This window comes from Elgaria multicarinata, chromosome 2 (genome assembly GCF_023053635.1).
Source record: "Elgaria multicarinata webbii isolate HBS135686 ecotype San Diego chromosome 2, rElgMul1.1.pri, whole genome shotgun sequence".
In the NCBI taxonomy this organism is placed as follows: domain Eukaryota; kingdom Metazoa; phylum Chordata; class Lepidosauria; order Squamata; family Anguidae; genus Elgaria; species Elgaria multicarinata.
In genome coordinates, this window is record NC_086172.1 from 157,659,464 (window position 1) to 157,795,644 (window position 136,181).

General features: G+C 43.4%; 2 protein-coding genes across 2 annotated transcripts; one reads left to right on the forward strand and one right to left on the reverse strand.

Annotated features, from left to right (window-relative positions):
- Nucleotides 1-15,785: 15,785 nt before the first annotated feature.
- Nucleotides 15,786-43,892, reverse strand: LGMN (legumain). Its single transcript, XM_063117978.1, has 14 exons — nucleotides 43,795-43,892; nucleotides 36,386-36,555; nucleotides 32,757-32,854; nucleotides 30,908-30,989; nucleotides 28,246-28,331; nucleotides 28,062-28,137; nucleotides 26,435-26,497; nucleotides 24,804-24,870; nucleotides 23,300-23,418; nucleotides 22,436-22,525; nucleotides 20,176-20,376; nucleotides 18,976-19,146; nucleotides 17,163-17,230; nucleotides 15,786-16,632 (listed from the first exon to the last, which is right to left on the reverse strand). The coding sequence occupies exons 2-14, from the start codon at nucleotides 36,524-36,526 to the stop codon at nucleotides 16,593-16,595; spliced, it is 1,302 nt and encodes a 433-aa protein (XP_062974048.1). The 5' UTR covers nucleotides 36,527-36,555; nucleotides 43,795-43,892; the 3' UTR covers nucleotides 15,786-16,592.
- Nucleotides 43,893-54,369: 10,477 nt separating this feature from the next.
- On the forward strand, nucleotides 54,370-85,372 carry GOLGA5 (golgin A5). Its single transcript, XM_063117979.1, has 13 exons — nucleotides 54,370-54,580; nucleotides 57,937-58,546; nucleotides 61,185-61,403; nucleotides 63,874-64,093; nucleotides 66,134-66,257; nucleotides 67,229-67,432; nucleotides 68,590-68,760; nucleotides 70,650-70,778; nucleotides 75,003-75,101; nucleotides 75,722-75,947; nucleotides 79,751-79,856; nucleotides 81,639-81,702; nucleotides 84,712-85,372. The coding sequence occupies exons 2-13, from the start codon at nucleotides 57,982-57,984 to the stop codon at nucleotides 84,790-84,792; spliced, it is 2,208 nt and encodes a 735-aa protein (XP_062974049.1). The 5' UTR covers nucleotides 54,370-54,580; nucleotides 57,937-57,981; the 3' UTR covers nucleotides 84,793-85,372.
- The last annotated feature ends 50,809 nt before the right edge of the window (nucleotides 85,373-136,181 follow it).

The window sequence follows — 136,181 nt, forward strand, 5'->3', positions numbered from 1 at the left end:
CTCCACTATGGAGACACATGTAGTGTTTCTATTTAAATTATAATTGTTATTTCTAAATGTACACCCATACTTTTAAGTGTACATATGCATGTCTTATGCAAATTCGTGTCCTCTTTTGGCCTCTTTTTGGGCGATGCAATTCCTCTCTTTTGGCAAAGTGTTAAGTGGCCATCCTACCCAGCCAGCAGGATTAATGGTCAGAGGTGATGGGAAGAGGAGTCCAGCAACACAGGGAGGTTCCCACTCCAGATTTAGGGCACATAGGAAGAGCTCTGCTGGATCAGGAAACTGGTCCGTCTAGTTCAGCATCCTGTTTTTGACACTGGCCAGCCAAATGTCTCTGAGCCGGAGGTGACATGGCTCAGTGATGGAACACCTGCCTTGCCCAGAAAGTCCCAGATTAAATCCCTATCATCTCCAGGTAGGGCTGGAAAAAACTTTGTTCCTGAAACCCTGGAGAGGCAGTGCTGCCAATACTAAGCTAGTCTGTCTGTTTCCTATGTTATTAAGAAGGGCATGAACATAGTTCTCTATGTTCTTAAGAAGAACACGAAGGCAATAGTCCTCTCTTGTTGTTGCTCCCCAGTGACTGGTATTCAGACCTCTGAAACCTGGAGATTGTATATAGACACAATGACTGGTAGCCACTGATAGACTTTGCCTCCAGAAATTGTTTGAAGACTCTTCCGCCCATCGCCACATCAAGCGGTAGCAACTTCCATAAATTAACTAGGCACTGTGTAAAAATGTCTATCCACCTAGTCCACTCCTCTTGCTGGTATTGCTTCAGCAGTGCCCACCATGCTTCATGGCTTCATGCCTCCACTGGTTGCTGGAGGTCACAGCACTGGAACACTGGCTAAGCACACCTTCTGTTGCCAGTACTGGGAAGGAGGCTCCCCTTTGGCTTCCTCACCAGTCTGCTGCATGCATGCATGCATCATTGCAGGGCAGTGGCTGAGGGAATCAGACACTGCCATTGGATTCAGGGGGAGATATTATGGCTAAACCAGAGCCGTTGTTCAAGTCAAAGAGCATGCCTCTTCAACCCACCACATGACACCTTTGGAGAGTTCTCTCCTGAGTTTGGCCCATGTGGCTCTGATATTTCCAAAATGGAAACTGAATTGAGGTTACAATCAGCAGTGCGGACTCCATATTTTTGAGGGCCCCTGGGCAGGACATCCTCAATGGGGCCCTTCCCTCAGTGAGTCTACCTTTTCACTGCCATTGTCACCATCTGCTGTTGCTCCTCCTCTTCTTTCTCATCACTGCTGCCACTTGCTTGCTTAACAGGCAGAGAGCCAGAAGGTGATGGCAACTCCTGCTTCTCTGGCCTTAGCTAGACCTAAGGTTTATCCCTGGATCGTCCCAGGGTCGTCCCTGCCTGCTCCCGGGATCCTCTGTGTGTCATTTACATGAACAGGGATAACCCCAGGATGATCCCGGGATAAACCTTAGGTCTAGTTAAGGCCTCTGTCTCACCACCACCATTGCCTGGGCCAGTTAGAGAGGCAGGTGAACAAGCAGACTGCAAAGGTGAGGAGGAGCAACTCCAAGGAATTCTTGTGAGCGGGCTTCTGGTGGCATGTGGGCCCCACTGTGCCTATCTTTGACGCTGACATTGAGTCAAGCAACTATGTTCAAGTGTTTCCTGCCAAGGGAACTGTTGTATGTTGAGTTCTGAAACCTTGTTCCAGGTGAAGAATACATTGGCTTCAAATGAGCTGTTCCCTGATGCTTCACTTTATCCCACGCAAACCCAACTGTCTCTCTTTATCAGGGACAATCCTGTTGTTGTTGTTGTCTTTGCTGTATGTCCTTGGTAAATACCTTCAAAAGTCTGGAAGAATTTTTTTTTTATTACTCTGTTTATCTGTTCAGCCCTCTTCAGTCATTTGATGCTTGTGTATAGAAGGATTCTCTGGAACACAATGGCTGTCTTCAGACAACAGGAAAGTCAACAGTGGGAATTGACTCACTCATCCCTGCTCTCTCTCCCCCTCAGTCCTCCTGCTAGTATCCCATCAGCCATTGCTGCCAAAAATTTATCCTGTTGGCTGCACTAGAGCAGCTGCCACATAACCAACTGTTGGTTAAAAAACTCCAGCCACCCAACACGATAACCCACAGTGGGTTAAATAACTAATTGTTGATTATTTAAACCACCATTGGTTATTGTGTTGTCCGAACAGTCAATGACTTACCCCATCCCTTAGATCAGCCTCCCCAATCTGACACCCTCTAGGTGTGTTGGACTACAACTCCTAGCACCCCCCAGCCAGCCATACTGGATAGATGATCATGGGAGTTGTAGTCCAACCCATATGGAAGGTGCCTGGCTGTGAAAGGCTGCCTCAGATGCTGCTCCATGTATTGGACATGCACCCTCCCCCCAAGGTGACAAACAATCAGCTTCAGTCTGAAGGGGGCCTATGAATGTACAGATGTATGTAGAACTCCCTACATGGCAACAGGAAGTCTGGTTGACCAGGGTTCCTGTTTCCATGGAGGGAGTCCTACGCACAACAAGCTGGATTTCTGTTCCTCTTTTCCCTGCAAGGAACTTGTGGTGAGTCAGAAAAAGACCTTCCATTTATATGGGAAGAGGCCTTCTGCTCACAAAAGGCCGTCTCTGGATCCAGCCCCTATGCATTCCAGATATAAGGTGTATTGTTAACAATTCTTTTTGCTTTCACTTATAGATCAGCACAGGCAGGATTTCATGGAGTAGCTAATACAATGTACCCTAGTCAGAGCAGAAGACCCTTCCACAATGTACAATAGGGAATGGGGAGGGGGGACTTGGGCCATGATCTTTGGTGTGATGATAATAAAGGTCTTAAGAAATATCTCTGAAATGCTGGAAACTCTGCTGCCTCCCTATCATTTTCCCAGACTATCACACCTCTCTGTTGTTCTTTAAAACTAAAGCAAGGGTTTCAGTTTTATGGGCGATGATCCATTGCAGTCATGTGAAGGGCTGGCTGGCCCATTTACTAAGTGACTCAGGAGACTCACATGATTCATCAGCAGACTGGGTAAAATTTGCTTCTGGGAACTTTGCTCTCTGAACTAGCCACTTCGCACAATCTGGACAAACATCTGTTTCCTTGCCAAATTCTTTGGTATTTTAGCACACAAATGATTGGGCTGTGTGTGTGTGGGGGGGAGTATGAATTGCTCAGTAGAAGGGTTCAGTGTGGGAGTGGTACGGACTCCTCTGTTCACTTAACTAGCTGATCTTTGGCTATTGGGCAGTATAGAAATGAAATAATAATAATAATAATAATAATAATAATAATAATAATAATATCTGATATAAGAAGAAAACCCATCTCAATCCTAAATATACATTAATCAGTCAAACTCTAAACATGAATAACTTTTTAAAAACAGAACTTGTTCATATGCTTTTAACACCAACCTGATGTGTAACAACTTAGCAACAGCTTATTGATACCAGGGAAGAATGTAGTAGGTCCTGGCTGGTTTATATCGAGATGGGGTGGGGATGTAATTCCTGAGTTATTCTCATCTCAAACTATTGTAACTAGAAGCAAACCGAAAACTAGCAGAGCTGATCAGTCTAAGATGGACTAAATGAAGCTTTTAAATAGCCTTTAAGGACAGACACATGTAAAACTCAATATACGACCCTAAAGTGGACATGACAAGTCCGTGCATGACTGAAGCCTGGCCTGATTTCTCCAGGAAAGGACGCAGTTGGCATACAACGCCAAGTTGGTAAAAAGCACTCCTGGCCGCTGCTGTTACATGAGGTACAGACCTAGTTCTAGAGAACTCCCAGACTGTGAACCCCACCCAGAATAGGCTGAATACCTAATCTGAAATCATCAGAACCCTCAACCAACAGCACCTTTTGTCTTGTCTGGATTTTGAGCTGCATTAAAGAAGTATAGCTTCCAAATCCCGCAAGGTACCGGTTCCCCTCTATTCAGCACTGGTTAGACCTCATCTTGAGTATTGCATCCAGTTCTGGGCACCACACTTCAAGAAGGGTGCAGACAAGCTGGAGTGTGTTCAGAGGAAGGCAACAAGGATGATCAGGGGTCTGGAAACAAAGCCCTATGAGGAGAGACTGAAAGAACTGGGCACGTTTAGCCTGGAGAAGAGAGGACTGAGGGGAGACATGATAGCACTCTTCAAATACTTGAAAGGTTGTCACACAGAGGGGGGCCAGGATCTCTTCTCAATCCTCCCAGAGTGCAGCACACGGAATAATGGGCTCAAGTTACAGGAAGCCAGATTCCGGCTGGACATCAGGAAAAACTTCCTGATTGTTAGAGCAGTACAACAATGGAACCAATTACCTAGGGAGGTCATGGGCTCTCCCACACTAGAGGCCTTCAAGAGGCAGCTGGACAACTATCTGTCAGGTATGCTTTCCTGCATTGAGCAGGGGCTTGGACTCTATGGCCTTATAGGCCCCTTCCAACTCTGTGATTCTACGATACTACGTTTCAGCTTGTTCACCATTCAGCTTGTTCACCATTCAGCTTGTCCATGACATGATGATCTTGTAGGGAGACCTTTTGTGTAAAAAAAAAAAAAAGGAAAAAAAATATTATGGATCAGAGTAAGGATGGTTACAGTATGGTTCCAAGTTCTGGAAAGAGGAACCATCTGCAGAAGGCACCTAGAGGAATATAGACAGAGGAATATAGCTAGATAGTTATGCAAAAGAAAGTAAAGAATATCAGACTTCCCATTTCCTGGTGTAATTTTGCTGACAAGCAAACAGAGGAGAGTTGACAGCACCCTGGTCATTAAGTCACGGATGAGTTTGAAACAAGGAAGTACTTAAAACAGATCAGCACAAATTTAAATGAGAAGAGGCTTGCTTAGGATTTGTATGTCTGAGGATACTGCTGGGCCTTCAGCATCTGAAATACGAATGCGGACAGATTAGGCAAAATGTCCTTTCCCCGCACCCCCTTTTATAATAATGTATAAAGCCTCCAGCAAAGGGACCTCATTTATTTCTAACTATGATGATGACATTAACATGAAAGGGAAACCTACTAGGGGCATCAGGAAGCGTGGTCTTGAAAACAACCATCCGGACCAAACAGGAAATGTATGCCAACCAAACCCAAGATGTTATAAATAAATCGAATTGGGATAAGTAACCGGGTGAAAATGAACAATACCCCCAAACCTGATAATCATATGGTACAAATCAAAGTATGTGATCATGGCAATCAATACCAAAAATAACCAAACAACCATAGGTCTTCTTCAGTGGTTTAGTATGTATATATATAGCACATACGTATACAGATATATTATATGTAGAAAATGCACCACTTCAGGTTCAAAACCTTGCAAAACAAAAATAAGATATATACACGCAGGAGCTTATGCATACATAGATGATATCAAACTGATAGCAGCCTTAGGGTCTACTGTAGATATGTAATTCTAAGAAAGCCAAGGAGCTCTAGATCCTGAAAACAAATTCATAAAGAGAAAATTATAATTTGGGAACAAACTAAACATGCACAAATTTCCTCTCTACAGAAACTTGTGTTCCCTTATATACCAAACGGTTAACCTAAATGCCAACGAGATCACTCAGGAGGCTTCTGTACCAGGAACCTACCAGCTGATAACAAAAAGTGAGAAGGCTTGGATCCTTCTTTGAATGCTAGACTAAAACCACAGGAGGGGTTAATGGAGGCTTTAGAACTGCAGTTAATTCCTATTACAAAAACTTCACTAGTTTTCCAAAATACTACATAACATATATTGGCCAAACATCTACAAGTTATTCAAACAATGTACATGGTAACTGTTGTTAATAGCCAATTCTAGGGCAAACCTACAGCCCACGGTCGTCTCTGAAATTTGCCGATAAAATATATCTAGAAAATGAAGGGGGAAAAGTTTTTTTAAGAGCTGAGTATAGAAAAGCTGTAGAAGCAGCAGATACATCATCTCTTTTGTCTAAAGTTGATCCAATTACATCAGTAGAATCATGCTTTGGAATATCTGTATATAGTGAGATCACGTCCATTGTTACCAGCCAGGTATTTTGTAAATGCTCAAATACGTTATCCAAGAAGTTCTGAAAATGAGCGGCATCATTTATAGATGGCTCAATATTGTAAACAAAGAGTTTAAGAAAGGACCCTACATATGTGATAAAAGTTCAAATATGGACTCACACCCAACTACATGGGTCTGCCAGGAATAGGAGATACATTGTTGTTATGAATTTTGGGAAGAAGATCTAGGTACCCTTCTTTCCCATTCCTATCATCATGTGTGGGCTTGTCTATATACCCTATAAAATCCCCCTTTTACCTGTAAGCAGGGCCGGTGCTACCATAGAGGCCACTCAGGCAGCCGCCTCGAGCGCCAAGCTAAGAAGGGTGCTGGGCGCAGCGCAGCACTCCCACACGTTGGCTGTGAGCTGGCCCGGCCCGAGGATTCAGCTGGGCCTGGGCGGGCAAGATGGCGCCCTGCACCCGCCCAGCCGAAGCGAAGCCAGGGACATTGGGGTGGGGTGGGGGTGGGGCGGATCCACGTTCGGACTTCTGGAACACGCCCGGGGGAGAGAGAGAGAGAGAGAGTAAGGGTGAATGGAGTGCATGGGGTCTTTGAGTGAATGCATGTGTTCATGCGTGTGTTTGTTTGGAATGAGTGATGCTGAGTGTGTGTGCGTGTGTGTGTGTGTGAGTTGGGGGGGGGATGATTTGGAAGTGGTATTCCTATTAAATAATGCATTTTAGACCCATAGATGTTCCTTACCAATTTGTTTGCTATAATTGGCATGACGTATTTCTTGCACTTTAAAATAAATTTAGCAGTTTCAAGTTTTGTGCTTCTTATTTTTTCCAGGAAACATGTGTTCTTAAAAATCAAAGTTGGCAATTTTTTTTGGTGTGTGTGTGTGTGTGTGTGTGAAAGTAGCTAACCTTGCCTAGAGCGCAAAATAGTCTGGCACCGGCCCTGCCTGCTAACACTGGGGGGCTGCCCTGACGGCACCGCATTGGCAGCATGCTCCCCTAAATCTCATGATTTTCCTCCTGTGGGGTTGCGTTTGCTAATCCCTAAGCCAAGGAGGGAGCGCAGGGTTTTTGGTGGTCATCCAAGTACTGGAGCCACCCACCCACCCAGCGCTCTTCCTGGCTTCCGGCAACCTATTGCTGATCGCCATTTGCCAGGACCACCCCCTGGATTGCCCACAGAGTGTTGGGCAGGAAAAGTCGGGGTAAGCCCCTGATTTTTCAGCTGCAGAACTTCAGCTCTTTGCATTATATTCTTTAAATTCAAGGACCCTGGAGTTATTACAAGGATGATTAAAGGTGGATTTTATTTATTTATTCATTGCATTTTTAAACCACCCAATAGCTGAAGTTCCCTGGGCGGTTCACAAAAATTGGTTTAGACCTGATGGATCTTTCCTGGAGGACGACACTGCCTCCTCGAAAGAAATCAGAAACGTGTATTTTCCTAATCAGTCATTGCATTTCTACCACGGGATTAAAAGAGTTATGGTTAGGGGTGAGTACAAATGCCAACCCTTTCTGTAATTCACTGGATCTTCTCCTAGATATATTGACTCCCAGTTGGTTTTCATAATCCTGAAAACTTGTTTCTCTTCCTGTATCCCTTCCTTGGGGTAAAAAGCTCCTCTAGTGGAGGTTGAAACATCCAGAAAAACCCACCTACTGTTTTCATTTGCAGTTTCATTACTTGCTTCCAACTTTTTGCTGAAGGACACTGACTTATGGTTTCTGGACATGTCCCTTTTCCAATTGTAAACTTTCTTTTCTTCCTAGACCCTTAAGTCTCTGTGATTTTTAAAAATCTTTCGATCTAGAGAAACTGTTGTCCAGCTCTTTGTTAAATTCGCCCAGTATGTATAAAGTTTTTTTTTTAACATATATCTGTATGTTTTATTTTCTATGTATTAATAAGCATGCCTTTGAAAAAATGCAGGTGGAAACTCTGAAGTATTCTACATTGTCTGAGAAGCTTGGATAGGTGTGTGTGTGTGTGTGTATGTGTGTGTGTGTGTGTTTTAATATACCTTTTTACATACTAGATCATTGAAGAAGACCAATGGCTGAAACGTATTTGATTACTTTTGGTACTGAATGACATGACTGTACACTTTGATCTTGTTTTCTTGTATTGCAGGATTGGCTAAACAAGCCACTCTGGGCAAACAGCCTCTGCTTTGTAGAAATCTTCACACAGCAGTTATGGGGACTTACTGTTTTTGCTTTTGTCTATTAAGTTCACGTGAACGTGATCCTGAGGTCTCATGTCTCGAGTTCCAGGTCATAATAAAACTACTGTTGCTGTTATCTTTCTAGTCAAAGTTTGAGAGTTGCGTTCTTAAAAATAGCATCAGACCTTCCACCTTTTTTCCTAGGCGAAGACGTGACATATCAGCAGCTGGTCTTTTTATCTCTTCTCAACACACACACACAAACACACACAGGTTAATCAGAGTGCATGCTTGCTATTGCCCACTCACATTTTTTCATGTGTCCTTTAGAGGACAACGTCCGCCTCTCATGCGCCATCCACTCCTTCTTGCCTTTTTTCCGACACAGAATGGACCCCTTTTAATCTGACATTTTTTATTTTATTTTTAGAAATGCAATGTGCTGCCATTTCCTGCTGTGTGCAGGAAGAGCAGCGCGATAAAAACACCCCCTGAATGGTCCAAGGTGGTCTTTGTTTACTTCCTCTTCCTTCTCTGGAAAGAAAGCGGAAGTAATGTGGGACAGGAGCGGGGGTGGAGAAGCAACGGTAGGGAACCACGAACCCCCCATCTGATGACGCTAAGAAGAAACAAATGGGGATAACCATGCCATTGTGACAACTGTGAAGCAAAGGACTGCGGGTTTGGAGCCCAGACAAACCTTTCCTTTTAGGGCTATGAGGAGAAGTCTGATGCTACAGAGCCAAAGTGTCATGGATGAGAGGATGGAGTAACAGAAGGACTTGGCCGAAAGACACCCAAAGTCTCCTGTGCACTTTCTCCCATCCATAGGAACCTAAACTCTATACCAGGATGCACAAATGTTTTGGGCTGAAGGCCACTTCATGTATGAACTGGGGGACCAACACACACTGAGAGAGAGGGGGGGGGAGAGGGGATGAGCAGCATTGGGAATAGTTGTTGGGGAAGGGAGGAAGATAATGCCTCCTTATTCCCTCAGCGCTCCGGATCAGGATTGCTGGTTTCCTGTTGCCGTTAGCAGCCCCGAAAAAGCAGCTGATCTGCTAGGTTGTTGGGGGGAAATAGATGAGGTACCTGCAGGTATGGTGGGCCTCACAGAAAGCAGTGGAGGGACACGTGTGACACAGAGGCCATACGTTGTGCCCCCCCCCCCCGTTCTATAGAATGGCTCCTCACCATTCAGGTTAGAGGTGAGCGCAGAACAATTATTTTATCAGGAAGCAGATGATGGGAAACACCTCAACCTGAGACCCTGGAGAGATGCTGCCCGCCAGTATTGGGTTTAGAACATAACAGGGTCTCAGGTTGAAGTGTTTTTGTAAACCGGCCAGAGAGCTTCGGCTATGGGGCGGTATATAAATACTTAAATAAATAAATAAATAAAAAATAAATAAGAAGAGCCATGTTGGCTCAGACCAAGGGTCCATCTAGTCCAGCATTCTGTTCACACAATGGCCTACCAGCTGCCCACAGGAAACCCACAAGCAGGCCATAAGTGCAACAGCATCCTCCCACCCATGTTCCCCTGCAACTAGTGTACATAGGCATACCAGCTCTGATCCTGGTATCATACAACCATCAGTAGCCGTTGATAGCCTTCTCCTCCAAGAATTTGTCTAACAGCCTATTAAAGTCGTCCAAATTGGTGGCCACTATGTCTTATGGTAGTGAATTCCATAGTTTAACTATGTGCTATGTGAAGAAATCCTTCCTTTTATCTGTCCTGAATCTCCTACCAATCAGCGTCATGGGATGGCCCCATGTCTCCCTATCCCCTTTCTCCACACCATCGTACCTCTCCGTCAAGCCTCCCCTCACTTGCCTTTTCTCCAAGCTAAACAATCCCAACTGTTATAAGCTTCCCCCATAGGGGAGTTGCTCCAGCCCCATTCATTTTAATTGCCCCCCTTTTATTAGGTGTGGTGACCAGAACTGTAGAAAGAATTGAGGGACAAATACTGTGATTTGGCATTTGTTCCTAAATGTGGATAAGCAGTCCCACAACATAGATGTTTGCATATTGTGGATTTTAATTCTGAAAATGACATAAGGCTTGTTTACATACAGGCTATTTGGTTCACATACCACCTGTCTGTACAGTCTACATGAGGGTTGGGGAACCTCTGGAGATCCAGGGGCCAATTTCCACCTCCACTCCCACCCACCAGGGGCTGCACCCCTCTCTGCTGCCAACAAAGTTGCCACCACCGCCGCTGAATGTGAGGCAATGGCAAAAACTTTCATGAAGGCAAGGTGCATAGGGATTGTATGGTGTTTATTTAGAAACAAATGTTGGAAAGTCTGGTGTGAGTTACAGCAGTGTTGCTTTATATAGAGAAAGTGTGGCACCACAGCATTTAGTATTGGAGGCAATGAGCACAGGCTAGAGCCAGTTTGAGACTTCAGATTAACTTACACATTGTCAACACTATTTAATCACAAGCTCTCCTAAAGTTGGGTGTGTATGTGAATAAGGCATGAGATATGGTTACTTGTTTCCTCTCTGAAGAGAATGCATAGCATGGTAGTGAAAATGCAGAAGATCATTGTATATTGAGGAGTCAGTGAAGCACCAGACTAAAGAGCTGTTGTGCCCGTTTGTTGAGGTGATGGAGCTAGATCCCCTAAAATCACTTGTTGATCCTCTGTTCCACAGAATGTACATAAACTTCTGGCAGAATCTCAAGGCTAGCAACTTGTTGCTTAGAATGGCTGAGAAGAGTGTTATCTTGTGGGCTAGCAGCCTGCCCATGATTAGGTCCAGTGTTCCCCCCGCCCCATGAGACGTTTTGAAGTCATAAGATCATGTCCAAAATGTGAGGGATCAAGGGGCAGTATATGAGTGGCTGGGACCCTCCCAATTCAGAGTCTCCACACAGGCTAATTACGAAAGTGGTGTGTATCAACCAAGGACTCCCGGTAGCTAGAGGGTGTAAGCATATTGTGTCTTGTAATTTCTTGCTTTATTAGCCTATTTTAGCTAAACACCTTTCCTTTATTCAGTGTTCATTGCTTCTAAATATCAAAAAAGAACCATTACCTATAACAAAACAAGTGGCAAAATACATCTTTGCTTCTTGCAGAGACAGAGGAAGAAGGAAGTGGAAGGGGAGGGAGCAGGAAATAGGATAGGCTCAAGCTACAAGATATTCCCTGTCGCCCCCTAGTGTTTGGAAGCATGCAGAATTGTTCCTATTATCCTATAACAAAATCTTGCTCTTGGGAGGCATATATGCCTAAGAGCCCTCCTCTGACTACTTCTTTGGGGGGATTGACACAGACACACAATGGCTGCCGGGGGCCAGGTGCTTGTCCTGACAATGCACAATGCACTATAGTGCACTGTTAAAATCCCTCATTGGGGAGGGCAGGTTGAGAAATAGTGGCTTAGGACAGCCTTCCCAAACCTGACTAGAATTCCCAGCATTCCTGGCCATGCTGGCTGGGGCTGATGGAAGTTGATACCCAACACATCTGGAAAGTGCCAGGATGGGGAAGGCAGGCCAAGGGGATTTCCGCGCCCCTACTTCCAATAATTCATTAGGCTTTTTGTGACTCGAACGCCTCAGCCATGCACATCACATCTTTACTACTTGGTGGTGTGCTGAAATTCCAGTTTTAAGAATAGCAAAAAAGAGCACTTGCATGGTGGTCATTGCTGTTTAATTGAATCTTTTTAGGAGCAATGTTATAATTTATAATGACTGGTAAGCTGCCCACAAAGTGGCGGTGACGTATACAGGAACAATAGTGCCTGGGGATAAGTATATTGAGGACAACTAGAACAAGCGATGTTGAAGTAGTATTTCACTGATTGTTTGTCTTAGGTGGTCAGTCCTTTCTGATCGTACAGCCCAACCTCTTTTCTGAGATTAAACAAACAGCAATGTCCTTCACCGAAAGCTACTGGCAGTACAGGGGCCCTGTGTCACCTGGAGTGATTTATCTCAAATACGAGGGAGGAGCAGGCCGGTTCACATTAATCTAGGAATGGGCCACCAGTTGTATAGAACCTTCTTTGAGACTCCAATCCATTGTGGAACACCATGTTAGCTTCCAGCAGAGTAAGGCAAAGCGCATTTAAAGAGCCTGCTGTTAAAATATATTCAAGAATGAATTGTTACCTCCCACCAATTCTCCCAGTATTTACAAAGCATGGGAGATTACTATTTACATTTTATAATAACTAGAGATAGAGGTAGTGGAGGATTAATAAATCAACCAACCACTTGTGGTTTGAAACAGATGGGGAAGAAACAGATGGGGAAGAAACATCCTTCATTGTACCCCTAATGGTCTCACAGCCATTTCTGGTAATAAAAGGTGACCTGGTTCATTTCCTGTGATTTCTAATGTGAGGGTATGCAGGACTGAGGATGCCTGCTAAGAGCAACAGCACTCTCTTTCTCCATACGAAATCATGACCACTACAGGTCATGGTTAGCTTTTAACTTGATACAAAGCTGGAGCTTCTGCATGATTCTAGATCAGCCTTTCCCAACATGGTGCCCTCCAGAACAGCTGCTACCTGTTCTGTATTATTCAAGACCGTAGAATATGAAACAACAGGTTTAAGTTACGGGAAGGTAGATTTCAGTTGAGTATCAGGAAAAACTTGCCAACAGTTAGAGCAGTCAAACAATGGAACCATGCACCTAGGGATGTGGTGGACTCTTATGTTGATGGAGGTATTCAGATAGAGACTGGACAGCCATCTTTCAGGGATGCTTTAACTGGATTCCTGCACTGAACAGGGGGTTGGACTTCATGGTCTAAATGCCCCCTTCCAATTCTGATTTTATAGGCTCCTCTAAATGAATGATGTGTTGTACTCTCATGATTGGCCACTCATGGAAGTTTTTGGGTCAATTTCATTACATCATCAACAACCAGGATGTCTCCTGCAAAATCTTCTAGAAATCTCAGGATGAAAAGAACCACTTTTAAACCACTAGGAAACATGCTCTTCTGCCACTAGATGGTGCTATCTCACTAGAACTCCATGGAAGTGAATGGAGAAGTATTTAATTCAGATCCCTTGTCTCCCCTCTCCTCTTATGTAACGCAGCCCATAACAATCGTGCCAAAGAACCAAAAAACAGATAAGCCCCAGGTAAACAATGTGATTTCCCTTAATGTAGAGATGCTCTATGTGTTAGACTACAACTCCCCCCACCCCAGTCTAGACATTTTCTCTCTTCCCTCAGCTGCAGTTGGAAGAACAGGGGGAAGGAGAAGCAGATGCAGCCAGGAAGGAAAAAATTAAAGAGAGCACTGAATAGGGTGATCTCTTGTTCTCTTCTTCAAGAAAGAACTAGCTCTGGGTAGCTAGTGGCTAGAGAGGGAACCAAACTGACATTATTTTTACTCTAGAGTCAGCATAGGGGCCCTCATTCAAATTGGACCCCTAGCATGGGAAGGCTAGTGAAGTCTTCTAAAATCAAAATTGGACCCCTTGTGCCTATTCTAGGGTAAAAATGAAAAGGCAACATAGCTGCTTTAAAAGTAGAACCGAGGGGCAAAGCAGAGCCTGAAAAGGTGGACCTCTAAACAAGATAATGTGTGCATTTTAGAGAGCCAAGGTTACAATAGCAACTAGCCGTTACCAAGTCATTCACTCTGCGTAACCTACTGATTTAGGGGAAGGTAAAAGAGAACGAAGAGAAAGTGTGAAGGAAAGACAGGGAAATAAAAACAGGGAGAGAGAACTGGAAGAAAAGCAGGGATGAGAGAAAGTGTAGGGCCACCATGGATCAATAACCTGGCTGAACAAAAGATTTAACCAGCTGGAATGAAGCCAGGAAGTAAACGCGTTATGGGTGATTTCAATAGTGTTGGCTTTTTTTTTCTTCCCCCCCCTAATTTGCATTTTAAGTCACATTCAAAACAGCTTGAATTCTTTTAATTTGAAGTATTGCAACACAAGTGGGCAGAAAGTAGATCTCCAGATGTTTTGGACTTCAACTCCTAGCATTCCTGATCATTGGACAAGCTGGCAGGGGGTTCTGGGAGTTGATGTCCAAAACATCGGGAGATCTACCTTCTGCTCATTCCTGCTGGAATGAGCAGGACATTATTTCCCAGAACATAAGTAATTAATATTGGGAGGAAAACTCTACCAGGACATTACATACATTTATTAATTTATAATATTTATATACCGCTCCCCATTGAAGATTTTGAAGCTGTATACAAGAGAAAATGAAAGTAAAAACAGAATAAAACACTTAAAACAGATCTTAAAAGAAGCAAATACAGTGACTCCTGGCTGGACATTAAAGAAAGGCTTCCTGGTTTAATGTTGTTTTCAGGAGTCACCGAAAGGAGTACAAAGTTGGTGCCTGCCTGACCTCCAGAGGCAGGGAATTCCACAGGAGGGGAGCCACCACACTGAAGGCTCTTCCTCTGGTGGACTCCAATCGGAGGATGGGTCTATGTGGAACCACCAGGAGCAGACCCTCGGATGACCTCAGTGACTGGGCAGGTTGGCAGGGGAGAAGGCGCTCTCTCAGGTATCCTGGTCCCAAGTTGTTTAGGGCTTTATTAATTATTATTATTATTATTATTATTATTATTATTATTTATATAGCACCATCAGTGTACATGGTGCTGTACAAAGTAATTCTAAGATTAGATGCAACTCTTATTTATGAAAAAAAGTTATCTGAATGGGAAGAAAAGCCATCCAGATAAAGGCTGCAATCCCATGCACACTAATTTGGGAGTTGAGTCTGACGCAATGGGATTTTAAGTAAAGGATTGGGTTGAATGTAATATAAATGGTTAGGACAGGTGCTTTTCAAAGTTCTAGAGCTCAGGGAAAACCTTTTGACACTATCTGGCTGTTGAGGAATCCATGTATTTCCAACATGGAACTCCTAGGTGCTGCAAAGGATTCTGTGGCACATTCTAGATCTACTTCATGCAGGGTTGCCAATCAAATTTGCCCTGCCCTACACTTCTCCTGCATCCGCACATCATATCAAGTCAATCTAAGCATTAGGCAGTGTGAAGCAGTTGCCTCAAGCAGTGGATGGTGGGGTGGCAGAAGTCAGGTAGAGTGGTGAGTGAACAGCTTCAAGGTGTTGGAGAAGAGAGAGAGAGAGAGAGAGAGAGAGAGAGAGAGAGAGAGAGAGAGAGAGAGAGAGAGAGAGAGAGAGAGAGAGAGAGAGAGAGAGAGAGAGACAGCCTGCCCTGCACCCCTATGCTAGCCTGCTTAAGTGTGGTAGAAAATGCCATCCCATTGCCAGTGTTGAAATAAGATTCAACTACTGGACCAATTCACTTTTCTACATGGAACTGGCATGGGGTGCCAACTTGTCCTTTAGTTCAGGCAACAAAATGTCTTCGGCAAGCTCCATTGAGTGTTACTAGAAAAACTGCCCTTCATTAATGCTTCTCCAACATCGCTCATCTCCTCACAGAACCCCTCCTAAACATCTGAGGAACAGATCAAAAGCCCTGTGTTAAAGAGGCTGAAACACAAACACACAGACGTTTGAGGCACAAGTTCTCACTCAACAAACCATCCATTCAAAAGAGAAGAGAGAAACACGACTCGAAAGTAAAACATGAGAAGCTCATGCACTTTTTATTCACAAGTTTCTTCAAATACTGCAAAACCTCCCAACAAGTTGTGTAAACATACAATTACATAAGAATCAGAAACATAATCGGCAGTACACAAACTCCTTCAGCGGAGATCAAGGAATATCTCGTCCATCCTGACTGGGCTTTGCGCCCTTGATTTTCTTACAGGCCTGATTATTTTAAAGTAAAACAGTTAATCTTCTCTCTGTCTCTCTTTTTTCTTTGCCGATGGCTTTTTATTCTTGAACCATGCAATGTAAAACTTTCAACTAACAGTGTCACCTTATGGTAATTAAAGCATTAATTTCCAATTCATTAAACAAAAAACAGGACACATTAATCATTACAGGCCATTTTGTGGAATTCTTTATAGGCAATTCTCGAAAAAGGCTACTATTAAAAACCTGAGTGAAGGGTTACAAACAAAGAACAGTTAGTTCAACTCGAACTGAGCACTTATGCAAGGTCGGCTACCTCTCTAACTCATTCAGGTTGCCAAAGAGTGGAACTAAGGAATATACACAGCAATTGTGAAAACTCTGATGAACTTGTTAATTCCAGGGACTTCAAAGCCGCTTCTGGAGTAGAACACCCACCCACACCCCTAGTGCGCAGAACCTGGCCAGAGCTGTCCAAGAGAGCTTTCACCATCAGGTTGCTATTGTTGTTTTGTAGTGGATACACTTAACTGGCCTCTTTGCTTTGCATTAATTCTTGATTTGATTACTAGCACATTCATCACTTTTTGCTGGATTACTGGACAGAGGCTTTTTGGTTAATATCCAAGGCACACTTGCTTCATGGCGAATTGTATTCTGCAAAAGGAAAATAGTGGTTAACAGAAGAGCTCACACTGCATTGGTGTATTTTAATGATTGAACCTGTCCAAATAAAACTCAATGTAAAGAAAACAAAAGCATTTCATAGAGGAATCCTTGCGTTTTATTTAATCTTCTACACTGCTGCTGGTTTCTAAGCTGGTTTTATACTGTAGACTTAAACTCTTAAAAGTTTTATATTATGTTTTATTGAGCTGTTGTATTTTATGGTTTTAATTGTTAACTGCCCAGAGAGCTTTGACTACTGGGCTGTAGAGAAATGTAGTTAATAAGTGAACAAACAAAATTCTGCTAATGACAATTACATATACATACATATGCAGACACACACATATATACACATACATACATACACACATATTCATACACACACACATACACACTCACAGATGTTTACTTACAAGAGATACTAAGAGCTAAGATACTAGCAGGCCAGATGTTGGTGACTTTCCAGCTCTTAAAACAAAACAAAACAGAACAACCAGGAGTATTTGTGCATAGTTTACCTTTCAATGGGATATCCTGCTTCACAGACATTGACCAAGGCATACAGTTGTCTCAGAGCATATTCGTACTGAAAACAGAAACATGAGAACATAAGAAGAGCCATGCAGGATCAGACCGACAGTCCATCTAGGCCAGCACTCTGTTCACACAGTGGCCAACCAGATGTCGACTAGGGACCAATAAAGCAGGGCATGGTGCACACAGGCTTATTGCCTTGGATACTGGAAGTAGCACACAGCCATCAGGGCTAGTAGCCATTGATGGCCTTCTTCTCCAAGAATTTATCCAACCCCCTTTTAAAGCCATCCAAATTGGTGGCCATCACTACATCTTGTGGGAGTGAAATCCATAACTGAACTATGCACTGTGTGAATAAGTACTCCCTTTTATTTGTCCTGAATCTCCCACCAATCAGCTTCATGGAATGACCCCGGGTTCTGTACACAGTATTCGAAGTGTGGTCACACTATAGATTTGTATAAGGGCAGTATGATACTGGCAGTTTTATTCTCAATTCCTTTTCTTATAATGCCGAACATGGAGTTTGCCTTCTTTACAGCTGCTGCACACTGGGTGGACATTTTCATCAAACTGTCCACCACAACCCCAAGTTTTATTTATTTATTTATTTTATTTATTACACTTATATACCGCTCCCATAGCCAGGGCTCTCTTGTTCAGTCACTTTCTTTCTTGTTCAGTCACTGCCAGTTCAGAGCCTATCAGGTTATACTTGAAGTAGGTTCCCCCCCCCCCTCCCACAAATGTGCATTATCTTACATTTGCTTACATTGAACCGTATCTGCCATTTGGATGCCCACTCTCCCAGCTCAGAGATCCCTTTGGAGCTCTTCACAATCCCTTTGTGTTTTAACAACCTCAAATAATTTGATGTCATCAGCAAACTTGGCCACTTCACTGCTCATTCCTAAGTCCAGATCATTTATGAACCAGTTGAAAAGCATTGGTCCCAATACCGATCACTGTGGGACCCCGCTATTACTTCCCTCCAGCAGGAACATTGACCATTTATTCCTACTCTCTGCTTTCTGCTCCATCCTCTCCTCTTATTCCATGACTGCTAAGTTTGTTCAGGAGTCTTTGGTGAGGGACATTACCAAAAGCATTTTGGAAGCCCAAGTAAACAATGTCCACCGGATTACCCCTGTCTACATGTTTGTTGACACTCTCAAAGGATTCTAGAAGAATAGTCAGACAGGACTTGCCTTTGCAGAAGCCGTGTTGATTCTTCTTCAGCGGGACATGCCCTTCTAAATGCTTACTAATAATGCTTTCAACCAATTTACCTGGAACAGATGTCAAGCTAATTTCCTGAATCCCCCCGGGATCCCTTTGCAGTTGCAGTCCAAGCATACCTGAAGGACCACAAGTTGACCACCGCTGACCTAGCCTAAGATGGCTTAAGCAACAAACCTGTACTAAGTCCTAGAAGAGACAGCAAAAGATGTTTCCCTCCATCACCAATCTTCTGCTTTCTAAAAGCAGGATCTCTTGATCCAAGTCCCTTCTGGTCCCAGAGGCATCAGTTAAAGTATAAGGTCTACCTCTCGCTTTATGTTTCGTTCAAGCGTATAAATACACATGCGCAAAATGTGTGCCTTGAAGCAGCCAGAAACTTTTTGAAAATAGCAGCTTCTGCTACCAATACAGACAGAAGCCTTCAGTTCTGTGCATTTCAGGCAGGACCAGGAATATTAGCGTTTCTAATGAGGCGCAGGCACCCCTCCTGCGCAAAAATACACAGCCTTCCATTTCAGAACGAAAAGAAATGAGAAAAAGAGAGACACCTACCAAAGGAGAATGCCAGTTGAAGCAACGGTTTTTGAAGTACTCCAGGGCCGAGTAATAGCAGTCATAATTTGTGAGTTTTGACCTGCTGGACAAGATTGGCTTGGCAAGTTCTTCAGAGTGGGTTATGGAGAAAATAATCTTGTGCATAGTGTCTTTGATGAGCTCTCTGGCCTGTACAGGAAGAGACAGGATTAACTTGAGTTGTTACCAAGATGGTCAATAGACTCCAATACCTCAAAACACCAGGGCGGGGAGCGGTGGAAAGATCTTCCATAGTTCTCTGGATTCCTTCCCTCCCTCCCCCCACCATGAAGTATTTTAAATTCATTTTTTCAGGCTGCCTGGCAGACTGTGGCCTGTGTGTTGTTGTTGTTTGTGTGTATATATACAGGCACATAGTGTGTGTGTGTGTGTGTGTGTGTGTGCAAAAATGACCCCTGGACTTCCCGAAGTTACCCACTCATGACACAGAGCATTCCTAAATGTTTATTAGTAAAATATCCTTAATTATTTTAATAATTAGGGAATGAAAGAACTAGCTATGCAGGGAACCTTATACAGAGGATTAAAAAAAACCCTTCCCCCCATGGCTTCTGAGTTTCTAGAAATTTTGCACCTCTAATCTTACATAAAAGTCTTACATAGAAATCATTTGTGAGAGTAATGGCTGAGTAGCAATATTAACAGCCTATCTTAAACATTTTATTCATTAAGACAAAAGAAAATATTCCATAATCCAAATGTATTCAATTCAAAGGGCGGAGGTGACGACAAAACATCATTGGGGAGAAATAGATGGGGAGAATGCTTTTTCCTGAATTTTTCATGGGTCACCCTCCCGGTCCTTCACAGCCCTATCTTAGAGCAGACTTATTGATCACAGTCATGACCAGCACTGGATCCAAATATCTTCGAGAAAGAAATTTCAATCTTGCACAGCCACTCTCAGCTGAACACCAGAGATGTTACCAGTTTTAAAGATGCCATTTTGTTCCAGCCCTTGTTATGTCCAGACAGCAGCAGCACTGGGTAGATCCTTGCTGCACGTAAGGTTTGGGCCATGTCCTGCCTGTTCCAACAGGAATAATCTCCACTGAAGGAAGCACAGCGTGGATCAGGGTAATTTACATGCGTGAAGTTAGCTCCTACCGAAGTTCATCTTACACAATCATTCATGTGCATCTTATCGTCAAGTCTTACCTCTAGGTGTCTGTTCATCTCTTGCACGATCAACTTTGCCTTGTGGCCGTCATTGGTGGCCATCAGCTTGCGCTTCATGATTGCAAGGGGCACATCGGGACTGGGAGTGAGGTCAAGATGGCTTACAGGAGGCAATGAAATGGGGGCGCTGGCGGATTGGGCTCTGCCTTGGAACTGCGCCACTTTCATATGAGCAATGGACTGCAAGAGAAAGGAAGGGGGGCGGAGAAGACCCAAAGTTCACTTCAATGGGGCAGCAGCAGTCAGGAGGCTGCGCTATTAGAATCATAGAATAGTAGAGTTGGAAGGGGCCTACAAGGCCATCGAGTCCAACCCCCTGCTCAATGCAGGAATCCACCCTAAAGCATCCCTGACAGAAGGCTGTCCAGCTGCCTCTTGAATGCCTCTAGTGTGGGAGAGCCCACAACCTCCCTAGGTAGCTGATTCCACCGTCGCACTGCTCTAACAGTCAGGAAGTTTTTCCTGATGTCCAGCTGGAATCTGGCTTCCTTTAACTTGAGCCCGTTATTCCGTGTCCTGCACTCTGGGAGGATCGAGAAGAGATCCTGGCCCTCCTCTGTGTGACAACCTTTGAAGTATTTGAAGAGTGCTATCATGTCTCCCCTCCATCTTCTCTTCTCCAGGCTAAACATGCCCGGAGAAGAGAAGATTGAGGGGAGACATGAAAATTACTCTCTTCCAGTAGAATTTTAGTATACTTTTAGTATACTTTTAGGATGTTTTTCAACAGTGTATACTATGTTTTTAATTAGTATTTTATGCTTGCTGTTGTTCCCCGCCTCAATCCAATCGGAGAGGCGGGTAAGAAATAAATTATTATTATCATTCCGCATCTTCAATTAGTAAATTAGGTGCTTTGAGCTGCTTCGTTAAAAGTATCATATTCTACCCCGTGATATGTTCTGACAGCTTCGAAACTGGTGGCACCAACCACATGCTGTAATAGTAATCAAAGAAAATATGTTTCTATATTTGATGGAGATACACCATACATTCTCCCTAGATGGGGGCAGTCTAAGGCACTGGAGACTGCATACATCAGGGATGCAGAACCTCAGACCCGGGGGCCAAATCCAGCCCGCCTGGGGGCCAAATTTGGCAGTTCAGGGTTCCAGCGATGGCCACATAACCTTCCCCCCTGACCGACTAGTGGTTTTCCAGCTTTTCTTCCATTTTCTCCCCATTCTAGAGGCTTAAGTGACCGCCAGTTAAAAGTTTAAGCTACAATAGACTAGTATTTTTGGTCTTTTCATTTGGGCCCTCCCCTTTCCCTTTGGAATGCATTGCCTGAGAGCTTCCCTTAAATGGAATTTGGCCCTTGGGGTGGAAGGGGTTTCACACCCCTGGTATCTGCCCTATAGCATTCAGTAGAGTTAGCAATGCAGAACCTCTTGGCCATCAGCCAAATGCAGACCTCCAGACCTCCCAGCCCAGACCTCCAGGGTCTTCCTTCATTGGCCCCATTCCAGGTTACTGGTATTATTCACTGCTTCCAAGTAGAAAGGGGGGCTCACACATATTGGGGCAGGTGAACTCCTGGATGCAAATGTCCCCCCCCCCCCCCGTTGTACACTGGACAAAATTAAGTGTCATTTCTGTAGCCCAATGCATTTTTGGTCTGGCCCCACCTACTTTTGGCTGTGGCTTCACCCACTGCTGAATGTGGTGTTGGGAAAACCCCGGAGAGGTTTCGACTGAGGTAATGTGGCCAAAACAAGAAAAATGTTTAATCAATCAATTAATTAAATTAATTAATTAAAGTTTAATAATTAATTGCAAAGCTGTCGATATATTTTCAGGGGTGTGATTACTTTCCTGCAAATCTAGGCATCGGCAGCTTTCATTTGAGACTGTTCCAAACTCAAACAAATAATATTTAGGGGTTGAAACGTAGTGAACAAAAATTCGTGTCCCGTGTTAATATATAGATATATCCCCATACAAAATGGGATTCATACGTCAAAGGCAAATACAGTAGCTGACCCAATCCGTACAGTATTTAATGCTATTCACAGAAGTAAAAAGAAAGAAAAAGCAGTCCTATCCTTCATGCGTAGAAAGAATTTGACCATTTCAAATGGAGCTTCATATTTGGACTCATGTCAACAAAGAGAAGCCCTTCTAGTAGTAGCTGCCAAGGCTTGTCGTCATCCTCTTCCACCTATTATTTGACAAGAAGGTGTAGACCAATATGGATCCAAAACAAAGTTGGCCTCTCAACAGTCACTCAAGTACTCACCAAGTTGCCAAACTGCATCACATGGCTGGTGTTGGTGCGTTGCTTTACCAACACAAACTGCTTATGGAGAGTTTCTTTTTTCAAGTCCTCCTGCGGGCAAGGGAAGAAAAAAGTACAGCATTTACATAGACACCGGCTCCCTTTTACTGAGACAGTAAAAGAAAATTGCATGTGATTGAGCACATGTAAACAGATGGCTTAAGCACATCCATCCAGACACGTGTGTGTGTGTGTGTGTGGGGGGGGGGAACCAAGCAAAAAGCACTGGTTTGCCATCAGGAAAGCTGACACAGTAAAAAGAATTGCTGACCAATTACCCAATACACTAACTGTGCCTCGATCACTGCTTATACAGAGTCAGCTACTCAGAGATGATGGCTAGGAATAGTATAGCCACCAGTGTTGAATGCCAGTACTAGTAATCTTTCAGTTGATTTATTTATCTATTTATTTATTAAAAGGGATGTATGCGCCAAAGAACACATTGGCTTCTGTTCTCCAACGCTAAAGGCCCATTCAGGCTCTCAGCAGTTAACAAGTAGCTCACACCCGCACCAAAAGACAATGAGCTCGCCTTTTGGATAAATACCTCCATGTTAACCCATGAACAACTCCAAGTGCCCCTGTCTGGATATCATGGAAACAACCCTAGAATGTGGCATACAAGGGTTGTTAAAGCAAACAGGAACTGGTTAGAGTGCGGGGCGCGTTCCTGCAATTCATGTGTCAATTAATCCACGATTTGCTGCCAGATGCTGCCATTATGTCCAAACAGGGCCAAAACCATTCTTAGAATAATAAAATACTGTAGTGTCAGATAACTGTTAATACATATTGATAAAGTAGCCATTCCTGGCAACTCACCACGTCGGAATCCTCCATCCAATTGACGCTGTAATAGTCACCAAGGAATGTTTCCCTGTCTCCATCATAGTAACATGCATATGAAGATTCCTCAGCACCGGAAGCAGTGGTGGCATACACTGCAAGAGAAACGGGAGAGGGTGATTGACTTGCTCCTTGTGGCTAGCATGCAATTGTCCAAAGGTCTGATCTACAACAACCCAGCCCAATGAAAGTGCCCTCCTTAAAAAAAAGGGGGGGGGGGAAATGGAGAAGCTATGACGGGAGAGAGGTTTCCATGCACACATTGGAGATCCAGTCCATTCTGGGCATGGAAAAACAGTGGATCGTATTCAATGTTATTCTTACTTAGAATAGACTCACTGAAATGAATGTGGCTGAAACCGCGCAATCACTGGATACAACCCAGTTGTTTCAATTGTAATTAAGTGTTTCGCTTTTAACAATAGCTTCAAGTTAAGTATTTAATCTCAGTTGGTCCTAAGCCCTATTTGGGCACTGAAACCTGTAAAGCAGTTATCAAGGAAGTACAGGCCAATCCCATTGCCAGAGACGAATTAGTGTGACCCCAGTGAATACACGATTGGTACATATCTGAAAGGAACCCATCTCAGAATACAAGTGATGCACGTAAGGTCTCGCTCTGCAGGGTCAGATGCTCGGGTCAATGCAGGTTCCCAGCCATGTGGAGAGAGCCCTACACCTATACATGAAGTCTCCTTCAGACCAACATTGATTACCCATCAGCTGGGGGTGTGGCAGGCACACGCACGGACTCCTGGGAGGCAAATCTAGTCCATGCATTATCAACAGCCCTTTCAATGTGTATGGTACCCACAAGTACCAAAACCTTTAAGAAGGTGACTGTGCTGCTGAATATGCCTACTAGAATGTCAACTGTTCCCCAAGTGCATTATGCAGAATGTACCTTTGGAAGGGAGAGGTCTTTGATCAACAAGCTAATTATGTGTGGTCCACTTTGGGGTGCTGCTGTTGAGCAAAGGCTTTAGGTCCTAGGGCTCTGAACTGTGGGGGTTGTGACCCCACCCCTTGGCATGGCACAAAACACAATGGGATTATGCGCAATGGGAACCTGGATGAGATTGGCCACTGTCAGAAGAAATACAGACTTGATAGAAATACAGACTTGATAGTTTTGAGTTCTGTTCACATACATTGTTGGACTCTCCTCCCTGCTCCCCCAATATAATAATTTTTAGAACTAGAAGAACTTCTTCTTTACCCCTTCCACACAGCCCAAGTAAGTATCTGCTATAAAGGGCAAAGCAACTTGGTACCCTTCAGACATTTTGGACTACAACCCTTATCAGGCCCAGCCATCATCAGGATTATGGGAGATTTAGCCCAAAATACCCAGAGGGCATCAGCTTGCCTACCACTTCCCTTCAGCTGTATTTAATACTACTGATCTTTCAAGTACTGCTTTGGGTACAAGTAATAACGGTTGATAGATCCCAGACCAAAATGCTGACTCAGCACTTACCATCGATATCATCAGGTAGATGATCCATCATTGATCCAGATTCACATGCTTCAATGTAAAACACCAACTACAATTTACAGTAGACATTGCGAGTCACATTTTAGACATTGGTCCAACAAAATCTGGTATTCCCTAGTTTTTCTGCCAAGTCTCCTTCTCCCAAATATCATTAACCCACTCTTTATCGCACTTTGCTCACCAAGCATTGACTTCCTCACACATATACTGCCAGCCATATCTCTAGGCCAGAAGTGTTGACTGTCTTTCAGCCTGACGGCCAAATTCCAAAGAAGCCCATGGAGGCTATATTCCAGTAGCGGCCAGGGCTGAATGCAATAGGGGATGGATTGAAGACAAAAGGGGCGGGGCCAAAATAACAAAAACACCAGCAGATTTCATCTTAAACCTCTTATTGTTAGTGACTAAGCTTCAGAAGAGACATTTCCACCTTTTAGAATAGAGGGGGAAATGCACAAAATGATCAGAGGAAAGGGGCATGGTCATCTGGGAAACCCCAGAGGGCAGGATTGGGGCCCCAGGCAAGTTGGATTTGGCCCATGGACCTGAGGTTCAACACCCGTGCTCTAGCATTTTAGGGAAAGTTTGTAAGTTGTTGTGAAGTCATGGGAGTTGGACATCTTCCAACAATGCCAGAGCATGGTGTGATTACTTGCCATTTTTAAAATTCCAATTTTATTTCAATTGTAGTTTTATTGTATTTTAAACTGGGTTGCTTATTATTCAAGCTGCTTTAAGTGGAATAGAAGACAGTGGCTCGGTTCAGACAACACAATAACCCATGGTTCAATGACAAATCACATTCAACCCATACTCAAATCTTGAGTGTGGCTTATCGTTTTGTCTTCTGAACCCAATCATTAACTATCCAATCTCTGTTCTTCTCTAGTCTCACCAGGCCTCTGTTTCAGGCTGAGAAATTCCTCTTGAGATAAATAGCTAAGCAAGAAAAACACTTTGGCAAACTCTCACCATAGGAATTATTTTTGCAAATGCATATTGTATACCTTTCTTTCATCCCTGACACCCGACCCCCAACTTCAAGTAGTCTTCAACTGGGACTAGTTACAAAATGTTGTGGTGCAGAATGTGAGTCTGTCTTGGCTAATGAAGGACTACCACTTGGAGAATTGAGATTGCTATTATTGTATTTAATTAAGGCCCCTTCTGGCTTCAGAAAGGTATAACTCCAAGCATGTCAAAAGAAGGTTCCCTCAACGGGCAGAGATGGTAGTAAATCCAATGACAGAAAAATAAAAATAGAAGTTTTTTACCACTATCCTTCTTCATTCTAAAAACTTGATAACTTGTCCTTTCTATTAACAACTGTAAATCCTACAACTGTAAGTCACAAAATCATCCTTTTCCTAGCCTGGTACCTTCTAGGTTTTGGACTACAACTCCCAGCATTTATTAATTTATTCCATTTCTATACCGCCCAATAGCTGAAGCTCTCTAGGCGGTTCACATGTCTGACCACTGGCCATGCTGGCTGGGGCTGATGGGAGTTGATGTGCAAAATACGTGAAGGGCCCCAGGCTGAGGAATATCATACTATGCAGTTCACTTGGCTGATACTCCTTTTCTTTAAACCTGGTAAATAGTAAATTTACCCTCTTGTATTTCTTGTGTTCGTACATATATCGGATGGTCTCGTTCAAGTCTTTCACATTAAGCTGCAAAACAAGAAAATGTCCATTCAGATCCCATCGCTATCCCGCAAAGGAATGAGAAATGCACAAGAAGCGTTTATACATCATGTGTTGGACAGTCAAAGTACTTCAAATACCTTATCAGCAATCCTTACCATAGCCTTCTATGACAGTACCAGGCTGTTATCCCTATACCACAGATTGGGGTGGGGGGGATGACAACGGCAGGAGGAAGGCTGATCATCCAGAACTCAGATCCTGCTTAGCCAAGCATCCCACTGGGTGTTCTGTGAGCCTGACCAACCTCACAGTGGCATTGTAATTGAAATAAATCCCTTGTACTTATTTATTTGTGGCTTCTAGCTGAATGTCTAAGCTGTGCCTCCAGGGTAGTGTCTTATTTTCTTTCTACAGTGAGTAGAACCGTGGAAAACCTACCCAAAGACACAGTGAGTTGAATGGCTGTCAGTCCACCAAAGAAATAGAAACTGCTGGTGGAGTGGATCCCCTCCCACCACTGCAGCCCCCCAATCCACTCCAGAGAGTGGAGAACCCTCTGGAGATTTGGGTAGTGCACCTGTAAGGAGAGCATAGGAGAGTCCGGTTGGGCAAACAGAAATCTCCTCCTGTGATGATGGATAGCCCCATAGTTTTACAGATGTGAAGTTTTGCTGAAAATGTGACAATGTAACCATGTATCTGGATCAGATACATTACAGGATTTCAGGTAGTAGGCTTGGGAAAGGGATGAGCCTTAGAAGAGTAAGAACGTAAGAAGAGTCCTGCTGGATCAGACCAAGGGTCCATCTAGTCCAGCACGCCATTCACACAGTGGCCAACCTGCTGTCGACCAGGGACCAACAAAGCAGGATATGGTGCAACAGCACCCTCCTGCCCATGTTCCCCAGCTACTGGTGTATAGAGGCTTACTGCCTCTGATACTGGAGGTAGCACATAGCCATAACGGTTAGTAGCCCTTGATAGACTTCTCCTCCAGGAATTTATCCAACTGGGCATGTTTAGCCTGGAGAAGAGAAGATTGAGGGGAGACATGATAGCACTCTTCAAATACCTGAAAGGTGCAGAACACGGAATAATGGGCTCAAGTTACAGGAAGCCAGATTCTAGCTGGACATCAGGAAAAACTTCCTCACTGTTAGAGCAGTACGACAATGGAACCAGTTACCTAGAGAGGTTGTGGGCTCTCCCACACTAGAGGCATTCAAGAGGCAGCTGGACAACCATCTGCCAGGGATGCTTTAGGGTGGATTCCTGCACTGAGGAGGGAGTTGGACCCGATGGCCTTGTAGGCCCCTTCCAACTCTACTATTCTATGATTCTGTGGCATCTTGTGGTAGTGAATTCCATACTTTAACTATGTGCTGTGTGAAAGAGAGTCAGTCCAAGTTGGGAGCAGACAACACTGGGACAGGTGAACCCATAGCCTGATCCTCTACAGAGGGAGCTTCATGTACAATGTATTCCAAAACGATGACAAGTTGGAGTTTAATATTACAGCTGTTGCTAGACTTGTAAAGTCAGACAAACATTCTCAAGTTCTCTGGAAGTTGCAGTGGGAGGAACTTACCTCATCTTTTGGAAAACACAGAAATCCAGGGGCACCATGATCAGTGAAATAGACGAAGATGTGATCTTTGGGGCCACTGCAGAGAGAGGGAGAAATCTGTCAACTTTTGGGGGTAGCAACAATATTAAAATATATGAGTGAAGAGAAATCTCCTTAGAATATATTGCAGCTTCTTCCCCGTTACCTGTTGAGTACTCTTCCTGATCCTTTGTTCTTTATTGCTTCAGCATCACCTTTTAGCACAGCAAGGAAGTTCTCTGGTGTTACATCCTACAGATTGGTAGAGATTTGAAGTTCAAACACAGCGATAGTGTTCCTTTTTATTAATAGCATGCATTAATAAAAACAGAGCAGTTTACTTTTATGTATTTCTTTCTAAAATGTTTTCGTTGTCCTATAGCGAATAGCTTTCAGGGTGACGTACAGTTAAAACGCACAAATAAAATCCATATAAATCAAATCAAAATATAATAAAACAAATCGATTAAAAAATGGCAGAGACTAGGATAAGCACCAAAAGAAAACCTACAAACACAATGAAGATATAACTAACTTAGAAACATCACATAGGAGAAATAACAGAGAATTAAAAGGCCCAAGGGAATAAAAAGATCTTTGCCGGGCACCAAACAAGGTAACAAAGAAGGCACCAGACAGAACTATCTGGGGTGGGAATTCCATAAGAGGGAGGGCTACTACTGAAGAGGCCAGCTCTGGAGTAGCCAAGTTACCTCAGCTCAGGTACCTCAGAGTACCTGAGCTGCCATACCTCAGCATGTGTGAGCATTCAAAGCAGGGCCTCTCATGATGATCTCAAGACTCAGCTAGGAATATATGAGAAGAGATGCGCCATCTGATACCGTGGGCCCCAAATTCTGAACAGCTTTATAGGTTAACATCAGTACGTTGAACTAGGCCGGGAAACAAGCCAGGAGCCAGTGATACAATATGGCACCAACCTTGTCCAGCATTCTGATCCCAGTAGCAAAACTGATGCTTTTGAGAAGCCCACAAGCAGAACAGTACCCTCCTGGTTGCGTTCCTTAGCAATTGTTATTGAGAGGCAAACTGCCTATGATATTGGAGGTAACATATAGCCATTATGACTAGGAGCCATTGATAGCCTTATCCTTGTTTAGAGCTCTTTTAAGAACTGCCCAATGTGGAGTTCAAATACTTTGGAAGCTTATCAGGGCTTCCTCCTCCATGGGATCAGTAATGGTGGAGAGAGTCCATGGAAGACAGCGGCTCACCATACAGATCTGCCACAAGTGTCCACTGGGAGTTTCTAACCTGCACTCGATTCATGTGGGGAAACAGAGGCTGGGTTCACACAACACGCTAAGCCATGATGGTTTATTTTCAGATGGAAACCATGATGGGGTTGTGTGTTGTATGTGGGATGGTTCTGCCACCTACAGTGGTTTAATCTGCCCAAACACCCCAATCTGAGAACCCACACTCTGCAAAATGGGGATACTGGGCTGTTTGCATAAACTATGAGGCATAGTGGTTAGCAACCCATCATGGCTTAGCGTTATTTGTGAACCCAGCCAGAGAGACACACAGCAGGCCTGGCCAGCCCCTCCCACCACCACCATGAATTGAATGCATGTCTTACATGGTGACCCAGAATCCTTTGCAATGGGCTGGCATCCCACAGGCAGAGAGACATCAATATGAAACGGGTTCTTGGCAGATAGAAAGGTTGAAAACATTTCTGCGCCTGGACTTCGGAAGCTCCAAGTCCGTTTTGCTGAGATCTTCACATTCAGTATAATTCCCTTTCTTTAAAGGTAGGTGTGGGCAACCTTTTTAACCTCAGGGGCTACAAAGCCTCAGGGCTAACCAACTCACACCAATCACTTTTCTCGCCACCCACAAGTTCCACCACCGCCTTCCACGCCCTGCTGTCCAGATGAACATCGCCTGCCTGCACTGCTATTAAGATTTTCCCTGGAGCTTAGTAGCTACAAAGAGGGGGAAGGATTAAATTTTGTACGCAGTGCTCTGGAACTCTCTTCCCAGGGACGCTAGACTGGTTCCCTCCTTGATGTGTTTGTTTCAGGAGGCCGGCAAAGACTTTTTTGGTGAATAATCGGGACCTCTGTCTGTCCTAATAGACTTTTGAACTGTCATTTTAAATGTTTTAATATTGGAATATATTTAATACATTTTTGACTTTGTATATTTCTATTTATAGGTTTTAAATGTATATGTTTTAAATTTTGTAATGCCGCCTTGAGGTCCAGCATTGGACAAAAGGCGAGATATAAATTAATTAATAATAATAATAATAATAATAATAATAATAATAATAATAGAAATAATAATTTCCCCCTTGCTTGGAGAGCGATGCTTGGAGAGTTTTTCAGTGAACAGCAGCCCCTTATGTCTTGCAAGAAACCACTTTTGAAACCAGGGGCAATTTTAATATTAGGCCCGTATAAAATGCCTAATATTGCACAAATAATATTGCATCCCTATTTACATGGCTAGACCAAGTTTTTTCTTTTACCAGACGCCCTTCTTTAAGTGCACAACAGCTGAGCAGTAGACACAACCATTCTCAAATGACCTTTCCCCCTTTTTGAAGCCATCCAATAAACCGAACTAGTACAGGAGGAGGGGAAGAACTACAAAATTACTTACGGATTAACAGCCTTGCTTCACTTTAAATATATGGTACACAGTTAACTTGTAGACAGCTAGGTAGGCTATGTGGAAAGTGAAAGTTTCAGAGCTGAACTGACCAAGCCTCCAGGTGGATTAATAGAGCAGTTTCAGAAAAGGATGATTGTTCAGAACTAACAACATTCCTGGACTATCGAGCAAGGAAATCCTACCTTTTTAACATAGTCCTTTGGCGTCCCTTTGTACACATCTGGGCCACCAGGTCTGTTGATGATGATGCCTTTGGTTGGATTCCTGGAAGTGGAGGGATGGATGTAAATACTCGTAAAAAGTCAAAAGGTTAAGCTAGTTTAAATTTAAAGAGTTATCTTGTTATCAACATGCAAGGGTCTTGACATGTCAAATGAATTGTACTGTTAGCGGACATCTGGACGTATTAGCTTTTCGCAATTGGTTTGAACAGTAGCTTGTTCTAGGTACATACAGGCTTTGCGCTGCATACACTTGCATGTTCACAGTGCCATATATTCTATCCCATCTTCCCCACGAGACTCAGGGTAGGTCATACATATTTCTAAAGGCTTATTTATATATTATCTATTTAAAACATTTCTTGATCGCCTTTCCAGGTAGAAGCCTCGCAAGGCAGCTTACAATAAGATACATAAAAAAGATAAAATATTAAAAGCAATAAAGACACAAACACAATAAAATAGCAATTAAAAACAATAAAAGCCAACAATAAAAACCAGCAGGAACAACAATGGCAATAGCAGCAACAACAGTACTTCTATCATGAGAAGGTCAGAGTCAAATAAAAAAATTTCAAGGCCTTCTTAAAAACCTGCAAGGATGATGCATGGCGGACCTCTGATGGGCGCTTGTTCCAAAGGTGTGGGGCCACTGCAGAGAAGACCCTCTCTGTGGTCACCCACCTAATTGCACTCACGGGTGGGCAAATGAGAAGGGCATTCATTTCTGATTTTAAATTGTGGGCAGGCTGATATGGGTGAAAATGGTCCTTCAAGTAACTTGGTCTCAAACTATTTAGGGCTTTAAAGGTCAAAATCAGCACTCAGAATTGGGCTCAGAAACACACCAGTAACCAGTGCAACTGGTGCAGTATAGGCGTTATGTGTGGTCAAATCACCTTGCCCTCACCAATACTTGGGCAGCCGCATTCTGCACTAGGTGAAGCTTCCAAACCATCTTCAAAGGCAGCCCCACGTACAGCACATTACAGTAGCCCAGCCTGGACGTGACTAGTGCGTGGATAATTGAGGCAAGCTCCGTCCCATCCCGATAGGGCTGCAGCTGGTGTACCAGCCTAAGCTGGTAGAAAGCACTTCTGGACACTGCAGCCACTTGTCCAAAGATCAGGAATGCTGGGAATTGTAGTCTAAATCATCTGGTCACTAGACTGGAGAAAGGCAGCTATAAACAAAGCAAACATTGTGGGACTGAGCAATTTGATCTTCCAACAGAGAATGGCATGTAGCAGCACAGTTGAGATGCAATGCCAAGTCAGCGGAGGCTGGTGGCTCTGATGGCAGTGGGGGAGTAAATCCGCCCCAGGTTTCAGTAAAAACTCTAAAGGAGCTACGCAAGGTGCTTCACCACCCCACTGACATCGGAATACCAGCCTCTACTGTGCCAAGAAATAGCTTAACTTTAAGAAAAGAAGCCGGTGTGAGCCAGCAGCTCACGTGTTCCCCACTTTGCACAGAAGAAGAGGAAGCTGGAAGCTTTGAATCTGAATGTAACTAAAGTTTCGTGTTACTTCTGGACTCAGGAAACTGTGGCTAGGTCAAACAATCTGGATTTTCCTCTTTCTGTGAAAAACAGGAAGCAAAGCAGTCGAGCCTGCCCTTGTGAGGAGGCCGTGATGCAAGTCCCAAGATCTAGTGGTGGAGCCATCCTAGCAGCAAGTGACACTTGCACTTCTGCACAATGCGTTAGATGTCTCGTAACAGAAACACAGCGTTCACATTCAGCACAGCTGCCAAGAAGCCGACAGAGAGCAGATGGATTCCACTTTCTTGTTGAAAGTTTGTTACTTACAGGACATTGTCAGCAATGTCATCATACATCATAACAATAATCTGTTCGTCTGGGATGCCGTTCCGGTGCACAATCTGGTACGCATGGCATGCATCAGCCTGAAAGACATAGGAGAATCTTCTTTACTAGATTCTTTTTGACCTGGTGTGGGGACAGGAGAAGCTGTCACATTTGCAATGGATTTTGGCCAGGAAGTCTCCCCCTTCATACAAAGGAAATCTTGAAAGAACATTGTTTAGCGCACACACAGAACACTCTCCCAATAAAATGCTTACAGGTGCATAAACCAACTCTGCTTGTTGCTGCGTCTGTGCAAAACTCGATCACGTGCTCAAAAAATAAGTCATGTGATCCCAACGACAATAGGTCTGCATCACTCCTTTAGGAGGCTTTATGCTTTCATTTTGTGGCACTCAGCTTCCAGAAGCTGTTCAGTCCCCCAAACCACTTCTTCTAACAGCCAACTCAGCTGGCGAGAGCAGACAGAACTGTAGCCAGAATGGGGCCACTGAGAAACCAGAGGGAGGTCTCAGCAGGCCAGGGGGGGGGGACCTCCAAAGTATGCAAGAATAAAGTTTTAGAAAAAGCAACAACTACTAGACACACGCCAATGAGAAGCGGGCCTGATCAGCTCCCAAAGAATGCTAAGCTTCTGCTCAGGATGGGAATGGAAAGGCTGGCTGAGGGTTGGGGAGTGGGGGGAAGGAGAGAGGTAATGGAGTCTTCTGAAACCTGGCATGGCTGGCTTGCAGACACAGAAAAGGAACACCCCACACTGCAACATTTTGTTGCTTGTCTCACTCGTTCACAGGAGAAGCAAGCTGACATTGTCTCCTGGTGGATTCTCCCTCACAGCTAGTTGAATTCTCTCTTGGCAGAACTCCCTGGAGCAGAACTGCAAGACAGTTTTGAGCACGACTTCACCCCGTGTTATCAGGAAGTAGCGCAACACACAGGTGCAAATCTGGGAATCCCCAGAGAAGGGGTTAAATGACTGGCTGTGGACAGCAACCCGAAACCATGTGCACATGCAATTGCAAGGTGAAGCAACGCATCATGTGGACAGGGGGAGAAGAGGCAACCAAATGTCAGCTTGAGGACAAAATTGTCATGTGCGTTCATATTTTCCTGGATTACTCAACACATCACTGTAATCAGAGGCTTTTTTTTTTTTTGCTTCAGTAACTGTACTCTCAAAGGTCACTGTACTGGAGCAAGGGCAAGCTAGTCTAAATGGGGATGGGACTGCAGTGCAGGGTGGGGTGGGCTGGATCAATTGTGTGAATGATGCTTCTACTTCGCTTGAGCAAAAGATTCTAAGCAGTCTGTAACAGGCAGTCTGTACACCAGGTCCTAAAGCCCCAACTTGTGAAAGACTACAGTTATGCCCAGAGAATGACTCCCAGACTTCAGCAAGTTCTCCTGCTGGTGGATGCCATCCAGGACCTGCACAGTCCTTTCATTTCCTTGAATAGCTTGGAGAAAAGGTGGGGGGGGGGGGGAGAAGTGAACCCAACAGTTTCACAACACACTAAAGAGTTCTTTACCAAAGTATTTGTTAGTCAAGTACACAAGGAATTCCACTGCAAAACCACCACAACTGCATTGTGTTCCAATATCCTGTTTAAACTAACAGATTTTTCTCTCTCTCAGAAGTGTCTTTTCCTTGTTCACCCACAATACCCCCTGGGGAACTTGGAGAATAGCCTCCCCTGATTACCTTAATTCACAAGAAGGCTGGTACAATAGCTTTGGCTATTGGGCGGTATAAAAATATAATAAAAATAAATAAATAAAATACAAGGAGAGGTGTTCCTGCAGCTCTTTAGGTCATGAGCTGTTTAAAGCTTTCAAGGGAAGCACCAGCATTGGGCCCAGAAGCAAACAGGCAGCCAGTGCAGCTCTTTCACAGTTGATGTAATAGGATTCCGTCTGGCTGTCTGGATACAATTCCAGCTGCCACATTCTGCACTAGCTGAAGCTTTTGAGTAGCCTTCAAGGGCAGCCCCACATACAGTGCATCGCAGTAATCCAGCTAAGAGGTTACCAGGACATGAACCAAATTTGACCAAAATTGACTATCTCCATCCAGGAACACTTGCAGCTTGCAAACCAGCTGAAGCTGGTGAAAGGCACTCCTAGCCAATTGAACTTCAAGTTAATGCAGAATCAAGGAATAACCCACCCACCCCAAGCTATACACCTGCTCTTTCAGGGGGAGTGCATCCCAATCGAAGGCAGGCTGCACACCATTCTTAGACATGGAAACACTCCCCCCCTCCACAGGAGTGCCCCTCCATCTCATTCGGTTCAGGGTCAGTTTGTTGGCTCTCAACCAGCCTATCACTGTTTCTGGGCACTGGTTCAGCACCTGCAAAGCCTCACCAAGGTAACTGAGAAATAGAGCCAGGTGTCATCCGCCCACTAATTGCACCGCATTCTAGATTGCCAGATGACCTCATGTAATGTTCGTACAAACATTTTCGCCAGAGGTCTTGGCGTTCTTGTTTAAACACTTTGCAAAACCCTGGCACCAGCCTGCATAATAAGCTGCGTGGCAAAATGTTTTCATATGCACACATATACTGTACATGTTTTAATTTGGTAGAGCCACCTCGAGGACCAGCATTGGAGGAAAAGGCAGGATATTATTATTATTATTATTATTATTATTATTGCTCTCTTGATCACTCATAAAGAGCATATAAAGCATTAAATGCATTCTCATATAAAGACTGAATCGTTTGAATTCTAGCAAATGCATCTGCTCTGACACACTGTTAACTTCTCACTGAGCTCTTAGGGGGAAGTTCTTTTATGACAGACTTGGAGGCTGGGGTGTGGGGTGTATTCAGTGCCCCTCTAGGCTGCTGCAGGCAGGGCAGGAGGAACAACAGAGGCAATGCAGAGCCGAATGCTATATCCCGCTTCACCACCACAGGTGGTAAGAGAAGATATGTGCAAGTTCTAGACATCTAATAACCCTTGGAGGCTTGGACAGCAAGCACAAGCACAGAGAACTGCAGTAAACCCCCTCTCCAGATTGTAAGGGCAAACTTTTAGGGTTGCAAACATTTAGTCCATTAATTGGTTAGTCTGCTTGCAAGTCAGATGGCCAATGACTTCACCCCAATAATTCTTCAAGTCAGTTCATGTATGGCAGCCTTCCCCAAGCTGATGCCCTCTAGATGTTTGGGACTACAACTCCCAGCATTACTGTCCAGTTGGGGCTGATGGGAATTGAAATCCAAAACATCAGGAAGGGACCAGTTTGGGGAAGGCTGATGTACAAAGAGCTGACACTTCATGGCCGCACTGTCTTCATGTGCCAACTTGCTTGTGTTGATAGGATGCTGCAGAGAAAATGTTCAGGCTCACCACAACAGACCACTCTTTTCAGGTCTTGCTATTTACTGTTTTACTCTGTACAACACCATGTACATTGATGGTGCTATATAAATAAATAAATAAATAATAATAATAATAATAATAATAATAATAATAATAAAAACACACCAAGCAATGCAAACGCGTGCAAGAGCCAACCCTCAGTGTGGGGGAAAGACTCAATTAGATTCAACAGTGTTGCCCCTTCAACCAGTCAACATTGGTCTTTAAAGCACTCTTACCTGGTGTCTGTAGTTACCCCAGTCATAGGAACCAGCAACAATGACAACCCAATGCTTGCCCCCATCCTCAGGGTCCTCCAGGGGAAGAGCGCAAATTCCCAGGATGCAGCTCAGCAGTGCAGCTAGCTTCAAAGCCATCATCTTCCTTATTTACTCAAGAACTATGGGAACTGTAGAACACGAGTAAAACGTCAGGCAAGCAAAACAAACCCATAACAACATGCCTATAAAAAGAAGTTATTTCACAAGTAGAGTTCAAAGTCCACAGTAAACAAAACATTAAGACCTATTTTGCATGTAACACTAACCCATGCCTTGGTTAACCCATACTTTGTCTTACCCAGGGTTCGTCTGGCAGATGATCGAACAAACTGCTGTTTGTTTTTTCACTCCCTAGGTTGCTTGTTTCCTTCTTCCTTCAACCAGTCCCTCGCTGTATCCCAAATGCCTTTGCGGGCGGTACTGTAACACTGGCGTGCAGAGTGGCTGTAAGTCACAGCCCAGCTTGACTGAACAACATCTGCCCCAGTGTTGCAGGACAGTGCTGCTCTATGAAGAGAACAAAAGTGGAAGGCCACGCTCCATTAGGTTGCAGTGCAGCCTGGCAGGAAGCTCGCCACCCCATCAGCCCCAAGCTGCTGATCACGCTCAGTTACCCTACTGGACAAGGTTAATGACTTCACACTGGTCTGCATACTCAGCACTATGCAGTTAGCGGAAGGGGAAATGGTCATGCATTGCCTGGTTGAAACTGCTTCCTCTTCCACTCTGGTTACAGTGGGAAAGCTTCTTTGAGTTGTCTCTCCTGATGTAGAGGCCAGAGTTGGAAAAGGTGCAGAAAAGGGCAACTAAAATGATTGAGGGGCTGGAGCAACTCCCCTATGAGCAATTGTTACAAGGACCATTTATCATAGAGAAAAGATAAGTGAGCGGAGACCTCATATTATGCACAAGGATAGGAAGACTTTTTTTGTCCTAATACTAGACCTCAGGGTCATCAAATGAAGCTGATTGGTAGAAGATTCAGGCCAAATGGAAGGAAGAACACACAGTGCATAGGCCCTACCACAAGATGTAGCGATGGTCACCAATATGGTCAGTTCAAAAGGGGATTAGACAAATTCAGGGAGGATATCAATGGCTACTAGTCATTAGTTTAATTTAATGTTATTGTATTATTACATTTATATCCCACTCTTTTCCTCTTGCAAGGAACCCAAGGCAGCTCACATGGCTGTTGTCCTCTTCTCTATTTTAACCTAATAACAACTCTGTGAGGTAGGTTAGGCTGAGAGTCAGTGACTGTCTCAGAGTCACCCAGTGAGTTGATGGCTAAGTGGAGATTAGAACCTGGATCTCGAGTCCTGGTCCAACACTCTAACCACTACACCATGTTGGCTATATATTACTTCCAGTTGGTGGAGAACACAACCAGGAGGGTGCGGATGTAAATAAGTCCTACTTGTGGATTTCTCACACTCAGCTAGTTTGCCACTGTGTGAACAGAATGCTGGATCAGATGGACCCTTGGTCTGATCCAGCATAGTTCTTACCTTTTTAAGTCAGAAAAATCACTGGAGGAGGCACATTAGCATTTTAGTCCAATACACACAATCTGAATTTGCATGTTTAGCCCTGAATCTGATTAAATTCCATTGTTCATGAATGTATTGCTGTTTTATTCCAACCATACTACTACTTTAGCCATACCTATTTGATGTATACACATTCAATGAGTCGTGAGTCACTTGTATTAAACAGATAAACGCATAACAAACTGATGGCATTTATTTAACATTTAAGGTTTTTATAGCACTTTCAGTGTTCAGACTGCCTTGCGCACACACATCCTCTAATTGCAATCCTTACGACAACCCTATAAGGTAGGTCATTATTATTATCATCCATATTGCAGAGGGGCGGTGATGGAGTGAGGCTGAGAGAAAGTGACTTACCTAATGCCACCTAAGGAATTCATGGGGGGAAGCAAAATTTGAACCAGGGACTTTCCAATAAGTATCTCTGGCGCCTAGCCAGTAACCCTGCACCAGTTCTTATTATATGCCAGTCATTCATGATGCCAGTCATTCATGATATTTACAGATGGAGGTGAGTGCAGGGAGAAGATACAACTGCTTATTAGCTCCAACGTTGTGTCTGTTTAAGTTGTTCAGTCCAAATACAGAATTAACCCTTATCACCATTACTTCAGCCAAGGTCACATAATGCTGAATCATCAGTAAAGTGTAAATGGTCCAAGTTGGCTAAAGTGCACTGTTAACGTAAACTCATTTTTAAAAGAGAGGTCATCCAATAACTCTGGATCCCTCTTTCAAAGAGTCTTTTGCTACAAGGACCAGGGAGCTGCTGCTGGAGACCCCTCGCAATCTCACCTCAATTTGCCCCCAAATGTTTAATCCTTTGGCCCTTGGCCCATGCTTTCAGCAAGCAGATAAGAATGCTTAAGAGTGTTAGCAGCTGCAAGCTCCTTGCAAACATGGTTAATCATTTCTTTTTGCTTATGAATCTGCTTGGCGACTGGACACAGTCCAACAGGAAGTTCTTCTACACACACCTTATTTCAATGAGAGGGATCAATATGTGTGAGAGAATTTTAAGCTGGGCCCTTGAGTCCCATAAGGAAACATTTTCTAGACCATAATGCATTCTTTGGAAGAAATTGACCATATTTTAACAAAGGCCCTGAAGTAAATGCCTAGAGTTAATTCAAACTAAGCAATCCCTTTACACAACAAAGGGAGTCCCCATGCTGGGGAATGCAGGCCAATTATGAAGACATGGGCAGTGCTAATTGCATGGGTGTTTCCCATCCAACGCATGTGAATGAGAAAGAAAAAAAGGGCAATTTTTCCTTCTATTCTTGGCTTGCATTTACAACTTCGGAAGATTTTTTTTTATCTGCAAGGCTGTGCTGATGCAATAATGAGACTAGGATAAGTATGCATACAACCACCTCTGATAGGAGAAGTCTTTCTAAAGACAAGATTTCTAAACTTGGCTGATAACGAGGTCAGACTGTAATGGAGATAAAGCTAGTTTTACTTCAAACACAGTTTTTATTTTCCTGCACCGTGCACACAACTGGTGACAATCAGGTCCCAGACTTGATCAGAGGAAAACAGCAGAGACCCTCTGACAATTTGAAATACAAATAAAGAAGTGGTAATTAGATTTGAAGTCATACTGTTAGTTTTACCCTACCCTGTGCCTGCTTACCCTACCCTGGGCCTGTTGGCATTCTCTTCCCCTCCTTATTGTTTTACTATGACTTTATTAGGTTGTAAGCCTATGCGGCAGGGCCTTGCTATTTACTGTTTTACTCTGTACAGCACCATGTACATTGATGATGCTATATAAATAATAATAATAATAATAATAATAATGGTGAAGCCTAAAGCTTATTTAGGCTTCACAGAAACTTAGGCCTTATTTTTTTAAAAATAAAATCCTACCTGCAACAATCTCAGCATAAGATGTTCCTATAAAAAAATTCTTTCTTATACAAAAAAAAATCCAAGTTTGCTAGCAATAATCAGTTAAAACCATCATAGCCATACAAGCACACACACCCCAATTAATTTATTTTGGTTTCAACTCTAAGAGGAACAATTTCTCTCCATGTAACACTTTAAGGCTGCACTCCTATACCTACTGACTGGAGTGGGCTCCACTGAACTCAATGGGGCTTATTTTTCAGTAGACATGAATACAATTATGCTGTAAACGTATTAGATAGTTTTCTTCATTCAGTAATAGAATCTAATCATCATAACAGGGTTTCTCCCAAAAATGTTCTACTTTTTGTGGAAATTTGAAATATTTTCTGCAATGAAGGATCTGTGGAGGAGTGTCAGCCATAGAATGAACACTGTGGTGGATTCTGCAGCACACACACACAACCCACAGAGTATTGGCTAGTCCTGTTCAGCCATACAGTTGTATCATATGGATCTAGAATACACCCAACACTCCCTTCTGGTCATGCACTGGAGGGAACGATAACATATAGCATCATAGATAATCGTCAGTTGGGGCTGAACAAGGGGGATCTGTTCCAATACTAGTTAGCGATCCATAACATGACTTTGGCAGCTGAAGACAAACTGTGTTTCTGGAAAGCTTGTGTGACATATCTCATCTTCTCTCTAAAGTCCTACAGGTTCAGAACCCGGTTGGAAAGAGGACACCACTGCATATTATGTTGAAACTCCTGAATGGCAGGGTGAAAGCATTTTTCATACACTACGCACTACACCCTTGGCTGAGAGATTACAAGAGGAGCCAGTTTAGCCAAGTAATCCACAGAGCTCATAACCTACATATGGCCTTCCAGTTGGACCTTGTAATTTTTCAAACTGCCTAATCCAGATTCCACTAATCCATTGTCACTCTGCATTGAATCTCTCTCACTCACACACATTCCTCCTCCAAGGAAGAGCATCAGCAATAGTTGAAGGGGATTATGGGACAGTGGCAATAGTCAATTCTGCTCCACTTGCCTATCCCAGAATAATTAGTTTATACTGGGCCTGTTCAGACAACACACTAAACCATGGTTAGGCCACTAACCCTTTTGCAGCAAATGCTTAGTGAGTGTGTTTAAACTGTGGTTATGTAGCCATCGCGGTTAGGAATGGTTCAGATGACACGCTAAGTCACGGTTCACAAAATATGCTAACCCATAATGTTTATCTCAAAATGCTTAACCATTATGGTTTAGTTTGTCGACTGAACAGGGTCAATGGAGCTAAAGAATCTTTTAAGTGCCTAACATAAAAAGCTTTAAAAATTAAAAACCATTAAAGATCCCCACTGGCAAGAAAAAAAGAACTCACTACAAGTACAAGCCGAAGTAAAACATAACAGCAGAAAGGTCTATTAAAAACTCAGGAGAAGTTTTTTATCTGGAACCAAAAGGACAAAGTAAACATCAGTGGAATGGCCCTGAGGACAGCATTCTACAAGCAGGGTGCCACCACAGAAGAGGCCCTGTCTCAGTTCTGTTTATGATACCAGCAGGAGCAGAACAACTGGGTAGGTTCACATGGGAGTACACGGCGACAGACCTACTTTGAAACAATCCAGTCAAAATTAAGCACTTTTAAGTCTGCAATCCAAAGCACTTTTAATAGGCTTTCTTCCGAGTAATCATGCCTAGGATCACTTTGCAATGCCCATTGCTTTAACAGAACTTAAAAGTGCTTAACTTTGCCTGAATCATACCCAAGATGAAATCATCACAGCAGCAAAGAAAACCAGCCTTGTAACATTTAGCTTTGTAAATCAACTAAGGCCTACAAACACATCCAATTCCTTCATTCTGAAACCTCATCTCATTAAAAACAACAACCACATTTTCATTGCTTTTGGAATATCTATTAAATAAAGCAAATTCTCAAGTATGCTTGCTACAGAAACTATTAAGATTGGACACACTGCACTTCATTATGAGCATGACAATACCCGAGTATCAAAATTGCCTCATTGGAGTACATGCCATTAAAGCAACAGCGTCCACAACTTTCTACTCATAGGCAATTCTTTCCATATCATTGTGCCTGCAGAGCAACCCTTGTATACCAGCCATGGACCCAGAATGCAGGGCTCCAAAATATGGTAAGATGATACAAATGCACATTCCTGAAGCCCCTGCCACAATGCATGGGACAACAACCCTGCAGATACACAGGGTAGCAAGCTATTTTCTATCTTCTAAATAATGGATCTCTGATAAGCTAAACATACACAAACAGGTTTCATCAGAACACAGTTTGAAGATCAATGCCTTAAAGTAACAACCTCATTTACAAATGCCTTTGGATTGTTGAGGTCCTAATTCACCAACCCACTTTTGGTGTGCCAGCCCACATTATAAGTCCAAGTTATCAACTATTTCTGGTTATAGTGTCAACAATTTAAAAAGCATTTTCTCTAATATCTGCACCTGTAGGGTTTCAGTAAGCATTCTCCCAGTAACCCTCTCATGTACTCTTGCTAAAGGCACGGAGTACACAGGAAGCTGCCTTATACAAGGCCTGTTCAGACAACACGCTAAGCTATGGTTAGGCCACTAACCCTTTTGCAGCCAATGGTTAGTGAGCGTGTTTAAACTGTGGTTATGTAGCCACCTTGTTGTGGAATTGTTCACATGATATGCTATTTCATGGTTCACACAACATGCTAAACCCATAATATTAAATTCAAAAAGCTTAATCACCGTGGCTTAGCGTGTCATCTGAACAGAGCCAAAGTTAAACCCTTATCTAGTTGCACCGTGTCTTGCCTGTGGGTCCCTGGTCGACAGCTGGTTGGCCACTGTGTGAATAGCATGCTGGACAAGATGGATCCTTTGTCTCATCCAGCATGGCTCTTCATATGTTCATTTACAGGGACAGACCCTTAGATATTTTTAACACTGACTCACAGCAGCTCTCCAAAGTTTGAGGCAGGGGAGATGCCAATGATTGCACCTGGGACTTTCTGTATGCAAAGCAAGGTAGTCTACCACTGAGCTATGGTCCCATGGTAGGACAGTCTTCTCCAACTTGGTGCCCTCCAGATGTGTTGAACTACAACTCCTTTTGTGTAGGCGGAGGATGCCGGGAGGTGTAGTCAAACACATCTAGAGGGCTCCAGGACGAGGAAGGCTGGAATAGAAGGTGCAATTCAGATCCACAAATAATTCTCTCACCCAGTACTAAACATGGCCAGGATCACAATACCGGCAAAATACTGAGTTCCAGGAAAATCCACCGACATCCACCACTGATCTTAGAATTTGATAGTCACGGCTGTCGTGGAAAAATAAACAATCCACCAGCGCACCATTTCCTCCCCACCCCATCCCACGTTTACCGGAAAGGGCCTAATCCTAGTCCACCCCTCCCTGGCAGATAGGATCGTCGTAAATAAGAAAGGCATCATTAAAACGCTGGAGAGCACTTCTCTCATTACCCCACCAATTCCCAACACTTGATGGACGTCATATAGCAAAAATTAGAACTTCAGTGTCATCGCGATCAGAGGCTGCTTGGCTCCGATCCCAAGTATGGGAAAGGAGAGGGGCGCGCTTGTAGCCACCGCAAAAGGCAAGTGGCCGGTCACTTTTGGCAGCATAGCAAATCTTAAGGTTCTTCACACCTTTCCCCTTCGCAACAGACAGGGCGGGATGCAGCGAGTTATCTCCAATGCGAGTCTAATCTTAAACCCCACTCGTTTCAACGGGTTTACTCTAGGTAGGACCAACACTGGATAGATACAACACTTCCACTCCAGCCCCACCAGCCGCTGGCCCAATGAGGTCATTTTTGCAAGGCTAATTTCTCCCCCACTTCCCGTCTGAGTGCCCTTCCTACTGAGTAACCCTCCGACCCCGAGTCGGTTCTTACCCAGGTTGGAAAGAGGTGAGAGGAGCCGCTGCCAGCTGGTCTTGCCTTCGCTTGTTTTGGAAACAGAAACCCGGCGGCGGCTGAGGTTACTGCGGAGATCGGAGATACTTATTTGCGAAAAGGCCAGAGGCGGGACAGCGACGTGATTGGCGGGTCTGGCGGCCATTGGCCGCGCAGCAAAAAAAAAACATCCAGAGGCCGGCTCCTATTGGATAGGATGCTAATCCCTAGGGATCGGGTGGCTGTGCGTTGCATGTTGGGAATTAGAGGCTGCAATAACGAAACATGTTCCAATGGGTGTAGCGGGGCGTCAGGAGCGCACTACTGAATACTGTGGCATTTGCGTTGGAGGTGTTTTTTTGATTCATTACACTACACTCCTGTGCGTGTTTCCTCAAAAGTAGGCTGCAATCCTATATATCCTCACATAGGAGTTTGCAGAAGGGTAGCCTCCATTGCATCAAAAACAACAAAGCGTCTTGTGACACCTTAAACACTAACACATTTAGGGCGAGACCCTCGGCATGTTTAGACAGAAAAAAGTCCTACAACTCTCAAAATTATAAATAAATAAAATTACCCAGCCAGTATGGGAATCGTAGGACTTTTTTCTGTCTAGACATAAAGAGGTTTCCGTCTTAAATCTGGCATAAACTTTCCTGTGAGAGCCGGTGTGGTGTAGTGGTTACAGATGGGACCAGTCACTGACGCCTAATCTACCTCACAGGGTTGTTTTGAGGACAAAATGGAGGGTAAACCACTTTCGGTTCTTTGCCAGGGGGTGGTGGAAGCATGATATAAATGTAATAAACAGGAATAAATAAGCTTTTGTGGACTAAATATGTTTTAAGGTGTGACTAGACACCTTTTACATCAGAGTAACTCCATTGAACTTAACAGGGCATAGTTTTGGGTGGATGTGCATAATTTTGCCCTGTTAAGAGTGTGACCTGTATGTTTGATCTACTACTAACCCTGATCATAGGCATATTACTCTGCCCCACTGAGTTCAATGAGACTTCGTTTGAAGTGAAGCACATAGAATTGCAGCTTACCTATACATAAGCCGCATTGAACCAAACACAGCGAGACTTACTTTTGAGTAAACATGCTTCGGCCACGTCACTTACTTGGAGTAGCAAAATGAATTCTGGAATCTTCTGAATAAATGTTATGCATACCAGATAACTTTATGCTACAGTCCTACTTGGGAGTAAGCCTCATTGAACTTGATGGGGCTTCTGACTTAACATGCTCTGTAAATCCACTGAAATTAATAAAGGTTGTCCTGTTGGCTATAAGAAAATTGCAAAATTCATATTAGTGTATTACCATTACTAGGTCACCAAAAATGTGCATGCTTGCAAAATCTCTTTATGAGGCAAGAAGTGTGGTGGGGTTGGGAGCTGATGTTTGCATAGTCCGAGTCATATGATACGGAGGAGGAAGGTTTGCTGACATTCAAACTGGGCTCTATCCGGTGATGTTTTGGTATCGGAGTTCAGTGGCCCTAGGACTAATGGGAACAAGAAAATAGCAGAGAGTTACTGAGCTTCCATTTTTGAAAATATAAAATACCAACTCATTGGTAGAGCCCAATTTGAATGTCTGCAATACGTCCTCCATATCATAAGACAATGTAGATATGGTGTCCAACATCAAGTCAGTCTCCATCTGCACCCCCCACCCCTCGCCTGCTATTTCCCCATCCCCAAATTATCTTTTTGTAATATCTTGCCAACAAATGTGTTTCTAGTCTCATGGCTGCAGAGGTAAATTTGGATATGTCATACAAGCACGCTCTCCAACCCTAGCAACTGGTGCGCCAGACGAACCATGCAATTGGTGCCCCGAAACCCCAAGGTTAAATCTAGGCTGAGGTTTTTGGTAAACTGTGAAACATTTTGTCCCTATTTTCCATTTAAGCAGAAGCATAATTATTCGGGTTTTCCGTCCTTCTGTCCTGCCAATGTTGCTGAAATCAGATAAAATAGAAACATTTTTTTTAGATTTGTATACAGCAGCCATGACATTTCAGTCCGATTTCAAATAAAAATGCATTAAAAATGTTAATTATAATTTGTAATATTGTAAATCCAAAATCATCCATTATGCCATTCTGCTTTAACTGCCACTGTCACCTCATCCAATATAGAAAAAACTAAAAAAAAAATCTTAAAAAACTAAGACTTTAAAAAAGAGAGTTGTATTCCCCACCCACCCCTCAAATTTGGTGCTCCACTAAACTTGGCACCCTAGAAGACTGTCTAGTTCACCTCTATAGATGGGCAATCCCTGCATCTTGCCTGATAAAGAGATCTAGAAGCCTCAAAAGCATGCACATTTTTATGACCTTTGAGTTGGCCTAATAAAAGTATTTTACTAATATAAAATTTGAAATTAATGGCTGTAGGAACACCTAACTCTGATTAGGATCAAGCTGAATGCCATTGAATTTAGTAGTATTTAGTTCTGACTAAATATGCTTAGGATTGGGATGTCAGGTTGCAATCTTACGCACATTTATTTGAGAGTACGACCCACTGAAAATATTGCCAAATGGCCCTAGCTTTTATGGGCTGTTTGAATTTTGGAAACTTTGTCCATAATATGTTAAAAATATGGACAAAAGTTTCCCAATATTTTCTCATAAAACACAAAATCACATATGGATAGCAGAAACAAAAATAATATATGTGGTGCAATGTACATTTCTATTAAATCTGATGCCAGAGAGATACTATAAACTATTTGATGTCCTTGCCTTGCCTTGCCTTGCCTTACTGAGCAGCTGAGCTATTAATTACTTGCAAGCAAACCAATTAGCTATGCTAATATACTGAATTTCTTCCTGCATTGAGCTATGAAAGGCGCAGGGGCCCTTCTAGAAAAAGAAGTTAAGCCTTATATATTTTCAACGCACATCCCTTTTCCTTCTCTTATATTCATTCTCCAGAAAAAGTATCCAGGAAGGAGAACTGCTCTACAAATTTAGAATTCTAAACTGAGAGTGTTACTAAAGCATCATCATCATTATATTTCTTACCTGCCTCTTCATTTGGATCGAGGTGGGGAACAACAATAAGAATAAAATACATAAAACTGAATTAAAAACATAGTATACATTATTTAGGGTGACCATATGAAAAGGAGGACAGGGCTGCTGTATCTTTAACCGTTGTATTGAAAGGGAATTTCAGCAGGGGTCATTTGTATATATGGGGAACCTGGTGAAATTTCCTCTTCAACACAACAGTTAAAGATGCAGGTGTCTTGCCCTCTTTTAAATCTGGTCACTCTAGTATAGCTCCTGCACCTTTAACTGTGGTGATGAAGAGGGAATTTCACCAGGTTCTCCATATATACAAATTATTATTATTATTATTATTATTTATTTATTTATATAGCACCATCAGTGTACATGGTGCTGTACAGAGTAAAACAGTAAATAGCAAGGCCCTGCCGCATAGGCTTACAATCTAATAAAATCATAGTAAAACAATAAGGAGGGGAAGAGAATGCCAACAGGCACAGGGTAGGGTAAAACTAACAGTATAAAGTCCGCACAACATCAAGTTTTAAAAGCTTTAGGAAAAAGAAAAGTTTTTAGTTGAGCTTTAAAAGCTGCGATTGAACTTGTAGTTCTCAAATGTTCTGGAAGAGCGTTCCAGGCGTAAGGGGCAGCAAATGACACCTGCTGAAATTCCCTTTTCAATACAACTGTTAAAGATACAGGAGCCCTGTCCTCCTTTTCATATGGTCACCCTACATTATTAAAACATCCTAAGATTCCACTGGATAGGCCTGCCAGAATAGATCAGTCTTTATAGCTTTCTTAAATGCTAAAGACTGTTAAGTTGACGAACCTCCTCTGGAAATCCATTCCACTGCCTGGGAGCAAATAATAATCATAGCCTAAACACCATCCTTGGAATGTTTTAGGAAATAAAAGCTGCTCCCAAATCCTGTGAAAATATATTCCCTTTTGTTCAATATTTGCCACTGACAGAATTGCTGCACTATCCTTTAGGAAATTGAAAGGTGTCAAACAGTGCCCCCTGCTGGATGAAAACTGAAATTCAAAGTAGACTTGAGTCAGACGTTTTAGTTTGAAAAGTATAAGAATTTTGATCTTTTTTTCTTTTCTAAAAAAAAGTTCAACCCCTCCTTAACTAATCATCTCCCATTTGGCATTAACATTTAAATGATAGCTATATAGGTTATATTATTAAATAAATATTCTCCATTCTAAAACAAATTGCAAATGAAATATGTTGAGGTAAAATATTTCCCAGCCTGTTATCTAAGCCTCCAAATTAACCAGGCACATCAACTTAATTCAAGTTAAATGTAGCCACTCTGACTGCACAGATCAATATTTTCTCCTAATTAGGCAAACAGCCCATTGAGAAGGCTGAAAAGTATAACATGTATTATACAATTTAAGTCATGTTTGAAATGTGTAGAAATGTCCAAACCAGTTAAATTTGAACATTTGAGAGAACATAACATCATATTTTGCCAGTTTTACAGTGCAATCCTATATGTGTCCATGCAGAATTAAGCCTCATTAGTGTCTCAGAGCCTGCCATTTTGCTGCCTGAAAAGAAACTGCAAATAACCCCAATTCCTAAAGTCAAGATGCATACTAACGAAGGCTGACCAAGTTATTCTGGCACCTGAGGCAGAAAATCCTACAAGCATCTCTCTCTGGGAGCAAAATACAGCAATAAATAAAATAACCGACAATTTTCAGCCCTTTCATGATATCCTGGATCAGCTGCCTTGTTTGCCTCACTCCACCAAATGCAAGTGTTGGTTAGTCTCCTTCAAGTACATTCATGAAAACTAGATATAAGCTACATAGATATAACAGCTTTTTATGTTGTAATGTGTAAACTGGGAGTTCTCAGGAGAAGGTGATACAGGCCACAGCTAGACCTAAGGTTTATCCTGGGTTCACCGCTGCCTGAGCACTGGATCCCCTGTGTGTCACCTAGATGAACAGGTTTGACCCCTGGACAATCCAGGGATAAACCTTAGGTCTAGCTAAGGCCTTAAGACTCATTTTTCAGAGTTTTTGTTGTTGTTGTTGTTGGATCATAAATTGAATGTTACAGATTTGGCTTTTGCTGAGTGTTTTCAAAACAAAGTTCTAGTGTTTAGGCAGACTTTGGCTACTAGTTAAGGACCTATAGCTGATAATTCACTTCAAACAAAGCATACACCAAAAATACTTTTAGATAGATTCAATTTTGGGTTTGTTCTAACAAGAATTAGTAAAGGAAAAATCTTTTTGTTCCATCTTTTACTTTTATTAGAAATATACTTGTAGCATCACATCAAACTATAACTCACATAAAAACATTTTTTTTAATTCTTTGTCTTCTAGTTCTAATAGCTTAAAATGGAGAGATCTTATTCTAAGTACCAAGTTCGATACTGAATAGGCTACTCATATAGGTCTTTAGTAAACACCAAGTTTACAGAAATATGTTACACATTGTCCGTATCTCCAGGCGCTGAGTATTTCGGAAGTCCCTTTTGTAGATTTTTCTTAACTTTTATTTCACAGGGCAATCCCCAATCAGTAACACAACATTGTAGTTCAAAGTATTAGCCCTGCAATAATATTGAACAACATTGTAGTTCAAAGAATTAGTCCTGCAATAATATAATTAGTACAAACATCAAGAATGCAAAAAAATGATTCCCCACCCCCTTGAAATGCTACTGTACACAATTAACAGTCCAATTTACTTTATACAAGGTGATAAGAGCCTATAATTAAACAGAAATTCTTCTCATATTCAGCTTTTAGCAGAACTGGTTCGCTTCCTTTTAGTTTTCTTCTCCAAACCGCCCTCTGAGAGCCCTGCCCAAGAGACTAAACCATCTATTTCATAGGGGTTACACTCACTCCCACTGTGATTGGATGCTGTTGCGTTTTCCCTAGGCCTTTTCTTGTACATGCAAAATGTATTTTATGTCTTTAAGTTTATTTGCTTCAATAATAGGTATTTTCACATGGAAATTCAGGGCTGGACCAAGACATTTTGCAGCTTGAGGTGAAGAGCAAGATGGCGCCCCTCCTATTTCATGTACAATAGTCAACTGGACTGGCAATCTAATCTTTCTTCAATACTGGCAATGGGACAGCTTCCTATAGTGCACCTGAAGGCAGCAGACTAGCTTAAGGGGTCTCAAGGCAGGCCACGTGGCACACAGCCCTTTCTTCCAACATCTGAGGCAACTCTGCCTAATGGCAGGTCCAGCCCTGTGAAAATGTCATATATTTATATTAATTCAATTATTATTATTATTTTTATTATTATTTATTTATATAGCACCATCAATGTACATGGTGCTGTACAGAGTAAAACAGTAAATAGCAAGACCCTGCTGCATAGGCTTACATTCTAATAAAATCATAATAAAACAATAAGGAGGGGAAGAGAATGCAAACAGGCACAGGGTAGGGTAAACAGGCACTGGGTAGGGTAAAACTAACAGTATAAAGTCAGAACAAAATCAAGTTTTAAAAGCTTTAGGAAAAAGAAAAGTTTTTAACTGAGCTTTAAAAGCTGCGGTTGAACTTGTAGTTCTCAAATGTTCTGGAAGAGCGTTCCAGGCATAAGGGGCAGCAGAAGAAAATGGACGAAGCTGAGCAAGGGAAGTAGAGACCCTTGGGCAGGCGAGAAACGTTATTCTTTAATTCTTAAAATGTTTGATAACATGTGGATAAGATCTAGCAAAGATTTTCTACTGAAAATAATATCCCAGTTTTTATTAAGGAATTAAAATGGTTAGGACCAGAGCATATCATACCCTCCAAAAATTTGAGCTCCTGTAATTACACTTTGTGCAAGGGGCTTTTCTGGTGTCGTATTAATTTACTCCTTGCTGTTTGGGCATGCTGGAAGTTGTAGGACTTTTTTTCTGCCTAAACATGCATAGGATTATACCCTAAATCCTTCTCCACAGTAGAGGTTGGCACTAAACTCAGCACTGTTAGATCCAAGCATAAGTTTGTAGCCTCAGGACTGCACTGGCTCCACCATGAGGGATAATTGTACTTATTTAGTAGTGAGAGAAAGACACTTTGCATATGCTCATAGTATTCTTGTTACTTGTACTTCAGGAAAGATTTAACTGCCAGTCCGACTGCCTTCTGCACGGGAACACCATTCTGTCCTTTGTCTCAGGAAGCAAAATATCTTGGACCAGTCATGCCAGGGACTGTTTCTCTGTTGATATGAAAAAGCACTTGTAACAAAAGTTTATGTTGATTTATGATTTATTTATTGCTTTTATATCCTGCCTTTTTCCTCCAAGGAACCCTAGGCGGCGTACAGAATCTTCCTCGTCTCCATTTTATCCTCACAACAACCCTGTGAGGTAGGTTGGGCTGAGAGTTTGTGAACTCCTTCAGACTGGGGAAAATCGTGTTCGCTTATCACGGCGCTGTTTCCTGCATTTCTTCCACTTCTGCAGTGAGCTGTAATTACCAGAGAAAGAGAGCAGCGATCATGCGGCTTCTACAGCTTCAATGCAGTTTAATGGGACAGTGCCATCTAGTGGGCATGTTATAGCACAACTCCTCCTGCACACGCAGGAAATATCAATAAATACTGACGTTTTTGAGAAGAGTTGGGTTTCCTAGGCCTTTTTTAATCGCTAAGTGGAGTGGGGGATGTGCAAGAGGATCTCTGTGTCGTCAAAATGACCTGCGAATATCCGTGAGTGGTCAATCACCAGCATGCTATAAATTGTTCGTTTAAAGAAGCTCTGTGACCGGCCCGAAGTCAACCAGTGAGCTTCCATGGCCAAATGGGGACTAGAACCTAGATCTCCCGAGTCCCACTCCAAAACAGGGACCTGCATCTCATGCCGCTCCAGCAAATGACAAACTCTTGGAGAAAGAGGGCAGGGGCGATGTTTCTTGATTCCCTTTGTGGCTGCCCTTTGTAGACAAGAGTTCTTTTCTCTGCAGACACCTGAGTTCCTGATTACTTGTGGACACCATCCTTCATCAGACTGGTAACAATGGTAGCTGCTTGGGGGAGACAATGTAGAAATCCAATACTTTATTGTTGCAATGATTTGGCAGCAGCATCTCTGACACATCCATCTGCTCCAGAAAAGAAAAGAAGGCGCAAAGACAGACGTTTGTGCTCTTTCGAACAGGTTGCTGGACTAGACAGACTCTCAACCGAAATGTAACCCCTGCACTATAGTCTAGCGTTGTTATTTCTTGGATTTCATAGCCCTCACTGCTAATATTACATTTTATTCCCCTCCCTACACCATCCTTCCACAACCTGGTGTGCTCCAAATGAGTTGGACCACAACTCCCATCACTCCCAGCTATCACTGGCTGAGGATGATGGGAGTTGTAATCTACATGTGTGTGTCTCCCAACTCAGCATGGCATTCCATGCATCTGATGATGCCAGTAGGCAAATTGTTTTGGACTACAACTCCCATCAGCCACAGCCAGCATGGCCAAATGGTAAGGAATATTGGGAGCTGTAGTCTGTCAACATCTGGAGGGCCAAAGGTTCCCCACACCTGCCAAAATGAATTTGTTAGTCCTTAAGGTTTGATTTTAGCTGCAACAGACTTGTGGCCATCCCACTGGAAATAACTACCCTATAATCATATAGTGCACTGTTCACATCCCCATATTTGGAAATAGCAGCTTTAGAATAACACTGGTAATATCTATTGGGATATGTTGGTCTAATATTTACAACCTTATTTTAGTTATTGCCAGACTGGGCTTCTGGCCAATAACCTTATAACAGAGTTTTGCAGCGGTTTCCAGCAAAGTCAGCACAGACACAGATTAAGACTGAGACTTTCAGTAGGTTTAAAGAAACCTTTACTGGCATATAAAAATATAATTTAGTTATGGCAATCACAAATACAAATACTTACATACGGTCAGTCAATACAGCTCTGATATCTGATCATTTCTGATACATGTACATGGGAATACATTCCTTTTTATAGGCTAACTGTACAATGATGCAACTGCTTGCAATCCCTTAATTGAAACAATCAAGTCACCAATTATTCAATCATGTCATCAATGTCCAGGTGCAACGTTGACCTTTAAGTTTTCTGCTGAGTCTTCTGATTCCTCCAGCTCCTCAGCAATTAGTAAATCCCTGGAAACATATCCAGGATCCATTCCAGGATCCAACAATATCCTCATACTGATGGTGTGGAGGTTACAGTGCCGAAGTAGATAAAGTAGCTTAAAGCCTAAAACAACTTGGGACTGGATACTTGAGAGAGCACCTTCTCCCATACCAAACTGCCCAGTCACTGATGCCATCTAAGGGCATGTTCCTAATAGTTCTACATGGACCTATGGCTCAATTAGAGTCAACCAGAAGAGCCTTCAGTGTGGTGGCCCCCTTCCTTTGGAATTCCCTGCCTTTGGAGGTCAGGCAGGTGTCTCCTGAAAATGGAAGGTTAGGCTGAATGTCTGGCCATGGTTTTTACCAAAATTTGGATTTTATCAGAACTTGTTCTTTTAAAAATAGCAAATTTTAATATGGCGTTTTTAATTCTTTTATTCTATTTGTTGTTCACTGCTCTGAAATCTTTTGGGAGTGGTATTTAAATATTATAGATAAATAAACTAATAAATAAATAAATACACTAACTCTCCAAAAGCCTTTATTATTGTCACCTACTAGATCTTTATTGGTGAAATGCAGCATCACAAATACAGATCTCTACTGCAATACTTCAGACATTATCAAAACATGAACGGACTGCAGAAGAATGACACAGGAGTATCTAGTCAGAAGCATGTCCTACTGAGTGCGATCAGACTTATTCCCAGATATGTGCATATAGCAGGGATGCATAACCTTTTCAGCCCCAAGAGCTGCAGGTAAGACTGGCTCAGGGATCGTATGCAGACACTCTATTAGTGGGCATATGCTATTAGATGTACCCTATTAGATGCACACACAAGCACACCAGTGATCTTGATACAGATTGCTCCTTCCTCTTCGGTGGGGCTTACACCCAGGTAAGGAAGTATCGGATTGCAGCATATACCCAAACCCCATTGAACTCAGTGAGACTTTGGAGTAGACATATAGGATTGTGATGTATCAAAGTAACATAAAAAGCCCAAATCAATCCGCGTGTCACTTCAGAATATAGAGACACAAAACACACACCTTAAAACTTCTGATGACTAGTAAAGGCATCTAGTTGCCAGTGACTCTTTATCGGCTGAAATTGGCAGCGCCTCATCCTTTGACATATCAGTGATGATTGCAACCCTATACACTTTGCATTGGGAGTAGAGCTACATTGGCAATTCTGATCTACAACTGAACAGCTTTTCCTCTCCTACTTCCCATGCAAAGAGGCAGAAAGTCTTAGAGGATTCCGTATACCTCTATGGCTATGGATGACTCTACACTTTTCATATCTCTATGCGCTTCCGACGGTACCTGTACGGCACGGGGCGTGGTGATTCAGGTGTGCGTGCTTTCGTCACTTCCGCACAGGGTTTGTCCGCACCGGCGCCTTGCGCGGGGAAAGAGGCTGTTGCCGCTGGGTCCTTGTGCCCGCAGACTAAGCGGCCACGTCTCCCGGAAGATGCATCCGGATAGCCCTGACTAGCCTGCGGCCTAGCCGTAGCTGCGGTTGCTGCTACGACTGTCGGTTTTCTCCTCCTCGTCGTCGGTTTGGGTCCGATCTGGGCTCCTGGCTCCAGAGATCGTGGCAGGGTCGGGACGAACTGAGGCTGAGGGTAAGCAGCGGCCTAAAAAACTTGATTGGGGGAGTGCATGAACAGGGGTCTCCTGCGAATGTAATGTAATATTTGCGGTCCCTAAGGAGAAGGAGCGCTTTGTACAGCGTCTGACACACAGGCCTTTGATGCCCGGGGTCATTCTTACATCAAGAGTTTCTGCTAAACGCGTGACAGGCCGAGATCCGGCAGGTGAAGCTTTTCCTGGCATGGAATTGCAGGCAGTGTTTCATGGAGGATAAGGCCCTCATTGGCTAGTAGTCATGATGTGGCTATACATTATCTACAGAATTTGAGGCATTATGCTTTTTATTATTCCTATTATTACGTTTATATCCTGACTTTTCCCCTCTTGCAAGGAACTCAATTTCTTTCTCCTCTCCATTTGCCCCCTCACAACAACCCTGTGAGGTAGGTTAGTCTGAGACTCAGTGACTGGCCCAAAGTCACCCAAGGCATTGTGGAATGAGGCAGAAATTAGGTCTGGGACAGGAGGGCTGTAGGGAATCTTACGTGCAGAGTTGTTGTTTTATAAAGTGAAGAAAGAGAATAGGAGAAATGAAGTACTCTAGACCTACTGGTGGCAAAAGCTTGTGCAAATGTCAAATGCATGCCAGTCCCCGGTGATGCCCACATGTTTATTCCATGTTGCTTCTTACGTTTTCTTACTATATGTCCTTCCTGTGCCCCAGAAAAGCCACCCACACAGATTAAATCTACATGGCAAGCACAAGTTTGCCAAAGGTGTGACTCTTTAAAATGCAGATGTCGGGCGCAATATGTTTATATATGCCGTGGCTGTGCTATTTAAATAGTTGCCTAATAGTCAGCTTATGAAGTGTTGTTTTGCCACCCGACACACAGTCACAACCATCCCCTGGTATTTATTTGTGTGGGCACCTGTAATCCATGAACGGAGCAATCACCAATGTAGCTGGCAGCAGTTTTCATGATGGCAGACGTTGGAAAAACTGCTGCCGTGATGTAGGGATTTGGTGTTGCCTGCATCTGGGATTGTTTGGTTCAAATATTTACCTCCCAGGAAGAATGTCACGGCAAGCAGGAGACCAACTTGGTCCCCTGCCTTGGCCAGTGAAGGAGCATCTGTTGGGCGCTTGCTTCCTCTCCTCCTGCCAGAAAGAACTCTCAACCCCAACTTCCACTTGCCCTGGCACTGTCGAGCTGAAGGGAAGCACGTTCTGGCCTTTACCATAAAATCATAGAATAGCAGAGTTGGAAGGGTCCTATGAGGTCATCGAGTCCAACCCCCTGCTCAATGCAGGAATCCACCCTAAAGCATCCTTGACAGGTGGTTGTCCAGCTGCTTCTTGAAGGCCTCTGGTGTGGGAGAGACCACAACCTCCCTAGGTAACTGGTTCCATTGTCGTACTGCTCTAACAGTCAGGAAGTTTTTCCTGATGTCCAGCTGTAATCTGGCTTCCTGTAACTTGAGTGCATTAGTCTGTGCCCTGCACTCTGGGATGATCAAGAAGAGATCCTGGCCCTCCTCTGTGTGACAACCTTTTAAGTATTTGAAGAGTGCTATCATGTCTCTCCTCAATCTTCTCTTCTCCAGGCTAAACTTACCCAGTGGTTTCAGTTTCTCTTCATAGAGCTTTGTTTCCAGACCACTGATCATGCTGTTCAACCATGGGACTATGGGCCACTGGGGTGCCACGCCCCCTGCCTCCCAGGAAGGACATCATGGCAAGGGGAAGGCTAGCCTGGCCCCATCAGCTAGAGAAGGAACAGCTACAAGGATCTTACTTCCCCCTCCCTGCTAGAAAGATCACTCTGCTCTGACATCTTGAGTTTGCTTTCTTTTTTCTTCCCTCTTCATTCCTTTTCCCTTTTATACTTTTTTGCACTTTAAGTGTTATTAAATAATAATAATTTCTAAGCAAGTGTACACTGAAGGAAGATCCTTGAGTAAATGGCCCCTAAATAATTCCTATATGTATGGTAATTCGAATATACAAATGTTTTGATATTTTGACTGATCTTGTTTTTTTTGTGAACCGCCCAGAGAGCTTCGGCTATTGGGCGGTATAAAAATCTAATAAATAAAAATAAATAAATAAATAATCTTTATTCATATTCTTGCCCCTGTGTTCCAACTGTGAGGAAGATTAACCTGTCAGATAGAAATACTTAACCAGTACGTTTTTGACAGTTCTTCCTTGGGGGAAGGCATTTATAGTAGTTGAACTGACCTGAACATGGCAAACTACTCTTATTTATTGTACATAAAAAGGTTGGCAAGTCCAGACTTGGCTCTTGCACAACTCTAACGTATGGAAGAGCTTCCCACTGGATTGTGTTGTCTGGCTTAGATCTGTCTGTCCCCCATTCACCTGCCCTTAATAGTGCCCCAAATCCACCTCTTGCAGGTCAAATGTACTATCACCACAGTTCTGCCACAATCAGAGAGAAAGTGGGAAGTGGGTGAGCCCCAGTTTAGGGAACAAAAGGTAAGCTGAACCTTTCATCCTCTCAAAGCTTACCTTTCCACAGTCTTGTTCCCAGGCATAGCCATTTATTTATTTATTTATTTATGGTATTTTTATCCTGCACCTCAGCCAAAAAGGCTCCTGGAGTGGCTTATAATCAATCAGTAAAGAAGGCAGTCCTTGCCCTCAGGGGGAAAGAGGGGGGAAAGAAAAAGAAATTAAGGAGATTGTTCAGCAGGGCTGGTAGGAAGGCCCTGCTCCCCTCTCAGATCTCCCAAAGGAGGGGCAGACCAAACAGCTCCTTCTTCTTCCCCACAGGTCATGATGTCAGTTAGCCCTGGGGTGGGGTGGGGGTCCAACTAGAGCAGGCCCAGGTGGTCTCTCAAGTTTCTGAACTTCTCACCAAGTTTTCTTCTTGAATTGGACCCTCTTGCTTTTGATGTGACTGCAGCAGATCTGGGTGTAAACCCATGGATTCAGTGCTGTTCCTTATTATTGTTGTTGTTGTTTATTATATTTCTAGACTGCCCCACAACCAAAGCTCTTTGGGTGATTTATCTCCTGTAGAGCAGCCTCTAGTAGCACTGAAATAAATACATTTGCAGGATGAAAAGGACAGCCTGCCCATAAATGTATAACATTAATTGGCAGTGACCTACCACATTGCCCTGATGATAAATTTGTAAAGAATTGACGAAATATTGGTTGACCCATACTTTGGTGTCACGTTTGGATTTCAGCTCTGATTTTACGGAGTGATGGGACAGCCTCCTCAGCACATCAGTAGGAAATTGACTTTGAATGGTGACATAAAGGAGATAACAGCCAAATCCCTTAGTCTTTTGGCATTTTGGCCTGTGTCTGTTTGATCTAAAATTCCCACTGTTCGTATCTTTCTTCCCATAGGTGAGCATCGGATGATCAAATTACATATCATCTTTGACTTCCGGTATGTCTTGGTTTGTTGACCTGGCCGGCAAGGCAGAGGACCTTCTTAACAGAGTAGACCAAGGAGCTGCGACGGCTTTAAGCAAGAAAGAGAATGCAGGCAATCTAACTTACAGTGATAGCCGCTTGGACATGGCCAGCGAGTACCCCAGGCTGCACCAAGAGACCCAAGAGCAGCAGTTCCAGACATCCTCTAAATCGAGCTTTATCTCCGCGGCAGCAGATAACATTAAACATCCGAAAGCGACTATCCTGGCCGGGACCGCCAATATCAAAGCGACGCCTCGGGCATCCGCGGAAGTGCCCCTACCCACGGAAGCGGTTTCTGCGCCCAGACTGTCATCCCAGTTTGTGAGGAGGAAAAAGTCTGAACCCAACGACGAACTCCTGTTTAACTTTCTCAATAGCTCTGAAAAGGAACCAAATGGGAAAAAGGACCTTAAAAGAGAGAAAAACAGGACAGCCACTGCTCAGAATCACTCTCGGACTTCGAGTGTGAGCTCCGTGTCAGCGAGTTCGCAGAGCATGAAAATGGGGGAAGACGCTTCTGTTCGGGCACCGGGCAACGGTAGCTAAGCATAACTATTATCATTATTATATTTATTTATATCCCACCCTTTGTCCAATGCTGGGCCTCAAGGCGGCATTACAGAATTTAAAACATATAGATTAAAAACCTATAAATAGAAATATATATCGTTTAAAATATATTAAATATATTCCAATATTAAAACATTTAAAATGACAGTTTTAAAAGTCCTTGGCACAGACAAAGGTCCCAATTATTTGCCAAAGGCCTGCCGGAACAAAAAAGTCTTTGCCTGCTTCCTAAAGCACATCAAGGAGGGAGCCAGTCTAGCTTCCCTGGGAAGAGAGTTCAAGAGCACTGGAGTAGCCACCGAGAAGGCTACAGATATTAAGAAATATTTTAAAGTGGTGAGAGGATCCTAGCCTTACTGTTACGATTGCATGGGGCCCGGTCTGAATGTGATTTCTAAAGCAGTGTGCTCTAAGCATCTGGGTGCACAATTTGGGGTGCCTGCTGAGCTCTAATTTATTTATTTATTTATTTATTTATTTATTACATTTTTATACCGCCCAATAGCCGAAGCTCTCTGGGCGGTTCACAAAAATTAAAACCATCATAAAACAACCAACAAGTTAAAAATACAAATACAAAATACAATATAAAAAACACAACCAGGATAAAACCACGCAGCACAATTGATATAAGGTTAAAATACAGAGTTAAAACAGTATAATTTAAATTTGAGTTAAAATTAAGTGTTAAAATACTGAGTGAATAAAAAGGTCTTCAGCTGGCGACGAAAGGAGTACAGTGTAGGCGCCAGGCGGACCTCTCTGGGGAGCTCATTCCACAACCGGGGTGCCACAGTGGAGAAAGCCCTCCTCCTAGTAGCCACCTGCCTCACTTCCTTTGGCAGGGGCTCACGGAGAAGGACCCCTGTAGATGATCTTAAGGTCCGGGTAGGTACATATGGGAGGAGGCGTTCCTTCAAATAACCTGGCCCCAAACCGTTTAGGGCTTTAAATGTCAATACCAGCACTTTGAATCGGGCCCGGACCTGGACTGGCAGCCAATGAAGTTGTAAAAGGACTGGCGTAATGTGATCTCGCCGGCCAGTCAGTGTTAGTAAACGGGCTGCCCTGTTTTGTACCAGCTGAAGCTTCCGGACCGTTTTCAAAGGCAGCCCCACGTATAACGCATTGCAGTAATCCAAACGAGAGGTTATCAGAGCATGGATAACTGTAGCTAGGCTACAGCACTTAGATAGATTGCTGTAGATCGACTGAAGAGCTGTATTGTCATTTCACACCAGGGCCCTCATCTGTAAAATGATGACAACTGTAAAGCGCATAGTTAAACTCTGGAATTCACTATCACAGGACATGATGGCTTTAAAAGGTTAGACTAATTCCTGGAGAAGAAAGCTATTAATGGCTACTAGCCTGATGGCTATAGGCTACTTCCAATATCCGATGCAATATGCCTATGTACATCAGTTGCTGGGGATCATGGGTAGTAGGGTGCTTTCCTGCTTGTGTGTTTCTTGTTGGCAGCTGCTTGGCCGCTGTGTGAACAGTATACTGGACTAGATGGACCCTTGGTCTGATCCAGCATGGCTCTTCTTATGTTCCTAATGCTGGTTTTATAATTAGTACTCAAATTACTGCTGGAGGGGAGCTGCCCCCTTACCTTTTGAGACAGCCCCCTTAACTACCATTTTTAGAAGTCTGTGGTGGGTGGGGGCATGGTTATGGATCTCATTTAAGCCCCCCCCCCATCCCCGGCCTTCCCCAACTTGGTGCCTTCCAACAACGATGGAAGTTTTAATTCAGTTTTAATTCAGTCTTATTTTACACATGGTGGGAAAGCGCTCCTCCTAAACAGCTGCTAAGACTGCAGAATTTTGGGGGATCAGTTTTGTTGCATACATTCATAATCAGCCTACATCAGGCCTCTAAGATGTGTGGCCCACTGAGACTAACACAGCCACTTAGCTGTGCATTAGCCTGCTAAATGCCACATGTGTGCACGCATGACACTTGCCTACCTACCTACTTGTTTTTGCAGAGAAATGGCAAAACCAGGAGGTTTATCCAGTCGCTGTTAGACTTCAGCTGGCTTTATGGATCATAAGTTGTGGATTTACACCTTACTACCATTTCTGCATTGTGAAATAGATTGTGTTTGTTTATGGTAATGATATGGATCCAACAGAGCTGTGGAGGAAGAAAGTACCTTTTTTGTTGTTGTTGTCCAGACTTGGGCAAACCCTTTGATTAGGACCAACCCAAATACCACAAAAAAAAAGTACAGGCTTTCAAGTTCTGTAGAATCTGATAGTGCAAGAATTCATGAGCTTGCACATTTTTGTGAAATGTGGGTACTGCCCAACTGTGGAATGTGGATTTCTTTCCCCTTAAGGGCCAGCATGGTAGTCTTGGTTTTCCTTCTGTTGTTTTTCGTAGTAGTAGTGATGTAGTCATTTATAATACATCTTGCAAAATTGGCATCTAGCGTCCCTGTTCGCTACAGTAGAGAATTGTATATTAGGCTGCAGTCCTATACTTACCTGGGAGCAATTTCCATTGAACTCAACCGAGTTTGTTTTTGAGTCGACATCGTAAAAAGTAGCCCAGCAAAGGAATGTGCCTGGTTACATGTGGATCTCTTTGTACAGAGACGCCTGATAGTTCCAGTTCTGGACTGGAGACCGATGTGGAAGTTAAAAAAGATTCACCGCAAGTTGCAGAAGCTAATCGTAGCCTCACGCCTACTGACAGCAAATCGCACGAGTTGTCCAATCTTCGCCTCGAGAACCAGCTTCTCCGGAATGAAGTGCAATCTTTAAATCAAGAAATGGCATCTTTAATTCAGCGAGGCAAAGAAACCCAAGCAGGTGCTATTATTGCTGCTATTGTGGTTCCTGCTGGTTATATTGTTGGTTTTATTGTTTTCATTGCTGTTTTATTGCTTTTAATATTTTTGATACTTTATTGCTTTTAATATTTTATGTATTTTATTGTTGTAAGCTGCCTTATGAGGGCTTCTGTCCTGAAAGGCGGCCAAGAAATGTTTTTAATCATCATCATCATCATCATAATGCAGAGATTTGAAAATGTTGACATATATTAATGCTGTCTTCTACTGAGTCAGGCCCTTGTGTTCTGCCTAACCCATATGTGCTCAGGGTTCAGGATCATGGGAATTACTTTCTCTTTTCTTTTTTTACTGAAATCCTGGGATCCACCAGCTGGAGTCAAATTCAAAATAGTGACTGGTGGGGCAGAGCTAGATGCAAAAATGAAGGCTCTGGGGGCAGAGCAAGTTACCTGCACTTCCTTGTGCCACACATAGGGATGACCTGTCCATGCAAGGACAAATCTACATGTGGGTTGCTATAGATCAAGGATTCTAAGAGCCTGTTTTTGTGGTGGTGTTGGTGGTGTTGAGGGAAGGGGGAGCCTTTTGGCTTTCGACTAGTAGTCAAATATGTGCAGGCCATGCAATGACCTGCTACAAATCAACACCTGAGGCCCTCCTCTGAGTGCCTGCTCCGAGGGAGGTTTGGAGAATGACAACAAGAAAGAGGGCCTTTTCGGTGGTGGCTCCCTAATTGTGGAATGCTCTCTCTAGCTTCTTAATGCATCAGTTACCTTGTTTATGGGTATCACTGATGTTTTAATTGCTTTATGGGGTGATGGTATTTTGTTGAGATATATTAGTTGTTTTAAGCTGTTTTACTATTATTATTATTATTATTATTATTTATTTATATAGCACCATAAATGTACATGGTGCTGTACAGAGTAAAACAATAAAATAGGGTGTTTAGTTCCTAGTTGTGCTCCAGTTAGGCTAAAATACCCAAGAAGAGCATTCTTACAATATAGAAAACTCAACTTTTTCCCCCTTTTGTTTTTGAATACAAAGTGTCATACAAAACCTATCAACACATCACTCCTAGTCAAATGCAGTGCTAATACAAATGGTAACAAATGGATTATCAAAATTATTTACTAAAGTTATCTGCACAACTACACCATTGCTTCAAGTGTAGTGATGCTAATAATGGCATCTGTGATTTACTTCATGGCAAGTGATATGGCAACTTAGTTATTTTTTGATGTCTTAATTTTATTGCAAGTTACTCTGAGTCTTTTTGTTGTTGTTGAGAAAGGCATCTAAGAAATTTAAATAATAATAATAATAATTCATCCAGTGATCTACCAGTAGATCCTGGTTTAGCTTCTGCTCACTCTGATCTAGCCCAGTCTTCTGTGTCTTCTGCCTGGCAGGAGCTCCCTGAAGTCTCAGTCAGGGGAATCTTTTTCAGCCCTTCTGTCTGAGCTTCTTTAACTTGAGGTGCCATAGATTGTACTGGGGACTTCATGTGTGCAAAGCATACATATTCTTTGATGGACCTATGGGGTAGTGCAAATGTAATCTTCCTGAGCTTTTAACCAGAGTTGGGAGATAGGTTGCATGCCATGGCTTCATGCATTCCTTCCTGTCTTCTCCTGCATGAATTCACTCCTTCCCATGGTTTGGTTTCACTACAGTATAGTACTATGTGCCTTCATTGGCACGAACTAATCACAATGCTGTGATTGCCAACATAACTAGGGTGTGAAAACAGGGTTTGAAGTGGGTTTGCAAACCCTGGTCAGGCGGGAACCGGATTAATGTTTACCATTGTTAGTGCCAATATGAACACAGCAGTCAAAGTAAATTGTGGAAGGGTCGGGAGAATTCATGCAAGTGATGGAAAGAAGGGAAGGGAGGATATAAGCCGGGGTGCAGAACTTCAAGCTTGGGGTCCCAATCTGTCCCTTCAGGACTCCCCTGAAGGCCCCTCCCATCCCCTCCCCTCAGGCACGCCCCCTTTGTCCCAACCACTGATTATTTGGTAATTTCCCAGTTTTGCACAGGCCCCCGCCCCACTCTAAAAGGTTGAAAACTCTTTTCTAAGGCTTTGTTATTAGCAGCAAGAGCTTTCAGCTACAATATGCTGGTATTTTTGGCCTCACCCCTTTGACTTCGGCCAAGCCCGCCTCTGGAATGTGGCTCCTTAGAGCTTCTCCGAAATGGAATTTGGTTCTCACCCTGAAAGTGGTTCAACAGCCCTAAGAGAAGCCCACAGCAGGGCGCCCAATCTCCTAACCACGTTTTGTAAATTGAGGCCATTCTTACTGCATTGGGGCAACATGGCCAGAGCCCCGCTGAACTGATTTACTTAGGTTACTTTTGGGTCCTAATTCCTTATCGGTGACACCGTTGTGCTGCTTCCATAAGAAATCCGGCCTGTTAATAAACATGCCAGCCACTTTGTCCATCAAGCTAACTTTTGCTGACCTAAACATTTGCAGAGTTAAACAGTGCCCGAGCGCGGGTGGAGAAGTGGAATGCTGATCATTCAAACAACGACCGGCTTGTTCGGGAGCTTCAAGCCCAAGTTGACGATCTGACCGAAGCTGCCGGCGCCAAGGATTCCCAGTTGGCTGTCCTGAAAGTGAGGTTGCAGGAAGCCGATCAGCTTCTGAATTCGCGGAATAAAGCACTGGAAACACTGCAGAATGAAAAATCACGGTACTCGCAATCTGTCTTGCCAGTTTCAGGTTGGGGAAATCAAGCTCCGTAGGCTTGTTGTATCTCTAATGTTTCCTCTTTGCTTGTAGGATAGTTTTTGCGTCTCTGTATAATCTGATTTTTAGCTTCGTCTTCAGTGGCCAGGTAGCTCCAGCATTAATCCTGAAATGTGCTCTGTTTTTTGCGGGAGTATGTTCGTCTTACACAGGAGGGAGGGCCCAGTTTCAGTGATATGCTAGTGGTGTAGAAGCCCTGCTCCTCTGGGTCCTCCCATGTGGCTTGGGGAGTTTGCGTGATTTTGAAGCCCAACCTGTTGCAGCTGCCCAAACGGGCAGTTAATGGGGGCTTGGCTTCGAACCCTGGAAGCTGCCCCCGCCTAGACCCATGGAGATCTTGTGCATTGGCGTTCATGATGTGGGAGCCATCCCAAAACAGTGGCTCCCACACCGCTCAGATTAATCTTTATTTGAGCACGGAACAGTTCCCTTTGGATAGAGAATAGGAAAGGTCTGAAATCCTGGAATGCAGCGACCTGGGCTCATTACGTGTATCGAAGGAACTTTGTGAAATCGGTATGACTTTTGTTTTTCTCAGTAGCAGCCTCCTTCTGCAGCCTTGCAAGCTGCTTTTGAAATCCCTTAAGCATTCAAGAAGCAGCACGTACTGTAGCGCTGGGAGATTGCTATTCAGAAAACAAAGCTCTCAGGAGGATCTCTGTTCATATTCTCTAAAATCATAGAATAGCAGAGTTGGAAGGGGCCTACAAGGCCATCGAGTCCAACCCCCTGCTCAATGCAGAAATCCACCCTAAAACATCCCTGACAGATGGTTGTCCAGCTGCCTCTTGAAGGCCTCTAGTGTGGGAGAGGCCACAACCTCACCAGGCAACTGATTCCATTGTACTGCTCTAACAGTCAGGAAGTTTTTCCTGATGTCCAGCTGGAATCTGGCTTCCTTTAACTTGAGCCCGTTCACTTGTATAAATATGATAAATAAAAAATAAATAAAAATAAACTTGCCTAGATTCAGAAGTCTTCAGTTTTAAGTTAATGAGAGGCATACTCCCTCTGATCCTAGGAGTAGCATACAGCCAACATGACCAGTGGCCATCGGTAGCCTTATGCGCCATGAATTTGCTTAATCGTTTCCTTAAAGCCATCCGTGTTGATGGCCATCACTACCACTTGTGGGAGCAAATTCCATAGCTTACGCACTGTGTGAAGGAAGTCCTTTCTTTTTTTTGGGGTGGGGAGGCTATCCTGAATAACTCCCACCATTCAGCTTCACTGGATTACCCTGGGTTCTAATATTGAGAGAGATCTTTTTTTACATCAGGGACAGGAAATGTGCAGGTTTCCGGAGCACTATGGAGTGCTAAAAATGTCAAAGCTAGCTTGTTTGCAAGCTAGATGTGACCCTTCTAGGGCTTTGTAGCGGCTAACAAGTTAGATTTGTGCTTCTTTGGTATTCTGTACCACTCCGGATGCCTTTTTGTTTCATTAAAAGATAGAATTTTTAAAAGTTCTTTTTTTGGGGGGTGGGGGAGTCATCTGGCAGACTGTGTCCTGTGGGGGTGGCAAAAATGTCACTGGACCTCCCCAAATTGCCCACCTCTGTGAGATATATATATACATACATATATACATACACACACACACGTTTTTATTGATTTTTTTAAAAAAAAAATTATAGTGAGTCTCACAATACTTAATAACTTAAATACAGCAATAACCAAATAAGGGTGGTTGGATGACAAGGTTCACTGGGCAGACAGCATTTGTTTATTTATTTAAAAGCATTTTTACCCTGCTCTTTGGTCCAGAATGCTTCCAGAATGGCTGACTTTGCTTAGAAGTCAAGACGGCTCCTGCCCTCAGCCTTATAGTCTGAAAGGCATGAGACACAAGGAGTAAATTAAGTTAAAGGAAGCCTATATTGTAGTGCACTGGAGGTCATTGCGCCATCATACAGATTGTATGTTGAAAGCAGCTACTATGCCTTCCTCCTGTTTCGGTACACCTTTACTTTCTGCCTGTCCAGAATACTTCAGGATAACTGCGAAGGGAACAGCCTGCACAGTCAAGCCCTCCAGACCCTTCAGGAGAGGTTACGTGATGCAGAGTCCACACTGAGACGGGAGCAAGAAAGCTACAAACAGATGCAGGTCAGGACAGCCGGCTTGCTGCTTTCCTTCACTGATTGGGGAACTGCGCTCCGCGGCAGGGGTGTAGGGGCTTGAGAGATCTGTTTTGTTTCTTAGTAGAACCCCAGGATCCACCAACTGGAGCCAGGTGCAAAATACAATCCACATAGCATTAAAGCACGGGGGTGCCTCTGAGCCCAGGAACTTGCTTTCTGTATCAGAACTGAACTGAGTGTGCAAGAGCCTTCTCCTGGTTATTCTGAAAGTTCTTGATTTCAGTTGGAACAAGTTATTTGTAGTTGCTGCTGTTAGGGTTAGGGCAGTGCCTTTCATTCAGGAATTGTAACATGTGAAACAGCCTAATTTTTTAAATTGGTTGCAAGGATGCTTATAACCTAGAACTGGATATCTATCAAACCCCCTTCCTCATATGACTGGCTCCATTAAAATCTGGAACACTGCAGTCATGGATAAGCACTGCTATTTTATCTTTTGTAGCTAATTCTTGGTAGGTTATCCTCAGTGTTGCTAAGCCATGGTGGTTAATCATTTTGAGCTAAACATTATGGCGAAGCGCGTCATGTTAATCATGACTTAGCATGTTGTGTGAACGAATTATTCCTAACCATGGTGGCTACATAACCACGGTTTAAGCACTCTCACTAACTGTTTACTGCAAAAGGGTTTATTTATTTATTTATTTATTACATTTTTATACCGCCCAATAGCCGAAGCTCTCTGGGCGGTTCACATATTGGTTCATGTTAGCGGCCTAATCATGGCTTAGTGTGTTGTCTGAGGAGGCCCAACATGTCTCTTCCGTTTTTCCTTTCTAAGGCTGCAAGCCTATTCACACTTACACGGGAGTAAGCCCCATTGGATTCACTGGGACTTGCCTCTGATCAGACATACAGTATATAGGATTGCACTGTCTACCTGTTATACTGTTTGACATTGGTAATTAGATGAGCCAACAAACTTCCTCTTCGCAGAATGAGTTTGCGACGCGCCTCAGTAAAATGGAAGCTGAGCGGCAGAACTTAGCGGAAGCAGTGACCACAGCGGAGCGAAAGTACGCGGAGGAGAAGCGGAGAGCGGATGAAAGTCAACAGCAAGTGAAAGGAGCCAAAGCTGCCTTGGAATCTACTAAGCTAGAGCTAGTAGACTATAAACAGAAAGCTACGCGCATACTCCAGGTAAAGACCTTTTCATTTCCCCCAGGATTTTTAGTCCTTCAGTTTTGTTTTTTAAATGTGTTGTGTTTGCTGTGGTTGGTTTTTTAGAATCTTTATACTGCTGCTGGCTTTTACTCTGGTTTTTACTTTGGTTTTATTCCGTTTTAAGCTACATTTTATATTATGTTTTATCATGTCGTATTTTATGATTTAAAATTTTGTACACTGGCTAGAGAACTTTGGCTATTGGGTGGGATAGAAATGAAACTTACAAAAAGTCTGTTTAATGTAAATTCATGCAAAATAATCCAGGCCTTCTCAGGAAAGAGTGGTACGGAGGACAGGAAGGGATCTTTACATGGGGAAGGATGGGGAGTGAGCATACTCCGTGTCCATGGAATGCTAACTGACCATTGCAGGGTGAGCGGATGGAAATGTGGCGGTTGGAATCCTGAATAGGGAACACTTCACACTGCAACATTTTGTCGCAGGTCTGACTTGTGTTAGACTAGGGGCGGGCGAAGCTGTGGCCCTCCAGATGGGGTTGGACTCCTGGCCCCTTCAGCTCTAGCCATCACGGTCAGGGAGATGGGAGATGAATAGTGCCCAACACTATTCAGAGGGGCACGGATTCCCCACCCCTGTGTTCAAGCCATTCTACCAAAGTGAAGCCACCATGTCCCAAAGTTATATACCTTTGAATACCAGATAGACGGAATACAAATGAGGGCATCGGGCCTTTTTGGTGGTGGCATCCCAGTTCTAGAAGGCCCTCCACAGAGAGGCTTGCCTAGTGCCTAAATTGTGGTTGTTTTGGTGCCAGGTGAAGAGCTTTAGTCCATTTTGTTTTTAAATGAGCGGTTATGTTTTTAGATCTTGTCCTGCTGCTGGTTTTTATTCTATTTTAAGTTTTTATATTGTGTTTTAGCACATTGTATGTAAGGATGCTAATTTTTGCGAACCGTCCAGGGATATTTGGCTATTCAACGGTAGAGAAAGGTAATACATAATAAAATAAAACAAATCACATCTTTAAACCCTGCTTGTGACTGAGAGGTTCTGGCCTAGTTCAGAATGACCCCTTGTGCCATAGTTAGTGTGCTTTAAGTGTATGGACGTGGGCGCTGGTGAACTAGGGTGCCATTTCATTCACTGATCATCACTTCTTTAAATCTCAGTCCAAAGAAAAGTTGATCAGCAGCCTGAAAGAAGGCTCCGGTATTGAAGGTTTGGATAGCCAGACAGCAAGCATCATGGAGTTGGAGGAACTGAGGCACGAACGGGACATGCAGAAGGAGGAGGTGCAGAAGCTGCGGGGGCAGATACAGCAGCTGAGAACAGAACTGCAGGTATTGTGCCGGATCTGCTGCGGAGCAAATGGCTGCCCGGTTGTTGCAATGGCACAAAAGCAACCATCGCTTAACTCTCTTGCATTTTCTAGACTAAAACAAGGCTGGAGCAAGAAAAAAATGGAGAGCCAGTATAAGGTGGTGGTTAGAGTGTCGGGTTTGGGCCAGGGAAATCTGGCTTCAAATTCCCCTCGCCCACGAAGTTCACAGCGTGACCCTTGAATCAGTCAAATGCTCTCTGCCTAGCCTACCTCACAGAGTTGTTGTGCAAGGGTGAAATATGATAACCCCGTGTAGTTTGGCCTGAAGTCTTTCAAAGAGACGGGTCTACAAATGTGCTAAATAATGCTCAAGTCTGCACTGCCCTCTGCTGCGCGCCCTTCCTGTCCGTTAAATCGGGACAGCCACCACTGATCCAGTTGTAACGGATAGAAGCTTTATGGCTGTCAATGGCTACTGGTCAGGATGGCTATGCTCTACCTCCAGGATCAGAGGCAGTGTGAATACCGCTCATGTCCAGCTTGTGGGCTTCCCAGAGGCATCTGGTTGGCCACTGTGCCAACAGAACGTTGGACTACGTAGTCTTTTGGTCTGATCCAGCAGGGCTCTTCTTAAGTTCTTACGGTTGCCACACCCAAGCGCTGCTATTGCCGCCATTCCAGATGCCAATTTTTTTTTAGGATAATGTGTGTGTTTTCTGTATTGTAAGAAACATGGCAGTCAGGACTGGGTATCAGCAACTTCTGATGGAGCTTTGAGTACAGTGGCCATGTACCCTCTTTTACAGAGGACAGCCCTGTATTTCACAGGCTGCCGGAGGACAGTCCTCTCTTTGAAGGGCTGTCCTGCCCAATTCCATTTTAGATTGAATGAACCGCAAGAATTATTGCCTGCCATCAGTGAGCACCTAGACAACAGACTGAACAAGCAGGCCCACAGGTCACCCAATCTGTTCAGTGGTGAGATGTACACTTTGGATGACTTCAAAATAAAATTCGACAAATTCGTGGGGAAGGAGGCTATCAATGGCTACTAGTCCTGATGGCTATATGCTACGCCTAGTACCAGAAGCTGTATGCCAATATATACCAGTTGCAGGGGAAAATGGGAGGGAGCACTCTTGCCCTCCTTGTGGCTTTCCTATTGGCAGCTGCTTGGCCACTGTGTGAACAGAATGCTGAACTAGATGAACCCTTGGTCTGATCCAGCAGGGCTCCTCTTATGTACTGTATTTCTATTTAAATTATAGTAATTATGTCTAAATGTGCATCTGTATGTATAAATTAGTATACGCAGATATTATCCAAATGTGGGGACTCTCTTGTTCCCTGCAGGACACGGAATAATGGGCTCAAGTTACAGGAAGCCAGATTCCGGCTGGACATTAGAGCAGTATGACAATGGAACCAGTTACCTAGGGAGGTTGTGGGCTCTCCCACACTAGAGGCCTTCAAGAGGCAGCTGGACAAGCATCTGTCAGGGATGCTTTAAGGTGGATTCATGCATTTAGCAGGGGGTTGGACTTGATGGCCTTATAGGCCCATTCCAACTACTATTCTATGTTTCTTTCAAGGGGATGATGGATTTCCTCTCTTTTTTTTTTGTTTTGGTGGGGGTGATTTATAAGTGGAATTTCAGGCATTGGTGACAGTAGAGGAAAAGGTATAAATTTAGAGCAGTTTGGGACGTTACCAAAAAGCTCCATTAAGTGGTGACTTTTGAGGAAGGAAAGTGTAGGCTCTTCCAAGCATCACCCTGTAGTTATCACAGACCATGCTTGTATCAGTTGGAGCCTTGGATATAGGACCAAGCTTGTGTGTAGAAACCAGACCTTATAAGGACTGCTATTTAGGAAATGACATAAATAAGTAACACTTCATTGTTTGTAGGATATGGAAGCGCAGCAGATGAATGAAGCCGAGTCCACAAGAGAACAGATTCAAGATTGGCAGGATCAAATCATGGCACACAAAACAGCCAAACAAGAAGTGGAGGCTGAACTAGAGAGGCAGAAACAGGTAAGCGTGGGGGCGAGACGATGATTTTTCTATAATAAAGTCATCCCTAAGTCATTTTTAACCCTCTGTGGTCCACAGAAATGGTGTCTGTGGACACTATGTTGGAGACTCCCAGGCTAAGCCATCTGCTGTTGTCTAGATGGTGGCAGGAACCATCGCAGGTGATGGGGAAGAGTGAACCACATGGCCCTGCTCAAAGAGCTGTTGGACATGCCTCATGACCACAACCTGTGAGGAAGCGACACCTCCACATTTTGATATAGATCAATGATAAGCCTCTCAAGCGTGCACGCTGCTAAATTATATTTTGAAAAGGCCCTGCAGTTAAGCATGTTGAGTAGTTCTCCTCACAGCTTTAGTGTTGCTATACAAAGGGAAATTGTGGAGCCTTTTTCATGGGCTTTGATGCATGAACCCCTGGCAAGGTCACTGAAGTGTCCTTGTTTAAAGCAACGACAACACTATAATCTATCTAGCCAATACCTGGTTGGAAGCGGATCGCTTTCCCTATATCTCATTAAGTTTATGGTTTTATCATGAATAGCTGTTCTGAGTTGAAGATGAAGCCACAGGAAGGAAGATGCTTAATTTTGCTTTCCACGATTGGAACTATATACCTTGCAGGATTATCTGTCCCTCTAGAAATTCCATATGAATTAGATAGTGGCAGACAGAACTAATGAAAAAGCAAAATATCCACGTCTGCTCTCGAAAGGTGGCTGCATCATGTTTATTACACATGATGAAGCCATATGGCGATGTTCTGTTACACCAGACTTCTTGATGGACAGCCCGTTTCCAGCCCGTTCTTTGGCTTTGAGATGGAAATACTATTTAAACGCACCCAGTCCCATCCTTTCAAATGAGTTTGAGTTGGCCCACTTGAGCCTTCTCTCTTGCTCAGCTGCTATTACTAAGAAACACTTGGGTTGAATAGTTTGAGTATGAACTCCGGCAACAGTGTATTCTCAACCGTTGCTGTTAAAGAGCACCTACGACACTGAACGCAAGTGTCATTGGTCCATGCGCCACAGATGGCCCCTGAGGCACCTATTCCTGTTGGACTACTCAGAACTTTCACCTTGTTTCATAAAAAATGTGTTTCCAGCCTCATGGCTGCAACTGATCAGTTTGGATATGTCATGCAAATGCCCCCTGAAGGGTGAGAATCCAGGTCAAAGTAGGCTAGATACAGGAGACCCAGAAGCAGAATCTCCCACAGTGGTGTGTGTGTGTGTGTGTGTGTGTGTGTGTGTGTGTGTGTGTGTGTTTTTAACAAAATTATAGATGGTGTGAAGAATGTGGATAGGGAGACATTGTTCTCCTCTAAAAATGCTAGAACCTGGAGTCATCCCATGGTTAGTGGGAGATTCAGGACAGATAAAAGGAAGGACTACTTCACACAGTGCATAGTTAAACTATGGAACTCGCTACCACAGGATGTAGTGATGGCCACCTATTTGGATTGGTTTAAAAGGGAGTTAGATACATTTCTGGAGGAGAAGTCTATCAGTGGCTACTAGTCCTGCTGGCTACATGCTACCTCCAGTATCAAAGGCAGTGTGCCTATGTACACCAGTTGTTGGGGAGCATGAGCGGGAGGTTGCCGTTGCTTCTCTGTCCTGCTTTGTTGGTCCCTGGTCGACAGCTGGATGGCCACTGTGTGAACAGAGTGCTGGTCTAGGTGGGCTGTTGGTCTGATCCAATGTAGCTCTTATGTTCTTATGGGGTGTTGTAGAATTGGATTGGAACCACAGTGCCAGGAGAGGGCAGATTAAAAATTTCTCGGTAAACCATTTCCCCAGTTAAAATGGCACCACCATGCCTTAGAGGGGTGGGGGAGAAATATGCAGATGCTTGCATGGTACCTGTATGTTTTCCCCTGTGGGGCAGGTAGCAGTGTGGAGGAAGCATAAGTTAGATCGGGAAAATCGTACAGAGGGGGAAGGATTAACACCTCTGTACCCTTTTCAATTTGGCCATCCAAATGGAGGATAACGGCTACTAGTCAAGATGGCTGTGTATTACTTTCAGTATCAAAGGCATTCTTCCTCTGAATCCCAGTGGTTGGAGAACACGAATGGGAAGCTGCTATTGCGCTCATGCCCTGCATGTGGGCTTCCCACAGGTACCTGGTGGCCAGTGTGGGAGCAGAATGCTGAACTAGCCAGGCCTTTGGTCTGATCCTGCACGCTCTTCTTAGGTTCTTTGTTCCCACAGCTGCTTTTCACTTTAAAAAGAATAGGGAGAGCCTGAATCCTGATCACAAACCTTACCCTTCTTGAGCAATTACACCCTCAAGTAAGGCAATCAGAGCTAAACTGAACTTTCAGCTTTCCTTTCCTGATCTCTAAGTTTTTTGAAGGTATCCCCACCCTGGCCAAGTCTTGATTCATGAGTTGTTGTTGTTGTTGTTGTTGCTGTTGCATCCAAGGGCAATAATTTCAGAATAAGGCTATTATAGAATAAAAACTGTGATCAGTTCCCAACTGTAGTTTGGTGCCTGCCAACTTGTGAAAGCAGTGCCACCCCTACCCCCATCGTGTTGATGGAATGCAAGGGGAAATCCCACTTCGCTCTGGCAGTCCCATTCATGATAGTTGAATCTTGTGCTGAACGAGTTGTTCAGTCTCTCCCTGGCACCCAGCCTTCAAGGGAGAACCTTTGAGTGAAAGGATTTTGTGGCCGGGTTCAACCATTGGCATTGGTTGTGTCTAAAACTGGGCTGCTGAGAAAGCAGAAGTCAAAACAATCATTCTGACATAACAACAACTTGGGGGGAAATTAAGCTTCCAGCGTTACTTTATACAGTGCTGTTCTTTTGGCTTGTCCAGATAGCCCATCTCTGGGCCTGTTCAGACAACATGCTAACACAAGTAATGGAAGGCAGTAGTTATTAAGTAGTACTATATAAAGTGCCAAAAAGGCACACAACTACCTTTTTGGCACTTTATATAGTACAGACAACATGCTAAGCCATGGTTAGGCTGCTAATCCTTTTGCTGGAAATGGTTAGTGAGCATGTTTAAACCGTGGTTTTGTAGCCCACTCTGGTTAGGAATGGTTCACATGACTGCTAAGCCATAATGGCCCTCTTCAGACGACATTCTAGTGAGACTGTGGTTCTCTATGGTTTGCACTAACCGCACACTGTGCTGTTGCACACAACACCGTAACCCTGGCCTGTTTGTTAAACCACACGCTAAATGCAAACCATTCAGCTGTGCTCCTGGGTCCTCTGAATGGTCTGCCCCATATCCCAGCATCTTTGGCGGTACGAGTGCTTGGGTGGCCATTATTGGGCCGCTCCTTTCATCCAATTCAATGCTGCTTCTGGCAAGTGTGTCGACATGGAGGATCCGGGTGCCACCCCCTCTCTCACCGACCTTGTTCTGATCATTAGCATGTCCCACCAGCTGATGCTATTTGCATTTTTTAAAACCTGCATGTTGATGCAAAGTTGCATTTAGCACATATATAGCTGAGCACCTGTCCCCCCCTTTTCACCCCAGAGTCATAGTTAACACAGCCTCTCAGGAACTGCATCCACACTGTTGTGCTAAATTCTACCGGGCATCTGGTTGCCTACTCGTGCCTTAACGGGAAGCACTTCTGTAAGTCAGGGCACCCCGTTTTTGTCAGTTCTCTTAACTACTGTAGCCCCCTGTGCTGTAGCCCCATTCTGCTCTGGAGGGCCCTCCCACTCTCAGAAGGGCTTGGGGCAGGGCGGGGGGATTAAGTAGGTAGGTTGAAAATCAATTGGTCTGCATGAGTAGAAGTGCTTTCTGCTAACTCAGAGCCACTGTGGGATCCAACCCCATCTCTCCACCCTGAGGATGTATATGTGTCTTTTGGTGTCTCCTTCATCAGAACACAGAAATGGTAACCGTCGTGAAGCCTACACGAAAGTAATGCTGAGAAATAGGATTGAGAGACATTGAGATGCAAACATCCAGATTTTTAAAGAAACAAACATAGTTGGAATTGACCCACCACCACCACCTTGGGAATACCACATTTGTGTGATCTATAATCAGCCCATCACCCATGACTTCTCCAGCTTTGGATGTAGCCCTGGTGTGCTGTTCCTCAGCCGTGGTGATACCATTTCAACTCTAGATGAACTGTCCAAACCGTTGGGATATGTTGGTAGTAACTTCCATGTGTTTTGCTTAACTGTGGCATTTTATAAAATAATCACTTCTGGTTACATCTGTTTTCCAGGAGCTCCATTATACTGAAGAAGAACTGTACCGGACAAAGAATACTTTGCAGAGCCGGATAACAGACAGAGAGGAGGAAATTCAGAAACTGAGAAACCAGGTAATGGGTTAATTTTTATGAATATTGTTATCCGACATACTGCTGGTAGGCTTTGAAACAGCCCAAAGCTGGCTACTGAAGTACAAAAAAAACATGCTTTGGATAGAGAATGCTGTGGCAGTGTCCCATCACAGTCAGGCTGGTCCTGATGTTGGTGGGGGTGGATTAAATTCAGAAGTATCTGGTCTCTGTGCAGATAATTGTCCAGTGCAAAAAAAAAAAAAGGTCTATATATCCAAAAGTTTTGGATTATGTTTGGGGCCAAGCCAAAAATTGTGGTTGCCAACTCATCCCCACCTGCAAAGTTGTTCCTCCCCCTGCCTTTTCTTTGGGAAAAGCTGTTGTGGGGAGAACACCCTTTTTTGCTCTGCTACTTAAAGCTACCAATGCCCAACACTTCTTTTCCAAGGGAAAGGCTGGGTGGGAGAGGGAGCACCCCTAACCAGCCACCTTTCTTGCTCTGGAGCAGAAAGGGACAGCGGTGTGTGTGTGTGTGTGTGTGTAAAGATATGAATTATGCATTAGAAAAAATATTTAAATCAACCCATCCTAGATGGTAGTCAAAGTGTCTCTTTTCTCTACTCTTCATCCTCCCCCCCCCGACCTCACTCCCACTTCAGTTAACAAACAAGACCTTGAGCAGCAGTAGCCAATCGGAGTTGGAGAATCGGCTGCATCAGTTGACGGAGACACTCATTCAGAAACAGACCATGCTGGAGAACCTCAGCACAGAAAAGAACTCCTTGGTCTACCAGCTGGAGCGATTGGAGCAGCAGCTGAAGACGGTCCAAGGCCCTTCAGCAAATGGTCCCTCAATCAATATGGCGGGCGTTGACAGTGGCGAAGGTAAAAATGGGGGGGATGTCCACGTGTTGACTAAGCATAGATAGACTGTAAGTAATTCCAGGTCAAGGCATGGGTCAGCTGGAAAAAAAATATAAGGTCAATCAACAGATTTGGGGTTGATGGTTTCTGTCCTGCAACAAGATGTTGCAGTTTGTTAATTCCACTGAGCTGTTCTGTTCTGGAAATGAGTGTTTCGGCTAGTTTCTGTTTGCTTTAGGAAGCATGAGCTTCCTGTTGCGCTGACGGTGGGTTCCACTGGTGCATGGTCAACATTGGATGCTGCCCTTTGTCAGCATGCCTGAGCCCTTATTTAAAATAAATCTTTCCCTCTGTTTTTGAAATGTTTAAGTTAGGAAAGAAGTTCCTCTCTTACCTTTGATTGGATAGTACAATCTTGTAAAAGAAAAGTTTTTAGAAGATTTTAATGCCAGGTTTTTTTTTTAAAAAAAATCACAAACGTTTTCTTTTTCATTTGGTTGTGATCAGATAATTAGTGAGAGTTAAAACTTAAAACCATATGAAAGCCAGAGTAGTGTAGTGACTACAGTGTTGGACTGGGAGTCGGGAGATCTGGGTTCTAGTCCCCGCTCCACCATGAAGCTCACTGGGTGACTTTGGGCCAGTCACTGACTCTCAGCCTCACCTACCTCACAGGGTTGTTGTGAGGATAAAATGGAGAGGAGGAGGACCATGTTAGCTGTCTTGGGTTCCTTTCAAGAGGTAAAATGGTGAGATATAAATATAATAAATAAAAATAAATATAATATAATAGATAAAGATGCAGCTTCTTTTGAAACTTTTCACTCCCAGTATTTTGTTTTTGGAAATTAATGATTTTGACGGGAGATTCCTTTTCTTTTTGTGAAAGGATGGGAATTAATTTCAGCCGCTTCCTCAAACTACTACACTATAAATCTATTAGAAGTGAGAAAATGCTGTTATTGTGTGTGGCTGAAATTATGTGTCAGTCAATTAGTTTAATTAATCTGTGGTTCCGTAAATAACACATTAAGAATGTGGCTTTTAATCAGAATTGTTACCAGCGAGCAATTTCATTAGTCATGACGTTCCAGTGTGCTTTTCTTAATGCAGACAATGAGCACAACAGGCTCTCCCAAAGAATAAAAAATTAACCTGTTTTTAGTCGAAGGAAGTTTTCGTCATCATAGAGTTGTAGGACTTGAAGAATCTTCCAGGTAACTAGTTCAGGCACCCTGTAATACTGGGAACTCCGCTCACCACCCCACCCCACCATCAAACAGTCCAAATGTAGTTGCTTTAGTGATGTCTAACCCCGATTATTGTAACGTGCTCTCTGTGGGGCTGCCTTTTGAAGTTTGGCTGGTAAGTTCAATTGGAGCCAAATGCAGCTGCGTCAATGTCAGTAGGGCCAGGAAGTCTGAATGCATTGCACCAATTTTGCACGGCTCGATTGATGTTAACTTTTAGAGCCATGAACAGTTTAGGACTGAGATATCCAAAAGACTGACCCTCACCTGTATGATCCTGAATGTTAGGATCAACTACAGAGGCCCTCCTTGAGTGCCCCCATGTGCAGCCATTTAGGTTGCCAGGATAGGGCCTTCTCAGTGGTCGTCCTGTGGGGACCACAAAAGGCCCCTTCAATTCAGGTATTCAGACATCATCATCATCATTTATTTCTTACCTGCCTCTCCACTTGGATCGAGACGGGGAACAACAATGAATATAAAACATATTAAAAACTGATTAAAAACATAGCATACATGATTAAAACATCCTAAAAACGTTCTGAAGACTGATTAGTTCCAGTCTGCCATTCTTTTACAGTGTTTTTATGATGCTAATTCCTTAGACTTGATGCTTCCTTATGATACTGGATACTTATGTATTTGACCATTCAAATGTATCTCGATTGGGATCTCCTTTTGTTGTATGGTATACTAAACAGTGGCATATGAATACATTAAATAAATCACTAAAACAGATTAATCTCACCATCCGGACTAGTACACCACCGTCCAGAGCTCAGGAGCAAACAAGGTGTCTGATACCAGAGTTAAGGACTAGTTTAGAAAAAGTTCAGACAGCTTGAGCGAGTTGGCTTATTAAACATCCACAAAATTTCATCTCCATTCTCTGATGTATCTGTAGCCCTTTAAAATGAGATGCAGTGGGATCCTAGCATGCCAGAAGTAAATCCCGTTGTGTTCAGTAGGGTTTACTCTTGAAATTTCATTTTCATTTACTTTTATTTATTACTTATCTATATATCCCCCCTTCCATAGCCAAAGCTCTCTAGGCAGTTTACAAAGAATAAAAACCAATAAAATACATTATACATAATATAAAAAAAACATTTACATGCAAACTTATAAGCAGACAGTGACACACATTTCTGAACAATTTTAAAAAATCAACGATAAGAAAAATCCAGGACCGGATTCAAACCTTGTCGTTCTGCTGCCAAATGCCTGAAAGAAGAGGAAGGTTTTAACCTGGTGCCAAAAAGATAAAAATGTTGGTGCCAGATGGGCCTCATTGGGGCCCTTTCCTTTTTTACCTCCTTCCAGCCCTCCCTTGGAGGAGGCACCTGGACGAGGGCCTTCGATGATGAACATAGTACACAGGTAGGTTCCTGCCGGAAGAGGCGCTCCGTCAAGAATTGCGTTCCCCAAGCCGTACAGCTATGTTTAGGATTGGAGTGTATATCCGTTGGCTATAATCAAGGCAGTGCTTAGCTAACAAACTTTAGTGGGTTTACAATCCAGCTTTTCTCTTCCACGCCGCCACTGCAAAGACTCGTTCAGACTCCGCCTAGAGCACAGTCAGCGTGGGAACTTGGAGCGAGTCTCGTGTGCTTCCTCCCCCTTCTTACTGCACGTAGGACATAACATTTAGCCTGAACTGAACCATGTTTAGCCGTATGGAAGAACTTCCTAGTCCTTGTGAGGTGAGGAAGTCCTGATGGAGTGCGCTCAGGAACGCAAAGCATGCTTCTGCTACAATCACTTTATGTATGTATGTGCTTTAATTTATTTCTGGGATTTCTGCTCCATCACATTTATTTATTTATACCACCCAATAGCCGAAGCTCTCTGGGCGGTTTACAAAAATTAAAACCATAGAAACCATTCAAAATATAAAACAAACAGTATCAAAGCACAGTCTAAAATACAATATAAAAACACAGCCGGGATGAAATCAAGCAGCAGTGCAGAAATTAATACAGATTTAAAATACAAATTTAAAAACAGCAAAGTTAAAATTAAATTGCTAGACCGTTAAAATGCTGAGAAAATAAAAAGGTCTTCACCTAGCATCTAAAGGAGTATAGTATAGATGCCAGGCAAACTTCTTTAGGGAGCTCATTTGACAGCCGGGGTGCCACAGCAAAGAAAGCCCTCCTCCTGGTAGCCACCTGCCTCACTTCCTTTGGCAATGGCTCACAGAGAAAGACCCCTGAGGATGACCTTATTGTCCGGGCAGGTACATATGGAAGGAGGCGGTCCTTCAGATAGCCTGGCCCCAAAGGGCGTTGAATGTTAATACCAGCACTTTGAATTGGACCCAGACCTGGACTGGTTAGCCAGTGAAGCTGAATAAGGACTGGTATGATGTGGTCTCGTTGGCCCCACGGAACTATCGAAGTGCCTTACAAAATATCATCAGTCCACACTGAAGTAGCATCTCAACCGTGGCTCTTCACGTGATGTTTCCTGCAGAGTAATGTCAATCTGTGTGTGGATAATTGATATTATGAGTAGTTGATATATTGGCTTTGCTGTCGGTAACTGGTGTATCTTTTAATGTTCTCAATCTAGGCACTCGCATGAGAAATGTTCCTGTCCTTTTTAGTGATGTTGACGTGAATGCTGCAGGCATGTACGGAAAAGTCCGCAAAGCTGCCAGCAGTATAGACCAGTTTAGGTGAGGAAATAGCACTGTCATCACACCCTCTTTTTCTTTCTCCTGTTGACAGAATTAGCTATTAGTAAAAAGATAATTTTGGAAAAGCAGTTAAGTAAGTGAAGATACTGAAATTTGGCACGACGCACGTGGTCATTTTAGAAGTAAACCATGGTTATTCCTCTGTTGCTTTATGATTCCTCTCAAGATGGAGTCTTCACCTGCCTCCTTTTCCCAGTTCGCTCACACAAGGCAGATGATGTTCTGTGGCTATTCTGGTGGGGCGGGGATCGTTTCTCCATATCTGTTGCTACATCAAAGGTTTCAGTCTGTATTACCTCAAAAGGCTTTCTTTATATGGGGAAACATTGTTATGTGGATCAACCACCACCTTCCAGGGCCTTCAAAATCTATCCCCACTGTCCATCTGAGGAGCTACATTATGCAGTAGACTCTACCGTGCTTTGCAGTGTTCTGCCTTTCAGGTGGAGTGGAGCCTAGAAGGTGGGGACACTGTGTCTTCCATAAGGTTGTCTCCAGTTGTGTTCCCTCTGCTGATGGAAGGTTCCTTAATCCAGGGAGGCTTCCATGAGCAGGAAGTGGGGGAGATGACTATCTCAAATTCCCTTTCCTCCAGCTGCTCATGCCACCTCTCACACTGTTCCAAAGGGACCCCCAATCCTCTGGAGCAGATGGCAGGGGGTGCAGGTTTCTGTTCGGGGTAAGGGAGGATAAACTAAAATTGTCTCCTTACGTACACACACACACACACACACACACCCCTTCCGCCTACACTGGATTAAAGAGCCTTCTGTCAGTGGAGGGGATGCAGTTGGATACAACCTACAGCGCAGGGTTGGGAAACTTTGGTGGGGTTCTGGAGCCATTTCCTCCCCTCTTGATACCCTCCCCTCCCCATGGGCTGCAATCCTGCTGCAGGAGCCCTCCTGCTACCAACTGTCTCTGCAGAGGCCACCAGTGAGGGAGGAAGCAGCAGCCAGGCACCTCTCCACCATGCCTGGGTCCAGCTCCAGCTGAGAGCCCCCTCCCTCCTGCTACCAACTGTCTTTGCAGAGGCCACCAGTGAGGGAGGAAGCAGCAGCCAGGCATCTCTCCACCGTGCCTGGGTCCAGCTCCAGCTGAGACCCCCCCCCTCCTCCTGTCAACTGTAACTGCTGAACTTTGCAACTAAGATTGTAGTGCCTGAATTTGCTTTCCTTTTCCCCCTCCTCCTCCTCCCTCCCAATCCCCTTTCCTTTTGTGTCATGTCTTTTAGATTGTAAGCCTGTGGGCAGGGACTGTCAAGAAATACTTTTGTAAGCCGCCATGAGAGCCTTTTTTGGCTGAATGGCGGCATAAAAATCCTTAAATAAAAAAATAAAAATAAATAGAATTCTGCGGGGGGGGGGGGGGTGCAGCAGCAAAAGAGATGCCACCATTTTACCACTCCTGATCAGTAACGAGGTCAAATTTAGCTCCATAGTGGTAAATGGGGGTGGGTGGGTGGCATGCTGCGTCAGTGGGTTTCAGCGGCCGTGGGGAGGCATCGGGGGCCTCATGCGGCCTGCATGCGCCCTCCCTTTGCCATAATGCATAAACTGAAGAAAATCTGCCACTTAATGACATTTAAATTGTCCTAGCTAAGTTGAGAGTAAAAATGGGATTTGAGTTTGGATTTCCCCCCTTATCTTACTTATTGTCCTAGTAAGTTTTTAAATATATATATATCTTAACTGTCATTTGTGGCTGACACAGGTGGAAGTAAAAGCAAAGATAAAATGTTTTTATATTATTTGGTTACAGCATTCGACTTGGAATCTTTCTACGACGGTATCCCATTGCAAGAGTATTTGTAATCATTTATATGGTGAGTCTAAGTAGATTAAAGCGCAGCATTTTTAGGCTTTCTTACATAATATATAATCTTGATCTGACAGGCATTGAGTGGCATATACAAGAAAAATGGGATATAATTAATTTTGGCAGTTCAGCACCCTTCGTAAGTAGGTTATGCAACCTGTTTCTTGTAATCATGCAGCATAATAGATATTTGTGCAGCATTAAATGGGTGCTGCCTTTTAAGAAAGATTTTGTGTCCCTGTGCAGTGGTACATTTGACTTTAATTTCTAGGAATGGCATAAAGTCCCATAGCTTGCTCCCTTTGGGGCAGGAATATGCTGGCAGTGACATCAGTGGTAGCTCTGTTTACTTACACTTGGTCCTGAAAGAGCAGCATTTCCATTGTGGAAATCCCTATGGTGTTTGCACGGCAGGAAGTTCTGAACTGTACTTCTGGGTCAGCGGTTGAAACAGGGATAGTTGGGTCCTGAAGATATAATTTCATTGAAGATTACTTTGGGAGAATATCTGGGACTTCTTTGATAGAGATAGCTGACTGACCTGGTTCTGAACCCAACCCTGTCACAGTGGACAGGCTGCAGGCAAGTGGCCCACTACAAGGGGAGTCCTCAGTAGAAGAAACGCTAAAACCATGGTTGGACAGTTTGTCCTAGGAAACTCAGGGGAACTGTCATGTTTTGGGAGAAGTCTTGGCTGCATTTGTGCCTCTTTTGGTCTCCAGTCATTATTCAGGCTTACGTATTTGATCCATGTTTTCCTGGTGCTGGGACGAAAAGTTGCACTCTTCCTCCCTTTCCTGTCCCCATGTTCCCTTCCCAGAAGTCTGGTGAGCCATTTCTGCCTTCAAAGTACTCTTGTCCGGTTGGAGAAACTCTCAGAGAGGTTTACCTGCCACCCCCTCTTCTCTGTGGAATTTGAGCTAATCTCATGATCATCTGTGGGGTCAATTTATTCCGTTGTCCCAGATGTTCTGGCCAAACCTTTTAGTCAATTTTACGTTTTTGGAGTTTGGTGTGTAGTAATAACAACACGTGAGAGTCTTGAACATCCTGCCATGCAGGTCAGTTGTTACACAAGATTGCAGTGTTCCCCCTTGCCCTGAAGAGCGCAGGCAGCCATTATTTTCCCAGTGGCCCTAAGGATATGAAGATCTGGCTGTTCCAGGAGTAATGTTTTCCTGCCTCATTCATAACTGATAACGGAGTTTGTGGTTGCTGTGATGGTCCCAGATGAATGCACCTGTTATGATTCTCAAGAGGAGAATAAATCATCACCTCTCTAAAATTCCTGTCATTTCCCACCAGAGGGAAACTATGCCTGCAGTTAGTCAAGGTGTCGTGTATATTTACATAAGAACCCCTTTTCTCAGCTTCAGCTGTCTTCCTCCGCGCTCTCTGACTGGAAATGCCTTTCTTGACGGAGCGTGCAGGGTCAGTGTCCCATTTTTCTGGGCCTCACAGTAGTTGAAGTGCTGCCAAGGGGGACCCAAATCGCTGCAACTGGGCACTAACGACTTCTCTCGACCCTCCACCCCCACGCCAGCTCTGTATATGACATCAAATGGGCCGTGTTAATTCCCCCCTCCTGTTAAAAAGTATCCCAACCAACTACTCCACTCCCACTTTGCAGCAAAATCTTTAGACTAATATCCAAGCTGGATGAGCCTCTGTGGTGGGAAGCAGCAGGGCATTGGCCTTTCGACAATGTAATCTATAATCTCTTCAGCAGCCATTGTCGCTGCCCACAGGAGACTCGCACAAGGTCACCGTAGTATTGGAAAGGCTTTTCATAACATGTCAGGAGCCGCACTGCGCTTGGTGGCTGGGCAAAGCCCTCGTCACGACAAATGTCATTGTGCGCCCCGTTGGTTAGATGGAAATAAAAAGTCGGAATGTGTTTATTGGGAGCGTCACAGAAAGCCTTTGCCTTCACCTTTGGCTCTGAACCGGAATCATGTACATATGTGTGGCTAAAGGAGCTATCCAAGGTGCTGAACCCAGCACCCATGGATAACTCCTTTAAAGTTCTGGCTGGTTCTTACTGATTCACTGCCCCATTCACATCAGAGCCAGCAGCCTCCACCGCAAAATACACTGCCCTCCCCAACTCCTCCCACTCTGCCCATACCGCCACCATGGAGCATCAGATTTAGACCAGGCTTGGGCAACCTGTAGCCCTCCGGATGTTGTTGGATTGCAATTCCCACTGTAAAGCCCATTGGCTAGGCCAAAGTGGCCAACCCCTGATGGCCATCAGGGCCAGAAGGACCGTGCTCCCGTGTTGTACACAGTAAACAGCACTTGGGGTATCTCCTTTAGAGTTCTGACTGAAACCTGGAGTGGATTCAGTGCCCCATTGACATTGGAGCTTCCAGCCTCCAGAGCTCCAGTTGGCCGCTATAGCAGATCCGGTGTAATGCAGTGGACAGAATGTTGGATGGTTGGGAAGATCAGAGTTCAAATACCTTCTCTGCCATAAAGCATACTGGGTTGATCTTGGGCTAATTGCAATCTCTCAGCTGAAGTGTCTTCCAAAAAATGGTTGTGAGGATCAAGTGGCACAACCCCAGGAACGAATAGAAGAGCTCCTTGAAAGAAGAGCAGGATACATATGTAGACCCTCCCTGTTCCTGTAGCGTCCCCCTACTCCATGGTTGCAACCAGTGTGAGAGAGCCCCCCCCATTTGCACATGTATAGCCCTTGCGGAGTTTCTGCATTAGGTTGTTTTGCGTTTATTTATTTATTTATTTATTACATTTTTATACTGCCTAATAGCCGAAACGCTCTGGGCGGTTCACAAAAATGAAAACCATAATAAAACAACCAACAGGTTAAAAACACAAATACAAAATACAGTATAAAAAGTACAACCAGGATAAAACCAGGCAGCAAAATTGATATAAGATTAAAATACAGAGTTAGAACTGTAAAATTTAAATTTAAGTTAAAATTAAGTGTTTAAATACTGAGAAAATAAAAAGGTTTATGCACTAACTCCTGTTTCTCTCTTGCCAGGCATTGCTTCACCTCTGGGTCATGATCGTCCTGCTTACCTACACCCCAGAAATGCATCACGATAGTCCAAGTGGGAAATAAAACACAATTCCGGAACCAGAAGGACATATTGATAGGGTCTTCACTGACAACAACAACAAAGCCAAGTAATAATGACTCACTGGAAGGGAAAGCTTTTGGCGTTGAAAAATAGGACAACCGCTAAATCTGTTCTGTTGCTGCTTTGGCAAGCTTAAATTATTCGGCAGGTGATCTAAGTTTAGTACCTTTCACTTCCATAAAACAAAAGTAGATTCTATGGGAAAAGGCTATTAAGTGAAGGGTAGCCTTCTTTCTGACTTCATGTACACATACATCAACCATATGTATACCTGCAGAGAACAGCACTGGTTTTTAAGAGTATAGATGTATATGGTTCATACTGTATTTTTTGATCTGACAGGAAATGGGCTTTGGTCAGGGAAATTAACTGAGAAAGCTGAAATAAACCTTTGTCCTTTCTGTTCTGTTTCTGCACCTTTTAACTTTGTGAATATCTGCATTTGGCTTTCCTTTAAACTATTCATGTATCACAGATCGGAGAGCTGCTTGGCAGAATTGTGTGTGTGTCCCCCCCCCTGTAAATAGCTTTAAAGAGAAATAAAAATATATTATGCATTGACTTAATTTTGCTCCTTCAACATTTCACAGATGTAACTTCCAAAGTAATGCAGAAAACTGGTATTTTTAATGAATATTTTAATAGTAATGTATAGTAGTGTACATATACAACTGTAAGACTGAGTGCCTTTTGTTCTTTGCATTGCTGACATTGCCCATTATTTGCCTTATTAAATCTTTCCTGTCTTCAGATTTTCACAGAATCCATTTTAACATTGTGGGCATTTAATACAAATTCCTTTTTTATTTATTTGTAAATTCAAATTAGAGCCAGTTACATAAATCTGTAAAGGATTCATCATTAAAGACGCTGCTAGAAGACCATAAAAGCAGCAACCTAACTTGAGGAATTTTCGGCCACTGTTGATTTCATGAGATTTGTATAGCATCCTATATCCATTGACTATTGATCCATAAGTGCCATTTTCCTGTGGCCTTTTGACATGTCCTTCCATTAAGAGGCAAGTGCTTTTTCTTTTGGGTATTCCTATCTGAGAAATGCGGAACTGAGTCAGATAAGAGACTTGGATCTTCTAGGGGTGAAGAAACACTGTCCAAGTTTGGACAGTTGTGGAGGGTAAGAACATAAGAAGAGCCCTGCTGAATCAGACCGAGGGTCCATCTAGTCCAGCAGTCTGTTCAAACAGTGGGTAAACAGCTGTCGACCAGAGACCAACAAAGCAGGACATGGTGCAACAGCACCCTTCCTCCCATGTTCCTCAGCAACTGTTGCATATAGGCTTACTGATAGCCTTCTCTGGAAATTTATCCAGCCCCCTTTTAAAGCCATCCAAATCGGTGGTCATCACTACATCTTGTGGTAGTGAATTCCATAGTTTACCTATGCACTTTGTGAAGTCCTTACTTTTCCCAGTATCCATGTTAGGTTGCAAGCTAATTGGGAGCAGGGGCTTGGCTGCTTCACCTATGAAAACCACAATGCACACGATAAGGTGCCATGTCCACAGATGGTACTGTATAAATCACAATATTATTCAATGTCGCTCAAGCTAGCGAGCTGTGTGTGTAGACCATGCAAAATGAATGATCACATTTCAGGAATAGAGGTTATTTATAAAAGTTAAAGCAAGACATTCAATGGCCCCATTCAGAAGACACCTTAAACCATGGCTTTAACCATGGTGGTTAAGCTAGAAAGCCGGGCCATGTTCAGAAGACACCTTAAACCATCACTTTAACCACAGTAAATAAGGCGTTTTACCTTCATCACCATGGTTAAAGCCATGGTTTAAGGTGTCTTGTGAACAGGGCCAGTGTGGTGTAGTGGCTAGAGTGTTGGACTTGGGAATCAGGAGATCCAAGTTTTAGTCCCCACTCAGCCATGAAGCTCACTGGGTGTCTGGGCCAGTTACAGGGTTGTTGGGAGGATAAAATGGAGAGGAGGAGGATTGAGTTCCTTGGAGGAAAAAAGCTGGGATATAAATGTAATAAATGAATGAATAAAGTATTCCATTGTGTAGTGGTCAGTTTAGTGGTGGTGGTGGGGGAACGTTCTCAAGGGGAAATTCCTCCAAAAACCTTGCAGAGCCTCTTCCTTAAATGTTTCCTTTCTTCCTCTTCCTCATCTCTCCCCCATCCGTACGTACACATATACACGCACTTCATATGCCTTAGACTTATTTTATTTTATTGCCGTCTCCCTTCAAACATGTGGGTTTAGTAGATACTTTGGGGAAAATTATTAATTCAACATTCTGATAAAAATGTGCATACTATGCTAAAATACATATTCAAATGGGCATTTTATTTTAACTACATCCAAACTACATATTGTACGATCAAAAATGGGTAGTATCCCATGTTAGTTTTCCTTAGAGAAGAGCCATTGGAATGAATGGGACTTAAGTTGATTAATGTCCCATTCATTTCAATGGGTCTACTCAAAGGAGGATACTACCCAATATGTGCTCCCTTTCAGCTCTGCAGTCCTAGGGCAACTCAGTTGGTTGTTCCTCTTAACGGAGTACCACCATCATTCTCTCCCAGTAGGATGCTGGTTTGCTTTTCACTTTTATGTGTACTATGAAGACATGGGACTTCTCAGTCTCCAACTCCAGAACTACTACAAAGACAGAACTCAAAGCCTAGAGGGCACCACCATTGTTTATATTCCCACAAACCAATCGGAGAACCTGTTTAGTTTCCCATAGAAATCAGATTAGCTTATTTTGTCACTTAATGCTCGTGAGTTATGGAACTTGCTCTAGAAATTCCTCCTCCTCCTCCTCCTCCTTTTATTATCAAACGTTCAATATTCCATTGAAAGGTGAACTGCAGTGCAAAATGACATGGGTTTCTCATATATTCACTGTGAAACTTTTCCAGTAAAGCACTAATAAAAAACCCTAATCTCTTGTAGTTGCTCATTATGTGGAATTCATTTTATGATCTAATACTTTTTAAAGCATTTTTTATAAGACTCTTGTAAGTCTTCCCTTTAAATCAGCCACTCTCGTCTGTCTCAGTCAGCTGCTTTGTGAATAGAGCTTTGCTGATGCAGCAGAGGCCAGTGTGGGCTACATGTACTGTTCTCAAATTGGTGTTTGCCACACAGCACAATGCCTTGAACTCCACCATTCCAAGGGCTTCTGCTTATGATAAATCACAGCTATTTCTTGGCAAAATAGGAGGAAGCGACAGCCGAGCATTTCCCATTTACTACTATCATGTACTTTGCCATGAAAAGTGATTTAAACCTGTGTGCTTCAGTTAAAATGGAGACATATTTTGTAGATGAGTATCAGAATGGTGGCTGGCACTACAACGAGAAGCCCTGTGGGGAAATTCACCCACAGTGGCTTCTCGTTATGTGCGAACCAGACCACTTGTCTGTACCTGAAGTTGGTTCTGCAAGACAGGGTTGGGATGCCATTGGTATACTGCCCACTTTGCCCCTAGCACTCTTCCTGTCTCAGCTGTTGAAAAGGGGCCCATTATTGGAGGATTATTGTTCTGGGGAACTTCAATATGCACACTAGGATCTCCTTGTTAGGAGCCGCCCTTGTTAGGAGCCGCCAGGAGCATTTCTGGCCCCACCTATGTATATGGCAGGTCACATTGTCAATTTGGTTTTCTATTCTGGGCAGGAAGATGATAATCTGTGGGTGGGGTGGCTAAAACAGTTCACTTACAAATCACTACCTGGTTAGATTTAGAATGGCAACAGCCTTGGAGGACAGATTAGAACGGTCTGCCCCTGGAGGCTTATGTATCCAGATGGTTTCCTGATGTATCTTGGAGATTTTCTAGCTGATATGGTTGGCAGGCCTGTTGTCATCCTGGGTGATATCTGACATGCAGAGGTGATTTGGGGTGTTGTCTATGCAGCTATTTATATCCCAGAAAAAGAAACAGCTACAGTGTGTGTGTTAATGGAGTGATTCCATCAAAACACAGTCATGAAATCATTGTGCTTTGAGACCAAAAGCCTTTTGAGACAATAATAAAACTGCTTCTGAGGCCTCCTAATTACCATGATGCTAGTGTGCCTACAGTGTTATGATGTAGATATTAAATACTGTCCAAGCAGGTTACTGGTGTTCGCAGACACCCATAGCAGAGCATAAACATCCAAAACCAGTACGTCTGGAGAAGAGGACCTAGACCATCGAGCTACCATTTTTAGCAACCAGTTAACAAGGCGACTGAAAAAGTCATGCAGTGAAGGAAGCAATACTGAAAGGATGACCTGAATATGAGGGCCCGGTATCATTACTTTCCAAATCAAAGAGGAGTTCAATGTGCAGAAAAGAATTGCATTTCAAAGGCAGAGCGCCATTGTTCAAGCTTCCTTCCAGATGAAACTTATGCACAAAATACATGTATCACACTTGGGCATTGACAGCTGCTTTATGAGAGATCAAGAATGTTCTACTGATCCTTGACAGAGTTCTTGCTGAACTTGCAAGAATCATCATAATCAACAACAACATACTCTTCGACCACACAGGTTAGGTGAGTGGGAACATTTAAAGTTGTAGCTCAGTGGAATAAATGTCTATTTGCATTGATAATTCACAGCATTTAATTTCATTATTAAAGATTAACATTATTTCCAGTATTTACATTGTCTGAGAATTATGAGCAGAAATTGTATTTAACACACAGACACACACATACGCAAAAAGTTGGAAGTGGTATAGCAATTAATAGTCCTAAGAACTTGTCTCCTTAGCCAAGGATTCTTGACCCTCTGCCTGTTGGTTTTGGTCAGGATTTAGACCTTTCTTCTCTGTACTTGAAAGATGTTCCCTTTCCCAACAGAAACTTGTCTGATTGAAATGGCTTTTGGGGCAATTCCAAATGGCACCCTCTTCAGCATCGGGTTCATCTGTTTGTGGCAGCTGGGAAGGTTTTTTGTTCTCCAGAGACTGATACTCCATTGGCTGCTGACTGCCATCTTGTGATAGCTCTTCTTCTGGCTGTTGACTTCCTTGCCATGACTCCACCTCTACTGGCGATGGGATGTTGTGCTCCAATTCCTTGATTGTCAGTACTTGACGGCTAAGAATTGATTCCTTTCCTGCTGGTGGTGGATGACCACTCTGAAATTCTTCTCCCTCTAAATGTTGGGAGCTCTGAAGGAATTCTTGTACAGAAGGCTGCCCCTTTTCTGCACCCCCAACAGGAATTATATCTCTTTTCATGTTCATTACATCTGCCTCTGCATCTTTGCTCACCTGGGGTATCTCACTAGAAGGGTGTGGAATTTTTGAAAGAGGATTTCTTTCCCAAGTGAAACTTGTCTGGTTAAACTGGTTTTGCAGTTCTTTGCCTGTTCTTCTGCTTATCAAAGATTTGGTCGTCTTGGTGTTGGCTTCACTTCCTCTAGGTTGCTCTTGGAGAGGCTTAGGGCTCTGTAGGGAGTACTGGCCGATGGATCGTCGACTCCTTTGAAATCCCAGGCTTAACATATGCTGGCTGTTACCTTGGGATAATTTCCTGAAAGATGCTGTACTACCATTTTTGCTGTCTGAACTATCTGGCAGACAGTTTAGGTTCTGAAACTGTTCCTCCAGGTCTTTATCTGAAATTGTCCTCTCTAGCACTTCCCCATTTAGGACTTGGGTGATAATTGCACTGTCGTGGGGTTTATTCATCTCAGCGCTACTCTCCTCGGTAATTTCACTGTTATGTTTTTGTTCCTGAGCATCTGAAATTTCATCATTTGCTGTGCTGCTCTCAAGGATTTCCTGGTCAAGAAGGCATTCAGAAAACTCCATCTTTCCTTTATCCCTCTAAACTACTAACACCCATCAATCCCTTTGTTGGAGGTGTAGCAAAAGCTTTCTTTTCTATTAGCCACCTGTGACACTGGTAAGCCTTTCCCCAACTCGTCTTCTTTCTTGTCTTTGAAAACTATAAATCAAGAATACACGTAGGAAGTAATTTTTCCTCTTCTTTTATTCCAAAAAGTTCCCTCTCACCTGGGCTCCAACTTGTATGTGGGTTGAATAATAATCCAAATGGGTGGTAAGTTTCTTGTTTCTTCTTCTGAGAGCAAGTTCAAATCATGGTATAGATGCAATAGCCTTCCATACATATATATTGGGTGTAGTTTTCTGTGGTGTTCCACTTTTACTTTATCACATTGTTCTAGAACTTCTGGTCAGTTTCTATGACATCACTGCCTATCCATTCAGGAGTAGACTGACCTCACGTTTACACAGCCAATTTGTTCATTACTGGAATCTCTGGAATCCACTAGTGTGTTTTAGGTTTATAAAGCAAGAGTGCACACTTGGGATCTCTTGACACCTATGGGATAACTAATCTGTCTTTAACCATTCTGAGTATATATGCTCTAGCTTGAGAACTTTCAAGAGCCTCCCTCTCATCAGATATGTGTTTGGCAAGAGTGCGTGCTTACGAACTCTTGACATGTAAGGGATCACTAATCCGTGTTTAACCATTCAAAGTACATGCTCTAATTTAAGGATGTAGGAAGTGATGTCCTTGTCTTTGTGGATCTCCCTCTTGCAGCATGTGCATTTAGCTTGTCTTTAGTTGCTTTTAAGCAAGCTGTAAATAACTATTAATTTAATATGCTTTTGTTGACGCTTGTCTGAAAACTGTCATTGCTCTCTGTGTTGTCATTGCTGTTCTAGATTGAGTTGTTTTTTATAGTTTGGTCTAAAAATTAATGTATTTCATGTGAGATATATATATATATATATATATATATATATATATATATATATATATATAATTTGTTTTTACGATCATCATCGGTAATAGTGTTTCAAAATGTATTTATATTATCTTGTTTATATTGCAAGCTGCTTAAATAAACTACTGCCATACTGGATCAGAAGAAGGCAGCCTTCTTGACATGAATTCCAGTAACCAGCAGGTTTTGACATGGTCCACTAGGATTTGAGACATGCTTGTGAAGAAAGGCCAGATAATAAGTGCCTGACACTTTAAAGAAATCTACTGTACCTGGCCTAACTTCCCCATTTCATAGAGATCTACTTTCTGCTCACCTTTTACTTCAATCTTCCTATATTGATGAAAAGTGAAAATCACCCATCTCCCCAAGTGATTCTTTGTGATTGTGCTTGAAATACACCCCCACAATATGGGCCAAACTACGCATCACAATAAACACATTTTTAAAGCATGCTTAAACTTTCACTGCTCTTTTGATGAAAAATGGGCATGGGCCCCCAATCTGAAATATGCTCTCAATCCAGATCAGGGCTCCACACCTGTTTCCTACTTGTGGAGGGGGGCACCATCTCGACTGCTACTTCCCCTCAAAGGTGCTGCTCAGAGTTTACAGTATAGGTGCACAAACCTTTTGACCCAGAGGCCCATCAGGGATGAGCAACCTGTGGCCTAGCCCATGGGCATTAAAATTACTTCTGCCCGCCCCGCCCCCCCTTTATCCAAATGGTCATTTTCAAGGCACGGATGCTCATGATTCTTACGAGTCTGTCCACTGAAAATGAAAATTTGGACAGGATGATCAGAAATTGCATTGTAGCAACGTGGCTTTCTTCTTGTGTGCAGCACAACCTTTTCAGCTTGCTATCCATGAAAAAACAAACTGAGAAGACAGCACTGAAAAATGGAGCTGCTGTAAGAAACCCCAAACCCAAAATAAACTCTTATGCCTGCTCAGCATAAAGGAACTTGTTTCAAGGCGGTATGCATTCCGCCCTGTTCTTGACAATATAACTCAGTGATTCCCAAAGTGGGCAGTACTGCCTCCTTGGGGGTGGGTGGGATTGCATAGGGGGGCGTTAAGAGGCAAGGGGTGGCAGGGAGTGCTAAGAGGCAAAGGGGTGGCAGGGGGGCACTCGAGGTGGTCTTTTCTGAGAAGCGCCTCTCCAGAAGGTCTTAAAACCCAGGGACATTTTTATGGGAGAAGGTAGTTTGGTCTCAAGCCATATAGGTAAAGAATCCACGCTTGTATTAATACCGTTTAAGAAGAGTCCTTTTAACGGTGAATTGAAATGTTTCAAAAGCACCAAAATGCTAATGAAGAGACATACCCTGCTTGGTGTGCCCTGCCACGCCGGCTGCAAAACAGAGGTGTTTGCTCTCTTTTCCCTCCCTCCCTCCCTCGGCAAGCCTGCGGCGGATGCTTCCCATTTAAAGAGGCCGCGTGCAGTACGGCCCCTTTTTCATTCTCAGCTCCTCCGCCCAGCTGCCATCACCGCTGCTTAGCCCGGGTGCCCAGACCAGCAGGATCCAGAGGAGAGCAGCCCCTTTAAATGGGAAGCACCCACCCCAGGCTTGCTGAGGGAGGAAGGGAAAAGAGAGCGAACGCCTCTGTTTGCAGCTGGCGTGGTGGGGACACCAAGCAGGGTATGTCTCTTCATTAGCGTTTTAGTGCTTTTGAAACATTTCAATTCACCATTAAAAGGACTCTTCTTAAATGGTATTAATACATGTGTGGATTGAGGAGGGTCTTGTTGGCAGCACAGCTCCGGACAAGGGGGCGGTTACCTGAAAAAGTTTGGGAACCACTGATATAATTCAATAGATGTCAATATATGAGATGCTAGCAATCTGGGAGAAAACAAAGGATCTTTGGGAAGATTTGGGAGTTGCATCAAGTGATTTTCACTTCAGCATGGAAGTGTGGGACCATTTAGATGATATCTTGAACCTTTTATGGTCAGCAACGGAGACAACAATGTGAATGTGAGCTGACTGACTGGGAACATTTAAATCCAAAGCTCAGTAATGTTAAAAGAACTATAGCAAATCTTCCAGTCAAAACATTAGAAAAAGAGAGCAGCTTTTACTGAATTGTATTTTGCATTTGCCTTTCTTTTCAACTGCAAGTATGCTTTCAATGGAATAAAGGTCTAGTTGCACTGATAACTCACTGCATTCCAGTAACATTATCACCAGTATTTGTATTGTCTGAATACCACTAGTAGAAAATGGCATTTAACTCACACCTGCAACACCCCCACCCAAAAGGTCGATCACAGCATAGCGATTAGTAGTCGAAAGGACTTGGCCAGTCACTTGGCCAGTTAAACAGCCAGTTAGCCCAGGCTTCCTGACCCATTTCCTCTCGGCTTCTGCCTCTTGTACTCGAAAGATGTAGAATTTGTGCAAGAGGTTTCTTTTCCCAAATTAAACTCGTCTGATTGCAACTGCTTTTAAGCATTTTGCCTTTTTTGCTAATCGAAATGTCCCCCTCCTGAGCGCTAGTTTCATTTGGGTGCTGCTCCTGCTCCTGCGGCAAAGGAGTTTTGCTCTCCAGAAGCTGGTCCTCAGTGTCCTTTTGCGCTAGTTCTTCCCCTGGCTGCTGGCCTCCTGGCATCAGAGGACTGGATTCTGATTCTTTGATTTCCATCGATGGACTACCAAGATCTGGTTCCTTCTCGGCTGCTGCTGGTGGTTCTTCCTCTAAAGGCTGGGGACTATGGGAGGATTCTTGCACAGAAGGCTGCTTCTCTTCTGCTTCCCCAACCAGATCGATACCTTCTTCCACATCACGCTCTGCATCTTTGCTTATCTCACCTACCTTACCACCAGATGGGTGTAGAATTTCTGCAAGAGGTTTTTTCTCCCAAATGAGACTCGTCTGGATAATCTCGTCTTGCAGTTCTTTGACTGTTCTATGGCTGATCAAAGGTCTGCTCTCCTTGGTGCCTGCTTCACTTGCTCTACGCTGCTCTTGGGGAGACTGGCCAATGGATTGTCTTTGACTTTCCTGGCTTAAGGGCTGCTCGCTTCTATCTTGGAACTCCTCCTTGGAAAGTGTTGTAACCCCTGTTTTGCTGCCTGAAAGATCTGGTGGATAGTCTGGGTTCTGAGAATGTTCCTCCAGTTCTTTCTCTGAGACTATTCTCTCTAGTTCTTCTTCCATTATGATTTGGCTGATAATTCTGCTTTCTTGGGGATTGTTCATCTCATCCTTATTATCCTCATTGATGTCACCATCCATTTTTTGTTCTTCCTTATTCTCTTCATTAATGTCACCATCCATTTTTTGTTCTTCCTTATTCTCTTCGTTGATGTCACCATCCGTGTTTTGTTCTTCCTTATTCTCTTCATTGATGTCACCATCTGTTTTTTCTTCTTCGCCATCTAAAAGTTCATCATTTGCTGTGTTGCTTTCAGGAATTTCCTGATCAACGGGGGATTCAGAAACCTCCATCTTTCTTTTTTCTTTCTAAACTGCAAATGCCAATTGGTCCCTTGGGAAGGAAGGTACAACTTGCTTTTTCTATTATCTGCCTGAGTCCCCGGCAAACTTGACTTATTCCTTCCTCACCCCTGAAAACTATAGATTGAGAATACTTGGGAGGTATTTTTCCCGGTTTTTTTATGCCAATAGTTTTCCCACTTCTACTTCTCATCAGAGCTCCAACTTGTATGTGTCTTGGATAATAATCAAGGCAGATGGCAGATTTCTTGTTCCTTCTATTACGAGCAAGTTCAAGTCATGGCATAGATGCAATAGTCCTCCATATATTGGATGCTCTTTTCTCTGTATTCTTCTCATGTTACTGTACCTTCCACATTATTCTAGAACTTCTGGTTGGTTTCTATGACATCACTGCCTATCTATTCATGGGTGGATTGACTTCAGTGTTGTTTGAATGGCCATTTTTAATTATTAGGATCTCTGTAGTCCACCAGTATGTTTTAGGATTATAAAGCAAGAGTGCACACTTGGAATCTCTTGACTCTTAAGGGGTAACTGAACAGTTTCCCCCAAGGAAGAACTGTACAAAATAGCGCTGGTTAAGTATTTATATCCAACAGGTTCATCTTCCTCACAGGTGGAACACTTGGCCAGGAATATGAATAAAGATCAGTCAAAATATCAAACAGTTTGCATACTTGAACTACTATACATATAGGAATTATTTAGAGCCCATTTCATAGGTGTGCACAAGGGATGTGCCAGGTGTGCCCAGGCACACCCAGGTCTGGGCAGAGGGGGCCCAGTGGGGCCAGTTGTTATGGGCCTACAATTTTGAGGGGGCCTACTCCAAGTCCCCCTGGTAGAGGCAAAGCCAAGGTGTCTTCACCACCACCACCCCATCTCCAGCAGAGATGAGACAGAAGCACATGAATGGGGTTGAGAGCAATCACAAAAGGCTAGATCAAGCAATTCAGTTCCTAATAGACTTCATAAAATGCATTCCCCAGAGGCAAACGTGGGATTACCATTACCATTTTTATAAATCGTTCTAGTTCATATGTATTTAGAACTGATTAAAAAATAGTTAATGAGCATTTTGAAATGGGGCCTACATTTCCCATCTGGCCTGGGCCTATTACCAGCTTTGCCTGGCCCTGGGCACACCCTAATGTCTCAAGCAATAAGTGCTGAATTGAGGGGGCCATTGAGCAGGGATCCAGAGGGGGATCCAGATGCACTAGGCACAGTCCTCCAGTTGCCTTCTGGCTGCTCTGCTGCCACTGCCCCTGTCAGCACGCCATTGCTCCAGACAGCAGCACGCCATTGCTCTGTCGGGAGCCTCTCTGCAGTGATCCACACTTCAAAAAGGCCAGGAGGAGGGCCCCGAAGGCTAATATCAGCTCATAAGCCCCTCCTCTGGCCAGTGTCACCACAAAGCCCCACCAATGCTGGGACTTGAGGCGCATCTCCTCATTCCCCCCCTCACCTGCAATGGCCCTTCTGCGGTTAGGCAAGCTGAACGTGGGTGGGGCATCAGTGTTTACACAGTGTTTAATAAATAAATAAATAAATAAATAAATAAATAAATAAATAAATAAAATGTTCTTTATGATTGAGTATTCAATCAATGTTGGCCTTTAAAAAAAAAGTTACCTGCTGCGCACGCCTATGAAGACAGGTGTCACTGAGAGCGTCTAGATCTGGCGCTGCTTCAAATGCAGGTGCCAGGGCCAGACCTACCCCTAGGCAGAATGAGGTGGCTGCCTCAAGCTGGCAGCATGACAGAGCCACAGTGAAGAGTAGAAGGTTTAAGAACATAAGAACATAAGGAGTGCCACGCTGGATCAGGCCAAGGGTCCATGTAGTCCAGCACTCTGTTCACACAGTGGCCAAGCAGCCATCGGCCAGGGATGAACATGCAGGAGATGGTGCAACAGCACCCTCCCACCCATGTTCCCCAGCAACTGATGCACACAGGCTTACTGCCTCGAATACTGGAGATAGCACACAACCGTCAGGGCTAGTAGCCATTGATTGCCTTTGCCTCCAAGAATTTATCCAATCCCCTTTTAAAGCCATGCTCACTGACCATGCTCTGCTCCTGTCAGCAAGAGGGTGCTGTTGCGCTCATGTAGGGTGACCATATGACCGGGTTTGCCCGGATTTGTCCGGGTTTTTGATGGCAAATCCGGGAGGGGGAGGGGAAATCCGGATTGATTTCAAAGAGCAGCTCTAATGGGAATTAACAAAAACGCTTATAACTCCGTCATTTTTAAAGATAAAGACATGAAACTTGGCACAATGGTAGCTCTTAGGAAGGGCTTAGGCACAGATCCGTTCATCCATTGATTTTTTAGGATTTTTTTAAAATTAAGGTTTTAAAATTATTAGTTTTAAACTGTCATTTTTAAAGATAAAGAGCTGAAAGTTGGCACCGTGATAGCTTTTAGATAGAGCTTTAGCCATACCAAATTTGAAACAGATCTGGGGCCAGTAGCAAACCCTGTTAACAACAACAGCAACTTGCAATGAGTGAAGATACAGTCAGAAAAAATATTTGAGGGAAGGGGAGAATGTAACACACAGAGTACAGCAAAAGTACAGCAAAACCTACAAAAGTAGGAGTGAATGAAGTTAATTTCAGATACATTGAATCTCTCACTTGTTCTTTATTTCAGTGATTTTAACATTAAGATGTTATGTAGAACAGATTTGTCTTAAATGTGCGCTGTAAAATCAGACATGTGACCAAGGCTATGTTCGGGTGGGCATGCCCCCTTGGGGGTGACCATGTTGTCCTCCTTTTTGGTTTCCAAAATATGGTCACCCTAGCTCATGCCCTGACTGTGGCTTTCCCATGGGCAGCTGTTTGGCCACTGTGCGAACAGAATGCTGGACTAGATGGACCCTCGGTCTCATCCAGCATGGCTCCTCTTATGTTCTTATGTCTGCTTTGGGATGACACACAGTGCATCAAGTGGGGAAGTTGTACTGTGTGGGATGAGGAGCAGCCGGTGGTTAAAAAGAGCATGCCTTTGTCATCCGAGAGCTCTGCTGTAAAAAGCATCTCTGGAAGCAGCCGCACCAGTCACCTCTTTTTCTTTTCTTTTTGTGAAATGCGATGGCTTTGTCCTCTAATCTCAGTAACTACAATAACAGATCAGAGAACATCCATTAGGACACAGGTAACATTACCAGCCATTTGGATCCATGGAAGCTCTACGGCTATTGTAGGTGGCAGATGGGTTGTGGCTTTTGATAATTTATGGAAACGAGGGCAGGGTTCCTGTATCTTTAACAGTTTTATAGAAAAGGGAATTTCAGCAGGACCTATACTAGATTGATCAGATACAAAAGAGGGCAGGGCTCCTGCAGCTTTAATTGTTGTGATGAAGAGGGAATTTCACCAGGTGCTGCATGCATACAAAGGACACCTGATGAAATTCACTTCTCAATGCAGCTGTTAAAGGTACTCCTTTCCATATGGTCACCCTAGTCATAATTACACAGAGCCCCACTGGCCAACTAGGTAAGTGTTGTTTTTCTCCCTAGAGTAAGGTACGTGCACATTTTATCAACTATATTTATCCTTCCTGGTGATAGAGCTAATTTGGTTACAGTGTTCCCCCCTTTGCTTTGTACCTTGTCAACAAGGCCATGTGGCAAAACAAACAAGTCTTTATTAAAGTGGATTATTTGCTAGCAATCACACTGGGGGAAATTAAAAGGAAATGGACGTTCGTCTTTGCAGGCTAATATCTTTTTTATTTTTATTTTTTTATCACTGCTAACAAGGTGGGAGCTGACACTGTGTATTATTGACTGGCTCTCTGTGTAAACTTCCATTAAAAAACCTGTTAAACAAGGAGGGGGGAAGCAGTTTGAACATTCTATAGACTCAAAGGACATTTGTGCTTTTCATTCATTGCATGGGCAAACTCAGCCCAACCCTTTCTCTTTGTACTTAAGTGCGTTTCTCCCACATCTTTTCCTAGTCAGAAAAGATGACTCAGACCACACACCTTTGTGAAGACACAGGCAGTGAATTTAGGTATTTGGGTTACTCTTGCTGTTGGTTAAGCGGGTTTTATTTGCTCAGTTGATTGGGGACAATTTAGGATAGAGAGGCTTTTTTATATATCGGAAACAATCCAATCTTTTAATTTCATAGCTACATTGGCAAACAATGGATTTTCTAAGGTGACGAAGGGCAGTAGGGATGAGTTGATGCTGATTTACTCACCTGAAAGCGCTGGAAGATATATGACGTGACAAATGATTTTGTGTGTGTGCACGTTGCCACTTCCGAGGTGAGCAGAACTGAGCTAGCATCCCTGGAAGGACTACTGCTTTCAGGTATGAGCGGAGCTCCATCGTCGGAAACATGCAGCTGGGCTAGAAGGACCAAAGGCCGACAATGGGATTCAGCTGATACCTGAAAGCAGTATTTGTTACAGGTATGCTAACTCAGTTCTGCTCACCTTTGGTCCTTCTAATCCCAACATTCAGCAAGGCTCTCTCCCTTTTCTTTTGTACTTTGTATCCAGGGGTGAAAAAACCAACTTGTGCCCCAAGTATCAATATCTGGAAAATGCTGGTGGAGTTTATAGAGATCTGCATGGCTCTTCCAAAAGATTGGCAGTGCACTTCTGCAGTTGTCTATTCAGAAGTTAGCCCCATGGAGTTCAGTGGAGCTTATTCCCAGGTGAGTGTTTAAAGGGTGGCAGGTTGATTGCCTTAAAGCAGAAATGGGCAACTTGTTGCCGCCCAGATGATGTTGGATTGTAACTTCCATCAGTCCTAGCCAGTATAGCCAAAGGTGAGGGCTGATGGGATTTGCAGTCCATTGATATCCATAGGCAACAGCGTGCCCACCCCTGCCTTAAAGACTGCCACTGTCCTTATGCACTATTATAGGAACCAAAACCACAAGACGAGTTTTGTGAAAGTCTCACAATTTCTTCTTTGGAACTCTGATCGCTGCCTTCATCAAAGTCCATGAAAGCTGGATGAAATTTTGCCTGCCTACTAGGTTCTGTTGGGGTCCTATTTTATTTGTATTATTTTGAACATTGGCAAGATCTACTAATATTAAACAAAACACCCAGTGGAATGCAAAGAAATAAAATAAAAGATGGTTTACAAACAAAGAAAATTTAGAGAATTGCTTAACATTATGCTTTTCTTTTCAAAACTCAATAAATAAAATCAGTTTTCAACAATTCTATTTGCCCCATTTTTCTTCAGTTCTAACTGAGAGCTTTTCCACATGAGGCTATTAATCGGCTGTTAATCCTCTAAATCTACTTTTGGTTTTTGTCACAGAATTGAGATCCTAGTGCTACATTAGGACTGTTTCCTTTCCTGCTTTTCCACTACATAACTTCTAGGTGGCGCTGTTGTATACTGGAATAGTGCAAATACACAAGAAGAAATCATGCTTTGTTTTGCTTTCACATTTAAATGCAGCATTTTCCCTGCTATGAAAAAACTCACTGAAAGTGCTGGTTGGACACCAAAGTGAAACTGGACAGTCATGACATTGTCTAAATAACTCATAAGTAGAGAATGATGAGTGGATGATAAATGCCTTGTATAAAAAAGAGCCCATAATTATGATTTTTATGGTATGCTGCTCTCACTGAAGGCTGGCTCATACATACAAATGCATCACGGGTTAAGATTTACAATGATCAATGATATGTAGCTGAACACATAAACTACACCAAATGAAAAATATTGTGTTTGAGTTGATAATCTGGAAGTTCTTCTGTAGGGCTTGATCCATAATAATTGTTTTGTAATTACTAGTTATCATGTGATGCTGCAGACACCGAGTGCCTGAAATGCTGATGGATGAAGTCTAATCATGTTCATCTGCTGACAGCACAGCACCCACCAGGAGAGTTGGGGAATCATCCGGAGCAGATTTTGGGGGTGCATGGGAGGCTGCAGGGGGAGGAGAGGACAGGAAAGGTCAGTGGTGCGAGCAGAAGTCTGCTTGCTGCCCTACCTCTTTCCTCAGGGCACAATGCAGTCAAAGTCAAGAGCTTAAATTTCTTCCATTGAAATCTATGGGACTAAAGAGTGCCTAACTTTGGTTGGGTTTTTGCCCTCTGTGAAGGAAGATCAATTCCTTTTGCGGATTCCATGGACCACGAAAAAGTCAAATAAATGGGTTCTAGAACAAATTAAGCCAGAACTCTCACTAGAAGCGAAAATGCTGAAATTGAGACTATCCTACTTTGGATATATAGCGAGAAGAAATGATTCATTAGGGACACACACACACACACACACACACACACACACACACACACACCAATAATGCTAGGGAAAGCAGAAGGTACAAGGAAAAGAGGAATACAAACAGGAGATGGATTGACTCCATAAAGGAAGATACGAACATGAAGGTACAAGAACTAAATAAGGTGGTTTACAACAGATGCAACTGGAGGTCACTGATTCATAGGGTGGCCATAAATCAAACTCGACTTGAAGACAAATAACTAACTAACTTGCCCTTTGTGATGACAAATAGTGAATAGTAGCACGTCTTTCTTTTCTGCTTTACAATGTTTTGCAGCAGCAGGTCCTTTGCTGTCAGCCTTCAACCCTATTTACTGTCTCCCATTAGAAAGCTAACTAAGAGATTAAAAGGAGAGATTACTTTAGCTGTGGTACTTTTCAGGGTTAAGAGAACCCAGCCTAGTTCTATTTTAACACTGTCCAATAGAGGTCTTTTGGAGAAGGCTAAATTTGATTTGCAGAGCTTTAGAAATCAGATCTGCTCAAATAACCTATTCTCACACAATATTTTAAAATTTTGTTCTTGCTGTGTGTGTAAGTACTAATAATATCGATCTAAGCCAAGAATCCAAAGATGCAACTTGTTCATGTCACCAAAGAGAATTACAATATGTCAGGATCTTTTACCTGGTGCACTCTCTGTCTTTCCAGACAAAACAAGATGGAGGTAGCCCTGTTGCTTGTCCCCAGCACTAAAAGGTATGACAAGCTAGAATATATAGTTTTTCTAATGTCCTAATATTGCTGTTCCCTCTTTCGTTCCAAGGTGAGACCCAAATACTAATTATACCGGTACAGCAAAATAATAGTATGGGGGTGCCAATTTTGTAATTTGTCAGAAATTGCTACATGTCAGGATTTCATGCCTGGAACACACTCTGGCTGCATTTACACAAAAATGTTAAGCCACAATTCTGAAGAATTGTGGCTTAACATTCACAAGTAAGCAAGCTGGTGCACTGTGCCCAATTGCTCCTCCTTAGTACCACTCACAAGTGAGAGCAGCTAAACTAACCAGAAATTTCCCAGAGTGGAAAAGCTTCTAACAGGCCAGAGTTTGAAGCCAATGTTTGAAGTTGAAATTGACCAAATCCAGATGTGTTAGAGGAAGGACAAGCCACGGGTCAGCCCCTTGATAATTTGGGTTCCCCTTTTCTGCACTATTTCTAACTCTACAACCTCTTTTTTTTTTGAAGTGCATTGACTAGAACTCTATACAGTGTTCCAAATGGGGGCCGCACCATAGATAAGGGCAGTCTAATATTGGCAGTTTTATTTTCAGTTCTTTTGCTAATTATACACAGCAGTACAGCCGCACACTGTACTGTGCGGATGACATATTCACTGAGCTGTCCACCACAGCTCTAATGTTTTCAGCTATAATTCCCATCATCCATGACCATTGGCCATGTTGCCCAGTGCTGATAGGAGTTGTGGTCCAAAACATCTGGCAGGCACCAGGTTCAGAAAGATAAACAGGGGTGCAGAACCTTCTTTTAGCCCCAGAGCAAACAATCTGTGGTTGGAGGAGAGGGAAGGGGCCAAAGGAAGGGGCGTGGCCTTTTGGGGACCCCCAGGAGGTCTGGCCCTTGGGCCTGAGGTTCTGCACCTCTGATGTAGCATATCTATTGACACTTACAAACCTCTTCCTGTGCTGGTAAAAAATTCCCTTAACACAAACTGGAAAAACTGTGATTCACCATATAATATTATGGTCCTATGATATGGTATGTCATTTGTATGACTTCACTGGGATTTTAGTTGAATATGTTGGGTGGTTCAGTAAGGAAAAATAAAATCTTAGTGAATAATTCCTTGGATGGAGCCCAAAGGTTGATAACTAAATATTGGGAAAATTCAAAGCTGCCACAGTTTGATTAATGGTGTAGGAAAATCTCATATATTATAACCGTGTTAAAGCTGTCGACAATTTCGAAAGTACAAACCAGCTGTGATCAACATAAGAACATAAGAAGAGCCCTGCTGGATCAGACCAAGGGTCCATCAAGTCCAGCACTCTGTTCACACAGTGGCCAACCAGCTGTCGACCAGGGACCCACAAGCAGGACACGGATGCAACAACACCATCCATGTACGTACCCCAGCTACTGGTGTATATAGGCTTATTATCAAGAATTGTTACTGTATAAAAGAAAATGTGGGAAATTTGAAATATTTGGGGAACTGTAGACTCCCTACTATCTAAAGGAAGTATCCAATTAGAATTTTCAATTCTATAAAATTAATAATATTGTTAAGGATTAGCCATATTGTGTTCTAAATATGATTTATTTAGCCTTTTGGCAGGAAAGCTATTAAAGGTTTTTCTGTTGTCATCTTTTTTCTCTTCCTTTTTTGTTTTATTTTTGTAGTTTCTTAAGATATATGAAAGTATTGTTATTTTCCCTACTTTCAACAACAACAACAACAATAATGTTTAAGTGTGATCTACCAAGCCAAACTCAATCCACCAGCAATATATGGTCACAGGGACTCTGTGGGTTTTTTTCTTGCCTGCTTCGAACAGCTTCTTGCCATCACTGCTTTGATCAAGACCACAATGGGCAAATTCATTTTTATTAGTCAACAGCAACAGATACCTAACTGAAAAGGTGACTTTATTTACCTTTGCAAGATGTGTGTATGCCCAAATATATTTTCCTTAAATGCTTAGACTGTTTTAATGACAATCTGTACCTTGTTTATCTAATCCTGGTTTTCGTCATGATCTATGGTCCAAAGAAATCTATATCTGATATACACATGGATGAGGATGCCTAAGTTAGGGGTACCGCTGGTGGATGTTCAAGTGTTGACAAATATAAGAGTCTTAGCTAGACGTAAAGTTTATCCCGGGATTGTCCCGGGGTCATCCCTGCCTGCTCCCGGGATATCCTGTGTGTCATTTACATGAACAGGGATCCTCCCAGGATAAATCTTAGGTGTAGCTAAGGCCCAAGTTAAAATTGAACAATGCATCCAGTTTGCCCATACCTGCTAATGCTGGATGGCCTGCATGAAAGTAGTTGCGTTGCACTTCAGTTCAATTGTTGGCTTTGGTCTTGCTTCCCAAGAAAGTAATCAGCATAGAAGCCAATGTGGTGTAGTGGCTAGAGTGTCGGACTGGGGGTCGGGAGATCTGGGTTCTAGTCCCCACTCGGCTACAGAAACCCACTGGGTAACTTTGGGCCAGTCATAGACTCTCAGCCCAACCCACTTCACAGCATTGTTGTTGTGAGGATAAAATGGAGAGGAGGAGGAGAATTATGTACACCGCCTTGGGTTCCTTGGAGGAAAAAAGGTGGGATATAAATTCAATAATAAATAAATAAATAAATAAATAAATAAATAAATAAATAAATAAAATACTAGTTTGGTGGATTGCACTGCCATCCTGTTGTCTGTTTCATTTACTGTTCAGCCTAAGTAAGCAGGTTGCCATGGGCTTTTAAATCTGAGCTTGCACTTCCTTGCTGGGTTTGTGGTATTGGGTCCGTTCAAATGACAGTATGGCGCTTCCCCTCTAGCAATGCACACGAGGCATGACTTCTTGGAGGCTGTTGAAAACTCACTGGCCTGCCTGTATCCCAACACAAGGCCTGGCACAACTCCTGGGAGCAGGGAGAAGATCATGGGAGATTGAAAAATGGTGAGCATACATTACATGACAGGGATGAATCCACTTATTGGAAGGTGGTTTGTTTAGGAAAGAACCCCGCCCCCATTCCCCCTCCTCCCAACACACACAGTTTTCCCCAAGCAGAATTCTGAACCTGGGTGGCACTGCATTGAAGAGAAGAGGACAGATTTCATCAGCATAAGCCTGAGCTCATTAGCAGCTTACTGCTAATTTGCTCAGGTAGCCAGAGAGAGAGAGTAGAGACTAGTGACCCTGATACAGCATTGAAGGCTTGACAGGCACAGCGCATCTAAAATGCTGAGCCCTCATCCACTAAAATAAACAGCCTGCTAATTGGGTGCGTTCTTTGCTTGCTCTCACAAGTATTCCTACCCACACAGTCACTCTGGAATAAGACAACTGAGATCATACTGTACTTAAGCAAGTTGTATAAATCATAAGAACAGAAGAACATAGGAAGAGTAATTCTGGATCAGACCAAGGGTCCATGTAGTCCAGCACTTTGTTCACACAATGACCAACCAGATGTCGGCCAGGGACCCACAAGCAGGACACGGTGCAACAGCACCCTCCAACCCATGTTCCCCAGCAACTGGTGTATAAATGCTTACTGCCTTTGATACTGGAGATAGCACAATAGAACTGTATGCCCTGACTAAGATATGGGTCACTGGCAGGATGGTCACAAACATAGATGCAGCACTACATAATACCATGAGCAAAAAGAGACAAGTGCTTACTTCAATGGAGCTTACATTTCCACCGTGGTGGGGAATGATAGACCAAGAAACAGACTTGCACTGTGCCGCCCTGGGAAATGCACTGCAAGGTGCCGTAAGGATTGACTATGCTTTTCAACACATATATGAAACCAGTGGGTGAGACTATCAGGGGATCAGTGCAGCACTCAACTCTAACTTTCCTTTTCCTTATGGACAGCTATGAGGCTAGATGTCTTGCACAGATGCCTGGAATTGGAAATGGGCCAGTTGATGGTGAACTAGCTTAACACAGATTCAATCAAGATTGAAATGTTGATGGGAGGAGGTCCAGTTGACTCCAGATTTGGTGGAGAGACTCTTTTGGTGGGGATTTCCCCCTCTCCCTGCAGGTTCACAGCTAGGGAACACATGAGAATTCAGATTGCATCTTAATGCTCAGGTGGTATTGTGTGCTCCAGGGTTTATTCTAATGCACAACTAGACACATTTTGTGCAGTTGGAAAAACAAATTGTGCAGGTGAAACTAAGTTTTTGTGCAGTTGGGAATATGGATTTTAATAAGGAACAAGGTCATTTCATAAAAGAAATAGATAAAAAAAAGAAAGAGCATTAAGATGATTACTGTTCCCTTTCAATCTTCATAACCATATACTAATGATATATTTTTGGGACCAACTGCCTGAGCTAGTCAAAAGCATTTATTAACTATGTACATATCAAAAGTATAAATAGGTATACAACAGTGACAGTAGAAACACAAAGACTACATAATTGTGCCATGTGCCATACCTCCTCTCACACTATATGACATAGAATCATAGAATAGCAGAGTTGCAAGGGGCCTACAAGGCCATCGAGTCCAACCCCCTGCTCAATGCAGGAATCCACCCTAAAGCATCCCTGACAGATGGTTGTCCAGCTGCCTCTTGAAGGCCTCTAGTGTGGGAGAGCCCACAACCTCCCTAGGTAACTGATTCTATTGTCGTACTGCTCTAACAGTCAGGAATTTTTTCCTGATGTCCAGCTGGAATCTGGCTTCCTTTAACTTGAGCCTGTTATTCCTTTTTGAAAAGATGTTCAGATCATCAACGTCTGGGACTGGGTGGGATGAGCAGTGTTGCTTAGAGACCTCTGAGAAAATTCCTTTAAACCACATTTGCTCTCTTTCTCTTAATGACCCTGTTCAGATGATATGCTAAGTCAAGGTGGTTAAACATTATGGCTTAGCGTGTTGTGTGAACCATTCCTGGTGGCTACATAACCAAGGTTTAAACACGCTCACTAACCATTTACTGCAAAAGGCCTAACCATGGCTTAGCATGTCATCTGAACAGGCCCAGTAGCTGTAATCATTCTCATTTACACTTGCCTCTTTCATAGTTTTAATTTTTTCCCCATCAGAAATTTTTCGGAAGGTTCTCATGCATTAGGGATGGGACAGACATTCGTTAATTTTGCATTTTAATGAAAATGTCCTTAATTACGCACTTTCAAACCAAAACACGAATTGAAACACAGTTATCCTTTGAAATTTAGACTTCCACAAATTTTGTGCGGTACACCGAACATGTGTACAAATATGCATTGGGGAATGGTGCAGACAAAAATGGCAAATATTAGTGAAAATAACATTAAGAATGCATTATATTGGAAAACTGCTTGCATAAAATGTCTATATTAGGCAAAATTGCATGAAGAAAAGTGCTTGAGGCTGCATACAAATTTTCATGCAAACATTAAAAAAAAAAAACCACCTCAAAGTTCAGGAGAAACGTAACTTAAGATTGGAAAAATGAAAAACTGAAATTGGCAGATACACCCAAACCTACTTACTGCAGTCAACAGCAAAGCTGACTTATCACATGGGACAATATATTGACGGTGCTGTTATTGCTAAAATGTCCACTTCGTTAGCCAAGTCAATGGTGTTTTATTTCATTTCATTATAAAAGCACAGCTGTAACTAACTATGATAGACTTTGTAAGGAAAAGGGATAGTTAGTCAATGAGGGATGGGCTCCAGATGAAGCTGGATAAGATTTAGAGAAACACCAATGCTTGTTGGGGAAATCTGCACCATCATGTTCACAGTGAAGAGATACAGCTTGAGCAGGATTCACAGGGACTCAATCCAGCAAAAGTCAGGTTTTCTTTTCCAGTACAGGAAAAAAAAAAAGGGGGGGGGGGTGTCAGTGGAGGCTGGTGGGTCTGATTTTGGTGGGGCTGTGAATCCATTATGGGATTCAGTCAGAACTAGCCAGAATTCTAAGGGAGTAATCCAAGGTGCTGAACCCCATCTCCCAAATAGGCTCAGCACCTTGGATGGCTGCTTTGAAGTTCTGTCTGGTTCTGACTGAAACCCAGAATATATTCACAACCTCACCAAAATCAGAACCATCATGCGGGTGGGGGTGGTCCCAAATGGAATACCTGACCAATCAGAGTTCTAAGCTGGTGGCTAATCAAGCTAGGGCAGGGTTTGGCAGAAGGTATTGGTAGATCTCTGGGTCATCTGCAATAGATCAGCAAAGATTTCTCTATCTGTATAGTCTAATGCCTTTATTAAGCCAATTCAAAGATCACCAAAAACGTGGCTTTTCAGAATTTACTTATGCCCAACATGGCTGTTTTTGTTTTTGGAATAATAATAATAATAATAAATAATAATAATAATAATAATAATAATAATAATAATAATAAATATTTATTCATTTATTACCCGACTTTCCCTCTGGATCGAGGCAGGGAACAACATGAAATACAAAAATATTATACAATACATAAAACTGATTAAAACATATAAAACTAATACATTGTTAAGAACAGCCAGACTTCTTAAAATTTGACTGGGCAGGCCTGCAGGAAGAGATCAGTATTTATAGCTTTTTTATATTAAAAAAGACTGTTGAGTTGGCGAATCTCTCCCGGCAGGCCCTTCCACAGCATGGGAACAGCAGAAGAGAAGGTCCTCTGGGTAACAGCTGTCAATCTAGTTTTCGCTGGGTGAAGTCATTTCTTCCCAGAGGACCTGAGTGTGCAGGGCGGATTGTATGGGAGAAGGCGATCCCGCAGGTAACCTTGACCCAAACAATGTAGGGCTTTAAAGGTAATAACCAATGCTTTATACTTCGCCTGGAAACTAATTGGCAGCCAGTGAAGTGATTTTAAAAGTGGTGTGAGTTTATCTGCACAGTGAGTTTTCCGCACAGACCTACACGAAGCCAGCATCCTTGGTGAGAATTTTGCAATTTGCAGAGCTTCTAGTTCCATGGAGCAACAGACAACCCCCTGACACTGTAACAAGCAAGGCCATTATGGCTGTCAGCTTTAATTAAGAACATTTCTATTTCTGTGTCACTCTAAATGTTGTTCCAGCTCCAGTAGTCATTCGATATGTAGCTGAGATTCACTGGAAAGGTCCTCTAGATTTCTGTTTTTAAAGGTTTATAAGCATTGGTAATTGGAAACATGGGCCAATAGTATTTTCTACTGTAATTTAAATGTAAGAATCAGTGCATTGGTAAAATGAATGGAGTTGGGGCTCCGTCACTTTTTCTGGCCTTTGCTCTAATTCCAGTCAGGGGCTTTATACTAGGTCAGATTATTTCTCTATCATGACAGTCCCATAAAATCCAAAAATGCAGGCAAATGTGTTGATCCATACCTGTTATATGAAATATTTATCTGTTTATCTATCTATCCCATGTGTGTATGTTCAATGATCTTCCCGGTGTAAGACCAGAATTAACTCATGTTGGCTCAAGCTCCACAAAGTCAGGAAATTAGAAGTTTAGGCTGATGCCTTAATAGACGTTGATCAGTAAGGATGCTGTGTAATGTTGCTTACAATGTATCCTCCATGCACCCACACTTTTCCAGTTGGGGAGGATGGAGTGCCTGGGACCAAAGATGCCGCACATTATCCTGGTCCAGTATTGCTTTATGAAGCATCTGAAATGTACAATATTGCTAGAGGAAACCTCCTGTGAGTTGACCCAGGGCTGTTTGTTGCTTGTAAGCAAGCACAACTTGTGGCATTCTACAACTTCATTACTGATCATGGGGCACATCTGTTAAGCTTTAACGTTCCTGGCTTTATGGTGGTTGAGCTAACATGAGCTAGGGTGACCATATGAAAAGGAGGACAGGGCTTATTCACCGTGGTTAAAGCCATGGTTTAAGGTGTCTTCTGAACCAGGCCAATGTCACCATGAAGTACCCAGACGGTAGGACTTCTCTGTAGTGGCACCCACCATCTGGAAACCCTCCCTTGTATGGTTTGGGAGACAGGAAATGTGGCATCTCTTAAATGCCTCCTGAAGACACACTTGTTCATCCAGACTTTACCTGGGCCATAAGTAAATGAATTCTGCCATTGGATTTTACTGCTCTCTTCTATTGTAGTTGTTTTTATGCTGTGTTTTAATAGTGTGTTTTTAATATTGTATTTTAATGTGGTGAACAACTGGGAGATTCTATTATATTCAGTGGTATATAAATGTTACAAATATTATTATTATTATTATTATTATTATTATTATTATTATTATTATTATTCTGGGAACTCCTGTACACAAAGCTCAAAATGTGCTCTTTGCTGCCTGTGCTTCAACAGTACAGCATGGGTTAGTCTGGCAGTTAAGCTCAGGATCCATCATAGCCCTAGACTAGCCTGTCCCAACCATGTCCCCCCAGATCTTGGACTGCAACTCCCCTAACTCTTGACCATTGCCCATGCTGGCTGAGGATGATGGGTCATCCAACAACACCTGGAGTCCAAGGCTGTCCTCAGCTATGTCCATGAGTGCAGGGAGGTCCTAGCTCCATCACACGGGGTGAAACACACTCCCTACCTTTGCTTCTCTACCCATGTTTTCATTGCTCAGTTACTTCCTCTTTCAAAAGAGGAAGTAAACAACAAGCACAAGGCCCATTCAGTTGGCTGTTCTAATTACGTTGCTTCTCCTGCACACAGCAGGAGAAAGCAGCAACTTCCGTGTTTAAAATATCTCGGACTTTGGGGAGAGTTTTTTTGTTGTGCAAGAAAGACCAGAAGGGGCGGAAGGCGCGCAGGAGGCAGACGATGTCATGGGAGGGACCTGCAAAAAATCCGTGAGTACCCAGTAATGAGCGTGCAATAAAATGCTCATCGGATGGCGCTCGGAGTTGCTGTCAATTTCTCTCCTTTAACATCTGTCTGTTCACGCCTATAAAGAGGCAGCTGTCCATTTTAAGAGAAGATTTACTAAGAACAGTTGAACATTCCAAAAGATTCTATCTGAAGGCTGAAACCATTTGTTCTATTTATATGTGCCTCCAGAGAGAGGATGCTTCGAGATGAGACTTTTATTGGGCCATCGCCCTGCCCCGTTCACAGAATTTTATGGGGAGGGAAGTCCAGATGACATCTGCTTTTAACCCTCCCATGTTTTCCCATGGGTGTTTTTATATATTTCTACTGTGGGTGAATCATATTTGCATCAATCCTACATATGCTGTCTGAGCATACTATTAGATAATGTTCATAATCAGGCATACAAAAAGATATGCTCTTCTTGTTGATACACAACCTTTAATACATAGAAATAAAATTGCTGGATCAGCGCTTTAACGCAGTGAAACAAAGCCTCCAACAAGGCGGAAGCCTCCAACGCGTAAGTAAATCAAAAATAGTTCATACCAGAATAATATACAATGTATCAGCAATTAAGTAACAAACAATAGCAGCATTTTACAGAACAGCATATGGAAAAAGATTTTAAAGTACAATATTGTGCCACCCAACAAGTTCAATATTCTAGGCGTCTAAGTAAAAAGTAGACAGGTGTCCGGTACATCCCTTTTTGAGATGTCTTCATCAGTTGGACGCTTATTCATAGAAGGAGCCATGGCTGTATGTTTGGGGTGAAGCCCTCCTGATGACACTATCACCTTGTAATTCTCATGTGTAGATCTTTTCTCTTTCCATAGAAAATTCATGAAAGAGAAAAAGACAATGACAGCCACACAATGTATTTGGATTGTTAGCGCAAAGAGCCCCCTGTCTGGAAGTATGCAGAAATGGGGAGGGGGGCAGGGAGAGAGGGAAAGATCAGGTATCCTGGCCATAAAATCTTCTTTTTTAAAAAAAGGATAAAAGAAAATCTCAGAAAGATGTGGACCATTTCAGACAAATGCTCTGCATCTTGTATCCTGTAAGAACGTGTCTCAGTGTTGCCTGCCCAATACAGCTGCTAGAATCAGCATAGAGGATAAAGCTTCAACAATATGGGATGATTTGTTTTTTGGACCGTCTTGGCAGTCATATCAATGTAGCGGGAGTGAAGTAACCAGGCAACCAGCCAGCCGCAATGATTAGAAATATGGTGCCTGCAGCTCGACTTAATGAAACCTCTTACAGGAGATCTGACGGGGCCTGTGCCAAGGAAAAAGCACATTCAGAAATGTAAATATGGCAAACGTCTAGAAATATATCCTTGTTGGTATGTCACCCCAAACACAGTATGAATCATACTGGAAGCTATAGATATATATAGCAGCAGTACATCTGCTCTAGAGTGAAAGTGTGAATGCGATCAATGCAGCCGTTGCACTACATCGAGCGAAGACTCTATGCAGCAGAACTGCCTGTAGTCTGGTCCTTATCTCTGAGAGATTATGGACTTCTCTAAAAGAATGGTTTTTAACACACTTGTGAATGGCCATTCATGGAAGTTTGCGTGTCATTTTGATGATGTCGTAAACCTCCTGCAAGTTTCCTGCTCCTTCCCCCAGTTATTCTGTGTTGTTGTTGTTGTTGTTTTTAAAAAAGACCTTAGATATCCCGATTCTTCTGAAATATCTCAGGATTTCCTACTGTGTGCAGCCGAAGTTGTGCTACAAAACAACCACTATACTATTAGGACGGGAAATTTTCAATTACACACCACGGTGCTTTGCTTCCTGCTTCTCTTACGTGATTGTAATGAGCTGAATTACATGGGAGATTACATGGGAGAATTACATGGGAGAATTACATTCTCCCATGTAATTCAGCTCATTACAATCACGTAAGAGAAGCAGGAAGCAAAGCACCAGTAAGCAAACATGATTCACCTTTAATCTAAAGAAGCTGTATGATGACAAATTCTCTTGGTGCATAATAGTAGGTGTATTCACCTATTCACCTATTCACCTCTTATTGGTTGTGAGAATTTAGCCTTGTTCAGGCCAGTGTGATATATTGGTAATAGTGTTGGACTGGGACTTGGGAGATCCAGGTTCTAGTACCTACTAGTCCAGGTTCTAGTCCCGAACCAGAAGTAATCTCTACTCAGCTATGAAGCTCACTGGGTGACTTTGGGCCAGCCACTGACTCTTAGCCTAACCTGCTTTACAAGGTTCTCGTGAGGATAAAATGGAGACGAGGAAGACTACCTCCTTTGTGCATCTCTCACATCCCATCAAGACCAGGGAGATGTGTGTGAATAGGGTGACAATATGGAAAGGAGGACAGGGCTCCTGTATCTTTAACAATTGTATATAAAGGAATTTCAGCTGGTGAAATTCCCACTGCAGCACAACAGTTAAAGCTGCAGGAGCTATAATAGAGTGACCAGATACAAAAGGCGGCAGGGATCCTGCAACTTTAACTGATGTGATGAAGAGGGAATTGCACCAGGTGCTGCATGCATTCAAAGGACACCAGCTGAGATTCAATTTTCTATACAACTGTTAAAGCTACAGCAGCCCTGTCCTTTCCATATGGTCACCCTACGCAGGAAGGAAGTCTCAGGTAAGACTGGGAGGAGCAACCACGCCTCCCAGGGCTGGCTGAGACCCTGGCTTTGTTTGACACACGTCGGCGACATGGGAAACCACACTTTCCGGCCTTGGCCAAATCCTCCACTGCCTGCATTTGGCAGGAGGAGCGGTGTGCAGGGGGAATCCCCAGAACCAGTGGAGGCTGGTGGCTCTGATATCAGTGGAGCGGGGAATCCCCTGAGGGTTTCAGTCAGAACTAGTCAGAACTCTAAAGGTTTCAGTCACAACCCAGGATAGGGCTCAAGACCTGCCTGAGGGCTTCTGAGAAGAATCTGGCTGGCAACGGTTGGTAAAAGGGAGCGGCACTGTAAGGCTCTCTGGACTGAACCAGTGAGGCTCTCCTTCTGTTATTAAGTTCTTGTGCTGGGCAACACATACAGGGCCAGGCAAAGCTGGTAATAGGCCCAGGCCAGAAGGGAAATGTAGGCCCCATTTCAAACTGCTCATTAAGTATACATATATGAACCAGACTGATTTATAAAAAAGGAAATGGCAAGCACTTTTATTCAAGATATATATAAGATATCACTTCGTCACATTCAGAAATGCTTTACGTGCTTTTCTTTGGGCAAATTCATCATCAACAACAGAAAAATCAAGCAACTTTGCCGAGGGGGACTCAGAGTAGGCCCCCTCAAAATCGTAGGCCCATGCCAACTGCCCCCACTGACCCCCCTCTGCCCAGCCCTGAACACATATATGGGGCAGCTGAAGGATAGGTCAGAGATAACTGGCAGGCAATCCAGCCAACCCCCTGACAGGAATAGAGCCTGCCTTCCAACAGGGCCTTGCCCTAATGTTCCATTGCGAGAGCCCCACCAAGGTGGCCACCACCTTTTCCTGGATCGGTGCCTGTAACAGCTGCAAAGCAAGCAGAAATCAACCGGTGCAACATTTTCAGGGATGGCACTCCAGTGATGCAAAAATGGCACTGGGTAATTTCTGTTTGTGGTTGCACAGCTGTTAAGGGCATGGAAGAGACGTTGGTTGTAAGGCTGGAGCCCAAGTGCACAGTTCAGAAGAAGCCATTTATCACAAACCAGAGATTAACACACACACCCCAGGGAAACCTTGCAGCAATTATGGGCTTTTGTTAGGCTGGCTTCACGTCAATCTGATTAAACTTTGAAAGATGCTTCATGCTCTGGAGCTTGTATGCTAGTTCCATGAATTATGTGTGTGTGCCATCCTCCCCTCCTGTTTTTCTTATTGCCTGCCATAAAGTATAGTAAAGCAAAACATTATGCATCTTTTTGATCAAACCAGCACAGTCGCTATCACACTGGACACGCTTGTTGAGTAAACACGTCTTGATTAAAGCCCAGGTTAAACAGCTCAGGTTACTTTACTAACTTATTAAAAACCTACAATCCCTATGTTACCTTACACACAAGTCAATTAATTTCATCCATGTTCATAAAGAAAGAAGCAACAGATATTTAATTGAGTGGCCCGTTTGTTTAGTCATCACATCTCATTTATATGCATCAGCAGGATATTGAAAGCAGATGTGTTGCTGACAAAGATTTGCTTAATGTTTCTGGGGAGTATAAAGACAGGCCTGCTAGGAAATATTCACTGTTGCTCAAGTCCCATAAATCACAGCAAGGAGGAAATTAAGGCATAAGATTAGCTAGGAATCAAAATGGATTCAAAGCAAAACAAAGTTCTGGGCCCGTCATTATTATGGAGGTGCTGGGTTCAAAAGACTTATCAAAGTAGAGTGTTATGCTTGAGTTGCCAGAGGTCTTTATTGTTAAAAATAAAAACTCAAGAGTTCACTCAGAAAAGCAAGAAGCAGGAAGGAAATGTGGTTTTAGGATACAGCCACCTTGCTAAAGTTACGGACATTTGGAGCTGGGTTGGGCTTTGAGGGAACATGGGAATCTAGTGAGTTCCATGGTGAAAGAAAGGTAGGATATAAATCCAATTATTATTATTATTAATAATAATAATTGTTACCATCATTACCATCATTATCATTATCACAAGGAACTCAAGGTGGCATACATAAACCTCCTCCTCTCCCTTTTATCCTCACAACAACCCTGTGAGGTAGATTAGGCTGAGAATCAGTGACTGGCCCAAAGTTACCCAGCAAGCTTCATGGGTGAGTAGGGACTGCCTCTGGTTTGGGACTAGAACCCAAGCTAATAAAGACTAGAACCTGGATCTCCCAAGTCTCAGTCCAACACTCTAACCATTCCCGATTTAAAGATAAGGGCTGAACATCTGGGTTGCAATTTGGCAAACCATGCAACCTTCCAGTAAAGGTGTGAAATCAAGATTTCGTTGTTTTTTTTTAAAAAAAAAGACAGTCTGGAACTCTTGTGTAACATCCTCAGCAATTCAACATAGAATCATAGAATAGCAGAGTTGGAAGGGGCCTACAAGGCCATCGAGTCCAACCCCCTGCTCAATGATATGGGATGATTTGTAATAACGGGCATCCTCCGTGTTTTGAGGAGCTGCCAAGATCCAGAAAAAGGGCCTTTTTCTCATGACCTATTTGCAATCTGACCCCTACATGAGGCATGATATAAAAATTAGAGCTCCCAACAATTCTGTCCTCCCCAGTGTTGCAGTTAACACAGAATGCCTTCCCATGCTGTTTTGCTATTGAGCCCTTTCCAGTGGAATTTTAAGATCTTTTAAAAATGTTTTTAGGATGTTTTTAACAATGTAGAATATTATGTTTTAATTGAGTATTATGTATGTTATCGTTTATTGTTCTTCCCCGCCTCGATCAAAATGGAGAGGCGGGCAAGAAATAATAATAATAATAATAATAATAATAATAATAATAATAATAATAATTATTTAGCAGTAAAGCAACAGAGTGAGTGAGAAAGCATAGACCAGCCATCTCCAAACTGGTGGCCTCCAGATATTTTGGACTACAACTCCCAATATCCCCCAGCCACGCTGGCATAGGAAGGCTGGCATAGGCATTTAAGGGGCTGACCATTTACCGAAACGGTATAGATCACATGGAACAGATTGCTGTAAAGGAAATTGGTAATAAAGGGTGGATAACATCACTGAACCACCGAACGTTTAAGACATGAGAAAGCTTAAGGAAACAGCAGGCAATCATAGAATAGCCATGGTGCTTTTTCAGTTAAAGCTGAAATACTTGACCTCCTCATACTTATGTTGGTCAAGTTGACGCTACTGCTTCATTGTCTTTGGTGTTACTATGATGGCTTTTGCTTTGAACTTGCTTTTTTTATTTTTTAAATAATCATTTATGATTGAGCTGCTTTGGGCATCCCTTGTGAATGGAAAGATGGAATATACATTCCTCAAGAGAGAAATTGTGGGGACAGGAGGCCAATGGCAAGGTGTGGCTGTTAGATCATGCCCTGCCTTGTGAGCTTCCGAAAGCAGATGGCTGCCCACGGTGGAAAACAGAGATCTGGACCACATGGTCCCTTTGGCTGATCCAGCAAGCCAGGGCTTATGTTCTTGCCAGGCCAACGCCAGGCTCTCTTGCAGCACTGGCTTCATGCTGTGGTGCCATCTGGCATCCCTTGGGCAGCTGTGAATACGGTTTGCAAAAGGGTCCAGGGAAACAAAAAGCCATTAGGAAAAAAAAAAGTTGAAAGAGATTTTATTTGCTTCTCCAGGAGCTCCTGTTCATTTAATTACTGAGATGGAGACGAGGTGGAAGGCTGCAACTGGTACAGCAAGCAAGCAAGAAACAGCAGGTGTGCTTGGCAGTTGGGCTCTAAGCAGCCCCACAGTCACTGGGGACAAGTTGGGTTCTCCTGTCCCACAATGTGGGCTCTTTTGCAGCAGGCCAGAGGGTTTACTTATATTACTCTGCAAAGCATGATGGGTAGGTGGATGGATAGAAGGAAGGATGGATGCCACTATAAGAAGAAAACATTGGTGCTGGCTGGGTTCACACAACACATTAACCCACCCAGTGTGGGTTGTTGTTGAACCAGGGCTTATTGTGTTGTCTGAACACAGCATGTTTTCCACAGGCTGGGTTATCATGTTATCTGAACAGAGCATGTTTTCCACAGGGTGGGTTACTGTGTTGTCTGAACACAGTGCATTTTCCACACGTTTGCTCGTGAACTATGTAGTGCGGCTTGTTAACTACCCCGAACAACCCAACAGCAAGCTGTGGGTTCTCAAGGTGGCTTGTTTGAGAAAAATAAACCACACTACATGGTTAACAAGCCACCTTGCATAAAATGTGCTGCATTCAGACAACACCCACCCCGCGGAAAATGCACTGTGTTTAGACAATACAACAACCTATGGTGGGTTATCGTGTTGTGTGAACACAGCCACTATGTCTCTTCCAGAGATTCACTCCACTAAATCAGTACATCCAAACCTTGGAAGAAGCCAGCACAAATATGAGAAATGTTTTGAAATGTTTAACAAAAATATAATATACAAATTCTTACTTGATAAGAGAAGTCTGCAGAAATACTAATAGCAAGGTGATCATCTCCTTAAACAATCAATGGCGACTTAGAAAAATGTCATTTAAAGGCCCTCTTTATATTCTAGTTCATTCCGTCCCCCCACTATTTTGGACTCTGCCAGGTGCTTTTATGTAACAGTGAAAAGGGCAAGGTCCCTTAGACAGAGGCTGAGTTTCCAAGAGTGGGGTGATGGTCTCTGGGCCATCCATGGGTTGGACTCGATGGCCTTACAGGCCCCTTCCAACTCTACTATTCTATGATTTTATGATTCTACATTCTCACAGATAAGCTGCTGGGAAGATTCATCCTTGACTCTTGAAGAGTCTTGGAGAATCTCCTCGCCTGCTTCCTACGTTGTCTAGTAAATAATAATAATAATAATAATAATAATAATAATAATAATAATAATAATAATAATCTTCTTCTTCTTCTTCTTCTTCTTCTTCTTCTTCTTCTTCCTCCTCCTCCTCCTCCTCCTCCTCCTCCTCCTCCTCCTCCTCCTCCTCTTCAGATTCTGACTTTGACTGACCCCCTGCAAACCTTTCCCTCACACTACAGAGAACAAGCCTGACACTAATTGATTCGTATTTTCCCAGTTTTTGTGCACTTACCCCTATTCTAGAAGGTTGAAATGCCTTTTCTAAGGCTTAGTTATCTACTGGATAAGACCAAAGGCCTATCATGTCTAGCCCAGCTACCTATTTCCCCCAGCAGTCAACCAAATACCCTTGGGCTGCCCATTAGCAGGACATGTGGGCAATTGCCTTTTCCCACTGTTGAACCCCAGCAACTGGTATGCAGAAGTATATTGCCTCTGAACCAGTCCGAGGGCCAAGTCCAACTTCAAAAAAGCCCTCAGGGGCTATATTCTAGCAGTGGGTGGAGCCAAAGGGAAAAGTGTTGGAGGCAATTTTTTTTTAAAATAGCATATTGTAGCTTAAAAATCCTTAACAACCCAGTTCCTCTCATGTACTTATATCAAAGGTTGTGAAGCATTAACTAAGCTTGAATGTAAAGCATTAACTGAGCTTCCTCTTTTGCCTCCAAGGGAAATGTGAGCTAAGGCGAGGTAGCTTGGAGTGTCACCATCCATTCTTCCCAAAATATTCTGTCTCCCCATCCCCACCCTCAAATAACTCCATTTCCAGAGTATTATTCCGGCTGGATGTAAAGGGGGAGGTTGCTTTAAACAAAAAGCAACGTGCTTTTCACTGTGGAACACTTGTCAAGTTTCCATGTGAATGAATGTTCTTTATTGGTAATATTGATTCACTTCACAATAGCTCATTCAACTTTGTTCCAGCAAAGCCGGTCAGCCCCACTAATGGCCTAGCTGCACACTCTGATTTGTTTGAGGGTTTAGTTAAACCAAAAGGAACCATTTGTTCTTTAATAATGAATATTGTATAAATATTTCATCATCTGCATTGTATGGCACATGATTCAACGGCAATGGTGAGTCATTAGATGTTCCCCTGGCGCCCAAGAATCACAGCTGAAGGTCTTTCCCCTCCCATGGCTACATAGGAGATCCCTATAGCAGACAAGCAACAAGTGGGGTTCATGTGCTCCATATTAAGTGCGCCCCACCCTTGTTGCTGCTGAATTTGTACCTTGTTTTAAAGATACATTGGTCCATTTTAGGCTAGCATCGCAGTTTGCTGCTGAACCACCATTTGTTTCGTGGCTCCCGCTACCGCCAACGTTTGGCGATACGCCATGGCAGTGACAGGGGTGGGGCCCTTGGAGCTCCCGAAATTGGCCACCCTCACCTGATAGGCTTCCTCTGCATTCTGTCTGCCTCCTGCTCTCCAGAGTGCTAGGCATTCATGTGGACTGGAAGTCTGGAGAAGAGTGGGCTGTTGGACAACTTTATTGATTTATTTTATTACATTTCTATCCTCCCACCATCCAAAAAGGTCAAGGTTGCATACGTGACTCTTCTTTGCTCAATTTTCTCTTCACAACTAGGGAATAGAGAACTGGTGCGTGTTCACCGAGCACTGCTCGGCCGGCCCTATTCTGGGCGTTGGCCTGGCTGAGCGCTTGGCCATAGCGTTATTTCCTGCTTTTTACTCCCTATTATCCAAAATATCACAACAAATGTCATTGTGTGTTCTGGAGAAAGTGGCAGGCAGACATTGTCAGATCCTCTGCTGATCCTGTGTTGTTGTTTTTTTTAATAGCTGCTTCATTGGACGAAATCAGCAGGTGTAGTTTTTTTTTTAATCATGGAGGTAAGCAGTGCCACTCTCTAATGCCATCTAACTGAACTGCTGTTCAAGGCAGAGGAGCAGGGGCTGGTAAAATAAGTTGGCAACCATTGCCCCATCACCACACATCGTTTCAGTAGTTAAATGGCTTGGAAAGCAGAGCAGTGCTGTTTGCCCAGGGCTGTCTAACTTATCAATAGTTTGAGTGCTTCTGTTCTGTGTCATCAGTGGGACATAGAGTAAGCTAGCATTTCTGGGTAATCATGAAAATCAATCTTTCATTGCAGCTGCCTTCCTGGCACATAATCCATTTCTATGCAGCATCTTACAAAAGCATCTTCTTGAATCGTTTTGACTTCATTGATATTTCCAAACGAGGCTCGGAAATTACACTCCTTTGCATTTTGCAAGACACAACCAGTTGGCCCTCACTGAGTCTTTGCTGAGTTTGGTCAGCAGCACAGCTCATAATAATAATAATATTCAGCATTTATGCAGAGCTTTATGTACTAGCTCAGTAATCAAAGCAATCTGGTAAAGTAGGTTGATATTTAGGGTGACCATAGGATGACAGGGCCCCTGTATCATTAGCAGATGTATAGAAAAGGGAATTTCAGCAAGTGTCATTTCAATGCATGGAGCACCTGGTGAAATTCCCCCTTCATCAACACAGTTAAAGCTGCAGGAGCCTTGCCCTCTTTTGTATCTGGTCACTCTAGTATAGCTCCTGCAGCCTTAACTGTTGTGATGAAGAGGGCATTTCATCAGGTGCTGCATGCATACAAATGACATGCATACAAATGACACCTGATGAAATTCCCTTTTCTATACAACTGTTAAAGACACAGGAGCCCTGTCTTCCTTTTCATATGGTCACCCTATATTAGGGTTGCAACTTTCCTGGAAAAAGCCAACCAACCAAACCTGGCTTAGCCTGTTCCTTGTGCCTTTAACATCAGCTTTATCCACATAAATGTCTTTTTTTTCTTCATGGCATGGAGAAAGGAGAGTCAGAGATGTCCTTTTAAATTTTAGAAAGCTATAAATAGCAATCTCTTGAAAACCCAAATGATCCATGTTCAGACCAGCATTCTAAAAAGCTAAATAAAAAAGAGTGGGGCTGTAATAGCCTGAAAATTGTTCCTCTCTCCCCCCTTCCCTGCCCCCAGATTGGCTGTTTAATAGCCTTAGCATAGTAGGAGCTCCCAGGAAGCATTTATCTGTGCGGCCTTGCAAGAAAGTGGTTTTGATTAATTAAAAAAGAAAAGGGAAAAGGAAACTGGATGGGGATTGCAGAGTGGATTTGAGTATAAATGTGTTATCAGATTCTGCCTCATCCTCCCAATGGAACACATCATTTATAATAAATGTAGAGCAGATGGCCAGCAAGGGACAGTAGACGCAGACATGCTGCACCTCCAAAGCACTGTGGCTTCTTCTCCCGCTTTAACCTTATTCTCCAGTCCTAAAACACCTATGGCCTGATCCTCATCTGAGGTGTAGAGATTGGCAACTGGTGGCCACAGGGCTCAGTACGGCTCCCGGGTTTCATCTCCCCAACCCTCCCTGGCTTGGCCCCTGAATTCCATGAAGACTCTTCCCTAACACCCATCAGAAGCTTTTTCCAAACCAAGACGCCGGCCAAGAGGTCCTGGGTTTCCTTTCCCTAGTTTGAACCACTACAGAAGGTCTGCTAGGGGGTTCTTCCCATATGTACTCTTCGGGGGCTCGTTTTTAGGCCTGGCTTTGGGGCAATGTCTAGAACCCACACGGCCCAAGGTGACCACCCAAGAACCACCCACTAGGTGATGCAGCCAGTAGCAAACAGGTCCTGCGTCAGGACCTGGTCTGGTACTGGCATGCTCCCCATAGCATCCTTATTTTTAAATATTTTAAGGAGCAAACCTAAGCCCCCTAGAAAGCCTCTGGGAGTAGGGTGGCGCAGGGCTCCTGTATCTTTAACAGTTGCGTAGAAAAGGGAATTTCAGCAGTTGTCATTTGTATGCATGCAACACCTGGTGAAATTCCCTTTTCATCACAACCATTAAAGCTGCAGGAGCCCTACCCTCTTGTATCTGGTCATTCTACCTGGGAGGCCATAGGATAGTTTGGATTCTAGGATCCAAGGTCAGAGACAGCGCTCTGACCTCAGACACAGGAGTCTGAGCTCCCCAGCCCCCGCCTCGCAGCCAACGCAGAGAGAACCATACCAGCTGCCCCTCCACAGTCACTTTTGTGAGCTCAGAGAGGAGGGAAAGGGGGAAGTTCTGAGGGAAGGGAGGGGAGGAGACAGTGGCAGCTGGCTTATGAAGAATCCTCCAGCCACCCCAGCGTCCTTCCCACCTTTTCCGCAGATCCCCAGCTAGACAGGCAAAATCGCCCGTCTAGCAAAAATGCAGGGGAAGGAGAACATGGAGTTGGTGACTATCTCCATGCTTCTCCCACTCTGCATAGGATGTCCATCAGCCTCTGTGTTCAGAGGGTGACGGACGTCTGGATATGATTGCACCCGTAGTCTGTGCTGCTGGCCAAACAAGAAAGAGTTCAAGAGGCAGCTGGACAACCATCTGTCAGGAATGCTTTAGGGGGGATTCCTGCATTGAGCAGGGGTTGGACTCGGTGGTCTTATAGGCCCCTTCCAACTCTACTATTCTATGATTCTATGAGTTCTCTGGCCCCTTAAAGACAAACACCTTTATTCTTGCGTAAGCTTTCATGGATTAGGGACCGCTTCATCAGAGGCATAGAGTATTATGAAGAGTTTCAGGTTTTTATACAATACATGTGGGGGTGTTGGGGGAAAATAGTAAGTGAAGTGAGAAGAGATATCTTTTTTTAAAAAAAAATAACACATATACAAAATAATAGGATGTAGGAGATAGCTCTCAAACTGCTTTAATTTTTGTTCTAGGAGCTCTAATTATGAATGCAGATCTTTAGCCATGCCGGCATTTTATTGACTGGATCAGGCCATTTGCTGCCGTTGCGAACAAATCCGGGGGAAATTGTGCTAGGGGGGTTGATGTGGGATTGCTTTGCCATATGTAGCTCAAATAACATTGCTGGAGGCTGCTGCAGACCTAATTGTGAAGAGGATTGGAATTAAACACACTGTATACAACCGTAGCTGCAAGGTGGCCAGAGTCCTCTTCACCAGATCGTCAGCCCATCTGAAACACTTGTGCAAGTTCAGCATGCAAGTTGGGTAACTGTGGCTTTTCGGAAAAAAATGATAAACATTTAATTTTGGCACGTATTGATGTGCCTGAAAGCGAAGCAGCGTTCCAAATGTGCTGCAGGCAACTGAGACCCAATGAAGCGACAGCTGCTCTTGCAGTTTTAATCTTAATAGTCAAAATAATGGTACAAACCACAGAAATTAGTGTTAATGTGATAGACGCAGAGAGAACTACAAATTCAGCAGTGGGCGATTTCCCTAAAATTACACCCTACATAAGGTTGCCAACTTTTTAATTGCATCTGTTCCCAAGCCTTTTGCAGCAGCCTGCCACACAGAAATGAAATGGGACATTATTTTCTATCACTTTATCTCCACGCCAGGAAAACGATCACCCTTTAAATTTCTGCGCGTTAGGATGCTGTTAAAGCCACTGGAACAGGGTCAATAAATAAATAAATAAATAAATAAATAAATAAATAGTTGGCATCTGAGATGCATGGATTTACAGATGGTATACACAAAATTTGAGTTCTGTTCTCATCTATAACCACTGAGTTGCAATGGTGATTTTGAACAGAGCTGGACTGCCCATTGACAATTAGTATAAAGGTGCGAACAATGACTTGGCCATCCCTTGTTCAAATCTCAGCTCAGCCTTAGGTTAGCTGCCATATCACAGCGCCTTGTTGTCATCGTCCCCATCTGTAATAAGGAGCTAATTAATAATAATCATGGCCTACATCATAGGGTTGTTGTAACAGGGCAAAAGCTAATGTTGCTACTTTTTCTCCTGGCAAGGCTCTTGTGCCTTTAAGATCTGGTGGCGAACCTTTTCCCAACATGCACTAATGGGAAATCTTGCAGCACTTAGCATTGCTAACTTTTTCCAGCAGTGTTCCTCAACTTCTGAAAGATGCCATGATGGGGAGGGTGACCCTATGAAAAGGAGGACAGGGCTCCTGTATCTTTAACAGTTGCATAGAAAAGGGAATTTCAGCAGGTGTCATTTGTATGCATTTCGCACCTGGTGAAATTTCCTCTTCATCACAACAGTGAAAGCTGCAGGAGCTATACTGCAGCTATATGTGAACAGATTTAAAAGAGGGCAGAGCACCTGCAGCTTTCACTGTTGTGATGAAGAGGAACTTTCACCAGGTTTGGCATATATACAAATGACAGCTGCTGAAATTCCCTTTTCAATACAACTGTTAAAGATACAGGAGCCCTGTCCTCCTTTTCATATGGTCACCCTAAGTGATGGGGAGAAATCTGACAGCAGAACCTTTCCCCAGACAAAAGCCAGCCAGACTGTTCTTGCCTCAGAGTTGAAAGCCAGGATTTTGATTGTGATTATAATCAGTGCTACGGTGATGAAACTTCTTTCAGCTTCTGCTACAGCAGGGATGGGGAATTTGTGGCCCTCCAAATGGTGTTGCGCTACAACTCCCCAAAGCCCTATTATTATTATTATTATTATTATTATTATTATTATTATTATTGCAAACTCCCTGACCTATTTTATCTCATGTACAGCACTTTGTTAGAAAGTGTTATATATTATTATTATTATTATTATTATTATTATTATTATTATTATTATTATTATTATTATTGCAAACTCCCTGACCTATTTTATCTCATGTACAGCACTTTGTTAGAAAGTGTTATATATTATTATTATTATTATTATTATTATTATTATTATTATTTCTTGGACGCCTTTCAGGGTAGAAGTCCTCCTTAAGGCGGATTACAACAATAAAACACATCAAAGCAATACCATATTCAAAGTGATAAGAACACAATAAAAACAGGAATAAAGACCTACAACAAAACCACCAATAAAAACAACTACAAAAACTGCAACGAAAGCAATCTCCCCTTCTCATAACACTAGAACCAGATGGGGTCATCCCATGAAGCTGATTGGTGGGAGATTCAGGACAGATAAAAAGGAAGGACTTCTTCACACAGCGCATAACTCAACTATGGAATTCACCTCCACAAGATGTGGTGATGGCCACCAATTGGGACGGCTTTAAAAGGGGATTGGACAAATTAATGGAGGAGAAGCTGCTAGTCCTGATGGCTATATATTGCCTCCAGTATCAGAGGTAGTATGCCTATGTATACCAGTTGCTGGGGAACATGGTCAGGAGGTTGCTTTTGCACTCATGTCCCGCTTGTGGGTTTCCTGTGGGCTGCTTGGCTGTTGTGTGAACAGAATCCAGGACTAGATGGACTCTTGGTCTCCTCCATCAGGGCTCTTCACTTTGTGCTACTGGGGTTGTTTTGGGATTGCTTTGCCATATGTAGCTCAAATAACATTGCTCAAGGCTGCTGTAGACCATCAGGGCTCTTCTGTTTGACACTTCTACATAGAAATTTATTTATATATTTATATATTTATTTATTTATTACATTTCTATACTGCCCAATAGCCGGAGCTCTCTGGGCAGTTCACAAAAATGTATAGTACAGGAACCTTGCTGTCGTTCATTAGACTTGGCTACCCTAGTCAGGGTCCTACTTCCTTTCTTCTTCCATGTAGCTATTTTTTGTTGTTTATTCGTTCAGTCGCTTCCGACTCTTCGTGACTTCATGGACCAGCCCACGCCAGAGCTTTCTGTCGGCTATTATCAGAGTGCAAATCTGCACTGTACTTTTAAATCCCCCTTTCCCAAGGCATTGGAAAACACATCTCCTTCCTGTTCCTCCCCAAGTCCTCTTGTCAGCCCTTTCCCCTGCCTGCTGTATAACTCCCCATGTGCTGCAGAGCCAGTGAAGCCAGAGGTAAACAACAGGACTGGAGGAGAAATGGGTCAGAGGAGTTGTAGCTAGCTACCTCATCTCCTCAGGCACTGGGGGACTGAAAGGCATAGGACAGATCTCTGGGTTGTGATCTGGGAAGGTTATTATACTTTGTTGCCTTGATAACAAAGACATTGTTGGACTCCATTGGCTCTAGCTAGCTTGGCCAGTGATCAGCAGTGATGGGAATTGTAATTCAGCAACATCTGGAAGGCCACAGTTCCTCCATCCCTGCACTAAAACATTTCCTATCATCAATCTCTATACCTTTCCCCTCCACCCATGATCCCATTCCTTGGAAGAACAAAATCCAAGTTATTGGACTTCTTCCTCTTGGAACAGGACTAAATCAGGTTATTGAATTACATTTAGGATGAGCTAAACACACACTTGCCTCATCTGAGAGTAATAATTTCGATAGAGGCATGCAGAATTTGTGGCAGAACTCACACAAGTGTGTCCAATCACAGAAACACACCTTCATTCATTCAAACGCATCCCCCGGGCCACTTAGATAAATTAAATTGTAATGCATCCGGCATTTTTAATGTCGGTTTTATCTTGCATCAAAGGATTTTAAGCCCTTCCCTGTTTTTTCTGCAAAGAGAGATATAAAGATTCTTCCTCATCCTTGGCTGAATAATAGATAATTCTCATTAGACAGATGTTGAACGCCGTTTCTTCCAAGCACCGATATCATATCCCCTCTGTGCTTCTCTTAACCATCGCAGGCAACATTTGTTGTAATTAAAGTGAGCTCAGCCCTTCCCACCTCCACCACAAGGACAATCAAGGTTGCTCTTTATCCTTCTATCACCACCGTACAGCAAGGTTAACTGTATTTTTGGCCATGATTCCATGCGGTACGATTTATGGCATAGACTGCTTCACTTTAGCCGCTTGATCTAATTTGTGAGGCTGCCCTGAGATTTACAAATGAGCACTTTCCTTACAGAATCTGGGATATACATTTCGCCGCTTGCTGCCAACAGGTCGGAAAACTTGGCTCAGCTCGAAGGCTCAGAGAAGCCGGTCTACTGAATGCGAAAAGCTTTGTGAGGATAGATTTCAGCAGAGGCTTCATGGTGAGTCATATTATTGGCATCGCAGACATCTGGTTCCATTGAGTAGTCTAGCCGGATTTAAAGATGGTGCTGGCACAATCCAGAGCACTGACTTCCTTGCGTGAAGAAGCCCAAAGCCACTATAGATGAGTGAACAGGTGACTAAAAATAGATAGTAGCCTATCTGCAAGAGGTTGATTTTGGGCTCCATCCGACGAGCGTTTTATTGCATGCTCGTTACTGGGCACTCACAGATTTTTCTGCAGGTCCCTCACATGACGTTGTCTGCCTCCCGCATGCCTTCCGCCCCTTCTGGCCTTCCTTGCGCCACAAGAAAAACCTCAGAAAGTCAGAAATATTTTTAAAACCAGAAGTCACTGCTCTCTCTTGCAGTGTGCAGGAGAAGCAGTGTGATTAGAACGCCTGACTGAACGGGCCTCATGCTCATTGTTTACTTCCTGTTTTGAAACAGGAAGTAACTGAGCAATGAAACCAGGAGCGGAGAAGCGACGTTAGGGAGCATGTTTTCCCACGTGTGATGTAGCTTTTCCTCTGCCTGATTTGGGAGATGGCTACACCCCATTCACCAGGGTGATTCTCCGATTCTCTGTGTATCTATGAACCCAGGGTTAGTCATGGAACTCCATCAGACGAGCGTTTTATTGCACGCTCATTACTGGGCACTCACGGATTTTCGCAGGTCCCTCTCACGACGTTGTCTGCCTCCCGCCCCTTCTAACCATGTACATTGATGGTGCTATATAAATAAATAATAATAATAATAATAACCTTATTCGAGCGACAAAAAAACACCCCAGTAAGTCCGATTTATTTTTAAAGATAGTTGCCACTATCTCCTGCTGTGTGCAGGAGAAGCAGCAGGATCAAAACAGTCCACTGAATGGGCCACATGCACATTGTTTACTTCCTCTTTCAAAAGGGGAAGTAATGAAGGACAAATGTGTGGGCGGCGAAGCGACGGTAAGGAAACACAATTTTCCCCTGTGTGATGATGCTCATAGTTAGAATAGGCTTGATTTCAATGGATCTACTCTAAATTTGCTACCAGGAGCTCCAGGGAGCTGCATGGGGACCATGTTCCCCTCAGTCATTGGGTCTACTAGGCCATCCCTACAAAGACGGAATGCCATACCTGGGATGGCTAACTATCCCTTAAAAATAGGAAGGCATTCTCCTTAGCAAGGTTCAGTGTTCTCCCCTCCAAACTACTAGAGGGCAGATTCAAGAAAATCCCAAAGAATATTAGATGCTGCCCCTGTAATGACGTCGAGGTGGAGTCCATCTTACATGTACTATTTTATTGCAGTTACTATCAAGAGGCCAGGAAAGACCTAGTATGTCCTATTATGCAGCACTTCCCTGGTCGCTCTCCTAAGTCTCTTATGATTATTTTACTTCAGGGCACCAATAAGCCTATTACTGAGCAAATGGCAAAAATTTTGGATCTGGCTACTCTGATTAGAGCACTCATGGATGTCTGATCATTATTTTAAATGAACTGATTAGCATTTTTACAGATTTTGTATCTTTTCTTTTTACCAGCATGTATTTTTATTAACATGTGTGTACTTATATGCCATAACAATGGTCTGTTGACGGTAAATTAAGATTGATTGATACTCTAAATTTCCCTAAGTCTGTATCCAACCCAATAATAATAATAAATTAAGTGGGCCGGGGTGGTCTGAGGTGCCCTGAGTCAAATTAGGGCTGATTTGGAAGCTCCGAAACGTCTTCTGATTGTATTATAATACAACCCTGCAAGTAACATCAATGACAGTGCTTTGGGAGGACCAGAAACAGCCATTCATACAGTTCTGTCCCAGGATGCTTTGATTACACAACCGCCCGGATGCGTGCAGTTTCAAGCCAGGTTTCCCTGCTGCTTATCTCCCTTAAGACCCTGCCAATATTTGCCCTTGTTCTGCTTGCTTCAGAGGCTGACAAGAGCTGGTGCTGCCAAAGTGCAGAGTTCAGCGGGGGCAGCATCCCTTCGGCTTCCTGTGATACCTCCCTATGGGGGTTGGTGCAGCCCCCCTCCCTCTTTCATCTGGGTTAACCTCTCCATTTGGGGTCATTGCAAGAGCTTAAAGGGAAGCCCTTTCTACACCACCGTTTTTTGGAGGGATCATCCCAGGATCATCCCTGTGCATCCAAACGACACACAGGAGATCCCAGGATCAGGTTTTACATGTGGTCCCAGGACGATCCCGAGGACCGCGGGTGGCTTCTTCCTTCTTCCCCATGAGTACCAGGGGTCATCAGACGGAAGGAGTCGGGACGAGGGGAGTTCAGGGCCATCGGGGTGGGGGGAGCGGGGTCGGGGCCTTTTTTCCCTTTAAAAAAAAATGGCGGCCGCAACAGGCATGACACCCATGATGTCACGTGGCCCATGTAGACTGAGGGCGACGATCCCAGAAGCAGGTAAGTCTGGGATCGCCCGCTCTCCCTCCCTCTACACCAGTAGGTGTAGAAAGGGCTGGAGTCAGCAGCTGGACACATTCGCTAGCATTTCAAACAGTTGTGGTGTCATGAAAAGGCAGCAAATTGTTAATGATTAACATTATTATTGGTTTGAATACAGACTTGGGAGCAGAGCCACTGAAGTCAGAGGGCTTTAAGTTAGTCACGTCTAACACATTCACTCTAACTATGACCAACCCTGGGTTCAACCCGTTGCAGCAGGAGAGGTTCTGGGATTTTCTACCTCAGTTGCCAAAATAAACTAGTTGTCCTTGGCTACTATGTGCCTTGGCCAGATCTACACCAAGCAGGGTATGACACATTGAAAACGGTTTGAAAACTGGACATGGCGTGTGTGTCCTGGGCCCCAACAGTTGTCACTACGACTGCAATAAACTGTTTTAAAGCAGGAGTGTAGATCCTGCCCTTGTCTCGGGGTGGTGGTGGGTGGGTTATACCACCTGAGGGAACAAAGTATCAGTCTTATGCATTTTATGGTATTTTTGTATTTAATGTTGTTCCCTGCCTCAATCCAGAGGGAGAGGCGGGTAAGAAATAAATAGATCATCATCATTGTTATTTTTGGACAGTACTGTGCAAAATGCATTTAAGGGAAGAGGGGGGGAAATCATGTCCAACTTTCTGAGCTCTAACCTTCTGAAAGGCAAAACAAGCACACTCCCTTGTCAGGCTAGCATCTGTCCCCACACACACACACCTCCCAAGTGGCTGGCAGATGACAAGAGAGGAGCCAGGATGCTTTCCAACCTTAATTAACGCAGCAGCATGCATTTGGAAAGAAAGCTGGAATGAACTCCAAGTGCAGCCTTGACACTCCAATCACAGAAGGACAACCGCAGCACTGTCCAAGAGCTATGCCAATTCTACTGAGGCATGTGTGGACCTACAGACACATGGGCAACTGTTCAGACAACGTATCCAGGGTGAGGGACGGTGCACAGGGAGAGACAAATGCATTAAGTGCAATGTTTGTCTGTAGGTCTCTCTCGGCAGAATTAGGGTGCCTTCCTTTTCCAGGGTTCCTGATCACACATACGCACAGTGGAGGCTGGTGGCTCCAATGTCAGTGTGGGGTGTGAATCTACTCCGGTTTTCGGTCAGAACCAATCAGAACGCTAAAGGAGTTATCCAAAGTGCTGAACCCAACCCCCTCCTCAAAATACATTCAGCACCTTGGATAGCCCCTTTAGAAAACCGGAGCGGATTCATTGTCTCACTGACATTGGGCGGCCTCCACTGTCTAACAAAGAATGGTTGAAAGAGCTGGGTATGTTTAGCCTGGAGAAGTGACAATTATGGGAGGCATGATAGCCGTCGTCAGGTATCTGAAGGACAGTCGGCAGAAGCTGGTGCAGGCTTGTTCTCTGCCTGAAGGCAGGTCTCGAGCCAAGGGATGGAAACTGCAGGGATGGCTAGCCCTTGAGCAATCTGTGGACGAAAGGGCTCTGTTGAAATTGCTTATGAGATGATGCGATATGAAATGACCGTCTGTGGTACTTGGTCTGCGATGAGGAGGGATCTTAATTCAGTGGTAGAGCAGATGCTTTGCATGTAGCAGCAACCAGGTTCGATCCCTGGCAACTCCATTTCAAAAAGGATAGTAGCAGGTCAGACATTTTGCTGCCTGAGGCGAAGAAGAAGATGGCGCCCCTTTCCATTCCACGCCCAAAAGCCAACTGGGTGGACAGTTGAATTTTTCTTCAATACTGACAATGGGGACATCCTCCTCCACCACACCTGAAAGCAGCAGGCTAGCTTAGGGGACACGGGGTAGACCACGTGGCTCACAATTCTCTCCTCCAACAGTTTGCTGCTGCCTCCCTGCTCTTGTCACCTGAAGCAACTGCCACACTTTGCCTAATGAGAGGGCCGGTTCTGGGCAGATTGTGCAAAAGACCCCTGACAGAGACCCAGGAGTGCCTCTGCTGGACAGAGTAGACAATGTTGGGCTGGATGGATTGGGCTAGATGGACAAACAGTCTGACCTGATAAGGCAGCTTCACATGTCCACATGCAAGGCGTCACATGCCAGTGGCCCTGTGGACCTGTTCTTTTCCTACAGATGTGTATATCTGCATTCAACATGTATGTATCTGTGGTCTGTCTCATAATATGTGAGTGGGAAATATCTCTGTCTCTGACTTCATCTATTCAACACAGATAGACCCAATTCATCCAGACACATTGGGCTGTATCCAATGTGACACAACCGCTAATGTAAATTACATTGCGCAGACCACTGGCACAATGCCAATAGCATTTACTGGTGTGATGGGTTTCCCCCGGTGCATTGGATTCAGTCCATAGCTAGAAATACACAGTGTCTTCTCTAACATGTCATGGGGTACACAGCACCTATCCCATGCACACCTACTAATTTTGAGTGGTTCCTGGCACAGGGATTGACCAAGCATGTGGGAAATGTGCCAAAATGGCTTCCATGCTATTGAAAGTTTTTGAAATGGTGGCTGATTTTTGTGCAGCAGCAGCCACCCCTGCTAAACAGCTCTGGGGCAATTGGATTCTTGGCTAATCTAGAAACAGTTCTGGTAATGAGAAAACATTTTTCCTACATCGTAAGGAGAGCAATGACCAAGATACTTAGGACCATAGGAAATGTGGTGTAGTGGTTAGAGTGTTGGACTGGGAATCGAGAGATCCGGGTTCTAGTCCCCACTTGGCCAGGGAAACCCACTGGGTGACTTTGGGCCAGTCACAGACTCTCAGCCCAGCCTACCTCACAGGGTTGTTGTTGTGAGGCTAAAACAGAGAGGAGGAGGAGGGTTATTATGTACACCATCTTAGGTTCCTTGGAGGAAAAAAAAGGTGAGATATAAACCTAATAAATAAATAGGAAGCTGCCTTATACCGAGTCGGACCATGAGTCATTCTGGGCCCGGTATTGTCGACACTGACTGGCAGCAGCTCTCCAGGGTTTCAAGCAGAGGCTCTTCCTGCCTTACCTGGAGATGCCGGGGATCAAACCTGGGACCTTCTGCATGCAAAGCAGATGCTCCCCCACTGAGCCATAGCCCACCTCTTAGAACCTGTGTTCCATCTTCATTCCATATATGGGCACTCCTATTTATACACATAGACAGAGTGCATGGAGTGCTATTGTTTGCTTTGAGCAGAAGATCTATCATGTGCATTAAATGATGACTTCATAAGCTGCCGCATTTCCAAAAGACCAAATAGGATCTTGACAGTAATTTCTGCAGTAGGAGTCGACAGTTGGTTTTAATCAGCTCTTTGCCGGCAAAAGCCATAGTGGAGACTTTAATGTGTGACCTAAGAGAATAGCAAGCTTCTCACCTGAAGCTATCTACACAGCTAATGATCACTAGTTTCATAACTTTCCCAGGGCCCCTCCATCGTCAATGAATAGTTTTAATTACGTGCAAGGCTTAGGTTTAGACAAGCTACTCCTAAACAATGCAAATTTGCTTAATCTCAATCAACAGTAAGAGAGTTAAGAAGAATACTTGACATCTGTCCGCTGGGCTTATTAGGTTAGAATCCCCCCCACCCCGTTCTTAGTTGGGAAAGCCGATGCATCACTGCATGGGACGTCCTTCTGCTCATGGATCATTAAACTAATTAGCGATGCCGTTCTCACACCTTGCAGTTAAGGGGATGTGAAGACAGGAGATGTATAACCCCAGCCTCTAGGGAAGAGATCTTGCAAAAATGTTCACTCGGTACTAAATTGCAATTAATGTATTTGAAAAGTTATGCAATAAAACTTGCTGTTACCTGTTTGTGAGACCACCCCCACCCCAAGCCAGTGGCTAAAACACGTTGATGCCACAGAATATTTATGAATATTCTAAATGAAAGGGCCAGTCACAACTTTTAAAAAAGAAACAGCATTGCAGAGGGAAGTAATTTTAACATTCAGGCAGTTTCCTATAAGAGAAGACAGATCTTAATGTATATTGATCCTACATCATTAAGAGCTTTAAAGATTAACACCAGCATTTTTAATCAATATCAGAAACAAATAGGTAGCTAGTGAGGATGATATACAATTGGAATTATATGATCCAGTGTCCAAGCCTCAGTTAAAACTTTTGCAGCTGCATATCCGAGGTTTTCAGATGGCCTTTAGGCAGAATCACATCAGAGGGCATAGGGGAGGAACTCAAATCTGGTCCTCCTAGGGTTTCACAGGAGGGCAGAGACTTTTTTGTGGTGGCACCCAGATTACAGAATGCTGATCCTGGGGAGATCTGCCATACTCTTTCTTTGCTTGCATTCAGACAGGCAGTTAAGACTGCTGTCTCTTATTCCAATAGGCTTTTAATCTCTGATGGTTACTGCATTTTACTTTTCCTGTGGCCTATTGATGTCACTACCTGCATCTTTTTTCTTGTCTAGATGTCTGTATTGATTTCTAGTCTCTATCTCTTATTGTTAATTGTTTTAATTAGATTATTACTTGATTCAAATAAGTTACAGAGAAAGAGTGGGACTTAAATAACTTGGAATAAAAAGCAGTATTAAACAGGCTTATATTTTATACTAAGTCTATTTATACCTTGATTAAAAACATCTGCTTTTCAGACAGTGTCTGGTTCATAACACGTTTAGTATCAAAGTAGAAAATACATAAATGAATGCACAGTCACTCCCTAGCAGCCCCTCCATTCCCTTATTCAGCTATCATAACTTCCCTGTCTCTGTTGTTCTTTCTTTCTAATCCACTTCTCCAGTCTGTATTGAAGTCTTTACTGGTGTTAGAACATAAGAAGAGCCCTGCTGGATCAGACCAAGAGTCCATCTAGTCTAGCATTCTGTTTATACAATGACCATCCACCTATTGATCCACAAGAAGGCCATAAGTGCAACAGCACCCTCCCACCCATGTTCTGCAGCAACTGGTGCACATAGGCTTACTGCCTTTGCTACTGGAAGCAGCATATAGCTACCAGGATTGGTAACAGCCATTGATAGCCTTCTCCTACAAGAATTTATCTAACCACCTTCTAAAGCCATCCAAACTGGTGGCCATCACTACATCTTGTGCTAGTGAATTCAATAGTTTAACTATGCACTGTGTGAAGAAGTCCTTCCTTTTATCTGTCCTGAATTTTGCACCAGTCAACTTCATATGATGAGCCCAGGTCCCTATCCACATTCTCTACACCAGGCATAATTTTGTACATTTCTATCGTATCTCCCCTTATCCTCCTTTTTTCCAAGCCAAACAATCCCAGCCAGGCTGGTATACCTAGGGGTGACCACATTACACCAGCTTTAAAATCTCTTCACTGGCTGCCAATTAGTTTCCGGGTGAAGTATAAAGTGTTTGTTATCACCTTTAAAGCCCTACATGGTTTGGGTCCAGGCTACCTGTGGGATCGCCTTCTCCCATACAATCCGCACCGCACACTCAGGTCTTCTGGGAAGAATTTACTCCAGCCAACAAAAACAAGGCTGACAACTATTACCCAGAGGACCTTTTCTTCTGCCACTCCCAGTTTGTGGAATGGCTTGCCGGGAGAGATTCCTCAACTTAACAGTCTTCTGGAATTTAAGAAAGCCATAAAGACTGATCTCTTCTGGCAGGCCTACCTAGTTGAATTTTAAGATGCCTTCTTAATAATGTGCTGCTTTTAATAATGTATCAGTTTGAAATGTTTTAATTAGTTATATGTATTTTATGATGTTTGCATTTGTGTTGTACCCCGCCTCGATCCAGAGGGAGAAGCGGGTAACAAATAAATAAAATTATTATTATTATTATTATTATTATTATTATTATTATTATTATTATTACCCTTCCCTCATGGGGAGATACCAGCCCCTTGATCATTTTAGTTGCCCTTTTTTGGATTATTTTGTATACTTTGTAATAAAACTTATATTCTTTGATGTATTTCTTAGTCTGTGGTTAATAGCTAATTTCCCATGGGGTTGAAGTATAAAGCACAACTTCCCTGTAACACATCTTATCACTAGGACCAAGATAAATACTTCCACCATGTCAGCTGATTGCACGTATATACTTCCATGTCAGAGTACACATTTCTCTGGGAACACTAGGTAACAGCAATGAACCTGTCATATTCTGTCTGAAAACTAGTCCTTACTTTGCTCCTTTTAAACGTTTCTTCCGTGCATACAGTTTTTCAAACATTAATACAACATAGCGTAAATATAGACACTGACAAATCCCTTATTTAGTTTTAATGAAAAATAAACTTAATTAAAACCTGCAGGCTTTGTCCGCTGTCGCAAACCCAGAGCAATAAACCATGCCAGCTGCTGCAGCAAAATAAGACTTCACACGCTGAGGTCTCGAAAGGTGAATCAGCATTGTGCAAAGACTGGCACATCAAATATATGTGAGAACAAGATATCCCAGGCCATGATTGATCAGACAAAGGAGCCCTTTTTGGGTTATCTCTAATGGACTCCATCCTCACAAAATATACACAAGGACCACAAGCTAGCTGGGGAAAAATC

Coding starts and splice junctions, on each gene's coding strand:
- LGMN (XM_063117978.1), bottom strand. CDS start 36,526: ATGATGGCTTTGAAGCTAGCTGCACTGCTGAGCTGCATCCTGGGAATT. Junction 28,332..30,907: donor CAAAGGACTATGTTAAAAAG/GTAGGATTTCCT, acceptor ACCAATCTGTAG/GATGTAACACCAGAGAACTT. Junction 16,633..17,162: donor GCAGGATATCCCATTGAAAG/GTAAACTATGCA, acceptor TTCCTTTTGCAG/AATACAATTCGCCATGAAGC.
- GOLGA5 (XM_063117979.1), top strand. CDS start 57,982: ATGTCTTGGTTTGTTGACCTGGCCGGCAAGGCAGAGGACCTTCTTAAC. Junction 61,404..63,873: donor AGGCAAAGAAACCCAAGCAG/GTGCTATTATTG, acceptor AAACATTTGCAG/AGTTAAACAGTGCCCGAGCG. Junction 81,703..84,711: donor TATTTGTAATCATTTATATG/GTGAGTCTAAGT, acceptor CTCTCTTGCCAG/GCATTGCTTCACCTCTGGGT.